A 129,776-nucleotide genomic window follows, 5' to 3' on the forward strand; every position below is an offset into this window, starting at 1 on the left:
AATACCATGGAGGTTCCCGATGATCCCAAAGGTATTGGCGAAACTCAGGCAGGACCAGACTTCGGCAATAGTGATCATGCCGTTCTGGCCAAAAAGGGCATGGTTCACCGACCTCATCCTAATGAGTCGGGGGAACTACTGGAGGCTTCCACCAGTCAGGAACCTGGTGTCACTGAACAGTCGGCCTTGCCTGGGCCTAGACAAATTCAACCTCACTGCCTGGAGGTTAACCGCGCCATACGCGCAGACAGAGGATTGTCCCAGGGAGTGCTAAGTACCCTAGCCCACTCAAGAGCAGAGGCAACTAATCAGAGCTACCGAAGGATCGCCCGGATATTCCAAAACTGGTGTACAGGCAATCAGCGCGATCCTGACAGAGATGCAGTCCTAGAGTTCTTACAGAACGGCCTGGAGAGAGGACTAGCACCTGCCACCCTTAGGGTCCAAGTGTCAGCTCTATCTGCTCTCCTGGAGACGCGATTATCACAAGATCCTCTCGTCAAACAGTTCCTGAGGGGGGCTGCCAGGCTCCGCCCCCAAGTACGGCCCCCTGTCCCAAGGTGGGACCTGGCTGCGGTTCTACAAGGGCTCTGTGCACCCCCCTTCGAACCATTATCTGAAGTGGACTGGAAGTACCTATCATTTAAAGTGACTTTCCTGCTGGCAATAACCTCCGCTAAGAGAGTTGGTGAACTACAGGCCCTAGCGGCCTCTGAGCCCTTCATAACCTTCTTTCCAGACAGGGTCCAGCTGAGGTTCATCCCGGGATTCTTGCCAAAGGTACCCACACTTCAGAATACCAACCAGGTAATCGCCTTGCCGGCCTTCTTTCCCTCGCCTGCTTCAGAGCAGGAGGAGAAGCTACACACACTGGATCTGGTAAGAGCACTACGTATTTACCTAGACCGTACAGCACCGTTCCGAAGATCAGAGAATCTTCTAGTCAATGTGTTTGGCCACAATAGAGGCTCTAAGGCATCCAAGGCAACCCTATCAAGATGGATCAGAGAGGCCATTAGTTGTTCCCTACGGGCCCAAGAGCTTCCTGTTCCAGAATTTTTACGAGCCCATGCCACCCGGGCCATGGCGACATCTTGGGCAGAGACACGGTTCCTCTCCTTGGAGCAGATATGTGCAGCAGCTTCTTGGAGCTCGCAATTCCCTGAGCTTGAGGACTGTTTTTTCTTCCCCCACTTGGAATTCAGTCTGGCTGAATATAGGGTATCTGCAGTGCTCCTATTAACCCCTTCCCGACGGAACAGGAGCACTGCAGATCCCCTATATTCAGTAGACTGGGCACTTTCAGACACAGGGATACCTAATGTGTATGTGTTTCACAATCATTTTCTACTTTTGTATGTATTCTAGGGAAAGGAGGGATTTAGAATTTCTTTATTTTTTTTTAAATCTTCTTTCTTTTGCACTGTTTTATGGGAGATTCTATACATTGATATTGTGGCTGGTCCCCCCCCCCCCAAAAAAAATAAATAAAATAAAAAAAAAAATATATATATATATATATATATATATATATATATATATATATATATATATACACATATATATTTTTTTTGTTTTTTATTTATTTATTTTTTGCTGACTTGAGTATAAGCCGAGGGGGCTTTTTCAGCACAAAAACTGGGCTGAAAAATTCGGCTTATACTCACGTATATACGGTAATCCCTTTCTATGTTTTTGGTGAAATCTTCTCTCCCCTAGACATAGAGAGCATCCCCTTGTCACTGTCACCGACCTAAGCATAAGAAGATAATTAGAAAGTTCTTTGTGCGATCCTTCACATATTTGTATATAATTATTAGATCTCCCTGTAGACGTCTTTTTTCTAAACTTAATCACTTCAAGTTCGTTAATCTGTCATCGTACTCTGATCCATCCATTCCCCTAATAATCTGGAGTTGGTCCGCCATGTCCAGCTAAAATAGCCTCCATTCTCCCAGAAAGGCTTTCTACAAGTGTCTGTGGGAATTTTAGCCCATTTATCCAGAAAACTATTTGTGACGTCAGACACTTACGTTGAGGAAAGTGCCTAGCTCATCCCGAAGGTGTTGGATGAGGCTCTGTGCAGACTTGTCAGGTTTTTCCACACCAACTCATCTAACCATGCCTTGATGGACACTGCTTTCTTCTCTGAGTTATGCAAATCTGTCTACCAAGATTTAAATAGGGAGACAGAACTGCCCACTAGGGGGAGCTCTGTCTACCTATTTAAATCTTGGGAGGCAGATTTGCAAATTCTTGCCATGATCCCCCATAGTGGAGCGACAATGGCTTAGTAAGACTCCACACACCTACATGGTGGTCTCTCTCTAAGGAGTGACAATATCCCCTTAATCTTCTCTGGGATGTCATGCTACAACAGAAGAGGGCCTTCCCCAAACTGTTCCCACAATATTGGAATCAAGCAATTGGTGAAAATGTCTTGCTATGTTGGAGTATTAAGCTTTCTCTTCACTGACTCCACATTACTTTATCCATTGCTGTAATATATTATACAGCAGAGACTCGGCGCTAATGCCTACACTGATCGCTCGTAATAGGCCTTCAGGGCCTTGGTCAAAGCTGCCGCCATTTTGCAGGTGGTGCATATGCGCTGCCATGTTGGCTGGCACCCAGAACCAGTTCTGGGGCCAGCATCCATTGCCATGACAGCCGGGAGCCTATTGAAGGCTACCAGCCTTGTCTGCCATTCCTTTGTATGACAGGCTGGTTTATGCTTCATTTTAATAAATCTGCGACCTGTCGCTGCATTTTTCATTTTCAAGAGCAGATTACACAATAAAAGCTGCAATGGGCAACTAAAATAGTTTTATTTGTAGACCATTTTAATAAATCTGCCACAAGCAATGTGTGGCCCTGGCCCATAGTATATTTCTGATCCTACACATCATGTTGGCTGGGCTAACACTGCTAGTCCCATAGACACCAGAGATCACTGTGCTAGATCACAGTTGTTGCAGAACTAACTGGACAACAAGGAAGCCGTGGTTTGGAGAGCAATGATGTAGTGAATAGTGTCAGTCTGCAGACGGTGACTCTCCAACCATTAGGACACTACAACTTCCATTATGGTAGTGGCTGCGGTGTACATCAGTCCATGTAGTATGGGATAGATAGATAGATAGATAGATAGAATATATTTTTTTTAAATGTAGATTGTGAGCCCCATATAGAGATCACAATGTACATTTTTTTCCTATCAGTATGTCTTTTGGTTGAATGGAAAGAAATCCACGCAAACACAGGAGAACATACAAACTCCTTGCAGATGTTGTTCCTGGCAGGATTTGAACCCAGGACACCAGCACGGCAAGGCTGCAGTGCTGACCACTGAGCCACTGTGTTATCCCTTAGTATGGGATATTGGTGCCATGAAATAAAAAGCAGCTATGGGTATGTGACGGATAAATGCTGATACCAGATGCTGGAATTATCCATTCAATGTCTCAGGATCAGAAGGCTTGGCAGCCAGCACACAAAGGATTGATCACTAACGCCAACGTTTCTCTACACCGTATGTACAAGTACTGACTGAGGTGTGTAAGGTATCACATCTCAGCCCCATTCACTTTAAAGGGAACCCAGCAGGTTGATTTGGGACACTGAACGACTTTACAGACTGGGGTCCTTATAGACTTCAGTTCTTACATAATGGAGGATTAGCGTTCCAAATCGCCCTGTTATAAATCCATCCATGCTCCTGTAAGCCGTGTACCGAGGTGGGCTCCCCAGGATACAGCGAAGTCACGAACAAAGGAAGTGAGTCCAATTCAATTTAACCAAGATAGGACTTTACTTAGTTTAGATAACCTCTTTTGTCCAAAAGAAGACTCCCAGGTATTACATTTACACAGCCTAGAGGCTGGGACCCTGGTGTTATACAGCCCGGTGCCCACTAGTGTGGCCTTCAATATACTCCAAGCTTTTACCTACCTGCAAGCTGCGCCTATGCAGCTGCCTGTTACCTGTTATTACCCTATTACACAGGAACAATTCAGTGTGTGTGACACAGGCATCCGGCGGTGTAACACCAGGGTTTACAATCTTATCACAATACTACTAAATTCCCCCCAAACCAAGTACAACTAAGCAAGTATAATGGTTAGTTAGCTTGCAAGCCAAACAGTGTAAAGTTAAACTAAATGTTGCTCCCAGACTTCCTTACAAGTCCCTCTCTGGGAGATATAACTCTGTAGAAATCCTCTGTGACTTAGTCCTTTTACCAGACAGGTAGATAGTTCACCAGTATTGCAGCCTGGGGTGATGATTATACCTAACTAACTAACTACAGGCTTTTTACTCAGTCCCAGCAATATGGTGCAAAACTTGCAGTGTGGTGCGTGCACGCTTACTTCTGTTGGGTACCTTTTAGTCTCTGTTAGCATCAGGGTGAAGAGGAGTTCCTCGGACAGCATGCGGTCTCACTGACAGTCTCACTTCTCAGCCAAGTCTCTGACAGTAATCTTCTCCTTAGGATGGTGTCTGTACAGACTCTGAAAGTCTCAAATCCTCAGCTATTCTTGCTGTGGCTTCTCCCTCCAAGGACCCTCTCTGCACAGTGATGTCTCCACAGCTCTCTCTTCTCCTCTAGAGTCCAGCACACTCTGACTCAAAATGGCTCCTAGAACCTTCCTCCAACGATCAGGGTCTCCACATCAATCTTCCAGGGGCATGCAGCCTTTTTCCTTTTACCTGTTATCTTGCAACAGCGACCTCTTGTGGTCAAACAACAAAATGTCAGGTTATGAAAACACCAACTCAATTACACATTGCACATTCACTACACAGGGGCTGTTTCACCCTCTTACATGCCACCCCACTAGAGGTTGACGTCCCTGGCAACCTTTCCCATATAAACTCATCTTGTGCATAGCGCTGTGGGGGTACCCCAGCATTGGACCTGGCTGTCCTACGCAGAGTCACAGAATCAGGGGCACCCGGCACACCCAATGATGGCTGTTCTGCAGGTTGTACAACTCCCTCCCTGGGCGGCAAACTAGACTCGACTTGGTTCCCTGGATCGGCTGGGGCAGGGACAACCCACCACTCATCGTCTAAGGGGGTTTCCCTGGTAGCAATGCTAGGAGCCTGTACCACCTCGTCGGCCACCGAGTGTTCAAAATTGCAGCGTCTTAACATGTTACGGTGAAGGTTCCTTGAGGGTCCTCCAGTCCCTACTGGCTGTACCTCATACACTGGAATATCAGGGTCTACCTTTTGCTTCACAACATATGATACCGCCTCCCACCGCCCATCCAATTTTCCCTTTGGCCTCTTGGCCCTGACAATCACACGATCACCTGGGGCGTATTCATCCCTCTGCACCGGCCCTGGGTTGGGGTGTACTATTTGTCTCATGCGTTCGCCCACAACCTTATGTACTGCTCTCAGTCGGCGACTGTGTTCTTGCGCCCATGCAGTAGTGCTCCTTGGAGGAGGCTGCATTGGATCTGGCATGTGGAGATCCTCAATCTCTTGACCTGCCCTCCCAAACATCAACATGTGTGGAGAGTAACCAGTGGTGTTGTGTACTCTATTGTTATAGGCCCACATCAGTTCAGGTAGATACTCTGGCCACCGAGCTTTTTGACTATCCTCTAGCGTCCGCAACATCTGTATCAAGGTGCGGTTGAACCGCTCGCATGCCCCGTTCCCCTGTGGATGATATGGGGTCGTGCGAGAACGTTCGATCCCATAGAGTTGATACAATTCACTCATCAAAGCCCCCTGAAAGCACGCCCCCTGATCTGAATGGATTTTCTGTGGACACCCAAACACTTGTATAAAGTGTTTGCAGACCGCTTCGGCAGCGGATTCAGCCGTCTGATCTCTGGTGGGTACAGCTACTGCATACTTTGTAAAATGGTCCGTCATAACCAAACAGTAAGAATGTCCTGAGGTAGAGTACCCAATCTGTACATAATCAATCATTAGAATTTGCAGGGGGGCAGATGTTTGAATAGTTTGTACAGGGGCACGTTGTTCGGGACTTTTACTCAGCCCGCAGGACCGACATTGAAGATATGCCTTGGACACCATCTTTCCCAAATCTGGACAATACACAAATCGTTGGAGCCATTGGTACGTTTTGGCACTCCCAAAATGGGCCCCACTCTCATGGGCTTCCTGAGCGGCTACTGGTCCCAATGACATCGGGATGACAATCTGTTGCCGGTGCTGCAGCTCTGACTGTATGTATATGGTCCGACATAGGAGTCCTTGGATGACAACCAGCTTATCCCACTGTCTCAGTAACTTCTGACCCTCTTGGGTTAAGCTAGCCCGCTCATTCGGCCGTGGCCAGATCTTAGTCCGGATCCACTCTTTCACTTTACATAGGTCCGGACAGCTATTTTGAACCCTTTCCCAATCTTCCAATGTCTTCCCCAGCACCATCGGCATCCCTGAAGCCACCCCACTTGAATGGGTTATGTTCTGGAATGGCGGTATTCTGCCGAGGTGTGGGATTTCACTGTCTTCTAGCCCTTCCTCTCCACTCTTGGTTGGCAACCCCACAGGGACTCGGGAGAGGGCATCAGCATTGCCATTCTCTCTCCCTGATCGGAACTGGATACGGTATTGATACTTGGAAAGGCGGGACATCCACCTCTGCTCAAGGGCACCTAACTTAGCGTTCTCTAAGTGTGCTAAAGGGTTATTGTCCGTCATCACAATCACTTCTGCACCCGTCAGATACTCTGTGAATCTTTCAGTCATGGCCCATACAAGTGCCAAAAGCTCCAACTTAAAGGAGCTGTAGTTGTCGGGGTTACGCTCTGACTCCCTTAAGGACCGGCTGCCATAGGCAATCACCCTCTCACGTCCATCTTGAACTTGAGATAGCACAGCTCCCAGACCATGTAGACTTCCATCGGTGTACAACAGGAATGGCTTATCAAACTGTGCATAGGCCAGGATCGGGGTACTGGTCAGAGCTTTCTTTAACCCCTCAAAGGCTTCTTGCTGTCGTGGCCCCCACTCAATGGGGCGATTCTTGGGTCCACCAGCTGTGCCTCTCAGTAGTTCATTTAGGGGGCCAGCCCGATGAGAGAACTTGGGTATGAATCTCCTGTAATAACCGGCCAACCCTAGAAAGGCTTGTACTTCACGCAGGGTTCTTGGTTGGGGCCACTTCTGGACGGCCTCCACCTTGCTGGGCGCAGGTTGTACCCCTTCCGGAGTGACTACATGTCCCAAGTACTCTATTCGCTGCTGGAATAGTTGACACTTCTTGGGCTTGATTTTTAGCCCATGATCACGCAATCGCCCTAGGACCTGCCGCAGCTTTTCGAGATGATCTTCAAATGAGGACCCAAACACTACAACGTCATCCAAATATATCAATACCGACTCAAAGTTTAGGTCACCCAAACAGAGCTCCATCAACCGCTGAAATGTCCCTGGGGCATTGGACAGACCGAAAGGCATTCTGTTAAACTCATAGAGTCCCATGGGTAAGATAAACGCTGTCTTGGCCTTGTCCTTCTCGGCCACTGGCACTTGCCAATATCCACTGGCCAAGTCAAGCGTTGAGAAATACTTGGCATGACCGAGGGAGGATAGTGACTCTTCAATCCGTGGAAGGGGGTATGCATCACGGACGGTCTTAGCATTTAGTTTCCGGTAATCTACGCAGAAACGGAGACTTCCGTCTTTCTTCCACACCAAGACCACCGGAGCAGCCCATGGGCTCTTACTCTCCTGGATCACTTGATTCTCCAGCATGCTAGCCACCATTTCTTTCACCTCCTGATACATCTTGGGGGGAATCTGCCTATACCGCTCCCGAATAGGTGCAGCGTCGCCAGTGGGGATTTCGTGTTCAATGGCGGTAGCACACCCGAAGTCTTCATCGTGTCTTGAAAACGCCTCCTGGAATTCCCACAGAGTGTCCTCCAGAAGCTTCTGTTGTCCCGGGGTCAGAGACCGGCGATCTACTCCCATCAGAGACATGATCACTTGGCCATTCCACTCTGCCGTTGGAGGCTGCCTTTGCTGGATCTTCACAGCATAGGTCCAAGACGACCTCGCATCAGGCTGCAACGTGAAGCTCTTCCGGCGAAGGATGTCACCCCCGGGCACGTGAACTTCAGCCAGCAGGGTATTCCCAGGCACGAACAACTCACTGTCCAGAACGTTGAGACAGCGTATAGGCACACACCCATCCTTCACAGTGGCAAGTGCTCGGGCTACCAGAGGGCGGGTCTGCGTTTCTCCCTGCAGGGCAGGCTCTATCAAGACCTCTAGTCCATTTAATGGTCGTCCAGCCCCCACCGGAAGCATCACAATATTTTCCTGTCGCGGTGGAATCTTCATTGGGGCACTCAGCGGCACCTTCACGTATCCAATGGAGCGCCCTGCCATGGTGCTCTTCTGCAAACTACAGCTCCTCACCATCTGCTGTAGGACCTTCTGAGTCGGCCGATGTGTGGTGGCCCGCTGCCAGTATTTAGGTCCTTCCTTTGCATAAAGGTGATGATCTAGGTCTCTCAGCACGTTCATGCCCAGCGTCACATCGAGTCCTCTCCTGGACGGATGGTCTATCAGCACGATCCCCTTTTTGCCAATGTCTTGCCCAAACAGCCGGACCCGCATCCAGACGATCCCTTGTACGTCCATCGCACCATTGTTGGCAGCTATCAACCGGATGACACTTCCATCCTCTGGCTCCATCATATGTCCGAAGTGTCTCTCGAAGAACTCCAGGGGCATCAGGGTGCACTCCGATCCAGTATCAACTAAGCAGCATACCTTCTGGCCCTCCAGCTCAGCTTCCATAACGGGGCTGCTAGCATATAGGTCGCATTCATCACGTATGGGGCTTGATTGTTGGTGAACCGCCACAGGACGCCCCGTTACTGCGGCGGTCGGGAGTTTAAAGCCGGCTCGGGTTCCACCTCCCCCTTACACTCTCTGGCGATATGGCCATACTGTCTGCAACTCCAGCAGAGGGGTCCCCTTGATCCCTGCCCAGCTGATGAGCCTCGGTTGGTGGGTCCTCGGCCACGGTGTACTCTCAGCGGGGGAGAGTAGGACGATGCGGTCATTTCTGGAACCATGGATTGACCTGCTCGCATCTGGGACACCTCCAGTCGGAGTTCTCTCATTTCTGCCCGTAGAGCCTGGACTACATCCTTTAAGGACCCTGGGTCTTCAGGACCTCCTCGGGTCCCTGTCACTTGGGTGCTACTCACAGCCTTCACATTCACAGCCACGGGCGCTTCTTCCCTCTCTACAGCAGACAGGTAAACATTATAGAATGTCAGGTTGGCATCTGCCCGGATCATCTCTTGCAGTTTATCCTGTAACAACTTATTGGATAACCCTAGGATGAATTGATCTCGTAGCAGCCGGTCCACTTCTTTGAAGGCTCCCATAGCCTCTGAGTCCCGTCGCTGCACTTCATTCAGCATCTCTTGTAAGGCGTTAGAGTATTGCGTTAAAGTCTCACCCTCCCTCTGTGACCGATTGAAGAAGTTGCTCCGCAACTGCGCTACCTTGGCACGCCCTCCCTGAGCTCCCTCTAGCAGAGCAAATATTTTTTCTAAAGTGTCTCTTTCCGATTCGGGCCGTACCATCACTGTCCGTCTAGCGTCACCTTCTAGGGCCCCTAATGCTATCTCTGCACGCAGTTCCGGTATCAGGTTGCTCAGTCTAACTATACTTCGTACCCTTTCAGTCCAGTTCTGCAACGTCATATTATTACCATCAAACTTTGGCAGATGCTGCATTAGTGCCCCGGCCGATAAGTACCCCACTTGGGCCGGCATTACCAGCGCTGGGGCTTGCTGTGCAGGGGCACCCTGGACCACCACAGCTGGTGCCAGGGGATTCTCTCCCACCACATTCCCGTCCATGAGGGTCGCTGTATCCTGCCGACTACGCCAAGTTGTAAGCCGTGTACCGAGGTGGGCTCCCCAGGATACAGCGAAGTCACGAACAAAGGAAGTGAGTCCAATTCAATTTAACCAAGATAGGACTTTACTTAGTTTAGATAACCTCTTTTGTCCAAAAGAACACTCCCAGGTATTACATTTACACAGCCTAGAGGCTGGGACCCTGGTGTTATACAGCACGGTGCCCACTAGTGTGGCCTTCAATATACTCCAAGCTTTTACCTACCTGCAAGCTGCGCCTATGCAGCTGCCTGTTACCTGTTATTACCCTATTACACAGGAACAATTCAGTGTGTGTGACACAGGCATCCGGCGGTGTAACACCAGGGTTTACAATCTTATCACAATACTACTAAATTCCCCCCAAACCAAGTACAACTAAGCAAGTATAATGGTTAGTTAGCTTGCAAGCCAAACAGTGTAAAGTTAAACTAAATGTTGCTCCCAGACTTCCTTACAAGTCCCTCTCTGGGAGATATAACTCTGTAGAAATCCTCTGTGACTTAGTCCTTTTACCAGACAGGTAGATAGTTCACCAGTATTGCAACCTGGGGTGATGATTATACCTAACTAACTAACTACAGGCTTTTTACTCAGTCCCAGCAATATGGTGCAAAACTTGCAGTGTGGTGCGTGCACGCTTACTTCTGTTGGGTACCTTTTAGTCTCTGTTAGCATCAGGGTGAAGAGGAGCTCCTCGGACAGCATGCGGTCTCACTGGCAGTCTCACTTCTCAGCCAAGTCTCTGACAGTAATCTTCTCCTTAGGATGGTGTCTGTACAGACTCTGAAAGTCTCAAATCCTCAGCTATTCTTGCTGTGGCTTCTCCCTCCAAGGACCCTCTCTGCACAGAGATGTCTCCACAGCTCTCTCTTCTCCTCTAGAGTCCAGCACACTCTGACTCAAAATGGCTCCTAGAACCTTCCTCCAACGATCAGGGTCTCCACATCAATCTTCCAGGGGCATGCAGCCTTTTTCCTTTTACCTGTTATCTTGCAACAGCGACCTCTTGTGGTCAAACAACAAAATGTCAGGTTATGAAAACACCAACTCAATTACACATTGCACATTCACTACACAGGGGCTGTTTCACCCTCTTACACTCCCATTTAAAACAAAAAAAATATCCTTTAGGCTAAGGCCCCAAACAGACACATCCTGTGGCCACGTGTGGCAGTGTGTTTGGATAGCAGCCATATTTTTAACAATCCTCTACAACACCTTTGACATTTCGGCCATCTATAGTTGATACAACCAGTTTTGCAAAGGTGACCTTGTTAATATAGTGGTAGAAAGAAGAGGTGTGATGTGTTAAGTGTTTTGTAAAGAAGGTGAAATCTTAATCTAAAAGTTGCATATATTCAGATGTTACAATAGGACATGAACTAACTGAAGATCAGGTAAATTTAATGAAAACCAAATCCCACAGCAGCTCATATTTGGATTAAGCAAATGGGATTTGACTCCTTAGTCTATTGCTCCATGATTATTCTGAATTACAGATTAAAAGAAGAAGATTTATATATTTTGTTGCTACGGTCCATGTTATTTCTAAAACTAGATGTAATCAGCAGCAATTGTGATAGTCCAGAATAGTCTACCATGTATTTCAATATCGCCCTCTGGTGGTAAAACAAAATCACACACCCAGACTTAGGAAAGAGGCTGTATAACTTTTATTTGCAAAACCTGTCCCATGAGTTTTAAGGCCAACAATTTTACATTGCATAGATAGAAGTAATACATGCTAAAAGTAAGTGAAAGTAATGGGACGCGGAAGGAAATCCAGCTCTAAAAATAACCATAAAAGACATAATATTAACATAAAAGATTGCACATTGTCTGGCATTTAAAACAGGCCAAGATGAGAACATATACAAAGTAATGATGTAAAAATAATTTATAAAGGCACATTATACGGTATATATAGGTTATATGCGCCCCTCCAGCTCACTTGGACAGAAGTGATAAACCTGTTGAATGGTTGGTAATGTACAGAAAGTCTTCAGATAGAAGGATATTTACAATAGCAGTGGTGTCCATCGCCAGCCTTACTTGTATAACACCAGTATATGTGTATGTCCACAAAGGATGGATACTCTGCAGATGATCTGCTGCGGAATTGCAAAATCTGAAAATTTACAATAACAGTAAAGTAGATGAGACTTTACCAAAAACCAAAAAGCTATGGAAACAACGTGCATGAAAAGTGGAACATATTCTTAAGGTATGTACACACAACTGAAAAATATTGTAGATTTCCATGGTGGCGATACCCTGCACTGATACAATTGGGCGCGAGCTAAACACCATTGTGTAATACTGCAGAGACTGTAGATATCTGTGCAGATGGTACGTGGAAGACAGACTTACGTTTTCTAGTAAAGTGAGGAAGCCTTGGCACAATATTCAGTGTAGAATAGATCACAGTATGTAGTGCTTTATACAAACCACCCCGCAACCAGGGACGGCAGGGGCTAAAGTATAATATATATATATATATATATATATATATATATATATATATATATATATATATATATACTTGTTATGTCAGTTGTGCTATAAGGAAATTGTCAGTTACTTTACCATAAGTGGCAGCCATAGAATAACACACGAGCGGGCGCTGAACAATATGTAAACACAGCCAACATTTCGGCATTACTTAGAAAAATAACATGAACTATTGCAAATGATATATAAACCCACAACCTCTAACTATGAAATAACTGACAGTAAGAAGGCATATTTGTGTGAATAGGGTTCAAGATTCTAGTCTACAACTAAGGGGAGACATCTGACCTTCCGTAATGTGGTGGAGCTACTGCCCGCTACAGGTGCCAGTACTGATCCAGAGAAACATGTATGTGTGATTTGCTGGCAGATGTGGAAGAGACTGCACTTTCATTGCTTCCCCAATATGTCCATCTTCTAATACACCGCACTCCTGTAAAGTATAAATTTTTTCCTACACTTTGCAGGTGTGACAGGGGGGATTGTATCAGGTTTTTTTTTTGCTTTTTTTTAACATATTGGGTGGCAAAAAGAATATAGCTGGCCAAATATATCTATATTTTAGAAGTCCATAGACTAAATCTGCCAAAGGTGGTGCGAACAATTGACCATCCAAAGTGTATGGGGACCTCCTGACTCTGCCCTGAGGGCAATATTCATGGAGGAGAAGGGTCAAGTATGTTGCTTTTTAACTTGCACAATCCTTTATCCCTACCAGAAGTGACAGGTTGTGAATTATTCCCCTATTCCTACTGAGAACACAGTCACACTCGGCTGAGTTAGAAGTGCATGTGTATTGGAGGTACAACTGTTAACTGAAAAAGTATTCAATGGACAGGTGTATTAAGTGTATAGCCAAAGTAAGATATTACTACCAGATCAGCAATGGCATTCAGCACTCCATGTTATGGGAGATCAGAGCTCTACATAAAATAAGATAAAATAAGTTAAAGTACAGGTTCTCCTGACACCTGCAGTAGTGTTATGTTAAATGTATTGTACCAAGTTTTGAAGTTATTGATGGGATAGGGGATAACTTCATGATTGGAAAGGTACAAAGGGCTGGTGCCCCACTGTTCTCAAGATCGGGGTCCAGGTTCTCCTCCACAATCATGAAGTGACCCCCTATCCCATCGATAACCTCAAACTTGGTAACTCTAAGGCTCTCAGACAATTCGTTCTGCTTTTCATGACTGTTACCTGAGCTATAGGAACTTGTTGTATATGACCAACTACATGGAAGAAGGAACTGAGAAAATCTGATTGTCAATAAGAAACGACAGTGACATGTCTGAATACTATTAAAGCAGTTGATACATCTCTTGCATTTATATTACACATAACAGGATTACAGGGCTTTCCCCACTAAAGACATTTATGGGTTATCAACTGGGGACGCCCCACTGATCCTAAGAGATGGCCATGCATATGCTAGCACTCCATTCTAGTGAACAGGAGGTGCACGATTAGTGGAGCATGCTCAGTTGGACACTTCTTGCCACACATTTCAGGATATGTTAAGCCAACAGCAAAGGCAACCAGGTTTTTTGGCCTAACCACCTCGATGTGCTATTTACAGTTTATCTATTAAAGGAATCTGTCTCCAGTACCCAGCTGATCTGTCCAGCCCTGGAAAAAAATATATAGGTTAAGGTCCCTGAAATTGCTCAGTGTTTTCCCCTTGTGAATCCATATCTCAGTTGCGGAGATAGTATTTCTTGTTAATACGCCGTTGAGCTTAACTGAAGCAGTGGTCCGACAGAGCTCATTTACAAACTGAAAAAAAACATCAATATCTTGGAAAAAGAAGTGCCGATTCACAAAGGGAAAACAAGGTTTGATCCAAATGACCCAACTTATCTTTCTACGGGGTGGTTGATATCCCGGATTCTGGTTACAGACTCGCTTTAAAGGAAAGTACAAGAGTGCTAGTTTGGGTTCCCTTTCAAGTTCATGTGCAAAACAGGTTAAACCAAATTACCATCCGACTAGCAAAATAAAGTGAACATCCTTAAAAAAAATAAAAAATAAAAAGGTAGAATTGTTTTCAAAATTAAAATTCATTAAAATAGCCATAGAAATCATTGCTGAGGGTTGTAGTACAGCTTTTCCTAACAACTTTAAAAACAAACAACTACCGTAGTTCTGACCTAAAATAAAGGCAGCTAAAAAGTTGTTAAAAAAAGAATAAAAATATAAAACATTGTAAACATTTCAGTCTTGTATCAGACTTTGCTTTCTTGCAGCATGATGTGCACAAACAGCGTGGCAGATGGAAGAAGATCTCCATTCCTATTCAGAAGGTGTATGTGCCGATAACCTGCAATTTAACAGGAGAAATATAGCCAGGATTAGTGGTGACTAGTATAATAGTATAAGCTTGTGGTATCCCACCTTGTATGCTTGTATAACTACTGAGTAACCAATCCAAGGGCTAATAATAATAATTATATATATACAGTCCTATGAAAAAGTTTGGGCACCCCTATTAATCTTAATCATTTTTAGTTCTAAATATTTTGGTGTTTGCAGCAGCCATTTCAGTTTGATATATCTAATAACTGATGGACATAGTAATATTTCAGGATTGAAATGAGGTTTATTGTACTAACAGAAAATGTGCAATATGCATTAAACCAAAATTTGACCGGTGTAAAAGTATGGGCACCTCAACAGAAAAGTGACATTAATATTTAGTAGATCCTCCTTTTGCCTCTAGTCGCTTCCTGTAGCTTTTAATCAGTTCCTGGATCCTGGATGAAGGGATTTTGGACCATTCCTCTTTACAAAACAATTCAAGTTCAGTTAAGTTTGATGGTCGCCGAGCATGGACAGCCGGCTTCAAATCATCCCACAGATGTTCAATGATATTCAGGTCTGGGGACTGGGATGGCCATTCCAGAACATTGTAATTGTTCCTCTGCATGAATGCCTGAGTCGATTTGGAGCGGTGTTTTGGATCATTGTCTTGCTGAAATATCCATCCCCGCCGTAACTTCAACTTCGTCACTGATTCTTGAACATTATTCTCAAGAATCTGCTGATACTGAGTGGAATCCATGCGACCCTCAACTTTAACAAGATTCCCGGTGCCGGCATTGGCCACACAGCCCCAAAGCATGATGGAACCTCCACCAAATTTTACAGTGGGTAGCAAGTGTTTTTCTTGGAATGCTGTTTTTTTTGGACACCATGCATAACGCCTTTTTGTATGACCAAACAACTCAATCTTTGTTTCATCAGTCCACAGGACCTTCTTCCAAAATGAAGCTGGCTTGTCCAAATGTGCTTCTGCATACCTCAGACGACTCTGTTTGTGGCGTGCTTGCAGAAACGGCTTCTTTCTCATCACTCTCCCATACAGCTTCTCCTTGTGCAAAGTGTGCTGTATTGTTGACCGATGCACAGTGACACCATCTTCAGCAAGATGATGCTGCAGCTCTTTGGAGATGGTCTGTGGATTGTCCTTGACTGTTCTCACCATTCTTCTTCTCTGCCTTTCCTATATTTTTCTTGGCCTGCCACTTCTGGGCTTAACAAGAACTGTCCCTGTGGTCTTCCATTTCCTTACTATGTTTCTCACAGTGGAAACTGACAGGTTAAATCTCTGAGACAACTTTTTGTATCCTTCCCCTGAACAACTATGTTGAACAAGCTTTGTTTTCAGATCATTTGAGAGCGGGCTGTCCATGCTCGGCGATCATCAAACTTAACTGAACTTGAATTGTTTTGTAAAGAGGAATGGTCCAAAATCCCTTCATCCAGGATCCAGGAACTGATTAAAAGCTACAGGAAGTGACTAGAGGCTGGTATCTTTGCAAAAGGAGGATCTACTAAATATTAATGTCACTTTTCTGTTGAGGTGCCCATACTTTTGCATCGGTCAAATTTTGGTTTAATGCATATTGCACATTTTCTGTTAGTACAATAAACCTCATTTCAATCCTGAAATATTACTGTGTCCATCAGTTATTAGATATAGCAAACTGAAATGGCTGCTGCAAATACCAAAATATTTAGAACTAAAAATTATTAAGATTAATAGGGGTGCCCAAACTTTTTCATAGGACTGTATATATATATATATATACACACACACACACACACACACACACACACACACTCTCTCTCCAATTTGCAGATGGTGGCTCCAGTACACGTTGCAGGCCACTGTTACCGACACAGCAGAACATGTTACAAATGTCAATCAATGACAGGCCTTAGTGGTGTCTGAAGCCACAGTCTGTGATATCTTCCTACAATGGCAGCCAGCAGGAGGCACCAGCCAGATCTAGGACTGGCTATTATGATACAGGATTAGGCAACCAGCATGTATTCATTACCTAGTTGTAAACTGGTCAGTGGAAGCGTGTATTGTCCCACAAAGTCATTCCGTGAAGAAGCGTCGTAATCCTCTACCAGGAATCTCACCAAAGCAAGGGCAGGCACATCGATCTCAAACTCAAAATGCTCATTCCACATGGGCTTAAATCCTGAAACGGGTGAGAAATAAAATATGAAGAAAAAAAAAAAAAAAGAGATCCCTGTGAATGAAGTTGAGCTTTGTGGGAGAAATCAGAAGGAAGCCATCCCACAGACACTTCCCCATGTCAGATTTAGTTTTTTAATAATTGTGTCTTCTCTGCAGTAATACTTCATACTAAAGTGAAGTTCTCCGTCATGGGGTAGATTATTGGGTTTTCATGCTGCCGGGGTTAGAGCATAGTGGATAGCTACAGAAAACTAAACCGTTTCATCAGATTTGGCGTACAGTATATTTTTTTGAACTGGCTTGGAAATGTAAAGCACCAATCCTTCTTACCATTGTTATCCACAACTTTTGAGAACTTCTTCCCTTTGTCCCGTGCGACCCCTAATATCTCCACAGTCACAAAGGGGTCCACTATTGAGGATGACTTCTTGCTCAGTTTTGGCAGCTGCTGTCCAGAGATGATCTAAATATATTATGGACCCATGTTAGTAATGTGTGATTACTTTGTATTACACTTTAAAAAGGAACATTGAAGACAGAAAATGTACAAAAAAAATTCCAAGATTCATTCTATCTATCTATCTATCTAGTAGAAAAAAAATGCAGAAGCAGAACATCATACAAACCGGGTGAAAAGCCAAACTAGAAGATGGCTAATCTTCAACTATCTATCTATCTATCTATCTATCTATCTATCTATCTATCTATCTATCTGTCTGTCTGTCTGTCTGTCTGTCTGTCTATCTATCTGTCTATCTATCTGTCTGTTCTCTGTCTGTTCTCTGTCTGTTCTCTGTCTGTTCTCTGTCTGTTCTCTGTCTGTTCTCTGTCTGTTCTCTGTCTGTTCTCTGTCTGTTCTCTGTCTGTTCTCTGTCTGTTCTCTGTCTGTTCTCTGTCTGTTCTCTGTCTGTTCTCTGTCTGTTCTCTGTCTGTTCTCTGTCTGTTTTTCCATTGATCTCCTGCTTACCTATCACTCCACTATTAATTCACATTACAAATAAAACAAAGAAATACAGAAGCAAATCTTCTCTGTGTGACCCAGCAGCTCAACCATGCCCCCAATCCCAATCCTCTTCCATGTTCTATGTCTTCACAAGACAACTGGCTGCAGCAGGAGCCTCTCCCATCTGCAATGTCTGCAGTAGGACAAAATATTTTTAAGCCCCGCCCTTTAGTCAATTTCCAGTTAAAGATCAAGCAGATGAATCTCTCTGTTCTGACGGATTTCTACGAGAGCGTGTTATTGTTATGAACATCCAGACAATGCTTCTGCCTGATCCATAGTGGAAAAAGATCATATCTTGTTTACCTTTATCATTTGTTTCTAGTTGTTCCTTTAAAAAGGACCTTTCACCTCCTGGGACACATGCGGTTTTATATATACCGCTAGAAAGCCAACATTGCGCTGAATTCAGGGCACTGTCGGCTTAACTGTTCAGGGCCCCGGGGGAAGAGTTATCAGTGCCGATACCGTAGCTCTTCACCATCAGAAGGGCGTTTCTGACATTCAGTCAGGAACGCCCTTCCTCACAGTAGCGTCTATAGTGCTGTACTGGGAGAGGGGGCGTTGCTTACTGCCCAGCGATGACGCTGAGCGGTGAGGAACGCCAACCTCCCCCCCCCCCTTCCCCCCCGTACTCATCTATGGACGAGTACTATCAGGAGAGGAGGGAGGCGTTCCTCACTGCTCAGCATCATCGCTGGGTGGTAAGCAACGCCCCCTCTCACAGTACAGCACTATAGACGCTACTGTGAGGAAGGGCGTTCCTGACTGAGTGTCAGTAACGCCCTTCTGACGGTGAAGAGCTACGGTATCGGCACTGATAACTCTTCCCCCGGGGCCCTGAACAGTTAAGCCGACAGTGCCCTGAATTCAGCGCACTGTTGGCTTTCTAGCGGTATATAAAACCGTATGTGCCCTAGGTGGTGAAAAGTCCTCTTTAAGGAGATCGCTGTTACATTGGGAAAGATCCACGAGATACCATATTTAAATACAAATCCACAGAAAGTTCACTTTTATGAGAGTATAAAACCTTCTATTATGTCAAAATGGTGTGTAAAAGTATTTGTTATGTAAATAGATTTAAAACAAAACAAAAAAACAATACTCAACCATTATGTTAAGTTTCTTCGGAGTCCACCACTCTCCATCTTGAATGGACTTTGGATTGAATTTAGACTGGTTAAATCGAAGGAATGATGGTTTAAGGACATAGCCGCAGAACCCATTGTCACGAAACTTGCCTTGATAGACGTCCATTTCTGTACAGGGGGTCTGGAAATTCAAAGCCACTGAAAAAAAAAAAAAAAAAAAAAAAAACAAAACCATTGTGTTAGTAAATGTTGGATTCTTGCCTAACTACACAGAAAGAGACCTGGGAAAGGATGAGCATATCAGATATCACAGGAAGCAACATGTCACAGACAACAGGGGGAGTTGAGGATGAGCAACTTTTCCTTTGAAATACTTATTATTCATCATCTCTTCTCTGTGTATAATCAGGATTTGGTGACACTCTCTTCAATTTTATTGCTGACCTAAAATACCCTCCAATGTCACAAATGTAGCTGGCACTGGATTAAACCTACAGCAGCAGATAGCCTAAGCGCACATTGTCATAGCAGACAATTTCCCATTTCATTTGCTAAGAATAAAAGATTAAGAAAAAAAAAATAGAAATCTGTAATATCCCAGCACAGATGGTAATATAGCTTTTGATGTGGCTCCGCTTTACAGAATCTACTTTCTTGGTGACAAATCCATTTATTTGGGACAATACTTCCCAACCTGTCACGATCCTGACACAATTAGCTCATAAAAAGGGGATTCTTTAAAATACAGGATCTGAAAAAACAAGAATATGTGAATTACTTAACCCTTTCACACCCACTCCATGTAAATTAACGGGCTAATGGTATGGCCTGTGTGAAACTGAAGCTTGTTCAGTTTACATGCTATCTGTGCAGTCTGATTCTGCAGTCATGTGTTAAGCGGACCATACACATTGCATATATAGTAGGTCAGCTGCACCTGCTGACTTTGGACGGACCGCATGGCCATCTAATATATATGGAGTCTTCAGATGCTCCCTAACAGCAAGTGTGGGGGAGATAAGGATTGGGCAACTGGATTTCAACATGCCGGAGTGCATGGAAGCTATTATTCAAGCCCCAATTAATAGGAACAAATACTGTCCTGTGTAACAGTGCCTTTGGTCTTTTGTTGGCCAACTGCATATTTTATACAGCACAAGGAAAAATTATTTGTCACCCCGTGCAAATAGAGAAATGCTGCAGACAAACAATGAAACAGCATTTGGGATTTTGCTAAGAATTGTCCATCACCCTGAAATTTGCATCTGCCTGTGTAAAAGGGCATTGACTGATGGGGTAAATCATCTATTGGTGCCCATCCTCCACGGTGTTGATGCATGCAAAGGGGCCGTTACTCCCCTCCTAGTAAGTAGACATGCAGGTTTCCAATGGCTATTGGGATTAGTATACTAAAGGGGAGAAGTGGTTAGAAAATGTAACACGACTTTGTCTAGGACGCACCCACCTATCTGACAGCCCACATTCCACATGTCCACAGCACTGTAGTTGGAAGAATCGGTCCTCATGCCGTCAGGATAAATTCTGGTAAGCTGTCTCGAATTATGGCGAATAAAACTGTTTCCTTTATTGAAAAGAGAACAACAATACATGAAACAAGAAGTAACTGAAATGTCCATATTTGTAATATTAAAAATGCAAGAAAAAAAAACATAAAAAAAACAAGCCTCTGTTTCTTATGTATACAGAAGAACAGAGGACAAGGGTATCGTCCAGTTTGTGCCAGGTGACTGCTGCAGCCAATCACAAATGTCATTACTGACCTCTTGATATACAACACGTGAGTACTGTGACATGCCACTGAAGTGGTGACTACTCAGGCTGTGACTAGCTGTCTGACCCAAACAGCAGGGGGAGTAGTAAAGTGAAGGCCAGAACTACCACTGATGGATATGAAGATCCAAGTATATACTGTAAGCCGATGGCTGGCTGGTCAGGTAATGGAGGGGGTGTACATCTCACCCAGACTACTCAGGTGGGTGAGATGAGAAAACTCCAGAAAGAATGTTTCTCAGTAGATAACTATTGTCTCCTGAGGGTTATTTCAGAGTTCCAGTTACTGGGCTGGATTTTTAGGAATGGCAGGTAGGTTGGTAGTGGGACCTGTCATTCCCCCCCCTCCAGTCCACACTTTGGGGATGATCCGGCAGCAACTCAGCTGCAGAGAGTCTGCTCATCAAGGGAGCTTAAGAAGCCAGCTCCAGCAGCAGACTTGGGCAGAGTTTGGCTGAAGAGCCGACAGAGAGGTCATATTTTTGGAGTTGTGTCCTGAATGATTCTACTGGATTTTTGATTTCTGCTATTCTATGTTTAGTTAGAGCCTAGCCAGGCAGGTATTTATTTTCATATTGTTTCCTTTTGTTGCTGCACTGCTTTTTTGAGTGAAAATAAACTCTACCTATGTTTTGGACTAAAGAAACTGGACTTGTGTGTCTATGCCACCCCACCTAGCAACCCCAGACCTGACAATTTTTGTATATACATACATATATACATACATATATATATATGTACACACACTTACAGCCCCATCAGGAGCATTATTCAATATTAATGATGGTAATATGCAACACTACAATGACCCATACAGGTCTCGCTTTCACTATAAAGGGGTTGAGAAATCCTGACAATACCTGAAAACAATCTTCAACAAGGGGTTAACTGAAAAGCCCTATGAGTAGGATTCAGTAAAATAAAGTAAAATACTTAAAGGGATAGGTGATAAATGTATGATCCATGAGGGCCCTAACAATAGGATAGGGGTTCATGAGTGCCATGTATGAATGGAGAAGTGGTGCACACATGTGACTGCTACTCCATGTACCTCTCTATGTGACTGTCAGACATAGCCAAGTGTAGTGCTCTGTGAGACCCATAGAAGTGAATAGAGCATGTGCACCATTGCCTTCACACAGGGAACTCATTAACCCCCTCATGATCGCTGAGGATTCCAGTGGTTGGGACTAAGGGATCATACATTTATCCCCCATACTGCTGATAAACACTTGAAGGTCCACTCCTTTAAGTCTTTTACTTTGTTCTACTGAAACCTACTCAAAGCACGTTTCTGAAAATGGTTTTTGGTTATGTGGTGGTATTTTTTTTTTTTTCTTTTTTTTTTTAATGTAGATTGTGAGCCCCACATAGAGCTCACAATGTACATTTTTCCCTATCAGTATGTCTTTGAAATATGGGATGGAAATCCATGCAGACACGGGGAGAACATACAAACTCCTTGCAGATGGTTTTTTTTTTGCCCTTGGTGGGATTTGAACACCAGGACTCCAGCGCTGCAAGGCTGCAGTGCTAACCACTGAGCCACTGTGTGGCCCCATGTGGTGCTATTTTGGGTGCGAACTATTATTTTCTCACACATTGCTAGCCAAGAATTATGGCAGCTGTAATGCACAACTACATTGATTATAATTAAAAAGTAAATCCGCTCTTTGGACCATGAAATTAAAAGAAGGCAATTAATCCCAATCTGTCAACGACAACACCCTGTGAGTAAACAGTGCGGCCTCAGTCTTACCTGACTCATTGGCCAGCTTCAGAGCTTTGCTCTCAGTTAAGGAGGACATTTCGTAGAAGGACTGATGCTCTGTGGCATATTCAAAGCCACGGAAGTGCACGCTCTTGCAGTAGATCACAGTGTCGGACAGTTCCTTGGCCAGCTTCAGCTTTGCACCCTACGATACAATTCAGTACAAATAGGTTGTACTAACAAAGTACTTTTAGAACTGTTCAAAAAAATTGTTTTTTTTATTTTGTCGAAGACTAGTCTGCTTACCGCGCCTTTCTTGGCATGGACATTAGACTTGACAGCTTCATCGTCCATTTCTGCAGCCTCATCCTCATCAGACACATCCTCTGCCTCGGCGATGCTGTTCTCTGTTTCCTTGATGCTGGCTTCCAGTGAGCCGAGCTTCTTTCCTTTCACTAAGACTTTCCCTTTTAGTTGCTGAAACAAATGAGCCAAAGCTTAAGAATGTAAAATACATTATAGAAGCCAACATTGAATTCATTTTCACAAAAAATGTAATATGTCCACATATGATAAAAAAAAAAAAGTATACAGTCATGGCCAAAAGTTTTGAGAATGATACAAATATTAATTTTTACAAAGTCTACTGCTTCAGTTTTTCTAATGGCAATTTGCATATACTCCAGAATGTTATAAAGAGTGATCAGCTTAACAGCAATTACTTGCAAAGTCAATATTTGCCTACAAAATGAACTTTATCCCCCAAAACACATTTCAACATCATTGCAGCCCTGCCTTAAAAGGACCAGCTAACATCGTTTCAGTGATTGCTCCATTAACACAGGTGTGGGTGTTGATGAGGACAGGGCTGGAGATCAATCTGTCATGATTAAGTAAGAATGACACCACTGGACACTTTAAAAGGAGGCTGGTGCTTGGCATCATTGTTTCTCTTCTGTTAACCATGGTTACCTCTAAAGAAACACGTGCAGTCATCATTGCACTGCACAAAAATGGCCTAACAGGGAAGAGTATCGCAGATAGAAAGATTGCACCTCAGTCAACAATCTATCGCATCATCAGGAACTTCAAGGAGAGAGGTTCCATTTTGGCAAAAAGGCTCCAGGGCGCCCAAGAAAGACCAGCAAGCACCAGGACCGTCTCTTAAAAGTGTTTCAGCTGCGGGATTGGGCTACCAGCAGTGCAGAGCTTGCTCAGGAATGGCAGCAGGCAGGTGTGAGTGCATCTGCACGCACTGTGAGGCGGAGACTATTGGAGCAAGGCCTGGTCTCAAGGAGGGCAGCAAAGAAGCCACTTCTCTCCAGAAAAAAACATCAGGGACAGACTGATATTCTGCAAAAGGTACAGGGAGTGGACTGCTGAGGACTGGGGTAAAGTCATTTTCTCTGATGAATCTCCTTTTCGATTGTTTGGGACATCTGGAAAACAGCTTATTCGGAGAAGACGAGGTGAGCGCTACCACCAGTCTTGTCTCATGCCAACTGTAAAGCATCCTGAAACCATTCATGTGTGGGGTTGCTTCTCAGCCAAGGGAATCGGCTCTCTCACAGTCTTGCCTAAAACACAGCCATGAATAAAGAATGGTACCAGAATTTCCTCCAAGATCAACTTCTCCCAACCGTCCAAGAGCAGTTTGGCGATCAACAATGCCTTTTCCAGCATGATGGAGCACCTTGCCATAAAGCAAAGGTGATAACTAAATGGCTCGGGGAACAAAACATAGAGATTTTGGGTCCATGGCCTGGAAACTCCCCAGATCTTAATCCCATTGAGAACTTGTGGTCAATCATCAAGAGACGGGTTGACAAACAAAAACCTACAAATTCTGACAAAATGCAAGCATTGATTGTGCAAGAATGGACTGCTATCAGTCAGGATTTGGTCCAGAAGTTGATGGAGAGCATGCCAGGGAGAATTGCAGAGGTCCTGAAGAAGAAGGGTCAACACTGCAAATATTGACTTGCTGCATTAACTCATTCTAACTGTCAATATAAGCTTTTGTTACTCATAATATGATTGCAATTATATTTCTGTATGTGATAAAAACATCTGACAAACACATAAAAACCAGAGGGCAGCAGATCATGTGAAAATAGAAGATTTGTGTCATTCTCAAAACTTTTGGCCATGACTGTACATGGGCTTTCTGACCTTCACATCCCCAGGCCACAGCTTGGTTACTCTTGGTGATCATCGTCTCATCTAGTTTACCTTTAACTTTTACAGTTGATGAATATTTGCTAGAAATATTGAGATCTTAAGGCAATATCTCACCTCTGGAGAGGGGAATTCCTTTATTTTTCCTTCAACTGGCCAAGTCAAAAGCATATCCCCGAGTATTTCCTTCATGTGCTTGGCCATAGTCTTCTGCTGGTCAAGACTGCAGTGATTTTCCAGAGAAATGATCACAGGGTAAGGAGAAGTCTTAAGGAAAGAAATATACAATTAGGGTTCTTGTCTTCGCTCCTGATTAGAGACTTCGATGTTTAACAGGTTGTGCTATAGCTTAGAACTAGCCAGTGATATGTAGGAGAGATCAGTGCAGGGCTTTAGGTGAAGCCGCCTTAAAGTGACCTCCAATTATAAAACCATTATTATAAATGAATGGCATGTATGAATAGAAGAAATGTTGTAATATATCTTATTTAAGAAATATGTATTCCTTCTCCATTTGTCATGCTGTTACTATTTACATATTAGTCTATGGAGAGGGGAGAAGACGTCCCAATAACTGCAGCTCCTAAAACCTGCTGCACTATATTACAATGATTTAACAATCTACAACTGCACAAAGGAAAGCAAAACCTGAATTAACAGCCCCCCACCTTAAAGTTCTGTGTGTGAGAAGGGTACAGATCCAGACTCCATGTAAACAATCAGATTTCAGAAATTTATTAAACAAATCAGTTGTGTGTGATTTTACTCTTAGGCCCGATTTATATCTGCGTTCGGGTTTCCATCCAGGGAGTCCACTTGAGGACCCCTCCCCAAACAGAAACCTATCTGCATAAAAAAGTGGTTATCTAAGGAAACCTGCGGACCCCATAGACTATAATGTTTCCGCACAAAAAATGTGTTGAGAAAAGTGCTGCTTGAAGGATAGGGGAACGGAATGGCCCAAACGCAGATGTATATCGGGTCTCGTACCATAAATCAGACACTGCAGCTCTGTTCTGTGAAAAGTGTTCTCAGATAACAAGGCATTGATAAATCACAATTGGTAGCATTTTAGAGTTACGTGATACCATGTACTGACTGTATATCTCTGCTGATGGTTCTCTGCCTCTACATATGTATCATGTGATGCTATCACAGTAGGGCTGAAAGGTCTCCAGGACTGGGGAGTCTTTAGGCCAAAGCCACATCTCCATGTTTCCACAGACCAATTCAAAGTCCTGAACCAACTCCTATCCGAAGCAGTATAGATTCTCAGATTTTTTAAAACAGCCAGTGATTGAATTCTTACAAAGGTAAATATTCAGCAAAGTATCTAATTATATAATATTAATAATCATATAATATAATTTAAAATGATTTAAAATATTAAAAAATGATTTAAAAAATATTTTGAAACTGGAGGTTTTTCTGACACCACCTCCAGCCAAAATTAGTCCCTACTGCCACTCTGTCTCCAACTTCACAGCCCTGATGTCCCATCATGTTGCAGTGAAGTATGCACACACACACAAAAAAAAACCAAAAAAAAAAACCCACAACAACACACAAAAATTGGTCAGCACTGCCAAAACATCTGAACAAGAAATACACGTTGCTGTGGCCGAAATACAAATGTGAACACACAAAAAAAAGTTTCAACCAAGAGCATTACTACAATCTCTCTTAGGGGGCGTTCACACTACCGTCGGTGTACGACAGCTAGTGTCCGCTGCTAATGTCCAGTCAAAATCTTGCAAGGACATTAGCAGCGGACACTAGCTGTGTCCGTGACATTTTTCATTAATTTAAATGGCGATCGGGTGCGTTCTTTTACAATCCGTGCCTGTCCTTAAGTGTCCGTTCGTAAAGATGTCAGACTTTTCAAGCGGACAGAAAAAACCTACATGTCGGGTTTTGCTGTCCGCTTGAAAAGACGGACATCTTTAGGAACGTACAGTTAAAGAGGACCTTTCACCATTTTGCCCACAGGCAGTTCTATATACTGCTGGAAAGCCGACAGTGCGCTGAGTTCAGCTCACTGTCGGCTTTCCCGATCTGTGCCCGGTGTGAAGAGCTTACGGTCCGGTACCGTAGCTCTTCTATGGTCAGAAGGGCGTTTCTGACAGTTAGCCAGAGACGTCCTTCTTCACAGCACAGCCAATCGCGCTATGCTGCGAGAGCCAGGAGGAACTCCCCCCTCCCTCCCTGATAATGCTCGTCTATGGACGAGTACTGCGAGCAGAGGGAGCGGGGAGCGATTGGCTGTGCTGTAAAGAAGGACGTCTCTGGCTAACTGTCAGAAACGCCCTTCTGACCATAGAAGAGCTACGGTACCGGACCGTAAGCTCTTCACACCGGGCACAGATCGGGAAAGCCGACAGTGCGCTGAACTCAGCGCACTGTTGGCTTTCCAGCAGTATATAGAACTGCCTGTAGGCAAAATGGTGAAAGGTCCTCTTTAAGGACAGGCATGGAGTGTAAAACAACGCACCCGATCTCCATTTAAATGAATGAAAAATGTCACGGACACAGCTAGTGTCCGCTGCTAATGTCCGTGCAAGATTTTGACCAGACATTAGCAGCGGACACTCTCTGTCGGACACCAACGGTAGTGTGAACGCTCCCTTAGGGAACTGGTCTGCCATAAGTTAAGGACAAAAAAATAAATCTATCGTCTTATATTGAAAGGAAACTAATACGAAAGTGAAAAATGTTCTTGCAAACCTAAAGATAAAATTTTCCATAAATTTGTCAATATTCCAAAACAATGATGACACCATCTTGTGCAAAATTCTTCTTACATGATTTCAAAGGACAACATTTCACAAAGTTTCGGTATTAGTGTAGCATGTCTCTACACGTTTTTGCTCTAGTGTAGCATGTTTCCACATTCGAAAAACTCATAGTAAAGGGAACTGATGAGCAATTTCAGCAATGATGTTGCAAAACGGAGTCTCTCGATGTTGCAGTCTCCACCAATATTCAGCCAAATGTCCTGGCAACAAATTTGGCGAAGTACCACGCATCTTCTGCAGAATTTCTGTTTTGACATGACCCGAATTTGCCTCGATTCTCTGGGTGTTGACGCCGGTGAAAGGGTTTACAAAATTTTGTTGTTGTTGTTGCTGCTGCTGATTAAGCTGTTGATCCGACAGACGTAATCGATTTTGCTTGGCAAATTCAATAGCCTGATCATCAGTTGACGTTAGCTCACAGAATTCACAAATATTTGGATCCAAAGCCATGTATCGCGTTGTTACTGATATTTATACCTACTCTGCACTTTCGTGATGTGGAGAATGACAAGGGACCCCCAAAGCAGGCTTGCTTGGGACACACATGGTGGCATGGTACCCCAAAATGTGTGGTAAATAAAATATACTTTTTCTCCTCAGGTTCACTCAGGGAAGTAAAGACTGTGTAAGCTGTGTAAGCACTGTAATTCAAATTTCCCGCCTTTTTCACTTACCTCAGCTGATGTTCAGGGTGAAAGGTCATCACTAGGCAGATTTCACTGATTCTTCTGGAAGATGTGGAGACATACTGCACTATAGTACACATTATGTGGAGACGCATCTAATCATTTTCACGCGCTTTCACGATGTGGAGAATGTGGAGACGCGTCTAATGTGGAGACATGCTACACTAATACCCAAAGTTTCTACATTGAAGCTTTGCAAGCGCTCACACTGAATTGCCACAATGTTAAGGTCCATTCATACACAGTAAACGCGCGCGCATTTTGGCAAAATACACGTGTGAAAATAAGACTCCCATCGACCTCAATGACATTTTACACGTGTAAAAAAAAAAAATGGCATTGAAGTCAATGGGAGTCTTATTTTTACATGTGTATTTTGCCAAAATGAGCACGCGTTTACTCTGTGTGAATGGACCCTTAAGCAGAAGGACCTAGCCATTCTGAAACTCTTCACTTACTTTAAAGGCATAGTTCTTTATAGCTTTTATGACATCTTTGAAGAGGATTTTGGAAGTGAGTGTGTAGCCATGATAAATAACCGGTTCTCCATTAGGTCCATCCCAGCAGTCCAACTCCACACAACGACAACCCTTACTAAGGGCCCTGCATGAGAAATGTGACAGCTAAATAAATCCGTACATCAAAGCGACATCAAAATGCAGTCAAAATGCTTGATGATAAAAAAAATAATTCAGTAATGTAAATCAGCCCTGAGATAAGTGAAAAAAAGTGGCATCCACATATATAAAAACTATAACATGAAGAGGTTGGAATAAGTAATGTACTAAATCTTTAGTCTGAAGAGTTGCAGATTTGATACACAGTGTAAGGAGCTTACCGTATATAAGCTTCGGTACTGCTTGGACCCTTCAGCTGGTCCTCCATCAGGTAAGTGTTATGCGAGGAGGAGATGAAGTAGTGACACAGCGGTTGCTTCATGTCCTGGTAAACCTTTCTGTGCGCTGGATTGAATATACCTCCATCGTCAGATAACAGATAGATAAGGAAGCCATCTTTCGTCATAGACTGCTGCTTTTTACCTGCAAAGGTAAACAAGACACACTTAAGGAAGCTCTTCCATGAGTAAGAAACACCGCCATTTTTTTACCCTTGTAACACCATGTAATAATTTTGACCAAAAGAAATTTACAACAGAGTAAAGTAGCGGCATGAACTGACATGTTTATAGAGAATACATTGAGACATATGGAAATTTGTGCTCCAACAGAAAAGCAGAAAGGTAACTAAATAGGTGCTTGATAATCGTATATAGAAATAGGGCAATGACATAAGACTTTACCCATGCCAACATTCAGAAACATTTTGCCCTGAGGACCATAATAAATACCGACATACTCTGTCGTGCTTGTTCACATCTGCGCCCCGGTCTCCGTTTTGCAGGTTTCAGTTTCCTGCACAAAACTGAGCAGGAGACGGAAACCTGCAGGACTCTCTCACCCATTCATTTGAATGGGTTTGAAAGATGTCTGGCCATGAGTGCCGGTGAGCGTTTTATGCTCTCCACCGCGAAACCGTTTTTTTAAAACTGGACACAGAGTCTGACATGCAGTACTCTGTGTCTGGTTTAAAAAAAACGGTTTCACGGCAGAGAGCATAAAACGTTCACCGGCGCACACGGCCGGACCCGGTCTGACAGCTTTGTCTTCTGCATGCAGAACGGACTCCGGGCGCTAGTGTGAACCTAGCGTAAGGTCAGGTTCACACATGAACACAACTCATGAATACAGTTCTATACATATGGACATCATGTGTCTTTATACAGCAGCCACTGAGGAGACGACTACAAACCTGATGGAAGACATAGTAGTGACAGCCAGCCTACCTTCTTCACTTGGTTCATACTTGGTGATCAAGGACTTTGCTTGGTCTAAGCTCAGTGTTTCGTGCTGCTCATCCTTCAAGAATTTTTGGAAGTTACTGGCGGACATGAAATTCTCACTATCCTTATATGTGGAAAATATAACATTGATCTCGTCTCGTGTTGTCAGCATCTTGTAAAACTCCTCTATTTCATCATCCTCCAGGGATCCTGTCCTTGATCTGTCACATTGCTGGGAAAAAAAAAATTAAAATTTAAAAAAAAAAAAATAAAAAAAAAAAAAAAAAATCGACAAATCAAAAATTTTACACATATTACATTGAAAAGGTTAATGTATTTTAGAGAAATGTTCACCCTCAATAAAGGGACATGGTCTATTTTGGTGCCTTAAAGGAGTTTGCAGGCTGAAGATATTGTAGCTCTAAGAAGAAGTCAATAATATCAGATCAGTCTGATAACTTTTGTCACCGATGATCGGCCGTTCGCAGAGAATATAGCAGGAAGCAGACAGCTGTATTCTGGGTGTCATGGCTGAACCAAAGCACTGCAGCTTAGCTCTCATTCAAGTGAATGGGATCTAATTGGCAGTAAACTGATCTGGCCATTACACAGAGAGCACTCTGCTTCTTGCTCCATTCTCTGTAAATCAGCTGCTGAAAACAGCTGATAGATGGGGTGCTGGGTGTCAGACCCCCACTCCTTTGAGACCAATGTCCTCAGGATTGGTTATTTAATTGTTCTTATAATGGTATATGATACATAATATTCCAAAGCATTATTGCACATCAGTGTTACACTAACATACAACCTATTAACAGGCAGAACATGGTGGCAGACATGGCAATCCATCAGCATCCCACAATGTGTTTGCAGTTTTCCTCTCCCTATAGCGAAGACATGCCCACTGGAAGGAATAATTGTCACCTGACAACTAACCGGTGATCTTACCTGGAATATCTGTTTTGCATAGTTATCGTCAGTTTCAATGTTTACTTCTTGCAGGAATCTCTTTAGCTCTTTAAAGCTCATTTTGTTGTCCTTGTTTTTATCAGCTTTCCGTAGACAGGAATGGATCCAGCTATTAGCATTATCAAGGATTAATATGGTATTAAAGCATAGTTTTGCACTTCATTAAAGAGACCCTTTCATCACCTCCACCAAGTTCTTTGCATATGTGGAGGGGCCCATCCACTGATTACAGTGGAGTTAGAATTTTCTCTCTAGCCAACACCACTAGTGAGTAACAAGTACAAGTAGTTTTGGTGCCTGATGTGCTATCTAAGCTCTGTAATGTCAGGTGAGCGGTGTCAGGCAGGGGGCGTGATTCACAGCTCCAATCAGAGGCAGCCAGTGTCAGAGCTCAGAATCACACCCCCAGTCTGCACCTACCTGACAGTACAGAGTCTTAAATGGCATACCAAAACTAACAGCACTTATTGCTCAGGAATGGTGGAGGCTATAGAAAAAATTCCAACTGTTCCAGGGAAGTGCTGCCAGCAAACTATCACATGTTCCACATATATGATCACAAAACAACTGAGGGTTTACTTGATTGTTGGTGATTATTCTCAGGTTTACACATTACACAGGGCAATGACTGGAGATGAACAGTCATCGGCTTGTGTAAAAGGAATTTAATATGTGCAGAAACTCTCGTCTAATGCAAGTTCACATTAACTGAACTAGGTAGGCAAAATGTTGCCAGAAGTCTCTTTGATGTGAATGGTCGCTATTTATACTGAATTACTCAATCGTTTTTTTACAGCCAGGTAGTAAATTGTAGTGTGTCAAATGTCATAGAAAGGTTAGTAAAGTACAATGTGCTGTTGCCTCACGCCACCACTTCAGACCCTGCCAACCAATAATTACAAGATCTCAGGGTAGGAGACGGTTTTCAGACATATTTTTATCCTGAGTCTACGCCCTGTTTTTACTGTTCCCTGCAATTCAGAACATACGTGTACTATAAAACATGGCTGATAGCAGTTTACAGAATACACCACAAAATACAGAAGCACAAAAGTGGACTGTGTTGTCAGAATCAGATTTAGAAATAATTATATTGTCATTTATTCCACAAAAAGCAAGTTCTAGAAGAAACGTCTATATTATTAGAAGGGCTAACCAGTCATAATATGTCTGATAACATTGGCTGGTGACTTAGGCATAAAATGCATAAGCTGACCCGAATATAAGCCGAGGCCCCTAAGTTTACCACAGAAAACTGGGAAAACTTATTGACTCGCGTATAAGCCTAGGGGGGAAATGCAGCAGCTACTGGAAAATTTCAAAAATTAAAATGGTTTTTGGCTGCAGTAGTTGCTGGGTGCTGGGGAAGGGGGGGGAGGGGGTTTGGTTTTCTGTTTGCCCCTTCCCTGAGCTTGAGGACTGGGATTTTTTTCCCTCACGTGGAACTCAGCCTGGCTGAATATAGGGTATCTGTAATGCTCCTATTAACCCCTTCCTGACGGAACAGGAGCACTGCAGATACCCTATATTCAGTAGGTCGGGCACTTTCAGACACAGGGATACCTAATGTGTATGTGTGTCACAGTCATTTTCTACTTTTATATGTATTCTAGGGAAAGGAGGGATGTAGGAAGTTGTTGAAGTCACTGGCACATTGTCACGGTACAATCTCTGCGGACAGTGTAAAAGATACTGTTGCAGCTTCTGATTCTGGTTCATGGACCGAGAGTTGCTCATAATTTTAGTTAACCCTTCAGTCCATCGAGCAGCTTCTTCATTAGAGCTGGCGATCAGGTCGAGGTTCTTTCGTTGACCCTTAAAGATAATAGAGAAACAGCGGTCGCTTGGGACATCATTGGCATACCTCTTCATCCCTTCCGTCTCATGGCCAAGACGCACATCTTCAACATCATCAATGCTGACTGACAGAGAAAAAGGAAGATTAAATTAATCCTGACATAAAAAGTTGGGTGTATATGAATGTTCAGTTATGCGAGGAAGACCATACAGTATACATTAGAGGTGACATGTATGTTATAGGTTTGTCATTTATGGTACAGATATTTTTAGGCTTAGTCCCTTCTGAGTTCATGTACTGGTGCTGTATGATTGCTTTGATTGAAAGACATCTTTCAATCCCAGGAGAACAATTAGGAAGTCTCCAGATTTAGTCAGGCTCTGATTGACCATCTAAGGGATTTCTAAATCATCATCTCCAAAATGTATGACATATCCACAGATTAGGAGGGACTTCTATTCTTAGAATGGAGGTCTCACCAAACCTGCCTATTCCAGGTTCACACTAGCATTTGGTTTTCCATCCTTCGGGTCCACACGGGGACCCCAAAGACGGAACCCCTGTCCGCTTGCAGGACTTCTCTCTCTCTCTATCGATTCTAAGTCTTGTATGGAGACTGAAACACTAGTGTGAACCTAGCACCATGGCTTCTGTGAATAGTGCCGCAGCTCAGTGATGCCATTTATTGGTTGTATCAGAGGGCTTCGATTCTGACCTGACAAAGATCCCAGGAGAGAAGAGAAATGCATCATCATTACCAAATTCTTTGTTAAAGGTTTTTTTTTGGTGGGGCTAAAGCTATTTATGACCTCTCCTAAGGATATGTCCCCAGATTGATGGAATTTTTAACCCAATTTCCAATACAGAAATTATAATTAGAATATACTAAAAGCCATTTTCAAGATTATGATTGGTTGAGATATGGATGAGACGACACTACAGTACATGGATTTATTCTGTATATGTACACTGTACTGTCGCATACTCTCTGACAGGACACATTGGGGCAGATAAACTAATATGGTTTAGTTTTTAGAAAGTGCAAAGTGTAGACAGTCTTCGGCTTTATGCACATGACCGTTCACCTCTATGGCCCGGGTATGGGGCAGTCAGCCGGTAAAAAAAACTCAGGACAGACTCACTAGAAGAAGTGAATGGGTCTATGAGGCCCGGGCTGCATACAGATGTCATCTATGTTCCGTCCATGTTGTGTCACCACAGACCACCTATATGTACACACTCTTGTGTATGAAGCCAAAAATGTCACCCAATTTATCAAAGTACCTAATGCGTTTTCAAAATGTGGTGTACTTTTAGACCATTTACTTAACTTTACACCACTTATTTGCTGGCTCAGATTCGGACACTATTGTGCCAAACTTTTGGTGCACAGTTTTGCATATTAAGCTCTGCCCCTTTACCACAAGCCACACCCAAATGTCAGACAAAGCACTAAAACTAAAGGGTCTCAAAGAAAATGAAATGTAAAGCATGTATGCCATTTTTGAGCACAAATTACACCTGAATTAGGGTGCATTTTTAGGACTGTCGCGTTGCTTTTTGAACACTATAACTTTATGCACTCAAACTGCAAAACAGGAACACACACAACCAAAAAAGAACACTATAGTTGCACGCCTACTTGTTGAGGATTGCACTGCATCTACAGAAAAATTCTGTTAAAAGGGATTGTCCAGGCAAACCCTCTGATCAGACATCAGGCGTGGAGAGATGCAGCTGCACACTGGGCAGTCAGGGCGCAGAGTCAAGTATCTAACCCAGCAAGTATCCTGCACACAGCAGGGGGAGTTTAGGGAACCTACAAAAGCAGAGACATCCTACAAACTCCATACAGATCTTGCCCAAGTAGGAATCAGCCTCTTGACTCTATTGTAGCAGTGAATAGCCGTGTACTGCATAAGAGCAGCCTATAGAGTGTATATTTGCAGACGCATGGGACTTATACCATGACAAGAGGTCTTCCAGCTTACAGTGACATTAGAAGGAATTGTTTCCAGCTCAGTTCCTGCCCATATCCTCCAGCAGACACGTCATCTTCTCTAGCACAAGGTGCCCTGTCTAGAGTTTTGTCTGATCCAGATCAGGAGGACATCACTGCCCAATAAATAATATGGACAATCATTAGCAGAATTAGAATTACTGTGGAAATTTTAAGAGAATGGATTAGGACAAAATGTAACTCAATCATTCTTTCAATAAGTCTCTGTAAAGATGTAAAATAAGACAAAGCTCATGGCAAAGCATGGCCCAATTTAAAGGAATTGTACAATTTAGAGGCCTTTATGCAGTGTAGAGGCCATTAATAAGGGCAGAAACATACCTTTTTGGTCATAAACTTGCAGATGACTTCTGTATCCATAAAAACGTGAATATCTCTGCATTGCTTCATCGGTTTGTGGCCAAAAAGTTATGTTTCTGATCCTATTAAAAGCCCCTACTAGAGATGAGCGAGTACTATTTGAAACTCCCGTTTCAAATAGCACATACCCATAGGAATGAATGGAAGCGGCCAGCACGCAGACTTTGCCGGCGGCCGGACGCTTAACCCCCTGCGTCCACTCATTCGTATGGGTGCGTGCTATTCGAATAGTACTCGCTCATCTCTAGCCCCTACACAGCATTATAATCGGTTTGTAGGTCATTTCAGACATGGCAGACTCTCTTTAGGGTATGTTCACACAAATCATACTGGTGTAGATGTTATGGGGATGAGCTATATGGAGAATTAATCAATATATATTCTGCGAGGGCTTATTCCTCCTGCCGGAAGCAATTAGCAATCGGCAGAATTGCCATGATGCGTCAGTATTCCCACCAGGAGCCATATGTATTTTTATCAGGATTTGCATCGTCGGGATTATTTTCTATTAGGTAAGAACAGGTAGAACGTACAATAGAAAGTTTATACAGTAAGTACAGATGTGTTATCGATTAAGAGGGATGTAATGCAGATGTGCACAGAATTCTATAGGCCATGTACAATCACAAAATGGCTGAAAATAGCACAGGCTGTGTTATGAAAAAGACATGACGTATTTTACCACAGGCAAAAAGATAAAATGAGGCCACCAAGTTTTGCTGATACGTGCCCCAGTTGCACAGATATTGATACTGTTATTTTCGGCACCGATATTCTGTGTCAGAGGGGCCGGCCTTACGGCTCATGGTGACAAATGCCCCTCCGACAGTACAAAACCATAGAAGTTCAGTCAGGGTGGGCAGTGCAGTGATATCAGACCAAATCTAAGAACGCTGATATTTCTGCAACCTGAATGAAAGCATTTTCTCCTTGAGAATCAATGTCTCTGTTACAAGATATTGGCTATTTTCTGCAACATGCAAATGATCTGTCTGGAGCAACAAGATTGTTGTCATTGCTCCAAAGAGGAAAGTGGCACGGTCCTCATTGCTCCTAAGAGCTCACTTGCTTTACAAGGCACCAATTCACAAGGGGAAAACAATGTTTGATTCACACAACCCTAGGCTATCTGTGGGCTGGGTTGATATTCTGGGTTCTGGTGATTGACCCCCTTTAAAGGCGTTTACCCAGATGAGAAAAGTGAATGCAGTCAGCGGGGGATGTATAGAAAATAAAAATGCTCTAATACATACCTGCATTCTCCCCTTTCCTGCTCGGTCCCATCAACTTGACATCACTGATGCAGTTGCTCTGTATACAAGCAAAGTAGCAGCTAAGCACAGGAACACAGGACGATGCAGGTAAGTATCAATGCATTTATGGCGACATTTTGTGCATTCACCCTAAGAATTATTCCTATGTCCGTACATTTTCAGCCAACATAGAAAGTGTTTTGCAAATGCCATGGATGATTCCGTTTTCCTTTTCCCATACCCACAAAACTAAAGGACAGGATGAAACAAGGAGAGGTGCCTTTGTAAATACAGATGTTTCACCTGGATAAACAATGTCCTCCAGGTCATCCTGATTATAAAGTGACATCCAGCAGAAATCTCAGTGTGTGCTGGATCTGGCCCTCGGCGTGCATGCCAAACTCATCTGCTAGCCAAGAGAGAGGAGAAAAACATGAGAACTCATATCAGGGAAATACAAAGTCCACTCATAAAAGGGGAACGCCGCAGCGAGCGTTGGCTGAAGCAGATGCCTTTGATTTTCCAGCGAGTAGAGAACACACCCAAGAGCTTCTGTCTCATATTACTGCTATTACATACAGGGATTGACCGTTCTCATTGTCAAATCTACTTACCCAATATTTATTCTACATGTTCATGATGGCTAATGGAAATCTTATTGCCCAAAGACGGCAAACAGACAAATGTGTGTCACAGGGCGGCCTGTATTCTTGTCTACACAGTTATATATGTATTATGTTACAGCAGACGGATCAATTCCCGTCCTGCGGGCCCAAAGAGGACAAAAAGGCCACCTATGCAAGCTACCCCTTATACTTTCAGGTATACTTACTCATCGCTAGGACATCAATACTGGTTTTGGATACCATTAAAAAAAAAAAAACACAAAAAAACCTGCAATGTGTGAACATGGGCTCATTAGCGACACAGGTTTTCATGAACATTAATACTAATGAGTTATCTTATCATATAGGTAGTGGTGACGTGGGGGGAATCTGAGTCCTGTTTAGTGGTTTGGGGGGGGGGGGGGCGGAAGTGCTCTGTAACAGGCATCAGACCAGGCCCAGCTCTGTACACTGTGTAGCAGCCATGAATGATACTAAAGCTTCCTCCAAGTCAGGTGAATGGGAAAGAGCTGCAGGATTATTCATGGACATCAATCTAGAATAGAAAAAAACTATTCTAGATTGCTGTGGCCCATTAAATCAGCCGATCGGCCAGGGTGCCGGGGGTCAGACCAATGCGACATGGGATTGCAACACCGAGATATGTTGCAGAAATGTAGTGGAAAACTGCGGCAAAGAGGTTTCTGTATATCAGCAGAAGATTGCAGTATATGTTAAGCATATTTTTAAAGAATTTTTTTATTAAATTTTAATTTCCCATGTCCCAATCTAAATTAAAATATATATATATATATATATATATATATATATATATATCCTGCAATTTTCATTGTAGCCACTAAGCCTAAATAATAGACTGACACTTGCCAAGTCTGTAGGGGTTTACTTTGCAGCAGTCACCTCATTTACAATACAGGCAGGATTACAATATTAGAGAACACCTCTATAGACAACACCTGTAATGATCCAGCAGTGTATCCACTACTGGCAGATGATGTCACAGCTGATATACTCCCTTCATACCTAGATAACTCTCCCATAAATCTCAATGAGTCAGCTCCAATCTATTGCGTCTTACGACCATCTCTCTGCTGGTAAGCACAATACTAAATGTGGTTTAAAGAGGAGGGGAGAAGCTCAGGGAAGATGGCCGCCCCCATAATCATATACAGAAAGAAGAATAGAGAATAAACTGATTAAAAAGGGATATATATTTTCCTTATTATTAGATCGAGTTAGGTTTCACATCTGTAATGGAAAGTTGGCACCAGTAGTTTTACTGATAAAATAAACTTATAAAATAATACTCATAAAATGTAATAGCCAAATGATATGCCATAAATGTCCCAAAGATGCAGATCCCATCTCACAGACCTTTCTACCCTGCTCTTACTGACAGCCAAATCCAGACAGAAACCACAGAACTCTTACCAACAGAGGCTGATGGGGAAGCAGAAACAGAGTTTTAGTCACGTGAACCCCGACTCTGATGGTGCTTATACCTCAATAGGGACTGGTCTGGGGACTCCCTTTAAGGATCCTTTCAGACAGGAAGATTTTCTTCCTGTAATAAGAGCTGACTAGCGACATACAGTAACAAGACTATCGGCATTGAACTATACTGGGACATATAGGCCTTAATCCGATTGTTCATCCTCGTGCGGTTTGCATTTGTTGGCCGCTCACGAGGGATGAATGATCGTACAATTGTTCACTCCAACAATGGTCTGTGTAAGGGTTAGTTCACACGTAAATAACATGTGGCTTATTTTGGCACCGGAAAAAAAAAAGCTTCCTAATTAGGAAGCTTTTTTTGGACCTTGCCAAGCTTTTTTGGAGCTTTTTTTTTGTAAAAACAGCTTTAAAAAAAAAAGCCAGGCTGTTTTCCTCTCATGTAAAGTGAATGGGCTGAAAAAACCGAGTCGCGTATTTTTGCAAAAATACGCGCAGAAAAAAAACGTGCGGTTTTCGCCTCCCATTCACTTCTATTGCTTTCTTCAGGCGGAAAACGCCTAAAGAAAGGTCATGTCGCTTCTTTTTCTCTGCTAGCAGAAAAAAAAAAAGCTAGCAGTCTACATAGACCACTATTGTAAAGGGGCTGATTTTGAAGCGAAATCCGCTGTCAAAATCAGCCTCTTTTCCCCCGTGTGAACTAGCCCTAAGATTCGGGATAACAATCATCTTCTATGACTGATATCTTGTTATTACGTATACAGTCACTTTCAGTGGTATTACATCTATCTAATCATCAGATCCTCCAGAAATAGCTTTTTACTAAGACAGACCCATAACTGCAACACTGGGCGGCAAGCTATAAAGGAATTAAATGGAAATATATCCCAAAAGTGTGACACAAATGTGGACAGTCATCACAAGGGAATGTACAATCCTGCTGGTAATACTAACTCACTTTTATGTCTTCTCTTCCTCCTAAGGAGCACTCAGCAGGATGCCGGAGATGCCGGCCGTACGCCAACATGTAAATGTGTGGTTAACCTTCACGGTTTCAGACAATCTGGGCATTTGCATAGAGCACATTACAACATGGCTGCAATCCAGGAAGGTTATGGATTCTGCTCTGTTACCTCAGTCACTGACAGCTGGATAGTCATATAACCACAATGGAGAGAAAATTATCAATAATACCCTATGTAATGGTAGTAGATTTCACATTAACCTATATAATGGTAGAAGATTGCACTGGAGTAGTGGTCAAGCATGTGCACGGTCGCTTCATTCAAAGTCTATGGAAGTGCTGTAGATGGTGAAGTACATTGTTCAGTAAAGCCATAGAGATGAATGGAGGGTTTTTAGAGGAATATCTGTGTGACAACGGAGCCCGTTTTAATGAATGGTGGGGGTTGCTGCAGTCAGACCCCCGCCAGACACTTATTTTTCTTATGGATACGTCTTAACCTTAAAACTTGATATAACAAGGATATAAAGCAGAACTGAATCCATCACTTAGCAATGTGACAATACAAGTAACAAATTAGAAAGGACTCCTATCTTTATACTTCTCCTCAATCCTATTATTTTACCCGTATTCAGACTACAGGCTCCTCAAATAGCAGCTTTATCTAATATAAAACATCTTGCCCTGCAAAGTCTTACTGTACAAAGACTCCCGAGGCCACAAGTGTTTATAGTGTTTGTACGTAAGTCAGATAGCGCAGCGGGGGATATTATTTCTTCAGATGTAGCAAGTATAGCTTTCCACTTACCCCACAATTCTGACATAAGAAGTCGCTATTTTCTGGTTGCCAGCGGCAAACACAACTTTTGGTCATCTTTGATGTTGGACGGATGAAATGAACACTGAAGATTTGGTGATAAAAGGTCAGGATATTCCCCAACACTATCCTGAGAAGTCATTTAGTATAATATTTAGTATAGGATCTGCTACAGGTAATGTGGACTGTACATTTACATATCAGAAATAAAGATGGTTGTCAATGGAAAATATCAATGGCAAATGTGGAGAGTCTAGAAAAGACAAAAGTTGTCAGCCACAATGTACTGTACAGTATTCATCTGGTCTGAGAAAGCAAAGATCATAACAAAACTTTCCAAGGATATGCCTCTCCCTTCCTACCGCAGGACTGTGTATTGTGAGACTTTATACCTTGCTATGGGTTTAAAAGCTTCCTATTGATTTCAATGTGTAGCGTGCGTAAGACCGGCACACATTGAAGTCTATGGGATCTGTTTTACAGCGCTCACTTTGACATGTGTTTATGTGTCTGAATGAGCGGAGCGTAAACTCCATGTGAAAGCTCCCTTAGTGTCTATACGGACACTAGAGCAGCAGACCCTTTAGACAGCTTTACTATACTTGGGGTGACCATTTATTATTTTAAAGCAAAATAAATTCATAGGTAACCCATTTAACAATGATAAGATATTATGCTATAGAAAGCTGGCACAGAACTAAGGCTCCATTCACATCTGCGTTTGGGCAGTCCACTTGGGGATACCTGAATGGAAACCTATACGCATAGAAAAGTGGTTACCTGGGAAAACATGCGGACCCTATAGACTATAATGAGGTCTATGTGGTTTCCATTCAGTTTCCGCACTAAACATGTGGAGAGAAAAGTGCTGCTTGCAGGACTTCTCACCGCATGTTTCATGTGGAAACCGAATGGACCCCATTATAGTCTATATGGGCCGCATGTTTTCCCAGGTAACCACTTTTCTATAAGTTTCCATTCAGGGGGGTCCTGAAGCAGACTTCCCGAACAGAAACCCAAACACAGATATGAACCGGGCCTAAGTCAGCCTTTTCAGTGGCTTCTCTGTTCTGTGTTTCAGTGTAGCTAACACGTTAAGGTTACGGTCACATCTGCACCGAAGTCTCCATTGGATGGAGGACTTTTGCTTTCGCCGGTTTCAGTTTTGAAATGATGGACACCCAATGGACTCCATTATAGTCAATTGGTTCAGTAAGACTCCATGAGTTACTGCTATTTAAGTAATCTGCCTCTCTATAGTTCTGGTCCCCTGATGGATCAGAACAAGTGAGAGACAATGTTAATGTGAACCTAGAATAAACGTCACGTGTGCCAAGTCTGTATTCGCTTTAGTGCATATGCACCTAAGGTTAATGAGGTACAATAAGCATAATTTTGGAGAAGGAAAAAAAAACTAAAATGTTGTTTAGGGCGGGCGTTTGCTTTATGCAGAATGGAGGAAACTTAAGATTGATAACTCCAGACTTCAATCCAGATAACACAGGAGCCACTTATCTCATACAGGAAACTCTGGAGCTTCGAAAGATGCCAAAAGCAGTCCAATGTTTTATCACAATGTGGCAGATGATATCTGTAAATGTATGGGATGAAGCCCTATACTAACTTAATAGAGAACACCTGCCTCATTGTCCACCAGGCATTGTCCAGGATGAAAAGACACAGATGTGCAAACAGCAGTGATGGGGAGGACAAGGGAGGAGGCCTAGGCTATTACTAGAGCACAGGGAAAGGACAATGGGCAAAATAATAGTACCTTACTGGTTCAAAACCAGCAGGGACAGATTCGTTTTAGTTTCATTTAAAAAAAAAAAAAAAAAAGGCTCCCAAACCAATAACAGTACCATGTATATAATATAGGTATTAATGTGCATGGTGTCAGATATGTGGAGAGGTGTGATGCCATGCTGCCTCTACAGCAGCAGAGCAGCCTATTGCAGTTTTATCCCTTTCAAGTGAATGGGCCTAAGTTGCAATACCCTGCATCACCACTAGTAACATAAACAGTGCGCTAAAGGTGGCCACAATGCATCACTTACAAGTTTTCTGGAAATGTTAATATTGACAGTGGACCATCAAAATCACATCTGCGAGAGGGAACGTTCTGGCACCCTTTGCTGATCAGTTAATGGAAGGGGCAGCAGTGCGCCAGAAGCAGGCACCATGGCCATAAATGGTACTGCAGATCAGTACTATTTATTTGACCTTTTGGCCCTGTTTACATGGCAGAATTTACCGCTGATTTTGGGGCAGAATGTATTTCAGAATATTTGTATTATTTTAACAAAAATCGGTCATGTCTCCCTTTTGTTCTCTTACGTCCACCAGTCATCTGTGAGGCTTGTCCGCGTCACAAAAAGGGGACATGGGTCAGCCAAAAATGTTCTGCATCTGCCTTTTTGGTTGTCCAAAATCTTCAATGTGTGGACTGCTTTAGGTATGGAAGCCTCCAGGAACATATAGACAGATTACATCATAAGGCGACCCATAATACCAGGCTGTAAGGTGAACATCTGCATTATCAGTCCAGTTATTAGTTCTCCAAAGAGAAGGTTTGTAGGTTGTGATATCTAACAATGGCAGGAAACCTGGATTATCACAAAGCTGTCAGCTAGGGTTGTGTTTGTATTCCAATTGCAGATATCCCCGTCTCTCTAGGAATAACATGACCTTTAAGGAAAGTGTGAGAAAACTGCTCAAGCCTTTATGACACCACCAGATAACATGAATTATGTATGAAAACATATAGGATTGTGAGCGAACCGCAGCGACTACCAGTCTGATCACAATGAATGAATGAATTTTATTTATATAGCGCCAACATATTCCGCAGTGCTGTACAATTTGTAATAATACAAATTCAAGTACAGACAGAAAGATACATTACAAAGAAAGTCATTTGACACAATGGGACTGAGGGCCCTGCTCGTAAGAGCTTACAATCTATGAGGTAGAGGGGGTGACACAAGAGGTAGCAGGGGCGGCATTGCTTATACAGGGGGTCAGATAATTTTGTAATAGAGGTTACTGTCATTACAGAAACATAAAACTTTGAGCAGTCACCAGTCGTGTCCTTTAACATGTGGATGGTGCTTGGACATATAAAGTTAGCCTGAAATGGCATCATATCATGTGGGGTAATGTGGGAGCGGGGACAGAGGAGGGTTAAATTTTAGGGATTCTAATTACGGTACGGAAGGGTTTACATTAGGAATTGTGATAGGCCTGTCTGAAAAGATGTGTCTTTAGTTTGCGCTTGAAACTGTAGAAATTGGGAGTTAATCTGATTGTCTGGGGTAGAGCATTCCAGAGAAGTGGTGCAACTCGGGAGAAGTCTAGTATACAAGCGTGGGAGGTTCTGATCACAATGGATGATATAGTGTCCAAAAGTCACTACAAATGTAATACTGATATGGTTTCTCTGATCCTGTAGTTCACGTTAACAGTTGTTGGCTTGATCGGTCATACACATGCAAGCTCAGCCAAGTGTGTACATGTTCTGCACAGGAGACTGGAGAAAGTCACCGCCAGAAGAGTCTTCTCACTCCAACAACAAAAGGATTGGTATCCAAAAACCACCTGATCCTTATCCCACCCTAATATGTATCATCTGGGGAAAGTTGGGAGGCCCCGCTACACATTAGAAATCAGCAGGTTTGGAAGATATACATCTAATGTGTATGGCCAGCATTACTCTGTACTGGTTATTGACTTGTATTAGTTGTAATGTAAATGGTAATATAAGTTATCTGTCTTTGTGGTATAAGCATATAACATATTCTAGGTGTTTTGCCCGCTACAGAAGTTATACTGTAGTGACCAGGTTTAGACTTGAGTTGATAACAAAAAGGCAGCTGAAAACAGCTCAGTTTTAAAGGGGTTGTCCCATTATGCATGCTTATCACCTATCTATAGGACAGCAGATAAGTGTCCTTTCATGGAGGTGGAGGTGGGCATGGGACTAAAAGTTCCCTTAGGGCCTCCTTGTGAATGGAGCGCCAGTGCACTTGCATGACCAGCACTTCATTCACTTCTACAGGGCTGCGGCCAATTCCGGAGATTAGTCCCAACAGCCCATTAGAAGTGAATGGAGCGCTGGTCATGCAAGTGCACTGGCGCTCCATTCAGAAGGAATCGGACACTTATCCCCTATCCACAGGACAGGGGCTAAGCCTCCATAATGGGACAACCTCCTTAAAGCATGCTTTGGGTTACTAAAAGTGCTTCCTTAAAGTCTACCTGCATTTATAAAACAACTTTACATAAATGAATAGTGCAAGTGAATATAAGAAAATAAAAGAAACACGCTCTTAAACCCAATGGAGTTTATCCATCCAGGGTTTCATTTATTGCATTACTCCATGAGTTATACATCCCGGTGTATACAAAAATCTCCTGAACGTCCGTCTTACAGTGTTGTCATTCGTGTGAATGTTTTTAGGTGTACCACCATTTTAAGGCAGGTTTTCTCAACGTATTCCCAACTGAAACTGATGAACAAACAGCAGAAAAAAAAAATCTTTGGGTGAAGGGTTGCTCGGGTGGCTAGTCCAGTTTTATCCATAATGTTAGAGCACGCAATGCTGATTATTTTCATTGTTTAAACACTTTGGACAATACAGAGTTAAAGGGGATGTGATATAAAGCCTGTAAGGGTTTTCCACCTGAACAGATGTGGAGTGAGCCTGGCGGCTCTCCAACGTATTCTGCATCCTGTAAGCTAACACAAGTTCTGCTACAACATAGTTATGTATGTTTACTGTACTACCGCCAAACTGTCACATAGTTTCTTGACTTACTGGTTGGATTGTGGGTTTTGTTTACAGCGGTGATGTCATATGACTATACCTACATAAGATTTTACCTCATAGGATTCCTCTTATGCTACTTTGCAGGTCACACAGCACCTACTATACTAACACACTTAGCCTTCATGTACATAGATACAAATCAAATCAAATCAAAAATGCTTTATTGGCACGTCCGAATAGGACATGATGACACCTATAGACTTCTATGGGACTGAACCCCCAGAAGTACTATGCAAAGGGGAACAAGACTTTGGGAGACGGGGACCAAGATCTCTTGGAATAATTATTCTTTATATTTAACTACATGGACATAGTATGGAATAGTTCCCCTTTTAGAATTAGGAAACTGTCTGTGTGAATAGTGGTCACTGCGGGGAGTGTAGACTTTATGAAGTAACGTAATGTTCTGTCTCATTGTCTCTTCCTCTTTCTTTAACCAGAAAAAATGGCAGAAATATTTCCCAACCGAACTATTCACATTACAACCAACTTGTATTGGTTGTAATATAAATAGAAGTTGTATGTTGTATGTCTTTGTGTGAACAGATCCGCAAGTGGTGTAAGTAAATAACATATCCCATATGTTCTGCCCGCTACCGAAGTTATACTGTAGTGATCAGATTTAGACATGTGTTGATAACAAAAAGTCAGCTAAAATCAATAATATCCCCCCCCCCGCAATTTGTACAATTGTCGGATTGCTTTGTTAAGGTCACATTTTATGTTTCAGGCCTTGGAAAAGGTTCTAAATTAAGGTCAATGTATAAAATCCTGCTGGGCTTATTGAAGGTCCCTGCTATAAAGTTGTGCTTGGGGGAGTCAGGTGGGGGCTGCGGCAGGTTATGGCGGGATCATTTTAATTAATAAGAGCTATTAAATGTAATGGCGGTGAACAGGCTGCGCCTTGGGAGTGAGCCTAAAGTATGTGGTAATGGTAATGTCATTCAGGAATGGCTTGACTGTGAAGAACAGGAGTGAGGATCTTTAGGAGGGTTATCGGTGCCCTTAAAGTAGACTGGCTTTGCTAGAATGGCGGTATCTCACAGTATCCATGAGTCCCAATACATAACTTCTCTAGCTTCTCACCTGAACCCCTACTGTGATTTTTGTAGTCATGTGATTTCTAGATAAATCTGTGGTCATTTAACAGCCAAAATGGAGGGGGGAGGGGTCAACTATGCTGAATTTCATGTATATTGTGAATATCGGCAGGAAAAAGGGAGAGAGAGCTGTAGCACGAATGAGCTGTCGGCTGACTTCTCTTAATATATCAAATAACAAAACATTTCAGGCCATTTTCTGGCACAAAAATTTATACTAAAAAGGTACAAATTTTAGAACACGTTAATTTTTCTCAAAAAGAATTGCGACTTTCCCCATGTTGGAGGCAGTGGGGCTTAGCGATAGGAGCTAATTTGACATTCTGGCCCATGGAGAGCAGAAGCATCTTTTGTATGCATGAGCCTCTTAATAAAATGTTACTCTAGCACAGGGGAGATGAAGACGGGTGTGGGAAATGTCAGTCTTGACATATTTTCCCCTCTAAGACTATTAAAGGCTGAAAAAAAGCAGAAGCCATTTAAGAAGCCCAGTCTCATTAAAGCTTGCCATACACATTAGATGACACTTATTACTCCTGTTTTCTTCCATAGCAATGCTCACTTGGCCAGGAGTGCATGTGTTTTCAACAGGGAGAGTTGCATAATCCACTGACAAACTCCCTTAGGCGGAGGTCCCACACTGCTAAAACGCAGCTTTTATTGTTGCAGATTTTGCTGCTATTTTTTTTTTTTTTTTAGCCTAAGCCAGGAGTGGACTGAGCAGAAGGTAGAAGTATAAGAACTTCTTATACATTTCCATTTAGTTGAATTTGGTTAAAAAAACTACAGCCTTAAAGGGTTGGGCGGGTTAAAATCCTTCATGTACTACCCTTCTTTGCTCAGTCTGCTCTCAGGGAAGAGCCCCGATACCCCCATTAAATCAATGGTCAGCAGATACTACAAAAATGGCCAGTTTTGGCAAATATTTGTCTAATGTATGTGGCCACCATAAAGGCAGTCTGTCACTAGATCCCAGTATATCAACCCAGCCCTGCATTAGGTTAAGGTCACCTGAATCAAAAAGGTTTCATTGTGATTCACTGCCTCTGTTACCAGGTTCGCGCTGCTTCTGTCAAAATGCAGAGTATCTCTGTGGAACAATGAGGGTGGTGTTTACCTCTTTGGAGCAACAGCAACGCCCTCATTGCTCTAAGGAGCTCATTTGCAGATATAGACAAAAACATCGATATCTTGGCAACAGAGGGACCAGTTCACAAGGGGAATACACTGTTTGATTCAAGTGACCCGAACCCATCTACCTGTATGGCTGCTTTGTTGGGTTCTGGTGACAAACTTCCTTTAAGGTTGCTATGTTTTATGTGTATTTGTACATACTATGTAAGGGAAGAGGAAGGGGGTTTTGTTTTTTGTTTTTCTTTTTTTTTTTAAATCAAAGTTATCAGACAAAACATTAGAGAAGAGGAACTAAGCAGATTGCATATCCAAATCCTACCAGCTCTATTAATCCCATATTAAAGGAAGTAACTAAAACACGACAATGTCTGCGATGTGTAACCCAAGTATTATGGAATAGCAGCTACATGTCAGGAAGTCACTGAGACATCCTGTTTCGGAGCAGTATTTACTCACACACCTGACCATAACATACGGTACATTGTACATAATAGGTTGTGGCTGCATAGCCGGTCATGTCAGTACATGTACTGACTACACGTATGGAGTTCCTCAGCCCACTCATTCAGGCAAGAAAATTTAGATTTTCTGAATGCCAGCGACTAATAGGTCAGCAGTAAAAATGTGAAATTTAGATTGCTCTATAAACTGAAGGTTCTTACAATTCAGAATCCCTTATAAAAGGTCCTGGATGGATCTCAAGCCACAAGATTTGAGCTTCCAATTGACTGTGTTTGGAGAATCGCCTTGTCGACTGCTGCTTGAACTAAAAAAAAAAACCTCAGGTATCCCAAAAAATGCCACCCATGCCAGAGCAGCAAGCATTTACTATATGATTATTTACAGGTTGTTTAGTGCCAATGTGTAGAATTACAGCTCGGTCTTATTCACTTGAACAGGACTGAGCTGCAGTGAGATACAGCCAGCTTAGCTACGACTTGACCCAGCTAAGTGAATGTGCTCGGATGCTCCTTCATTAGAATAAGAGGTCACAGGATCTAAATAGTCCGACCACCATGATCAGACAGTTACCTCCCATTCTGTGAATGAGGGATATGTTTTCATTATGGTAAATCCCTTTATATTCATACAAACCATTATAAGTAATGTCTGTGTTATCTACTCACACATTTGTGAATCTGGAGACTTCAAGATCTTCTTCGAGTCATGCCATACGGTCTTGCAGTCCTCCTGTAGCTTGTAAAACCGGGGCCTTTTCCATGAAGCTGACTTGACTTTAGACAGTGGACTTCCCTTTAAAAGATATTTCAAATCCTCGTCATCTTGTAAACCTGAAGAAAGAAGAACATTTTCATATAAGAAAGGTTGTAATAGGTTTCTACAGATGGAATATACATACTTGTCATCTCTCCCAGAACATCCAGGAGCCTCCTGCAAAAAGTAGTGGCCTCCAGGTGTTCTGAAAGAGATGGTAAATCTCATCCCAGCAGACTTCAGTAGAAGAAATGCCCCCTAAGGGCTAGTTCACACAGGGCTCCGTGTGTACACACACCGTTGTGGCTGCTGTGATGGGATGCCGATGCAGTGCACTGACATCCCGTCGCGGCATTCTGCAATAGATTAGACCCAGGGCTGGAGCTTCATGCCGCGGCTGATTCAGCCGCGCAATCCGCAGCAAGATAGAGCAGCTCGCTTCTTTTTTCCGCTAAAAGCTAGCAGAAAAAAAGAAGCAAGCAACTCCCATTGAAGTCAAAGGGAGCAGCGAATTTTGAGGCGGATTCTGCGTCAAAATCCGCTGCACACTTGCCCCATGTGAACTTGCCCTAAAGCCCTTTTCATATAATTTGCATGAGAATAAAACACTGATTTTCAAAAAATGGAGCTGCAATGCAATAAGCATTAAGAAATACATATTTGGAAAGTGTAGAATTTCCTGCTGACAAACTCCCTTTTATTGTACATCATGTGACCAGCCTTGCTCTACTTCAAGTACAAGCAGCAGGAGCAGAGCAGGGTTGGTCATGTGAAGAAGACGGGGTGTCAAGAGAGCAGGGTGAAATAAAAGACTTTTGATCCACTGGCAGCAAAGTGAAAAGCTTGGAATTGACATAAAGCACCATGGAATTAATGGTGCTATATAAATAATAATAATAATAATAATAATAATGATAATAATAATAATAGCAGAGGACTGGCATCTATATTAGTAAGATGACCCTTCTAGTGCAATATAAAATATATATATATATATATATATATATATATATATATATATATATATATAGCAAAAAGACGTCTTTTCCCTCCACATTGGGTAAAGAATGCCACGAGCTGAGCCTGTTAAACTTCCCTTCTGTCTTATTTGTACCACACACCAAGGACTCTCCCGATCCACCATAAGGTAGGGGTATGCCCCACTAACATATCGAATGTGACCCACCTCTTGGTACGCACAATCTAGGGTTGCAGGAAGGACAAAGTGCCACCATGATCAGAGAGGCCTGAGATACCCAGACAGCATCTTGGGCCTAGTTTCCCACCAGGACTCCTGTCCCAAACGGTTTCCCCAGGGCTGTGATTTGTTTTTGTTTTTTTGTATATTGCCAAAAAAGCAAACGTTTTAATTTTAACAATGCTATGTACGCCAATGAATACAAACAGAAAATCTTCCATTTGTGTCCATCATTCTGACAGTGTTACAGGGGTTGCCCAAGATTTCAAGGAAAAGATAAAAAAAACAAAAACAAACAAAAGCAAAAACCATGACCGTTCCACTAGTTGCTCTAAACCCTGGAAGCCCTTTTAGCCTAAGGCGGCAAAAAAGTGCTGTGAGAAAAACTGCTGTGCCAACGCATCGCAATTCTTCCCTCAGCGCTTTTGAGAAAGTTCACAGAGTTTTCTTCTTATATTATACTTATAGGGAAACCGCCAGCGTTTCCATAGGTATAACTGACATGCTGCAATTCCCCAAACCTGCAACGGTTTTGGAGATCACAGAGTGTTTAATGCAAAGTGGGGATGGGATTCGCTAATGGAGATGGGACCCCGGCCTTAATGTCTCTTGTTTTGATCAGCTGACTGATCAAAACAACGGCTATAAAAACAGCAATGTGGTGATGTAACAATGATACTCCATAATACACCTGCCTCGGGTATGAACCAAGTCACTCCATCTGTATTTCCAGTACAGTCACTTCTTTACAAGAGTTAACTTCTGGCCGATCCCCACACCCTCATTATACATCTCAAGCGCACAAAAGAACTGACCCATAACACAGTTTTCATTTCCATCTCTACAGAGTCCAACAACAAAAGCACCACAGGCACTAGGTGTGGTCACAGTACATGAGGAAGGTTACGGGTGTCATAGGTGTGGTTCTGGTTCACAAGCTACCAAGAGAAGGGTAAAACAAGTAACCATGGGGCCCCTTAGAAAAACCTGTAATAAGGCCCCATTCTACAATGACCACCTTAAAGAGATCCTATCATTAAAACTCCATTTTTTTCTGCCTACCACGTAGGAATAGCCTTGAGAAAGGTTATTCTTCTCCTACACTTAGGCGTCTTCTCCACACCGCCGTTCAGTATATAATCTGGTTTTGTCAATATGCAAATGAGTTCTCTCGCAGCACTGGGGGCGGTCCCCAATGCTGCGAGAGAACTCTCCAGTGCCGCCTCCATCTTGTCCAGGAACATCTTCTCCCTGTGTCTTCTTCTAGCGCAGGCTTCAAATTTCTAGGCCTCAGTCAGCCGACTGCGCATGCCCACAGGCCACAAGAAAATGGCCGCTTACAATACTGTGTAAGCGGTTGTCAAAGGTTTTTCAGCAACGTGTCAAAATACATAGAAAATTCTCTATAATGGGGCGTTTTCCACCCTGGTTAATACACACTATTCCACAAGCTCATACCAGTTACAGCCATAGTAAGACTCATCTCAGGCTGCTCTGGAATGTAAATGCTTTACAGATCTGCCTGTAATTTATGGAGACTTGCAAACGGTGCAGATCTATAACCAGCAACCAAAAATCTTTACATCATACTGATGACCAATACAGAGGCATCCGACACTTCAACTAATAGGAGCCCCGCTATACAGTGGGTGAGGCTGCTTTCAGAACAGCTGATCTGTGTGGGTCCAGCTGTCACATCCTCAAAGATCAACCTATCATGTGGATAGGTCATCAGAATGAAAAAAACTGTTTTGGGACCAGAAAACCTCTCTAAGGTGCCGTTCACATGGCGTAAACGCGAGCTGATTATGGCAAAATACATGTGTAAAAAGAATACACGTGTAAAAATCAGACTCCCATTGACTTCAATGCCATTTTTTACACGTGTATTTTACCATTAATCAGCTCGCGTTTAGTCCGTGTGAACGGCCCCTAAATCATCAGAGCATCTCTCTAATTCAGGGACCCATAAAGTCCACACATTAATCATGCAGCTCATTGATTCCAAAGGAAATCATGTCCTACTTCACCTAATATTCACATTACAGTTATTGGGGTCCACTGCTGCCATAGGATGAGAGAAACAGACATTAAAGGGGTTATCTGGTTTTTAACATTGATGGCCTATCCTTAGGAAGGCTCATCAATATTAGATCTACGGGGGTGAGACACGCAGGACCCCCCCAGGTCATCGGTACCGAGACATCCTAAGGATAGGCCATCAATGTTAGAATGGAAGTAGAGTAATAGCTCCCTCCATCTGTGTCTATTCCCATTTACTATAATGTAATAATAATAATAGTAATAATAAATTTTATTTATATAGCGCCAACATATTCCGCAGCGCTGTACCATTTGTAGGGTTCAAATACAGACAGAAAGATACATTACAAAGAAAATCATTTCACACAATGGGACTGAGGGCCCTGCTCGCAAGAGCTTACAATCTATGAGGTAGAGGGGGTGACACAAGAGGTAGCAGGGGCGGTATGTAATGTAAAAAAAAAGATGGCAGACAATTTCTTCTGTCATGTTTGTTTACTTTTATTTTTTTTAAAAAAAAAAAAAATCCATCAGAACAGTAAAAAAAAATAAAAAATAAAAAACAGTGATAATTTTATTAGTGAAACACAGCAAGAGAGAAACACAGAGCTTTCTGCTCTTATTACACCTATAGGGAAAACTCCAGCGTTTCCGCAGGTATAATTCACTTGCTGCGATTTCCAGAAACGCTACACTGACGTTTTTTTAAAACCGAACACAGAGTCGGACATGCAGTACTCTGTATCCGGTTTTAAAAAAACGGTTTCGCCACGGAGCGCATAAAAGGCTCACTGGCGCTCACAGCCGGACTCGAACGCTGGTGTGAACCTAGCATCCGTAGTATAAAATGCACCGAAAAAAAACCAAACAACAGTGAATAATACGTCACATAAATAATTCAGCAATAAACAATTCATCTAATCAATTATTTACAAGCGAAAAAACGTAGTAATTATATATCTGGCAAACAAATCCTACCAAGTGTCCAATAAATATACACAAATCAAGTCACAATTAATATCTGTAAACCAAGAAGAAGAAAGACGTGGCCAAAAAAAAGTGCTTCCATGTGTACTCCTGGCCATTTAATGTGTTCTTTTCAGTGTGACTTCTACCTTCTTTCACTTGCTTATTGGGCTCAGATAAATTGGGCTAATAGCCATTGGAGTGGCTTATATGGTGGGTTCTGCTCCTAAATCATCCACAAAACCCATATAAGATCTAGTGTGCTTATTTTCTTCAGCGCCCTGCATTCATTTCTGTCCCGTACAGAATATGATGAGAGGCAGATTCAGGGTGTAATTTGGCACTGATTTTGAGGCGGAATCTGGCAAACTCTTCAGTGTGAACATACCCTTACCTGTTGAGAATCTTTATACACATAAGTTGACCAAAAGCAGTCTCTTCTAATCTCCCAATATTAGGGCTGGGTGATTAATCGACAAATAACCAAAGCCGGACAACAATCAGAATAACCAATGTGATTTTGTTCACGTTGGTTATTTCGGTTTGGTTACTACAATATTTGCAAGGTTCCGCCTGCAGATTCATTCAGACCAAACACATCAGGGCAAAACTGCAATTATTATACTAGAGTATAATGAACGAAGGCCCAGGGGAGGTGACCAAACATAAAACCGTGTTTCTCACCTCTCCTGGGCTTGGACACAACTCTGTGCTGACTTTGGGTCTTCTAACTGATATCAGGCGTTGAGGCCTATGACTGGCCCTCAGTGGTTCACGTGGGGTCATGATCCATGTGACCGCTGAGGCCCAAAATCACAAAGATTTCCATTCTTAGGCCGAAACCTTTAAAGGCCCAGTTCACATTTGCATTCGTGCCATTCCGTTCCTCTCTCCACCTGAAAAATGCACAAAGTCCTGCAAGCAGCACTTTTCTCTCCAGATTTTTAGTGCATAAACCGAGACGAAACCACGAAGACCCCATTATAGTCTACGGGGTACGCAGATCTCCTAAGGTAACCAATTTTTTTTTATAAGAATTAGGTTTTTGTTTGGGGGGGGGGGGGATCACCAAGCGGAGTCCCTGAATGGAAACCCAATATATAAAGCCTAATATCTCATCCAGGGCCTTTATTAAGACTGGTATAGAAAATTCCAGTCTTAAGAAATTTCCCCCAGTGTCTTTTTCTGGCAGTTTTTGCTCCAGTTTGCTGAACCAGTCTAGCAAGGACATATACGGTACTACTCACCATATACTGGCCAGTAACCGTTCCCCCAAATGGCTGGGGTCACACAAAAGTAGATCCAAAAGAAATGGGAAATATAAAGCTAGATGTACTCCTGGCTTTGTATATCTTTGCACTACAATACACAAAGTAATGCACATTATACAGGATGCATATGTGTTACACAACAGATATATCATTATCCATACAAATAGAAAAGTCATATATAGTATCCAATATTAGAATAAATATGCCAAACTCTTACTCCATTCTTTATAGCAGAGGTCCCAACCATCTGGCCGCAAATTCCCTCAGTTGAACCTTCTGCATCTTCCATTTTCCTCCCAGCAGTACCACAGAATAGGGGGTCAAAGAAATTAGAAGATGCCCTGCACACCCAATCACTGCCCTGGAAGTATAATATAACTATACAGTACAACAGAGCATTGAATGGATATGTGGGGGACTATTACTGGTGGGGGCAAAGTTAGGCGACTATTATTGCAAGTGTCCCCCCACAGGTAGTCGCATTGGTTATGTTGGGGTGCGATATGAGGGCATGCCATTACAATTATAGCACCCCCCCCCCAGGGGGAGTACTATTACCTGTAGGGTAGACCAAACCCCACTCCCCAACTAGAACCACCCCCCATCAGGCCGCAGAAAATTGGTCTTGAATGAAACTGGTCCTTGGTACAAAAAAGGTTGGGGACCGCTGTATAATCGTACGATATTATTATGGAGGTGATAAGATAGCGACGGGATGATCTGAAGAAATGTCCAAAAAAATGATCAACACATGGAAGAGATTATCCAAGGGTTAAGTATCAGTTTTAAGGGCATAATTAACGAGCGGATGTGGCAAGCGGTAAAATGGCAATGAAGAGTTATAAAGAGGCCAGCACATGGGACGTTAGGGGTTAATTTGGCATGTGTGCAAGAAAGAGTGTGACAACCGCCACATCCATGACATGGTATGTATGTGCCACAAATACACCTGCCATGCAGTCATGTGGTTTAATGCAGCTTTATAGATGCCATATGCCAGGTATTAGAGGTCAGTGGCAGGAATCTTCTCATTCACTTCTATAGTAAATTATCAGTGGTGCAAAACACATAATACAATAATAATAATAATAACAATAATACATAATCTAATAAAGTGTATGGCTGGCTGTATGGAGGCACACTACCTGGGTCAGCCAGGTGGAGGCACACTACCTGGGGCAGGTCTACGGAAGCGCACAACTTGCAGCAGCCGTACGGAGGCGCACTACCTGGGGTATCCCTATTATTGTGTACTACCTGGGGCAGCCGTGCGGAGGAGCACAACTTGCAGCAGCTGTAGAGAGGCGCACTACCTGGGGCAGCCATACGGAGGCGCAATGCCTGGGGCAGCCGTGCAGAGGCGCAATACCTGGGACATCCCTATTATGGTGTACTACCTGGGGCATCCCTATTATGGTGCACAACCTGGGGCAGCCGTACGGAGGTGCACTACCTGGGGTAGCCCTATTATGGTGCACAACCTGGGGCAGCCGTACGGAGGCGCACTACCTGGGGTATCCCTATTATGGTGCACTACCTGGGGCATCCCTATTATGGTGTACTACCTGGGGCATCCCTATTATGGTGCACTACCTGGGGCAGCCGTACGGAGGCGCACTACCTGGGGTATCCCTATTATGGTGCACTACCTGGGGCAGCCGTGAGGAGCTGCACTACCTGGGGTAGCCCTATTATGGTGCACTACCTGGGGCAGCCGTGCGGAGGCGCACTACCTGGGGTATCCCTATTATGGTGCACTACCTGGGGCAGCCGTGAGGAGCTGCACTACCTGGGGTATCCCTATTATGGTGCACTACCTGGGGTAGGTTATTATGGTGCACTACCTGGAGGCGCTCTACCTATTGCAGCGGTATGGAGGCACCCTACCTGAGGCAGCTGCACTACCTGGAACAGTCCTATGGTGGCGCACTACTTGGGGCAGCTGTATAGAGGCCACTACTTGTGGCCACAGTCACAGTACCGGACTGCTCTAGGAGCTGTGGAACTACAAGCCCCAGCATATCCTCTAAGTTTACTCTGGCAAAGCATGCTGGGAGTTGTAGTCTCAGAACATCTGGAGAGTCACAGGTTGGAGACCAAGTGTGAACACAACAGAAACTTCTAGGAAACTTTAGTGCTGGGGACACTTCTATAATAGAGAGGCAAATGGCCACTAAGTAGTAGTCACACACTAGTCCCGGGCGCACGTCTCCTACCCAGCCGGCTGATGTTCATCAGGGTCACTCTCCGGCTCGTCTCCTCAAGGATCTGCTCCTGGGACTTGGTCCGGGAGGGTCTTCTGCCGATGCACTGCATGTTGTCCCCCACAACATGAGCTCCGTGGCCGCTGCCCGGACACCCCCCTCAGCGCTGCTGTCACCCGGTTCTCTGATTACTACTAGAAGCCTGAGGGAAGACGGGAGAGTCCATAAAGGAGGAGGCGGGAGGGGGGTGGAGAACGGGAGGAGGGGACGGGGAGGAAACGTCAGAAAGTAGAGGAAACAGGAAAAAATCGGTGCGAGTTGTGTGGACACCGGGGACGGGTGACTGGTGGGATAAGGGGAAGCACGGGGTACATGGAAGGGCACTACACAGAGGGCACAGGCACCTCAGGTGCCACTGAATACAACTGGGCACATCCCTAGGTACAAGAGCGGGCGGTGGTTACCCATAGCAACACGTCAAGTCACAGCAGTATATGGACTATATACATAGGCTACATATAGATATATACACAGGCTACATATAGATATATACACAGGCTACATATAGATATATACACAGGCTACATATAGATATATACATAGGCTACATATAGATATATACACAGGCTACATATAGATATATACATAGGCTACATATAGATATATACACAGGCTACATATAGATATATACACAGGCTACATATAGATATATACACAGGCTACATATAGATATATACACAGGCTACATATAGATATATACACAGGCTGCATATAGATATATACATAGGCTGCATATAGATATATACATAGGCTGCATATAGATATATACACAGGCTGCATATAGATATATACACAGGCTGCATAGATATATACACAGGCTACATATAGATATATACATAGGCTACATATAGATATATACATAGGCTACATATAGATATATACACAGGCTACATATAGATATATACATAGGCTACATATAGATATATACACAGGCTACATATAGATATATACACAGGCTGCATATAGATATATACACAGGCTACATATAGATATATACATAGGCTGCATATAGATATATACATAGGCTGCATATAGATATATACATAGGCTGCATATAGATATATACATAGGCTACATATAGATATATACATAGGCTGCATATAGATATATACATAGGCTACATATAGATATATACACAGGCTGCATATAGATATATACACAGGCTACATATAGATATATACACAGGCTACATATAGATATATACACAGGCTACATATAGATATATACATAGGCTACATATAGATATATACACAGGCTACATATAGATATATACACAGGCTACATATAGATATATACACAGGCTACATATAGATATATACATAGGCTACATATAGATATATACACAGGCTACATATAGATATATACACAGGCTGCATATAGATATATACACAGGCTACATATAGATATATACATAGGCTGCATATAGATATATACACAGGCTACATATAGATATATACACAGGCTACATATAGATATATACACAGGCTACATATAGATATATACACAGGCTACATATAGATATATACATAGGCTACATATAGATATATACACAGGCTACATATAGATATATACACAGGCTGCATATAGATATATACACAGGCTACATATAGATATATACATAGGCTGCATATAGATATATACACAGGCTACATATAGATATATACATAGGCTACATATAGATATATACACAGGCTACATATAGATATATACACAGGCTACATATAGATATATACACAGGCTGCATATAGATATATACACAGGCTGCATATAGATATATACATAGGCTGCATATAGATATATACACAGGCTACATATAGATATATACATAGGCTACATATAGATATATACATAGGCTACATATAGATATATACACAGGCTGCATATAGATATATACACAGGCTACATATAGATATATACACAGGCTGCATATAGATATATACACAGGCTGCATATAGATATATACACAGGCTGCATATAGATATATACACAGGCTGCATATAGATATATACACAGGCTACATATAGATATATACACAGGCTACATATAGCTATATACTCATATGGGGCTTCCAGACATTACCGTCACTAACACTGAATCCATATACGTTGGACAGCGATCTGACCCTTACCCCTATCCTGTGCAAGGGGATAAGTGTCTTTAGTGACAAAATCCCTGAAGCCCACACCCTATGTAGTGAAATGCAGCTAGAAAGCAGAATAGGTTTTTTTATGCAGTATTTTTTCCCCTATTAAATATACAGGGCTAACACTCGCGATTCTGCAGAGAAAATTAACACGCATTTTTCAAAATCTTACTGGGACTGCATTTCCGCAACACAGGGCTCCAGGTAGTGGACATGCCGCACCTAAAACCACTGTTTTATACTACCTACAAAACTGATAGGGTTCTGGCTAATCCCATCCACACATTGCAGAAAAATATCAACAGCAGAAATGCGGCTACTTCAAAAACCGTTGCGTTTTTGTAAATCGCAGCATGTCACTTATACCTACGGAAACACTGGCTTTTTTGGTATAGGTGTCATTGAAGTAGTTTTACTCTGCGGACTTTCTGAGAAAAACACTGCGGAAAAAATTGTAATGCGTTTCCGCCATGGTTATTCCCACAGTGCTTAGACTTAAAGGGATAGTCTGGTAATTACAAGTTATCCTCCTCCATCCACATTATTAACCACCTCTGCATCCATACTTCTTGTGATCTTGGTGGTCCCGGCAGTCCAATGCCCAGCAGTCTAGCAGTTATCCCCTATCTGGTGAATTGCTGTTGTGGTGTTTTTGGCGCCTTGGCTTTTACCAGTGAAACAAGTTGAGAGCGATTTATCACAAATGGCAGCTTATCCCTTACAAGTTTGGGGCGGCTCACCTTACAATTGCTCATAGTCAGGTGTCTGTCCTGTTTGTATGTAGTAAGACGTGTGATTTGACATGTAAATGACTTAGTATAGTAATCCCATCATATTGGGTGAGTAGTGCTAGCAGAAAGACCTGAATTGGAGTCACACCCCTGCCAAATATTTTGACTACTAATAATGTGACAAAATACTTAAAATAGCAATAAAATGACAAGTCATAAATCAGCGACATAAGGTGACATGCATCCAGCTGTGTGCGTGTCGCTGGGCTGTGATTGAACAGCACTTGAATGACAGCTTGGTGCCACCCATGCCTCCCCAGCCCCATTCATTGATGTCAATGAGCATGGGCTTTTTTCTGATAGACAGAAAAGTAAGGAATACTATGTTTTTCCTTCAAAAAATACATAGCAATATATTACAGACATAGACACACATATGCTGAGAAGAGAAGATAAACTAGGAGTCCATAGCAGCTAAGGAACAGAAGAAGGAAGAATTCATAATCATCCTTGTACATCCTTGGCTCTACTGAAGAACTGCGCAGGCGCCGGGAGCACCGGAGATGAGTAAATGAGACTCATCGGAATCATCTCTAGTAGTAAAATATCCATTTACCCTGTACAACCCCTTTAAAGTAGATAAAGGGGATTTTCAGAAACTAAAATATTGATGACTCAATTCTAGGTAAGTATTAAAGGGGTTGTCCAGGGAAAATTTTCCCCTTGTTCCGGTGTCTTTTCCTTCTTCTCACTTCACCTGCTCCGACTGGTTTCTTCTGGCGTTGCAAATACCACTTTTCTCTGTGTGGGAAACACACAGACCCCATTATAGTCTATGGGGTCCGTTTGGTTTCTTAGGTAAACGCTTTTTAACGTGTCCGTTATTCCGTTCGGGGGTCCCCAAGTAAACTCCCGGAATGTAATACTGAACGCAGATGTGAACCGGGCCTGAGGCCAATCAACGGCTTCAACACAACACCGGAAGGGACCTGCTGGAGCAGGTGGGTGAAGTAGGAGACACCGGAGTAACGGGGACAGGTGAGTATATATTTTTTTATTTTTGCCTGGACAACAACTTGAGGTTTATTTTTTTTTTAAATGCAGGCATGGATGGATTTAAAACAGGGCAATACTAAATAGACTTGTAGGTGGTTTAGTCTCCCAAATTGCCCTGACAGGTTCCCTTTAAATGGACCTGCTAACTGGATATTAAAAAAAATGTATTCTGAATGGAGCCTAAGGCCAATTGTACATTGAACTTCTTTAGCAACCCCTTTGATGGCTGGCAATCTGTGTAAATCTTTATGACATACAAGGAGAAATAAAAAACCAAGCCAATTAATGCCAGAACTAGCAGCTAGTCAATATACAGCCAGGGAGAAAAGCTGTGGCACAAAAGAGGCATGACTTTGTAAGGGACAGTGACAGCGGATAGGACTATTGGCAAGCTTGTGTGTTGTGGTTGGGAAATACACCAGAAAAGCCCAGATAGACAAGGAAAGGAGAAGTGGAGGACTCTGATCAGAGAAGATATCACTGAATGGGGATAGTTTTTGTGACTTAAAGGATTTTCCGGGCCAAAAATGAATTTTCAAAGAAATTAGTGCCATTAATAGGTTAATACGGTATGTGCACCCAAATAACTTTTAGCAGTGCTTTGAGTGATTTCTGGGAGCTCGTGGCATCCTCTGCATTTCATTACATCGGCAACTTCCAATTCTGTGCCTTTTCTTGAACTCCCATGATTCCTTAGGCTGCACTTAGAGCTGACCCACTCCACCTCTCTTTCTCACTCACTCCCCCTCCCAGTTTCCCTAGCTAGCCTGCCCAATACACCCTCAGCAGCCATGTTTAGACTCGTAGTTCTTACTCAATAACGTTTTCCTTCAACTTTAATATTGTAATCACTTAAGTATATCATTATCACAGGCCAGCCAGCAGTAATTTTAAGCCCCCCCCCCCAGTACAATGCTCCACATTGGCCCCGCATACTATAATATTTTCCACAGTGGCCCCTGCACAGTATAATATGCTCCACAGTGGCCCCAAAACAGTATAATATTCTCCACAGTAGCCCCCACACAGTATAATATGCTCCACAGTGACCCCACACAGTATAATATGCTCCACAGTGGCCCCCAAACAGTATAATATACTCCACAGTGGCCCCCAAATAGTATAATATGCTCCACAGTGGCCCCACACAGTATAATATGCTCCACAGTGGCCCCCACACAGTATAATATGCTCCACAGTGGCCCCCACACAGTATAATATGCTCCACAGTGGCCCTTTCACAGTATAATATGCTCCACAGTGGCCCCCTGCACAGTATAATATGCTCCACAGTGGCCCCCCACACAGTATAATATGCTCCACAGTGGCCCCCCACACAGTATAATATGCTCCACAGTGGCCCCCACACAGTATAATATGCTCCACAGTGGCCCCCACACAGTACAATATGCTCCACAGTGGCCCTTTCACAGTATAATATGCTCCACAGTGGCCCCACACACAGTATAATATGCTCCACAGTGGCCCCTGCACAGTATAATATGCTCCACAATGGCCCCTGCACAGTATAATATGCTCCACAGTGGCCCCCTGCACAGTATAATATGCTCCACAGTGGCCCCCTGCACAGTATAATATGCTCCACAGTGGCCCCCACACAGTATAATATACTCCACAGTAGCCCCCACACAGTATAATATGCTCCACAATGGCCCCTGCACAGTATAATATGCTCCACAGTGGCCCCCTGCACAGTATAATATGCTCCACAGTTGCCTCACACAGTATAACGCTCCACAGTGGCCCCTGCACAGTATTATGTTCCATATATGAGCTACATATATTACAGTGTAACAAAGCAAAATTGTTAATAGATGTAATTTAGAAAGTTGGAGAGAGGGGGGACATAGGTACCTTATTATTAAAATAGTCATTTATCCTAGACAACTCCTTTAAAGTAGGTAAAGGGTATTTTCAGAAACTAAAATGTTGATGACCTATTCTTAGGAAAGGTCATTGTTGTCATCATCAGATCAGTGCATGGCCAACACCCAGCACACCCATCGATCAGCTATTTGATGCAGCAGCACCACTTGTACCGCATCCGCTTCACAAGCTAGTGATGTCAAAACACACTTGTAAAAATCTTGGCCCAAGATTTTTATTATAACTTGTGACAGATTTCTGGAGTCACTTATACAGGAATTTTACACAAGTTCCTTACTGGTGTAGACTTCCATTCTAGAGCACGGGGTGCATGCGATTTATTAAGAGGCTCACCTCTATTGCAGTGGCCATAGTATAGCATGACAGCCATCTAAATAAAGAAGCGACTATGTAATACATCTGTGACACCACTATACTCTAATGAGGTGAGGGAAAATTAACTGTCCAGATGGGGCTATCCCTTTAAAGCATACCTGTAATTTACACCCTGGTCACACTATGGGTTGCTCCAAATCCTGCACAACCCCTTTAACTTCTCAGAATAAGCTGCTATGTGTGTATATGTGAGGGCAACACTTTCTGGTTATTTTATGATGTATATTTTGCATCTCTGAGCTGGTGGGTGGAGACTACTGTACTGTAGCTGCCACACAGTGAGTAGAGGAGAATCTGCTTTATATGACTGTCTTTCTCTCATTCACAGTCCTAGGACCGTGCAGGACATATAAAAGAAGTACTGATGTGAGTCAAGTGCTTTGGCTGTGATGGAAAGCTCCAGGATCAGACTAAAATCTCTCTCTCTTCTCTTATCTCCCTCTTTGCCTGCTCTTTCCTCTCCATAGACTTCTATAGTGATCTGGGACATGTGACCTGCAATCATGTCTCCAGGGATTTTCAAAGTGAAACTCCCTTTAGCAGAGGAGGAGGGCAGGGAAAAGGCCTGACAGCGGCAGAAAGAAGCTATTTCCTCTGATATGATATATTACAAAGTTTCTTGAAGTCACATATACTACGGTATTCATTTGTTGAAATGGCAGTGCCTGTTTCAGGCTCCATTCACTTGGGCATTGTCCACATGTGCACTGAACACTGACATAATGGATCATATTTATGAAGACTGGCGTGTTGAATGCCAGTCTTCAGAACTTTGAAACTGGCGAAATAAATGCCTTATTTATGAGGAGGAGCACGCCTCTTCTTAAATGCCAGGCTGTGTGCCTAGGCTGGCATAAATGATCTTAAAGGGGTATTCCCACCTCGCATACTCACCAGTCTTCACTGCTGTAAAATCTTCTTTCTTCCTGGTTTCTTGCGTCATTTGGTGGGCGGGGTTTCACATGCAAAAGGCGGTTTAGCTCCGCCCCAAATACAGTGTGTAGCTCCGCCCACCACATAGCGTGATCCTATGGGGCGGCTGAAGGGCCTGTGATGTCATCAAAGGTCCTCAAACAACACTATATGCACAATATTGAACTATGAAGTACAGGCAGGAGCAACTCCATTCTGTTACATACAGAGACTGCCTGTCTCTGCCATAATGAACACAATTGAATTAGCTAGCCTGATAACTGGGAGAACAGAAGACAAGTTCAGAAATGAAAGCAGCTCCTCTCCCCTATCTGAGAGCAGGACCTAGGTCACGTGGTGTAGACACAGGAATAGCTAGATACACAGGCTCGCTCTCGTGCACTTAGCCCCTCCTCCCTCCCCCCTGAGAGAAGCAGATACATCACTTGACTTTTGAGCAGATAAGTCAGGGCTGTGCCAACAATGAATTGAATAAATGAATTGAATAAAGTAAGATAGTGGACAAACAAAGCAGTTTTGCTGAAGTAGTGTATTTAGGAAAAGTCTTAAATCCACATTAACAAGCAGTATAGATAGGATCCTTGTGTTGGGACAACCCCTTTAAATTTAGAGCCCCCTCCAGTTTGGCTTTCATAGTGGTGTGGGGTGTGTAAAAAAAAAAGTCAACAATTATTTTCCCAACTGGCATGTAAAAGTCTGTGGTGTAAAAGAGTTTTTACGCCAAATATCTGACGTAAACTAAACAATAAATATGCTCCTTTATAGTTATTGGGCCAATTCACATGTCTGATTTTCTGCATGGACCAAAAAAATTGCAGCAAGCACTAGTTTTGACTCACCACAAAGCACTGAATGTAAGCCTGAATAGGATCTACATTGCAAAAAATATCCCTGTATATTTGCCAAATAAAAGAAACCAGGAATTGCTGGTTACATAAGTAACATGATACTCAAATAGCGACATCTAGTGTTGAGATTGTGAATGACATTTACACTGCAATGAATTAATTTTAATATGAACAAATCTCATAGACAATCTCAAATCTGTAGAAAGAGCAGGGCTGCCGATAGGCCAGTATTACTGCTACTGGCGTCAGGGGCCCGGCCAAATTGAAAAATGGAGGGGGCCCGGTTTTGGCCCGCCAGCGTGTGCCGGCCCCCTGGCACCCACAGCAGTCATTGTATGTCCGATTTCAACCCAGATCTGCGTCCAGAGGATGCAGATCTGAGTTGAACACATACGCGGGCTACGGCAAGGAGCTGACACAGTTCAGCTCCTTGCTTTGCTGCTGCGTGTACACTAGTCACTGTGTAGACGCGATGTGATGACGTCACATCACGTCTACAACTGTGTGAGAGAGAGGCGCGCAGAGAGCAGCCGCGGCGAGTGAACGAGGAGAAGGTAAGTGTAATGTGTACAGTACACTGAGGTGGAACGTGACACTGGGGGCAGATGAAGGAGAGGACGGCATGACACTGGGGGCAGAGATGGAGGGACATGAATCTGGGGGCAGAGATGAGGGGACATGAATCTGGGGGCAGAGATGGAGGGGACATGAATCTGGGGGCAGAGATGGAGAGGACATGAATCTGGGGGCAGAGATGGAGAGGACATGAATCTGGGGGCAGATATAGAGAGGACATGAATCTGGGGGCAGAGATGCAGGGACATGAATCTGGAGGCAGAGATGTGGAGACCATGAATCTGGGGGCAGAGATGGAGGGGACATGAATCTGGGGGCAGAGATGTGGGGACATGAAACTGGAGACAGAGATGGAGGGGACATAAAACTGGGGGCAGAAATGGAGGGGGAGACATGAAACTGGGGGCAGATGAAGGGTGTATATGAAGCTGGGGGAGAGATAGAGGGGGGACATATAATTTATGGGTGACTGTAGGAGGATTATACTGTGTGCGGGCACATGAAAAATTAATGAGAATGGGCGGGATCAACATAAAAGTTGGGTGAGGCTAAATTTGCCGCGGCGCGCCGCACATTTTATCCCTCTTTTGGTTCTTCAAAGGTTGGGAGGTATGGGTACAGGGGGCAATGGAAAGATGTTAGAAGGTGGACGGGGGAGGGGGGGATTGTTGGGGCATCGGGTGTGCGGCACTGCGGAGAGGGAACTGGGGCAATAATATATAATATATAAGTTTTTAGCTGGAGAACTACAAAGCATACAATACCTCCAAAGGTATGTGTGCTTTGTATTAATAATGATGTAGGCTATGCTACTAGCATAGCAGCCTGTTTGAGGGTGGGACTTTCACTTTAAAGGAGTGTTCACATTGCGTTTTTGGCCTCCCTTGCCGGGATATGTTGGTAACCAGTCACAATCAGCTACCCACTTATCCCTGCACAGAGAACTGCAGGCCCCCCTTTTTTTTTAATGGCCAGTTCTTTGTGCAGGGATAAGTTGACAGCTGATTCTGACTGGTTACCAACGTATCCCGACAAGGGAGGCCAAAAACGCAATGTGAAAAAGCCCTGAGGATTTATTAGGAGGGCTCTTATAGATGGTGTTGGCTCTCTATAGGCGCTGTCACACGTAGCAGATTTTACCTGCAAATAGAATCTGATTAAGCCTTGTAATGCTGCTAAATAAAGGGAAATGTAATACATAATTGGTATGTCGCAAAATAAAGTAGTTTTAAAATGGGGGGGGCCCAGACACTTAGGCTGTATGGTGCCCCAAAATTCCTGATGGCGGCCCTGAGACAGAGCAATGACTGTTCTATGATGCCTCCCAAAAATGAGGCCCCCTTGGATGAATAAAATATGCCACTATCGGTTTTGAAAGCGTCCTACATTTCACTTCTTTTCGTAAATTCCTGTGCTGTATTATCCTGACTGACTGCGCTGGCCACACTGCAAGCTGCTCATATAGTTGGAGATGAAATTGCCACTGAAGCCTGTACGTTAGCAGAAGGGTGAACATGGTAGAGGAAAATGGTGAGGAATTTGGTGTGGAATTTCAGCGCTGAAAAAAAAGCCTCCCATTGACTTCAATGGGTTCCTTTTTCTGTTCCTCCGTGTGAATGGACCCTAAAAGTCAAGTGATGAGCTCTGAAAATCTTCAATGGGCATGTACAGATTTATCTTAAGTAGACACAGGGGGTTAGACATGCTGCACCCTGACAAGTTCCCTTTTTGACTGGTATACAGAATGTCCATCCTAATAAATTTCCCCCATATTAAATGTAGTATGGAGCTGTATGTGCCGTGTGAATGGACCCGTAGATAGTTTAGCTTCACCTGAATCAAGTGGTGTTTGCCCCTTGTGAATTGGTGCCTCTGTTACATAGATATGGCTCTGTTCAGACCACACTTAGAACATCCATTTGAAGCCCGGATCACATCTGTGTTTGGGCCAATCCGTTCCCCTCTCCACAGGAAAAATGCAGAGAGAAAAGTCCTGCAAGCAGCATTTTACTCTCCGCATTTTTCGTGCAGAAACCGAGTGGAACTCACACGTACCCCATTATAGTCTATGAGGTCCGCCGGTTTCCTAAGGTAACCACCTGAACGGAAACCCGAATGCAGATGTAAACAGGGCCTAAATGATACAAACTGATGGTCATCCATTTAAGTAGACATAAAGGTTAAAAAGACATCCATTTCTGTCTGCTTTTTTGTACGGTCACAAAAGTATGGTATACTATGTTTTTGTGTCTATGTAAACAGATGACCACCAGTTTGCATCCCTTTGTGTCCGTTTTTTGCATCAATTAGACAGATGTTCTAAATGGACGTAAAAAATGTTTATCAGATATGCGTTTGTCAATATGCAATTGAGCTGCCTGAAGCAATGAGGGCATTGTCATTGCCCAAAAGAGGTAAGTGATAACTTTTTAACTTTTCGTTACTCCAAGCTAATTTCCTTGGTCAGGGTTGATATGCTGGGATCTGGTAACAGATTCTCTATAACTCAGTACTGTAATAACACAAGGTGAATTTTCCTTATGTGCTGTATTAAGGTAAGTTCACATGGGAGTTTTTTAAGCCGGATTTTGACGCGGAATCAGTGTCAGAATCCAGCTCAAAAAAACTCCTCCCATTGACTTCAATGGGAGCCGTTCACTTCTTTTTTCCGCTAGCAGTTTTGTGCCGCTCGCAGAAAAAAGAAGCGACCTGCCCTTTCTTGCCGTGGAATCCGCCACAGCGTCTGCAGCGCGAACACACTCCCTCCCGACTAGGCCCATTCATTTGGGCCTAATCCAGAGCGGAATGCCATGACTGGATGCCGATGCATCCAGTCGCGGCTAGCCGTTTTTTTTGCAGGGGATTCTTAGGCGGCCTCCACGTCAAAATCCAGCCTGTGAACTTACCCTGTGTTGCATTATGATGCCTGTGATGTGACATTGCTGTTTATTAAAGGGATTCTACCACTAAATATGTATTTTTTGTGCTTTAGACGTTGGAATAGCCTTTAGAAAGGCTATTTGTCTCTTACCTTTAGACATGGTCTCCGTGCCACCGTTCCTTAGAAACACCGTTTTTTACCGATATGCAAATGAGTTATCTCGCAGCAATGGGGGCGGGCCCCAGCACTCAAACGGCGATGGGGGCGTCTCCACTGCTGCCAGAGAACTCTCTCCAGCGATGCCTCCATATTCACTAATAGAGCCAACTGCGCATGCCGGCCGGCGGCCATTACGCTCTTCTAAGTCTACGCTGAACAAAATATGGCCACCGGCTGGCATGCGCAGTTGGCTCTACTAGTGTCTCGCTGGCAGAGCCGACTGCGCAGGCGTCAGAGCTGACGCAGAAGGAAGACGACGAGAGAAGGGGAGGATGCAGCTGAAGATGGAGGCGTCGCTGGAGAGAGTTCTCGGGCAGCAGTGGGGACGCCCCCATCGCCGTTTGAGCGCTGGGGCCTGCCCCCATTGCTGCTAGAGAACTCATTAGCAAACCGGTAAAAATTGGGATTTCTAAGGAATGCCGTCGCGGAGACCACGTCTAAAGGTAAGAGACAAATAGTCTTTCTAAAGGTTATTCCGACATCTAAAGCAGAAAAAAATAGCTATTTAGTGGTAGAATCCCTTTAACCTCTGTTCTGGGATAACATCATGCTCATTATTTCTGGACTGTCTGTGGAGTCAGTAAACCAAACTTCAGACTCAGACTCATTAAACTGACTATTTTTCCCTTCACCCACGACAGCATCGTCCATTATCTCTGTGCTGTCATGGGTTCTGGAAAATTCAATTACCAGTAAGTGTTTATCATTTTCCACAGTTCTTGTACCATAAGAATGCTGAGATTCAAGACTGTAGTGATGGCTGTAAAAGAATTAGAGATATCACTAGCTAAAAACACTGTCTGGAATGTGATTTTATACAGTCCTATGAAAAAGTTTGGGCACCCCTATTAATCTTAATCATTTTTAGTTCTAAATATTTTGGTATTTGCAACAGCCATTTCAGTTTGATATATCTAATAACTGATGGACACAGTAATATTTCAGGATTGAAATGAGGTTTATTGTACTAACAGAAAATGTGCAATATGCATTAAACCAAAATTTGACCGGTGCAAAAGTATGGGCACCTCAACAGAAAAGTGACATTAATATTTAGTAGATCCTCCTTTTGCAAAGATAACAGCCTCTAGTCGCTTCCTGTAGCTTTTAATCAGTTCCTGGATCCTGGATAAAGGTATTTTGGACAAACAATTCAAGTTCAGTTAAGTTAGATGGTCGCCGAGCATGGACAGCCCGCTTCAAATCATCCCACAGATGTTCAATGATATTCAGGTCTGGGGACTGGGATGGCCATTCCAGAACATTGTAATCGTTCCTCTGCATGAATGCCTGAGGATTTGGAGCGGTGTTTTGGATCATTGTCTTGCTGAAATATCTATCCCCAGCGTAACTTCAACTTCGTCACTGATTCTTGAACATTATTCTCAAGAATCTGCTGATACTGAGTGGAATCCATGCGACCCTCAACTTTAACAAGATTCCCGGTGCCGGCATTGGCTACACAGCCCCAAAGCATGATGGAACTTCCACCAAATTTTACAGTGGGTAGCATGTGCTTTTCTTGGAATGCTGTTTCTTTTTGGACGCCATGCATAACGCCTTTTTTTATAACCAAACAACTCAATCTTTGTTTCCAAAATGAAATTGGCTTCTCCAAATGTGCTTTTGCATACCTCAGGCAACTCTATTTGTGGCGTACGTGCAGAAACGGCTTCTTTCTCATCACTCTCCCATACAGCTTCTCCTTGTGCAAAGTGCGCTGTATTGCTGACTGATGCACAGTGACACCATCTGCAGCAAGATGATGCTGCAGCTCTTTGGAGGTGGTCTGTGGATTGCCTTGACTGTTCTCACCATTCTTCTTCTCTGACTTTCTGATATTTTTCTTGGCCTGCCACTTCTGGGCTTAACAAGAACTGTCCCTGTGGTCTTCCATTTCCTTACTATGTTCCTCACAGTGGAAACTGACAGGTTAAATCTCTGAGACAACGTTTTGTATCCTTCCCCTGAACAACTATGTTGAACAATCTTTGTTTTCAGATCATTTGAGAGCGGGCTGTCCATGTTCGGCGACCATCAAACTTAACTGAACTTGAATTGTTTTGTAGAAAGAAATGGTCCAAAATACCTTCATCCAGGATCCAGGAACTGATTAAAAGCTACAGGAAGCGACTAGAGGCTGTTATCTTTGCAAAAGGAGGATCTACTAAATATTAATGTCAGTTTTCTGTTGAGGTGCCCATATTTTTGCACCGGTCAAATTTTGGTTTAATGCATATTGCACATTTTCTGTTAGTACAATAAACCTCATTTCAATCCTGAAATATTACTGTGTCCATCAGTTATTAGATATATCAAACTGAAATGGCTGTTGCAAACACCAAAATATTTAGAACTAAAAATGATTAAGATTAATAGGGGTGCCCAAACTTTTTCATAGGACTGTATGTAGCATGAACTGCACATATTAACTTCACATTCACAACTGTGTTTTGTAACTAGCGATCTCTCAGGTTTAATCTTCAATGAGAATTTCCACTTTCTTGTGATACTAGAGATATTTTTAGAAGTGGTTTAAAAAAGATACAGCCATTTGATATGACACCCCCTTCCCTTTGGTAAATCTTCAGCTCTGCATATTCACTATACAACTATGTACGGACTTTCTCTAGTAACAGCTCAGTAAAGCTGAGTTCACACAGAGTTTTTGGTCTGGATTTTGATGCAAAACTTGCACCTAAATATCCCTATGTGCCAACTGGAATGATGAATTCCCTCCAAAATTATTGGTATCATTTTTGTCATGTGCACATAGTCTTAAAGGGACCTTAATAAACACATAGGTCTCATGTAGATAAGCACGTGCATTGCCAGTGTGCTAACTGTGTTTTTCATGACTAGCACACTGACCTGTTCATTTCTATGGCCTATACACAAAACCACCTATTTACACAATCTGGTGTATGGAGCTGTGATCAAAACTCAGGACAGGTCCTATTTCTGTACAGTTTTGCGGTTGTGCTCACTGGCCCCAAAGAATGGGGCCTCAGAAGCATGGCAGCACATGGATGACATTCATTTGCTGCCCGTGTTAATCAATCATGGCCGGTGACAGTAATGTGCAGGTCGCCTTAGTATTACAGATAGCATCAATACTACATGAACAGAATTTCCCTGTTTACCCTCTGAGGTTACGGCAGCATACATGCTGTGTACAGAATCGCGGTTTTGCATACACACAGGTGAGGGCACCTCTGTTCTCACTAGTATGTTTGTTTATTTTAGTCTGACATGTGCTTTTACAAAATCTGTCTGGATGGAATTAGTCTGAATCCCATTTACTTTCCTGGTACTGTAAAATGCTGAGGTTTTTTTTCGCTGAGTTTCCGCAGCAAGGAAGATGCTGCTTTTCAACAATGTGGGGCCTTGGCCTTAAAAGATGTAGTGTCACACTGAACCACATTTTTATATTATACTGAATATTTTGCAACAAAAAACTATATCACTCCGTTCAGCCCCTTCTCTATAACATGCTGTATACAGAAGCATTTTCGATGTCATGTTTTTACTTCAATGGAAGATAAGGCAGGTCTGAGAACACACAGAACAGTTTTTTTTTATTTTTTTTTATTTTGGTGCACCACAACCAGAAGTGGTCTTTCTAGTGATATTGTGCTATCACGCTCTTTGGTTCCCATTCTGGACCCCCCCTCACACCATCACCATCATTTAGTGAGAAGACTTGTTCTTTTTACTCTGAATGGCCGCTTACAATACTGTGTAAATGGCCATTTTCTTGTGGTCGGCGGGAATGCGCAGTCGGCTTTGCCCTAGGCCCGAAGCCTAGAAGTTTGAAGCCTAGAAGACGCGTGAAGACCCCGTTCCTGAAGAAGATAGAGGCATCACTGGAGAGTTATCTCGCAGCATTGGGGACGCCCGCAATGCTGTTTGAGCGCTGGGGTCCACCCCCAGTGCTGTGAGAGAACTCATTTGCATACTGGCGAAAAACAGGATTTTTACCAGAACAACGGGGCAGAGAAAACATCTAAAGGTAGGAGAAGAATAGCCTTTCTTAAGGCTATTCCGTCGTGTCAACAATAAAAAAGGTTTTTAATGGTAGAATCCATTTAATGCTGAGGCCCCACGTTGCAGAAATGCAGCTTTTTTTTGTTGCAGATTTTGCTGCACTTTTTTAGACAGTTGTTATACTTCTACTTTCTTCTCAATCCACTCCTGGCTTTGGCTCAAAACACTGCAGCTAAATCTGCAACAAAAAAAGCTGCGTTTATGCAACGTGGAGCTTCAGCCGAAGACCTCATGCACACTACAGTGACAAAACAAGCGTATTATGGCGCTTTTTTTAACAGATGTCACACAACCGGTTTTGGAACAATAAAAGCCTATGGATGTATTCACATGTCTTTTTTTTTTTTTATTAACAACCTTCAAAAAAATAGGACGTTCTATTTCTGGCCGTTTTCAAGGCCTGATGGGCCCAATAAAAGTCAATAGGTTGGTTTTTAATGTCTGTCAAATAGCAGTTGTACCAGAGTGATGGCTACTAGAGATGAGCGAGTAGTATTTGATCAAATAGGTATACATTTTCTTGTAGTGGGGGCATGCGCAGTCGGCTCTGCCCAGGTCCGATGCCTGGCAGAGTGAATGAAGAGCCGGAAGATGCCGCGGGGACGCTGCAAGGAGAAGACTTCTCGGAGGATCCAGCCTGACCCTCACTCGTGGACTTGGTAAGTGTAATTTGATCGAATGTTGCCTACCCCTGAAACGAGCATTTCCCCCCCCATAGACTATAATAGGATTCGATATTCGATTCGAGTAGTCAAACATTGAGGGGCTACTCGTAACGAATATCGAACATTTTACTGTTCGCTCATCTCTGATGGCTACTCAGCCGTAAAAAAAAAAAGAATGAAGTTCATCTCTTTTTATTAACAAACTGTTAACAAAAATGACAAACGGACGTGAAAAACGGCCAGATGGCTGGGAAATGAATGAAAAATATGTTACAAATGGAAGGAAAACAGACATTAAAAATGAAGTGTCTTATCTGTTTTTAATATCCGTTCTTATAATGTAAGGGTGCATTCACACTACGTTTCCTGAAGCTTATTCTGAACGTAAATCACGTTCAGAATAAGCGGCGTATAAAAGCAGCTCCATTCATTTCTATGGGAGCCGGCATACGAGCACTCCCCATAGAAATGAATGGGCTGCTTCTTTCACTGTGAGCAGTCCCATTGAAGTGAATGGGAAGTGCCGGCGTGTACGGCTCGGCATGAGCAGAGCTTGCCATATACGCCGGCACTTCCCATTCACTTCAATGGGACTGCTCGCAGTGAAAGAAGCAGCCCATTCATTTCTATGGGGAGGCTCGCATGCCGGCTCCCATAGAAATGAATGGGAAGTGTCCGGCAGCCCTGCTGTAACGCCGGCGTGTACGGCTGTGATACACGCTGGCGTTCCGTAGTGTGAATGCACCCTAAGTGTGCATGAGGTGTAAGGAGAACCAACTGCTCCCTTTTTGTGACACAACCCTACATGCATCTTTAGACCGCATGCACACAACCGAGTGTGCATCCAAGTTGGAGCCCATTTTGCAGCAGAATGCAGTCGGGTGATACTCAGAGTGACATCCGTGTGCATTTTGTTATGAACTTCCCTCTATGGGGGCTTCCGATCTGTTCTGTTCAGATGAAACAGAGCACAATAGGACCTGCTCTATTTTCAACAGAATGGACCCTCGGACGTGTGCATGAAACTGTACAGCGATGCCGCGTGGCTATTACCTGCCTACAACAATACAGTATGTCACATTGCTGCAACCTTTTTCGATCCCTTGTAATACCAGCTCAAGGAAAACATGCTCAAACTTATAAAACTATTTTACAACACCCTGAAGGCGATTCCACACCCTCATATACATACTGCAGTATTTCATCTGATATCAGACAATGCATCTGACCATGCTACATAAATGGACCCATTACCGAGCCACGTATTATGTAGCCACAGGCACTCTGTACACTATCTATTATGATTTACAAATTCCAGCTCTAGATACTTTGTATTCTACATCTTACGTAAGTTTCCGCTCTGGTAGAGATGAGATATATTGCAAAAATAGCTATTCCATAATATAATGTTTACACCAGCATTGCTTTATCTAGAATAAAGACGATATAGCGGGATGTCCATGTCATTTTATCTGCTAGAAGACTCCGAAATGTTGTTGGAAAATACCGACTAAGGAAATTGTTTATGTAATAAATAACATGTGAAGACTCGCAAAAGTAAAACCTGCAATTACATGAAGACAATGACAAGGTGCTAAAATGTGTCATTATTTGCACGTAACTGTAGTTTCCACCCAGACATTCTTGCCTTGTTTTGTCCTTCTAGTTTTTCTTTAGTCATGTCTGTCTATTGTGTTTATTTCAGGACTAAATTGTAGGTAGCATTAAAAGGGCAAATATTTTGAGCACACACCCTTAACATGTAACAAGTATCATTAGCAATGGTATACAGGTTCTGACTGACCAAACAGAATGTTATAGTGGGCCCAACAGAACACAATTCTAAGGCCCGGTTCACATCTGCGCATGGGTTTTCCTCAAGCGGACCCCCCAAATGGAAACCTAGTCTGCATAAAAAAGCAGTTACCTTAGGAAACCCGCGGATCCCATAGACTATAATGAGGTCCGTGTGGTTTCTGTATGGAAAATGTGATGAAAAAAGTGCTCTTTTCTCCACGCATTTTTCATGCGGAGAGCGGAACGGAATGACCCGAACGCAGATGTGATTCGAGCTATAAGATAACTTTGGCAGCATTTGTCTTTAGGCGTTGCTATTTTTTCACTTTTTAATCTGCTGCAGCCATATACTGTAAATTAATGACTATTGGTCTATGTGTCAGAAGTCCATGATATACATGGTAGATTTTACCGCACTACATGCAACGCCATCAGCAGGATGTGGCTGCCATACTGCATAAATGGCACACCAACAAAATAACAGGTTTTTTTTCTAGTATATTACAAGAGTATAGGCCCTTTCTTGCATCAAAGATAACCACATCATATTTCCTGCACCCTGGCTGCCACTTTTGTGTGAAAGTAAGCATGAGAGAGAGCAAAACAGGCCAAGGGGGAAGTCTCAACCCAACAAATTTACTATAACTTATTTCAGAAAGCTGGGGTGAGTTATACCCGAAATCTACGCCAGTTCCTAGCTGATATGCACTGCAGTATTCTGGCACACAGGAGTGTGCCTAATGTATTAAGCCTCTCATCTCACGCCAGTCAGGAAATTCATTACGACTGGCCTATAGAACGCCAATCTTAATAAATTCCCCCCAATATTTTAACTTTTCTGGACAAAAAATATTACAGAATTGCTTTTTTTTCCCCAAAAAAAATGGTGTTGTTGAAAAATACAACTCATCCACAAAAAGCAAACCCTCAGATACCTACATCAATGAGAATATCAAAATGTTATTGTTCTGGAAAAGCTGATAGAAATGAAAAAAAAAATCTGCTGCATTATAGATGCAGAAGGTAGTTATAGATAGGTAGTAAGAGGGTGAAGCAGAGCAGCTCAGAAATAATAAGTCTATACTTATATGTGCTGTATATATTCATAGCAGAAGACTGACGCTAGTATATGAAGCTCAATTAACACCTCTGCTGTAAAAATCCTAATTATATGTTGTACCATAGTATTATCATGTGCCAGGCCTGTCTCATAATAAGTGATCATTGAAACTTGCAAAGGTCAACCCCTTACCATTACTATAAAGCAATAGTATAGTATTACTAAAGATACAAAGGGAAATGTATACATTTACATAGGGTTTGGTTTTTTTTGTTCAAGTTTTATTGAACATTTTTTTAAAAATTATACAACTTTGAAAGTTTGCAGAAAATACAACTGTGAGTAACAGTGCAAATAAGTAAATATATATGAAAAAGACAGGAGAATACAATCACCAGCGAAAATAATGGATGATAAGAAAGAGGTTTCAAATTAACAATAGTAGTCTTGATGTCGTTATGTGGATTCACCAAGGAAGAGGAGTAAAAGAGGGGGGGGGATGAAAAGGATGTTATTCTTAAAGGGGTTTTCTCACCATGATTTGCCATTATCGAATGATGGTTGCACAACTGCTGGGGCAGTGCTATCAATACCTAGCAGTGATTTGTTTGCATAAAAGTCATTGGTTGTCAGCAGCTCATCCCCTCATATAAGTAAGAATGTGCTCCGTTGTATGTGCCCAAACAACTATACTTATGTTTGGAAACTACTGGCCTAGTGCAGGTATTTTATTCCTACAAGCCTCATTGAAGGCCGGGATTTTGGTGAAGCAGAACAGGAGGAAATCACTTCATATAGCTGTATGTCAGGCTATATACCTCCTAGTACTGCGATTCTGGTGTCATATTAAAGCTGAGATTCTCTCTGTGTGATAAAGTAGAGACAGGAGAAGACACAGTGGAGAGTGTGGGCTGCAGTTCTATGTGGTATACAATTTGTGATACAGCTATTTGCAGTGACACCCTCTCCACCAGCCTAAGGCTACAGTCACATGACCGAAGTTCCAAATGGCTGTGAAAAATGTAAATTTTTTCTGCTCATCTTGTACCCAAAGGACACCTGTTTACACAGATCCACCATACATTCGAGTGCATGGAGGAGTCTGTGAATACGGACAAGAATATCATATAACGGACCGTCAAAATGTATGTAAATAGCCCCATTCACTTTAATTGAATTTATTACCATCATTGGTGCTCACAGGCTGCAGGGGTATAGTAGTAGACAGGCACAACCTGACCTTGACTGTAGCTGAGACCAGGATTAGGAAAAATACAGACTTTTGTTCATCAACCCCCCCAAATCCATGCTTGTTCTCTGCTTGTCTGATGTGGATTAAATACCAATAATGTAAAACCATTTCTCACAAATATTTCCTGTTTATTCGATGTGATCTACAGCTGATTTAGCCTGACAAAAGATCTTTTTTATGCCACTTCTCGTGTGTTTTCAGCACATTCCCTAACATTTTTCACATAACATCTAAACCTAATGGAATTTTACTAAAATCTACAGTCTCCATGTAAACAAAGAGGGTAAAAAAAGGAAGCACCCTTTGCAATCTACCAAAAAGGACCATTATATAATATAATTATAGCGAATTATAGTGCAGACTCCCACTCCGCAGTTAAGACATTACTGACTGCCATAAAACCACCCACACATTGTACTGTTTGTGTCTACTAAACCCACATCATCTCACAATTACTCTGGGTTAATGTGAGGCCAAAACTGTAGGGAAATAGTGGAAATAGCATTTCCTCAATAGATCTATTCACATAGATAATGGATGGTATACAGCAGTGTATCACAGTGTGCTACAGTGTTCCCCTATAGTAAACCTGGGGGATTACACCTGAAATGCATGTATGAAAATCTTTCTATATTACTTTTCCTAGAAGATTGTGCCATCAATACTTGGCAATTGTTTGTTTTTGATCACATCTTTAATGTTGGCACAAAAATCACAGGTTATCGGCTGCACATTCCATCGCATCAATAAGAATGCCCTGCTAACAATACTGAAATTGTATGTGCCCAAACAAATACACTTAGGTTGCTATCTTGCTGGTGAACCACTGGCCTAGCCAGTATTTCTACTATGAGGCTAGTGCAGGTCTGTTATTTTTACAATCCTCATAGGAGAGTCTAAGGGAGCCTTCACACGGAGTTACGCTCCGCTCATTCTGAACGTAAAACTCGTTCAAAATGAGCACCTAAAAACTAGCTCCCATTGACTTGAATGGGTGTCGGCATACACATCGAAATCAATAGGAGGCTTTTTTCCCTATTGCTTTCAATGTGATACGCTGGGGCCCTACGTTGCAAAAACACTACATTTAACAGTATTTGCAAAACAGATCGGATTCTGGATAATTTCATATCACCTAGAACTGCGATTCTGGTGCCATATTAAAGTAGATGTGGGATCTCCTATAGTGAGCATATAGTGACAATTCGCCCACTGACTGCTAATGTAAAAAAAAAAAAAAGTATAATGCATGGCATAATTTTTTTTAGTCTGCTGTACTTTCCAACAAAGTTAAAATAAAGATATATATACTAGGCCAACAGAGGCTAAAAGAACACTCCGTTGGTTGAATGGTGCCCTGTGGATACCTTTAACATATCCACATGGAGCTTTCCTGGTGCAGTGTGACGCAGAGGTCAGAGATATATTGTGTCCCCATGCTTTACTTATCATTTAGGTTTTTACAAGCTTTGTGCATTATTGATACTGGATTCTTCCATGTCTAAGGGCTAGTTCACACGGGGCAAGTTGGCAATTAATTTTGAGGCGGAATCCGCCTCAAAATCCACTGCTCCCATTGACTTCAATGGAAGCCGCTCACTTCTTTTTTCCGCTAGCTAGTAGCGGAAAAAAGAAGCAAGCTATCTTGCCGCGGATTCTGCGACTGAATCAGCCGCGGCATCCGCGGCGCGAGGCTCTGGCCCATTCATTTGGGCCTAATCCATCACGGAATGACGCTGCACTGCACTAGCATCCCGTCGCGGCAGCCGCGATAGATGTGTACACGCGGAATCCGAATCCTGTGTGAACTAGCCCTAACACTTGCACTCAGATGGTATTCCACTCTCTATACAGACCCCTACTAAAGTAAGATTGCAACAAATTATGCCACTTTTTAAAAAGTTGCATTTGATAAATCTGGTTTGCATCCATTTAAGAAAAACCCTATTTTGTGACTTTTTGGAGGCAGTATTCATGAGTGCTGGGTTTAATAAACTTGCTCCACTGTGTATAATCCCAGGACACTTTCTTCTCATGATTATATTAGAATCACACGACAAAGCACTAAACAAAATCAAAATTGAATTAGGTGGAAATCTCCATGGTTATGAACGTGCCTTGTTATGTAATATATTGTGGTGTAGACGTTCTGTTGGGTTCTCTGCACTCAGCATTGATGAGAGTGTTCTGGTATTCCTGTACATTATCACCAGCGGTCATTTCCTGCTTTGCTACAGGTCACTATACATGTGTTGACTGAAGCAGAAATGAACAGGTCACATCAGGTTAGAAAGACTGCAATGGCAGATGCAAGTACGTAAATACATTAAATAAACGAAGACAAATGGAAACTTACCAAAAACTAAATAAGAGAAATGCTGACACTGCATATTTTATTACATTCGCAAATGTGCAAAATACAAAGAAGGGGCATAATTCAGAGTACATGAAGTCTACAAAAGAACAGCTTCATATTCTGCCATACAGCATATGACACTGTATATACATAGTCTATATACTGTACCATGATGACAAGGTTTATTACACCTTCACATTGTGGGAGGTGGGTTTGTTCTGCTGCCTCTGCACCCTACAGCACTGCTGTACATCCATATAACATAAAGTATAGGGTGATGAGAACCCCTATAAAGCTGCCCACAGATAATACATACAGCAGACTAAGAGGGCTCTCTCATCAAGGCAACCCCTGTCCATATGCTCTATTGGGTCATAAAGGAAAGAATTACATCACTAGTCATTCAGCTTATGAGTGAAATGGTCAAAATCATCTGTTTGCTGAGGGCCTGGGGATACGGCGAGCAGATGAGCGCAAAAAGACTGGGTTGAAACAATCCCTTTAACAATGGTTCATTTCTTTGCTGCAGTTTATCACCGCAGAATGGCCATCACACAACTTCTACCAAATTGTGAGTCCAAGTGAAATTGATTTTGCTAGCAGTAAAGGAAATACAATATTATCTGGAAACTATTTGGATGAATCTTACCACCTATAGGTAGCTGTGTCCTAGTTATCCCTTATGGAGTTATTGGACTCCTTGGGTGATGGGCCATTTGGAGCTGTTTCTAGTAAGGAGCAATATATCCGTTATATTGTGATTCATAGTCTCAGTCATACACCATGAAGTCTACTTCCATATATTTGAGAACTGTCACTCAGTTTTGGAAAGCAATGTACTTAAAAAGGATATGACTATGCAGTATTTTGCTAAAATTGGATTGGTGTTGTCAATGTCATGTGCGAGGGCGGGATAAATGATGCCATGAGTAATATGGCTCATGTGGGTTTTCTCAATGTATAACAGATATTTGTAGAGCATTGTTAGGAATCACAATATATACAGTATGTTCCAGGTTCTCTACCCATTAGCAATTGTTCCTTCATTGCAGCAGTGCTGGTATAGATGATGTACAGCATTGTGAATGACCATCGTTTTCGGGCCTGTTCACAGGCTGAAAGTGGGGAGGAATTTAAGGTGGATTTCCATCTCCCCCTTCGGGGACTTGGCTTTTACTCATGGAATAGCCTCATATCAATGAGCCTTTCCAATAGAGTGTCTCGTGCTGTGAGTTCTGCGGCTGAATCAATCGTAAGTCCATGGCAAGATCAGGATGCTTATTCTTTCAGTCTCTGTCTCCCATATAATATAGTGAAAGGCAGATGCAAGACAAGATGTGGAACTGACTTTGTGGTGTTATCCAGACCAAACTTTGGCAAGGTCTGCTCAGTCAGAACTTTGAGACACAGAGACTATTATCAGAGTGCCGGCTCAGTATCCAATCCAGGACTGAGGCAGGTATATAAACCAGGCCCTGACACTGATTCATTGCCTGTGATTGCTTCATATATTTAGGCTTTCATTGATCTTAGAAATCACTACCAGTACCTCACGAGTTTTCACCGCGGGAAAATCGCAGCTTTTCTGGCCCGTGGGGCCCCGGCCTAAAGGAGTTTTCTGGGACTGAGATATTGATGTCACATCCTTAGGATAGACCATCAATATGAGATTGTGGGCGTCCAACACCTGGTACCCGTATCAATCAGATGATTGACAAGGCTACAGCGTTGCGACCAGTGTTGTGGCCTCCTCAGTGATAGCACTTTACCTTGTATGGTGTTTGTGCTCAGTATTGCATCTCAGCCCTATTCAACTAAAAAGGAAAGAGCTACAAGCAGGCCAAGTGACAGATGAGTATGACGTCACTGGTCTGTGAGCACAGCTGCCGCTTTGTTCAGCTGGTCCGTGTAGGTCCCGGGTCTCAGGATAGGTTATTAATATTTTAATCACAGAAAACCCCTTTAATGTGAATGTATGTGTTCTGTGTTTCCCCTCTTGAGTGTCACTGTATGAGTACACTCATATTAAAGGGGCGGGAAACTGTAAGAAAAAAAGAAGTCATAGCCCATGCTGCATTGAAAAACTCATGTGAATTCTGAACAAGGGCGTTGTGCCAATGATTGGGTAAGATTAGCAGAGAGAGGAGGGATATAAAGAAGGGAGGTATGCTGGGGACTTGGAATGAGAACAGGGCCATGCTGGGAATGAATACCAAATGTATGCAGTGGAAGAATGTCTTGGCACACACATCCAGTTGAAGCCTCAGACCAAAGGCTCATAGGAACCCACAAGAAAAAAAAAAAACAACAACATATACATTTTTTACAGTACCCCTCTAATGTTATTCTATGCAAAGACAAAATAAATATGCTCACAAAAGACACTGGTGAATGGGGCCCTACACATGAGTGTATGCTGAAGGTAGAACATAAAGGAAGTGTAAAAACCGCTTCACATACAGAATTCGAGTTATAATTGTAGGTGCCATATCCACTGTTTACAGAAAACAGGAGGCTACACTTGCATAATCTCATTGTACTTTATTAAATCATTAAATGTATCACTATCACTATTCTTCATACATATTTCCATATACATTCCATTCCATATATCGACTATTTTGGCAAGTTATTGTTCATGTTCCACCAGTATCAGCACTATAGACGAGAGCCAAAGTCACTGCAGTGTAGTAGGAATACACAAGCACAAAGAAAAGAAACATGAACTATATAATACCGCTGTAAAATGGAAATGAAATGCTTGCCTTGTATTGCTAAACAGGAATAGAAAGCCACACTGTAATTGTCGGTAAGGTATATACGTACTTGGGTTCAGTAAATCAGCACACAGCTTAAGATGTGGTTTTCTGTTTCTAGTGTTTGATGCTTCTTAAAGCGTAACGCCATCCTACACAGACTGAAGCATGCGTCTGTAAATAATGGTTTTTCTACATACTATGATTAGTCATAATAGTAAAACCACCTGCCTAATATTGTGTGCTCCTTTCATGATGCCAAAACAGCTCTGACCTATCCAGGCATAGACTCAAAACCTCTGATGGCGCCTGTGGTATCTATCACGTGCTAAGAGCAGATAAATCCTGTAAATTGTGAGGTGAGGCCTCCATGAGTAAGATGATTTCCAGTATGTCCAACTTGAATGAGATCTTGAAAATTTGGAGGTCAAGTGACCACCTTCAACTCTATGTCATATTCCTCAAGAATTGTTGCAGTGTGGCAGAATTCATTATCTTGGCCTAGGAGGACATTGCCGTTTTGAATCCAATTGCCCCAATGGTGTATACTTGATCTGTAACCACTAGAGATGAGCGAGTACTGTTCGGATCAGCCAATCCGAACAACACGCTCGCATAGAAATGAATGGACGTAGCCGGCACACGGGGGGTTAAGCGGCCGGCCGCCGTCAAAGCGGAAGTACCAGGTGAATCCATTAATTTCTATGGTGCATGCTGTTCGGATCGGTTGATCCGAACAGTACTTGCTCATCTCTAGTAACCACATGTCTGCAGAACATTGCCTCTGTCAGCATGTCAACTTTCCATAGTACATCCTGGTGCCATCGCTTTACCCAATAAGTGACACAAATGCAACTAATCATCGACATAATTTGGGAAGATATCTCCATAATGGCGGTACATAGAGTGTCTTTGTCCTGTGTCTCTATAATATAGGGCTGCAGAATACACTGTATGTCCCTGTACAGGTACAGGCTTTCTTTTCTATTTCAGTTTTGGTTAACTACCCCAAAACAAATGTATCCAGTATTCAAGAGAGAAGGTCCGCAACACTAGAATCTTCTTTAAAATGTTACTTTTAATCCATTAGTTAAAACAAAAAGTATAAACAGTGAAAAAGTTGGGAAAAAACATGTTTTTTTCCTGACTTTTTCACTGTCTATACTTTTTATTTTAACTACGGTAATGGATTAAAAGTTATATTTTAAAGAAGATTCAAGTGTTGCGGACCTTCTCTCTTGAATACTGGATATACATCTTCGCGGCTTTCTTGAGTCCAAAGGCTGGGGTCGTGCGCCTTGAATTGGAAATCTCATAAAAACGGTGAGCTCCATATCTAATTTTTCTTTATTCCGATTTTACCCCTAAACAAATGTTAAATGTTCCGATACTAGTGACACACTGTAATGTACTATACATAGGTGTGCAGTTTACTATAGATGAATAATGACTCTCTGCAGAGCTGCTTTACATTAACATCTATTTGCTTTCCTGAAAGGATTTTCCTAAATAAATCTGTAATTTCAGTTTCGTAGAAAACGATCCGCACTTTGCTTATAACATTGACATGAGGTTACTTATCAAATGTTTGTGTTATCAGGTAAAAGGTCGAGATGTTAAGTAGCTTTGTACTGGAAGAAATAGTCTGCAGAGCAGCATCAATAGTAACAATTCAGGAAAGGGCTATTGTGACTTTTTAACTTTGGAAAGACAATAGAGTGAAAAATTAAAGGGCTCATCTGGGGGTGAGAATATTTTTTGGATAACTAATAAGGGAAATGGATGACATCTGAAAGGAACATTTTGGTGTTTTATCAAAATCTGTTCAACTATTTCAGAGATTGTAGACTTTTAGTGTTAATGCATTAGGGTATAGTAGTCAAGTGGGTGGTAACACTACAGGACATACAGCAAACAGAGACTCCACCCCCGAAGAAGCCACAGTTTTATCACCCACTTGGCTAATATACCCTAATATGTGTCAACGCTAAAAGAGTTTATATCCTTGGAATGGCTGCACAAATTTGAATGAACAAAATGCTTAACGTGACAGCGCTTGTCAAATTATTGGACTTTTCGGACCTGGTGAGAGGTCCTCTTTAAAAGCCACTGCTAAGTCAATGCACTACTTCATATTCTGGCATTCTCTGGAAGTAAGGCAGCATGGTCATTTCCCCAAAAACAGAACTATGTCGTGCCTATCGTTTGGGTTCAGCAGGCTACACCCTACACACCCTATGGCGTGACGTTTCCTGTCAAGTCTCTATATATGGGAGTTTTCCTGTGACATGTCCATTTGACAACTGCGGAAAGCCTTAAAGAGTATAAAGCCAGCAGTGTGACACATGGCAATAGCTTGTAGTAGCAAAGACTGCGTGAGGTTTGCGTGCTTCCCCCAAATCAATCAGGACTGTGGCAGATGTGTCTGCGGACTTTGTGTGATCCTGATGCTGTCACTGAACACAGCAAATGTGACTGTGTCTTTACTATGAACCTTCTAAAGTAGCCAGTGAACCTGACAAGTGTCTGAGTGTATATTCAGCCTCATCTCACTAGGGGCATGTAGGGTAAGAGGGAGGGGGGCGCTAGAGGCCCTGATCTACACTTTTGCATTATAGCCCTTAGTGCCTCCACACACAACATAATGCCTCATGAGTGTCCTAACATAACAAATTTTCAGTGACAGCACCTGAATTGTAGGACTTCTCCATTGGATCGATGGTTAGGAGTTGGGAAGTGTCCGCAGAACTATGGCTCATAGAACGGAGTCCTAAAAGAGCTTCTATCTATGATATCTCATTATTATGTCATTACCCTACCATTGGATACTCTGGTTCTTGTGTCCACAATATCACAGTCTTCTGTCCACAACTTGATATTTCCATAACCAATCACTAACACCACTATCATACAGACACAATAAAAGTGTTTGTCTATATGGGTATGACCAGACTAAACACACCAAATAGTTAGCTTATGTAGCAAACAAATCACACTGCAGATACCGAATAGTTGCTATGTTGCATACACACAAACTTTATAGGCTACAGCACCCATGGCTACTATCGTATAATTGCATATAAACTGTATGGTGATACAATGACATTACCTGACCTCAGGCTACAGATGATCCAAGAACAGGAGCATTGACCTCAGCTATATACAGTATTATACAAGTATCTAGAGTTACATTCCTCACCATGAAATGTTCACCAACTGGGAATGTATTTCAATCCAAGCTACGGGAAATAGAGAAATGTGTTTTTGTGCATTTGGCAAAATATCTAATATAATCTAAAAGAGAAATGGAACCCAGGTCCAGATCATTGATTGCAATTTTGTGGTAGTTGACTGTGCCCCTTTGGGCATGTACCTGGCCCTACACAGAAAACAGGGCTACCTGCTTCCAGCTCTGTTCTCCATATTGCATCTACAGAGAACAGCTGATCACTGGGTTTCCCAACTTCTCTGCACGATTGTAAGATCATACAGTTTATTAGTGTATGTATTTGTCCCATATCTTCTCTGTTTGGGCCCAGACCGCCATGATGACTTGTTCTGTACAGACAAGCTTCTCATCATTCCCCAAAAATGTATACGTTAATGCATGTAAAAGGTCAACAACATTAAAGGGAAACTACAGAAAATGTTTCCATTGTGATGTCTGTAATAAATGAGGTCTGACAAGTGCCCCATAGTGTAGTAGGATAACCCACTACACCATAGAAGTGATGCTTGTTTGCATACTACTGGTTCCATCTCTAATGACAATGATAAAGAATTGGGATAATAAATGGTTCAACAAAAAGTATCTTGAGAACTGCCAAGTTTCCCTGCCCCGTCTGTGCTCTGAGTCCACTGCCAGTTTGGCTTTACCCCTCAGCTGTGTGGATGTGCATGCCAAGCAAACAGATTGTCTCTTGTACCACGGCTGAAAACTACACTGGCACTATGCCATAAGAATAAAGCAGCTTTGTAGCAGCCCAGTAATTCTATTCTGAATAAAAGCCTGAATTATAAACCAGATTACTAATAACAAATAAAAAACATATTAACAGGTTTTTCCAGGAATTTTTTTTATGGACTATCCATAGGATAGACCATAGATATCTGATCCCCGTACTATACAGATTCAGGAACAGATGGCTCTGTACACTGTATATTGGCTGTGGTGTTGTGCCGCTCAGTTCCAATTGACATCAATGACAGCTGAGCTGCAGTAATGCTGCTCAGCTACTATATAGTATACGGAGCCATCTGTTTCCGGCTCCATACACTCTATAGTACTGAGATTGAATGCAGCCCCGAACAGTGCGTGGACTGGCTGTAACGTATCACATATTTGTATTCTATGCTAAGGAGGGCCCCACAAAAAAACTGCAGGAAAACCACATCCGCAACGTGTGGCCTCAGCCTAAAGCTTTATCCATGACTGATACATATACACTGTAGATAAGACAGTGGTGTATCTATATGGGCTATAGTTGTGACCAGGGCCCATAGTTCAGGGAACCAGCTGGCCACCTTGCCCACGCAGGCCTGTGCTGTGGCACATACAAAGTCCTGGTACTGGCAACAACATTGTGTGCCAGAGCCTGAACACACGAGAAATCAGGAGCTAGGTGGTGTTATTATCTGTTTTTTCTATTTTTTGTTCGATCTGGGTTCTGATTAATGTATTAATTTTGGATTCTGATGTAGGGGTGTAGTCACAGGGCCTGACCCGGGGTCAGAATTAGAGGTCTTGTCTTGGGTCTGCTTTACAGATCTGGGCACTGATTTATGCAAGGGAAAGTGGGTCATGCAAAAGTTTGGCATGAGGCCCTGTACTTTCTAGGTGTGCCCTAGCCTGCCCTGAATAGTGAACAAGCAGGAATTTCCGAAGTTCTCATTCCTTTACACACAGCCCTGGAGTTGTAGAGATATCTCAGATGACTTGTGATGGGAGGGATAGGTATGTAGGTGGGGGAGACATACCAGAGAAGAGTATGAGGAAAGTGTTTACTAACAGGTTAGGTCCTTTTACATTGCAATACTGTATCATCCAAAATGTCCAATTTCTTATCTCTAGCCTAGATCTCAGCATGAATCCTGTGACAATCTATCTTCTTCTGACTGGAGGGTGTTTACATTCCTTATGTGTTTTCACTGAAAGTTAAAGAGGATTTTACACTTATACTGCTTATCTCCTGTCAACAGGGTAAGGGTCCATGCACACGGAGTAAACGCGCGCTCATTTTGGCAAAATACATGTGTAAAGAATACACGTGTAAAAATAAGACTCCCATTAACTTCAATGACATATTTTACACGTGTAAAAAAAACACGTAAAAAAACCTGTTGCTTTTGGCGTTTTTTTGCACGTGTAAAAAATGTCATTGAAGTCAATGGGAGTCTTATTTTTACACGTGTATTTTGCCAAATACACGCGTGTTTACTCTGTGTGAACGGGCCCTTACTGTGTGATCACTGGGGGTCCCGAGAACAGGATTGGGTGGTCTTCTCAAAGATGATAGGTTGTATTCGGTATGGAACATCCACCACAGATGGTGTGATCTGGGTAAAGAATTGGTCTTTTGGGGAGGTTTCACTGTCCTTTGTGTTTCAGTTCATCACCAGATAATAATTTGATTGTTGTCATAGAGAGATAGCAACCACTTATGTTACCAGCCCTGCTGAGAAGTGGATACAGCTTTATCTAGTTTATTCAGTCGTCCATCTAGCTATCTCCACAGGATAAGCCTTAAATGCCAGATAGATGCAGCTACCACTACTGGGACCTGCATCTGTCTCAAAAACAGGGGTCCCTTGACACCTCTTCGTAGCCACAATGAGGAAAGAGATGGTCATGAATGTCCAGATGAGAATACCTCTTTAAATACATCAACGGTATCTGCATTATTTTCCCTAGTGGTTTACTACAATGTATTAGGGTAAGTTCACACAGAGTTTTTTGGTCAGGGTTTTGGCATTGTCAAAACCGGATCGGAATACGCATGAGGAGTTTCCTGAAGCGTTTTTTGAGTCATTTTTCAGGATTTTCTGGATTTTCCTCTTGGTATGCGGTCATGAATTATATTTTAAAAAACCTCCTGGCGTTTCCTGATCAGGTTTTTGCCAAAAACGCTTCAGGTTTCTGACCAAAAAACGTGAGCAGGAAAAACCGGCTCACATTGACTTGCATTGAAGCTGTGAGCAGGAAAACGCTCAGGCTTCAAAAAAGAACGAACATCTTGCTTCTTTTTTTGCCGCTAGCGGAAAAAAAAACACTAGTGGAAAAGACTCAGAAGCGTTTTGTATACTTTGAATGGTGAGGCGTTTTTTGGTACAGGGTTTGGAAGCAGATTTCTGCCAAATCTCTGACCGAAAAACTCAGTGTTGAACTTACCCTTAGGCCGGGGCCCCATGGACCGGAAATGCCGTGATTTTCCCGCAGTGGAGAAAAATTGCAGGAAAAATCGCGGCGTTGTACAGTGCAGGCAAAGTGGATGAGATTCATGTGAATCCCATCCCCACTTTGCGGAAAAGTTTGCAGCGTGGACACGCTGCGATTTGCAAAGCCGTTGCAGCTTTGCAAATCGCAGCGTGTCAATTATATCTACGGAAACGCCGGCGGCTTTTCCGTAGATATAATGTTAAGAGAAAGTCCGCAGAGGAAAACTCTATGAACTTTCTCTTAAAAGCGCTGTGGAAAAAACCACAATGCATTCATGCAGCGGTTCTTCCTGCAGTGTTTTAGTGCTGCGGATACAGCCCCTGGGGCCTTAGCCTAAGACTGGAATTCAGACTGATCAGGTCGCAGAGCATTGTGTAGATCAAATGCAATTGTATCCACTTCTCAACTGAGATCAGGACCTGGTGTGTACAGGTTCTCTCATACGGCTGAGTTGGGGCCAGGAAACTTGGTCCATGTATCAACTGGATTTACAGACATGAACCTGGCTCTGCTGGACTACACTGAGATCAGTTCAGCTGATACTAGGTTCACACTAGGTCTCCATCGTTTGGGTCTACAGGAGAACTTGAACAACGGAAAGCCAAACCATTAAAACAGTCTTTACACATGGACACTGATGGATCCCATTGACTATAGAGTGAAAAGTGCAGAAGAGAAAAGTTCTCCGTGCAGGACAGGGCTTTTCTCTCCAATGATTTTTGGCAATTTCTTTGACGGAGTCTCTGAGAGCAAATGTGAACCTAGCCAGAGCATGCATTTTGCTAGTAAATCTTAAATTCATGTAATATCTTAAAAATGGTAACTTTTCATTTATGCATTAAACATTATTTCCATAAAACCAATAAACCCCTTAATAAATTAACAGGATGTTCCCATGATGCTGGTATACACCATTGTGTTTCAACCAGACTTTCAGGTCCAGTGACCTCGAGCTGTCACCGACATGTCCAATTACACGTAACCACATAATGCTTATTTAACCCCTTAATAACCTCTCTATTTAAGGCGGTGCTGCAGAAGATTACAGTGCTATGTGCTGTACGAATCGGATCCTTAGGCTGTGGCATCAGATCATTGACTGGGCTGGATATGGTCGATATTAAGTGCGATACCTAAAGTTGTGACTGATGGAGGGGGCAATTTTGAACATTGTGCTATTACTGCCCAAAAGTAGTAAAACAAATAGTAACAAAAACTGTACATATTTAGTATTGCCAAAATTATACTAACTTGTAGAAATATGGTAACATGTTATTTATGCTGCTTTATACTCCACCCAAAAAATAAATAACAGTTAATCAATATGTTTTATGTACCCAAAAATATAACCAAGATGGATGCATATGGGTGAGATTTTTATGCATCCACAATTTTTGACACTTTTATCATATTTGTTTTATATATGCTAAATCTTAATATTACTTGTCATTTATTGCATCAGTGGCTCAATGGTTAGCAGTTAGAGATGAGCGAGTACTGTTCGGATCAGCCGATCCGAACAGCATGCTCGCATAGAAATGAATGGACGTAGCCGGCTCGCGGGGGGTTAAGCGGCCGGCCGCCGTCAAAGCGGAAGTACCAGGTGCATCCATTCATTTCTATGGAGCGTGTTGTTCGGATCGGCTGATCCGAACAGTACTCGCTCATCTCTATTAGTAGTGTAGGGAAAAAAGCAGCCCATTCATTTCTATGGGGAGCGCACGTATGCTGGCTCCCATAGAAAGCAATGGGATCTGTTTTAACGCCGCTGATTCGGAACGTGTTACACGTTCAGAATAAGTGAGTGTATACTCCATGTGAAGGGGCCCTAAGAAAGATGTTGCCAAATGACCTGAAAAACTGGAAGCTGCATCAACTGCCACTGATAACACTGGGGGCATAGTGACCTGACTGTGAGAGAGGGGAGAACTATGGGCAGTATGTGAAAGAGGGGACTATATAGCGAACAGATTATAGAAGGGACAGGGAGAAGAGGGGCATTTTCATAGCAGAGCTACCGCAGAGGGAGGGGGTGGGATGAATCTGAGGTCCCATGGTAATAGAGAGAGATGTTTGCATAGCAATCCATGCTAGAAAAAGTGCATAATCTGATTTACTGCATAAAGAAAGACGTTGTTGCTACCAATGGGATGGTCCTTCAGACAATATAATGAGTAAAAAATTAAAATCACTGGAGTAACTCTTTAAGTAATATTCAAGGAATGCTCAAGTGCCTGTTTTTCAAACCTTGTAGACACTGGCACCCTCGATTGCTCTTGAGCCTCATCTGTATATTTATAAAAAACAAACTGATTTTTCAAGGAAATCTATTGTACTATCAAAAGATATGATAGAGCTCAGCATACTGTCCACTACAATTCACTGTGGTTTGTTTGCATCGAGTGTCCTGGTGTCAGACTCTCTTAAAATCTGGCCAAGGGTAACAGCTGCAAAGATTTTGTATGTTGCCCCTGTGTTTGTGTTTCCTCCCACACTCTAAACACAAGCTAATAGGTTCATTTGCTTGTGCGTGTTGAGATTGAGGGGATTCAGATTGTGAGCCCCAATGACAAATAATATATAGCATTGTAGGAAATGTTACTCTGCAAATGTGGGTAATAAAGTCCATGTAAAATCGGTGGAGGAAAAAGTCCTGTACAGACACCCGAGGACCCCATAATATTCAGTGAGGTCAGTTAGACTTGACGGACCCGAACTATGGAAAGATGCTAGTATGAACCTAGTGCAACGTAGTAGCAATAACAACAACAAGCCTGCAAAATGAAGCAACATTGACTTCAAAGATCTGTTTACCCCTAAGGGGTATTTTGAGGAATTTTTAATCCAGCAAAGAAACAATATTGGCGATTACCACTGATTTATAACACTATGCCAACCATGCAAATGAGCAAGGATTAAATCATCTGTTGGATGACTATCGATAATCCGCAGGGCAGAGCCATCCACGTTCTGTAGTAGCTTAGAAAGATATCACAGTCTGTGGTTTCCCATAGGACCGCAGGTACACCAACGATATTGTCGTAACATACTGAATTATCACAAAGCACAAATAATGCAGACCTAAAGGGTTAAAAAACAAAATTCAACTCTGCTACATCTGTATATCATATCTGTGGAACTTACAATGACAAGGCTATCACCGTAACTTGTGCTGCTACTCTATGGAAGCTGCCATTGATATGTTCCAGAATATAAAGTACTGGGAAATCCTTTGTTATTGCCAGGCCCATGCACATCTGGTAGCGGCAGTACTTATTGATGTACTTACTTGGTAATGAGCCATTAGACTCCATACTTGTAGTGGAATGCTGCAGTCAGCAGGGTACACCGTCAGTAGATGAGGGGTTCCAGTGTAGAGGGCAGAGTTCTGTAAAGTGAAGGAGGCGTCTGCCTGAGTGTTGTATTCTTGTCATGGGTTACACCGTCTCTCCTGGCTGAGTGTGTGACACATATATTTGGTCCAGCAATAAGCTGTTCACTAACAGCCTGAACACGCCCAGCCCAGCACATCCAGCCTGCTCTCTGCACATTCAGGCTGCAGCACAGAGGCACTACTGTTCTCTGCTATGTTTCAACATGCATGGTTGTGGGACTCCTGATCGTCGTCACAGGTCTCTACTTCACTTTTTATTCAGGGAACAAACTGGAGTTTATTTTTTGTGTAACTTTTTTCCCTGTATTATAAGCCTACATTGCAAAGTTCAAGGAACTGCTTATACAGCGAGTTGTTCCCCACTCTCGTCATTGCAATTGCTCAATTCTCAATGGTCTCCCTCCCATAATAGATAAAGGGAAGTGCACAAGCTTACAGGTGGACACGTAACGTGGTGAAGTCTCCTTCCACAGTTCTGGCTTGGGTCGAGAACTTGTGGTCTGCAAGCAGTGGCGTAACTAGGAATGGCGGGCCCCGTGGTGAACTTTTGACACCCCCCCCCCCCCCGAAGACCTCGACCAACCCCCTCCTCCGCATTTCTGTGTGCTTTATTGTGCCCCTAGTGGCCCCTGCACACAGTTTTATGTCCCTTAGTGGCCCCTGCACACAGTATTATGTCCCTCAGTGGCCCCTGCACTCAGTATTATGTCCCTCAGTGGCCCCTGCACACAGTATTATGTCCCATAGTGGCCCCTGCACACAGTATTATGTCCCTCAGTGGCCACTGCAAACAGTATTATGTCCCTCAGTGGCCACTGCACACAGTATTATGTCTCATAGTGGCCCCTGCACACACTATTATGTCCATTAGTGGCCCCTGCACACAGTATTATGTCCCTCAGTGGCCCCTGCACACACTATTATGTCCCTCAGTGGCCCCTGCACACACTATTATGTCCCATAGTGGCCCCTGCACACACTATTATGTCCCTCAGTGGCCACTGCACACAGTATTATGTCCCTCAGTGGCCCCTGCACACACTATTATGTCCCATAGTGGCCCCCTGCACACAGTATTATGTCCCTCAGTGGCCACTGCACACAGTATTATGTCCCATACTGGCCCCTGCACACACTATGTCCCATAGTGGCCCCTGCACACACTATTATGTCCCTCAGTGGCCACTGCACACAGTATTATGTCCCTCAGTGGCCCCTGCACACACTATTATGTCCCATAGTGGCCCCCTGCACACAGTATTATGTCCCTCAGTGGCCCCTGCACACAGTATTATGTCCCTCAGTGGCCACTGCATACAGTATTATGTCCCATAGTGGCCCCTGCACACAGTATTATGTCCCTCAGTGGCCACTGCACACAGTATTATGCTCCACTGTGCACACCCATAAACTATTAATATAATCTGGGGTCTTTTCAGACCGCAGCGGTAGCGGCTGTCGCCGGGCCCCCTAATGTCCCGGGCCCTGTGGCAGCTTCTACCACGGTAGTTACGCCACTGTCTGCATGAATGAACCCCCACTCAGGATAGGCATTGCACTGTAAGTTGATGTCTATTGTATTGTTCTCTTGTCACTTCAAATGCTACTGTTGAGTCAATGCACCACTTCTTGCTCTAGCATGTTATATGGAAGGGTTATTCCGTAAGGGTAAGTTCACACGTAGTTTTTTGGTCAGGGTTTTGAGGCCATATCCACCTCAAAATCCTGACCAAAAAGATGGCTTCCATTGAAATCAATGGGAGCCGGTCAGTTCTTTTTTCTTGGAGCTGTAACAAACGGCTCCTAGAAAAAGAAGCAACATGACCATTCTTTCAGGCGGATTCGCCTCGCAATTCGGCCTGAAGACACTCCCTCCCGACTAGACTCATTCATTTGGGCCTAATCCGGAGTGGAGTGCGCGACTGGATGCTGGTGCACTGCACAAGCATCTAGTTGCAGCGACCCGGATTCTGGACCGGAACCTGAGGCGGCCTCAGGAAATCATAGCATTTCAATTACACCCACAGAAATGTCGGCGGTTTGTCTATAGGTATCATGGGAGCAAAAAGTCTGCAGACGAAACTTCTGCGGACTTTCTGTGAAAAGTGCTGCAGGAAACATTGTGATGTGTTGCCATTGTGGTTTTTCTAATAATAAATAAATTCTTTATTTATAAGAAATATAAACACAATAAAATACCACAATCAGCGGGACAGGTCCAACAATTAAGGGCCTGCCAATGGAACAAACCACAGTAAACGGTAACAATGCAGTGTAAACCTACACAGCAATTAAATGAAGACACCAAAGCAACCCTAGCAAATGAAGGAGAGGGTGCAGAAGGGGGTGAGGGGGGAAGGGCATTAAAAAGGGGAAAGGAGGAGAAGAAAGAGAGAAAAAAAGGGGGGAGGAGGGCAAGTGGGGGAGCACAGTAGCTCCAATATAATCCAATATAAGGCTCCACAGTGGCCTTATACAGTATAATATACTCCCCTTCAGACAAACCTCTTGAAATTCGTTTCAACAAAAATTTGTAAGGTTTGGCACTCCGGTTCATCTCAGTATAATAAGTGGAAACCTAGGGGATGTGAGGGAAAATAAGAAACTGTTATACTCACCTTGCCTCATCCTGAGCATCCTTGTGTCATTTGGCCATCTCCATCGCTTCCTATTCAGATTTGTGGTTGATGTCACGCTCCTGGATGCTATCATTGAGGCTTGTGATTGGGCTTCAGTGGTCATGATGTGGGGCATACGACATGCCGATTTTATGACACTAGCACACTGCATGTAACTGCTGAGGTGTAATCACAGGCTTCAATGGTAACCTCAGGGTCGCGTGATGCCAGCCACAGGCCAGAAATAATCAGAAGATGTCAATGGATGCCCAGAAAAGGTGAGTATAAATGTTTGTTATTTTTACTTAACCTGAGCAGGCTTCTATTAGAAAGGGTCCTGGCAGCACGTGACACAGGGCCCCTTTCCATTAGTGATGTGGCTGGCCGGGACCCAACAGAGGCCAATCCGACGCTGTCCAAACAGTTACTGTATAATCTACATGGTGGAGACCACAATCACTTGTACTTTATTGGTCGGATGTCCCTAGACAAAGCACAGTTCTCAGTTTATGCTCTTTACAGCAGGAGTCATAACACAGCTCAGCACAGTTTTTGGCTTAAAGTGGTTGTGCCATTATTGACATGTATTCTATATCCCCTGTCTGACAACTGGGGGGGTGGGGGGGTCCTGACCCTTGGGTTCCTCAGTGATTAGGATGACTAGGGACTGCACAGCCCCTTTAGGGCTAGTTCACACAGGGTTCTGTGTGTACACATTCCGTCACGGCTGCTGCGACAAGATACCGGTGCAGTGCACTTGCAACCCGCGATGGATTAAGCCCAAATGAATGGGCCAGAGCCTCGCACCGCGGATGCCGCGTCTGATTCAGCTGCGGAATCCGCGGCAAGATAGGGCAGATCACTTATTTTTTCCGCTACTAGCTAGCAGAAAAAATAAGCGAGCGGCTCCAATGGAAGTCAACGAAAGCAGCTGATTTTGAGGCGTCAAAATCCGCTGCCATCTTGCCCCGTGTGAACTAGCCCTTAAGCTGCAGCACTTGCTTGTAGTCAGATGTTTTCCATAACCCTAGTTTACACTCTTCATGGCAGTCCACTGTGCTGTCTTTCGCCAATCCTTTCAGCTTCTCTCCCAGCACCAGAGCTGTAGGGGCCGCTCACTGTCACTCTCTCTAATAGTATATTCACTTATTGTCAGACAGGGACTCCCACAGTTTTAGGGCCACTCCATGCTTTTACCTTATTATGCAGTTCAGCAGCTCTAAAGTCAGTGTGTCTCACTTGCTGTCAGTCTCTTGGGTACTACCCAAAATCACTTTGTACTGCAGCTGGGTGGTATGTCCTACGCTACTCCTCCCTAGCGAGATGTGCCAATTTATGATTTTGTACTCTCCCAATTCTAAATATTGCCATTTGGCACACATGTGCACTTGTATTTATCCTTAGGACACAATTCAGGGTCATGTTAGCATGCACTACATATGACCCAGTGAGTCCAGCCCTGCAAACAACGCCCTTAAAGTTCCAGTATATAATACATATTAAAAATTACAGGTACATTTAGGGTAAGTTCACACAGGGTTTTTGGTCAGGATTTTGAGGCCGTATCCACCTTAAAATCCTGACCAAAAAGACAGCTCTAATTGAAATCAATGGGAGCCGGTCAGTTGTTCTTTACAGGAGACGTTTGTTCTGGCTCCCGGAAAAAGAAGCAAGATGTTCATTCTTTGTGGCGGATTCGCCTCGCAACAATCGCCTGAAGACATTCCTTCCCGACTAGGACCATTCATTTGGGCCTAATCTGGAGCGGAGTGCGCGACTGGATGATAGTGCACTACATTGGCATCCAGTTGCAGCTACCCGTATTTTGGACCGTTCCGCCTCAGGTCCCAGTCCAAAAAACCCCAGTGTGAAGTTACACTTACATAGAAACTGCTTGTGCTACTGTCTATCTGAAAAAGTGCATACCTTTCTGTGCATGATGGGTTTCACCAAGAAAGAAAGCAAAATAATAGTCACACTACATTACATTACATATACACCAGCAGTATAATTAATATAAATGGTCTAAAATCTTGGGAATTCATCTTAGGCTAAGTTCAGAGTTTTTCGGACCGCATTTTGACGCGGGAAGCCGCTTCAGAATCCGCCTCCATAAATCGCCTGCTGTGGCTAGCTGCAACTGGATGCCGGTGCATTGCACCGGCATCCAGTCATAGCATTCCGCTCCGGATAAGGCCCAAATGAATGGGCCTAGTCGAGAGGGAGTCTTCTGCCGCAGACACCGTGGCGGATTCAGCCGTGGAATCTGGGTCAAGATACGGCAGCTCGCTTCTTTTTTCTGCGAGCGGCAAAAACATGGTAGTGGGAAAAAAAAGTGAATGGCTCCCACTTAAGTCAACGGGAGGCGTTTTTTGGAGGCAGATTTTGCGTGAGTTGTGTGAACTCAGCCTTAAAAAGAAATCCAAAACCTCCTGTTTGAGAATTCATTTGTTTTCTTGAATATCCATATACAAGGCCGCTCCAACATACCAAACTTGTCGGCTAGTCTGTGGAATGTCACCTTGGCAGCTCTCCAGGTGGATGACATGAATAAATGATAGGAATGAGGCTACACTTCACCTCTAAGAAGAGATCTATGGACCTGCCCCTGCAGGCTATCCTAATATCTCTCGGATTTTCCATAGTACTATTTATGTCTATGACGTAAAAAACAATATCGTAGCGTTATACAGTACTTGCAAAGTGGATGGGATTCATGTGATTTTGGAAATCGCAGCATGTCAATTATATCTACGGAAACGCCGGCGGCTTTCTCGTAGATATAATGGTAAGAGAAAGTCTGCGGAGGAAAACTCTGAGAACTTTCTCAACCAAAGCACTGTGGAAAGAACCGCAATGCAGTTCTTCCTGCAGCGCTTTAGCACTGCGTTTACGGCCCATGGAGCCTTAAGCAGCTTTGCCTGTTGTCACTTCTTCTCACTTCCTGTATTCATTATCAAACAGCCAAAGCCACCTCCCCCCAGCTTGCTGAACAGGACACTATGAATTATCACAATACTTACTATGATTATTAGAAATCTAATATAAATGCAGATCAAATAATATGCATATTGATGTATAACATATATATGTACTATACTACCCCTTGACATTTTCATCTGAAAAATATGGTCATATTATAGATGAACCTTTTAGCATGGGCTCCATAGAGTCTGTGTATAATACGTATCCATTGCGATTATCGTGGATCTTTTACTATGAAGATGGTCAGTTAAATATGATGCAATCACATCTTAAAGGGATTGTCCAGGAATTGGACAAAGCCCCATGGAGGCCAGGAAGGTATCATGACAATTGTCAATGTCACCAGACAAGGAGTGGCCATAGAATAAAGCTCTTCTGCTATTGTTTGGATGAATTTATGCTCAGACTTTTGCCTTGCGGTCACATTCTTATTTTCATTTTTTGCACAGATTAAAGTCTTTCAACCTTTATAATTTAGCACTGTGTTCTTTATAAAGAAACTGATGGCTTTCTTATTTGCTAACCTATCGTCACGCCTAGACAGGTTTGTGGATGTCCGAGTCTGCTATTTCATATGTCAATCATAATCTGAATTTCCCAGAGAAGCCGGGTTCACACAGGGTTTTTGGTCCGGAATTTGAGGCAGAGGCTGCCTCAGATTCTGGACCAAAAAAACAGTAACGTCGACTGGATGCCGGCATCCAGTTGCGCACTCTGCTCTGGATTAGACCCAAATGAATGGGCCTAGTCAGAAGGCTGGAGTGTCTTCAGGTGGATGTCTCGAGGCGAATCCGCCTGAAGAATAAGCATGTCGCTTCTTTATTTCAGGAACCGGAACAAACCGCTCCTGGAAAAAAGAACTGACCGGCTCCCATTGATTTTGGATTCCGCCTCAAAATCCTGACCAAAATACCCCCTGTGAACTCAGCCTTAGGGCAAATTCACACAGGGTTTTTTTGGTTAGGATTTTGCGGCTGTATTCACCTCAAAATCCTGACCAAAAAGACGGCTCCCATTGAAATCAATGGGACCCGGTCAGGTGTTTTTTCTGGGAGCCAGCTTGTTCCTTATGGTAAGTTCACACAGGGTTTTTTGGACCGGAACCTGAGGCGGATGCTGCCTCAGGTTCCCGGACCAAAAAACGGGTAGCCGCGACTGAATGTTGGTGCACTGCATCGGCATCAAGTCGTGCACTCTGCTCCGGATAGTCGGAAGGAAGGAGTGTCTTCAGGCCGAATCGCAAGGCAAATCAGCATGAAGAAAGAAGTGACCAGCTCCCATTGATTTATTTGGTGTAAATTGTGCCTTCTTGGGGGTTGTTTGCCTGCTGTGCTTTATTTATGATAGATTTGCGCCTCTTTAAAAAATTGCTTTTTTAGTGGAATATCTTTACTCGCCATATTTATAACTTGTACATCTTTAAAAAGGAGCAAAAAGGTGCAAATGCACTCCTGTACACGGGCAACACAGCACTGGGATCAGATGTTTGCGCAAAATTCGTTATTCAAGTGTGCCTATTTAGAAAAATAGCTGCAAAGTGCACATGGCCAAAAAAGATGCACCTAAATTACCGGTAACTCCGCACACAACATATATTAAGGAACTGCGCCAATTTTATACATATACATTACTGAAAAAGCAATGAAAAAAAATTTGCAACTGCAAAAGTTTTAGATGAAAATGGCGCAGTTAATAAATAACTCCCTCTCTCTCCTAGTCAACATCGGTGGCTGTGTTTTCCCCATAGCAAACATGCTTATACTTCTACCGTCCGCTTGACCCACTCTTGGCTTTAGCTCAAAAAACCGCTGCAAAATCTGCAACAAAAAAAAAAGCTGCATTTCAGCAATAAGCTAAAATCATACAGGCAGTTTTTAATGGCAAAGCCAGAGGGAGATCCAGCCGAAAGGGAAGTATAAGGGCTAGTTCACACGTGAGTATAAGGGGAGGTTTTTGACAGCGGATTTCGCGTCCAAAACCTCCCCTTATAATGGTGGTCTATGGAGACCGCCGGGCTTCTGTTCTCCGCTAGCGGCGAGCTGCTGCTAGTGGAGAAAAGAAAGGACATGTCCTTTCTTCAGGCGGAAGCCGCGCAGGCTCAGCCGCGCGGCTTCCGCCCCCGGCAGCTCCCTCCTATGTCGGCTCATTCATTTGAGCCGACAGCAGAGGGTTAAGCCGCGACAGCGATGGTCGCGGCGGGCGGGTTTTGACAAGAGAGAGACGTGGCTCGCCGCGTCTCTCTCTGTGTCAAAACCCGCGCGGGCAGTTCACGTGTGAACTAGCCCTAAACCCGCTCTTTAAATACCAATTTTCTGTTAATTCCAGTTTTGGCTTAAGAAAAAAAAAATATCTAAAACTACAATAAAAATTTCCCCAAAAAATGACATGTGTGAATCCAGGCTTAGCATTTCACTCTGACCAGATACTGGAGACTTTGATGAAAATAGGAACTCCCAAACCAGTTAGATTGGTCTACCACACCCTCCGCTGGCTGCATGACTGGTCTTTTCCTTGCTTGCCTAAAAATAGACACCAGGCATATAACTCATACTGTGCTGGATCAGTGCGGCTGTACAGATTTGTATTGCTAGACATTGTGCAATGTTAGGCAACAAGGGGCTGCTTAAAAGGCGTCTTTGTAGAGGTGAAAGACACTTTTCTTTTGCAGCACTGGGGAATGTAAGACTTCAAGCAGCAAAGGGGATATTAACCTAAGAGGCATGAGACCGCCACTGACAGCTTTATATATGGATGGGATGAGTCTGATGAATAACTTGTAAGGAATGTGGGAGGATTTAAAGATGCAGTAAAGATGCAGTCATCATCTTTGTTCAAGTGCCAGATATTTTCTGATACAATGTAACAAAGTTGAAGGGTATGGACACACATTTGATGCAGTTTTTGAAGCCAAAATCATGAGTGGATTGAAAAAGAGAAGACTCAGCTGAATATGTGTCCTACCTCTACTTGATAACTTGCTGTAGCCCAATATGTTATAAAGGACCTATTAGGGTGTTATTCAGTGGCATAACTAGAAATGGTGGGGCCACGTTGTGAACTTTTTTTTTTTTGTTGTTTTAATTGTAGATTGTGAGCCCCACATAGAGCACACAATGTACATTTTTCCCTATCAGTATGTTGTTTTTTTTTTTTGGAATATGGGATGGAAATCCACGCAAACACGGGGAGCGAACTTTTAACATGGGGCCCCTCCAACTGATGCTGAAGACCCCGACCCACTGACTGGATTTCCCCCATCCCCCCTCGCATTCCTGCACGCACTATTATGCCCCATAGTGGCCCCTGCATGGACTACTATTTCAAAAAGTGGCCCCTGCATACAGAGTATAATAATCGGAGACCAATGGGGGATACCAACATAAAAACACTGTTACTTACCTATCACTAGCTCCACTGCAATCCTCGGTGGTGTCGTCCATCTTCAATGACACAAATAGGATCGAAGTCTGTCTGGAGCCTGGAGATGTAAGTTAGGGTGATGAGTTCACACTGAGTATACGCCAGCTTATTCTGAACGTAAAACACGTTCAGAATCAGCGGCGTATAAAGCAGTTCCCATTCATTTCAAAGGGCCCGGCATATGAGCGCTCCCCATTGAAATGAATGGGCTGCTTTTTTCACTACGAGCGCTCCCATTGAAGTGAATGGAAAGTGCTCGCGTGTACGGCTAGCTCAGCTCATTCCGAGCCGTACACGCGAGCACTTTCCATTCACTTCAATGGGAGTGATCGTAGTGAAAAAAGCAGCCCATTCATTTCAATGGGGAGCGCTCGTATGCCGGGCCCTTTGAAATGAATGGGAACTGCTTTATACGCCGCTGATTATGAACGTGTTTTACGTTCAGAATAAGCTGGCGTATACTCAGTGTGAACTCACCCTAACAGTGTTTTTTATGTTCCCTTACCTCTCCTGGATCTTTGTCACTTACCGATCCCACCCCTGCCAGGATCGGTAAGTAAATAGGGCCCGTTACAGTCTGGAGCAACTCCAGCCAGTAACGGCCTATTAAAAAATAAAAATAAAAAATGCAGCGGTAGCGGCTATCACCGGGTCCCTAATGTCCCAGGCCCTACGGCAGCTGCTACCACTGTTACCCCGGTAGTTATGCCACTGGTGCTATTATAAGGGTGCATTCACACTACGTAACGCCGGGCGTGTATGAGAGCCGTACACGCCGGCGTTACAGCAGGGCTGCCGAGCACTTCCCATTCACTTCAATGGGAGCGCTCGTAAACGCCGCTGTTACGAGCGCTCCCATTGAAGTGAATGGGAAGTGTTCGGCAGTCTGCTGTAACGCCGGCGTGTACGGCTCTCATACACGCCCGGCGTTACGTAGTGTGCATGCACCCTAAGGGTGAATTCACACTGAGTAAACGCTAGCTTATTCTGAACGTAAAACACGTTCAGAATAAGCGGCGTCTAAAGCAGCTCCATTCATTTCTATGGGAGCGGGGATACGAGCAATCCCCATAGAAATGAATGGGCTGCTTCTTTCACTCCGTGCAGTCCCATTGAAGTGAATGGGGAGTGCCGGCGTGTACGCTCCGGCATGAGCAGAGCTTGCCGTATACGCCGGCACTCCCCATTCACTTCAATGGGACTGCACGGAGTGAAAGAAGCAGCCCATTCATTTCTATGGGGAGCGCTCGTATCCCCGCTCCCATAGAAATGAATGGAGCTGCTTTAGACGCCGCTTATTCTGAACGTGTTTTACGTTCAGAATAAGCTAGCGTTTACTCAGTGTGAATGCACCCTAAGTCTGTATTTTTTCTTGTGTTTAATATGCACATTTTTTTCTAAACCACACTTTTTTTGCATTATTATTGGTCAGTGTTGGTCAGTTTTATTGGTGAACAAAATAAAGCACATATGTTAGCACAAGTAAAAACATCTCATGTACTACCCTTAGGCTAAGGAACCATGTAGTGGGTTGCAGCGAAAAAGCGCCAAGGTAAAACCCTGCGGACTTTCTGCTTCAATTATACTTATAAGGAATCAAGTGTTTCCGTAGGTATACAGTAATTGACATACGTTACAAAACGCAATGGTTTTGGAAATCACAGCATTTCCGCTGTGCTTATGTTTTTCTGCAATATGTGGATGGGATTCACTTTGCAGGGACCATAAAATGTTGTGTTTTTCTTAAAACGCCACTTGGAGCCCTGGCCTTAGGGTACCCCTGTACAATGTGTTTTTCCACCATGATCATTGTCTTATCCTACATTCACACAAACAATGTTCATGGCAATGTGAAGGCCGTTTTTTTAACCTCTGCTACACTGCTGTATTAAAATCAATTCATGTGAATGGGACTTTTCACATAATAAATTTTTTGACTGTTTATTTTTTATGCATTTTTAATTGCACCCAAAGAATGCATTGTGTAAGGGCACTATTTCCCCACATACAGCCGTGATATTCAGTCTGTATGTTGGTCGGATTTACCGACCTGAACAGTACACAGGGTGAGGGCCTCCTAGCATTATGGTACCAATAATAGTACAGGACAGTATGTCACTGGGAGGCAGGGACTCCTAGCAGCAGAGATAACATACTCCAAACATACTGTTCATGCCGGTAAATCCGTTTAACACACAGACCTAGTTTTATGTTGTGTGAATGCGGGGAAACACTGACTCGGTTACCAGGATCAAGTTTTCCTAGGAATGATAATTGGATAAAGTCGATGCAAGTGAGCGCCATTCAACATGTTTTTTGTTGATCTGAGCTCATTGATATCAGCAGGTGTAATAGGAAGCTAATACAACAAAAGTCAGTGAAAGAGGTTTGTTAAAGTTCTGTGTTACTGTGTATTTAAGGCATTAAAGGGGTTTTCATGGAACAATGATGCACTCGTTCAAATACACATGACTGATGGGGGCCACACAGATCATTGTTAAAGCAAAGGAACAGAAGACTGGCTCTAGGGATCATGGAGCTGTGGCTGGGACGGCAAGGAATAGGACAGGTGAGTATGCAATTTTTTATTTTTATTTTAAAGAGGACCTTTCACCACCTCCGCTAATTCTATTTCTTTACAACCTTCCATATGTACAACCACTCCACTGACACTATAACAGTTTGATATTTTTCTCTAGTTCCTACCATTCCAGAGCAATTGGTGCTTTTAAAGGGGTTGTCCCATGTCGCATACTCGCTAGTATTCGCTGCAGCAAATTCTTCTGTCTTCCGGCTTTGTTGCGTCATTGGTGGGCGGGGTTACATATGCAAAGCCAGCGGCGAGAAGTCGTCGCTTCTATGCCGCTAGCCCTGCGTGTGTGCTGCCGATGCACTAGGCATCGGACGTACAGCCTTCACAATGTAATACAGACCCGGCATCCGCTGTAATAGAGAGGCGGATGCCGGGCAGTGTAGACGCCGGCACAGGTGAAGCCAGCAGCGGCAGGACCGATGCTGCTATTCGGCTCCTCCGCCCCTCCTCCCCCCCAACAACAGGGGCTACAGCAAAATTTCCAACTGGGGTGGAATTGCAAAAAATGCAAACAGGTAGAGCTAGTAAAGGTGTTTGAAATTTGCTCTTTAATCCCTCTCTGCCCTTCTCTAATTTTGGTTTGGAGGTCAGAGCTGCAGTAACATTACCGGGCCACTATACAGGATGCAGAGACATCTGCTTCTAGCTCAATGCACTGCATAGTATGGGTACTGGATGCATCTCAAAACAGCTGATCTGTGCTGGGCTGGTTGTCTGCGCCCTATTATTATTATTATTATTTATTTATATAGCACCATTAATTCCATGGTGCTTTATTATGCTTACTTATATAGCGCCATCATATTCCGCAGAGCTTTACAGATATTGTCGGTCACTGTCCCATATAGGGCTCACAATCTACATTCCCTATCAGTATGTCTTTGGTATGTGGGAGGAAACCGGAGTACCCGGAGGAAACCCACGCAAACACAGGGAGAACACACAAACTCCTTGCAGATGTTGCCCTTGGCGGGATTTGAACCTAGGACTCCAGCGCTGCCCACTGAACCACCGTGCTGCCCACTGAACCACCGTGCTGCCCACTGAACCACCGTGCTGCCCACTGAACCACCGTGCTGCCCACTGAACCACCGTGCTGCCCACTGAACCACCGTGCTGCCCACTGAACCACCGTGCTGCCCACTGAACCACCGTGCTGCCCACTGAACCACCGTGCTGCCCTAGCAACCAGATGTTTATGGTCTATCCTAAGGATAGACCATAAAAAAATGCTGGACAATCCCTTTAATCTAGGAGACTTTATAGAATGGGTAGACAATGTTTTAGAAAGTTGCAGAAGGTTTTTGCACTTTTAAATTGATCCCAATTACAGTATGTGAACTCCCACACAAAGATTCTTAATAAGTAACTTATGCTAGGTTCAGACTAGTGTTGCCCCTCCATTGTTTGGGTCCTTCAGGGGGCCCACACAGTGAAGAGGTGGACCACTAAAACAGTTGACTACAACTGAAAATAGTTGCAGAACTATGCAGAACTTTTTCCTCTGTTGAATTTTACCAGAAATGTAGTTGGAGATGTGAACGTAACTTTAGCATACCTCCCAACTTTCAAAGGACAGAAAGAGGGACAAAATTTGTGGCATGCTACATCTGCTGCTGTAAATTTAGCTCCGCCAACTTCTATGTTGACTCCGCCCTTTCTCATCCATTATTCCATGTGCCTCCACACCGTATAATGCTCCTACAGTCACCCTAACATGATATGCCGCCACATTATAATGTTCTCCAATTGCCCCACAGTATTAAGTCTCTCTCCTTGTGCCCCAATTTAAATTGGCAGAAACTAGAGGGGGACATTAAACTGGGGCAGCTGGAGGGGGAAATAAAACTTTGGGGCAGCTGGAGGGTGACATAAATAGTAGAGGTAGTTGGAGGGGGGCATTAAACTTTGGGCAACTAGAGGCAGACATGTCCCCTTCCAGCTACCCCCCATGGTTTATTGTCCTCCTCCAGTTGTCCCCAGTTTAAAGTCACCCTCCATCTTCCCCCTCCAGTTTAATGTCCACTCCTCGATCAATCCCCAGCTTTTTCTGTCCCCAGTCTAATTGCCCCCTACATCTGCCCCCAGTTCTTCCCTCTTGCTCACCACATTCTGTCTCTTTTCTCCTCCTTACCTTCCATCAATCTCTGTTCACAGTAGCTTCCTCTTTCTGTGTAACACCGCACTGTCCTGTAGTTTCCAGAATAGCTCCGGCCACACAATGGTCGGATTACATGGTCATGACGCCATCAAAAGTCCTTTAGCCCAAATGGATTTAGCATCTACCAATTAGCCTTTACCCTACTCTGAGATAAGAGCCAGTGGATGGGGCATAGCAAACTGATAGCAATCTAGGACGGCGGGACAGCAGTGCAAAATCCGACTGTCCCCCCGGATCAGGGACAGTTGGGAGCTATGGCTTTAGTAGAGTTATAGGGGTAGAAGTAGGAGAAATGAGAATCCTATGTTGCAGACAGAACTAAGAAAACTAAATATAGAATGTCTGCAGAGACTTTGAGGTTTGTAGCTAAATGCTGTATTAAAACACAGCACAACGTAAAATGTTGCCAAGAATTATTGTTTCCATTTATTTATATATATATATATTACAGTCAATTTTTATCCATAATTTATGACCTCGGGTAGCTGGACAATAGCAGCAGGGAAAGGTTTCTCAGAAGCAATGTTAAAAGTGCATAGAACATGCTCAATGTGGAATATACAATAGACTGCTCATCCATTAGGTACATTTCCTGTTAATTATTCAAAATGATTGTTAGAGAACAAAAAATAAATAAAAAAAATCACAATTTATTTGATATTTGACGTCTTACCATAATGTTATAACAGATATGTCCTAGGTTTTCCCCCCTGTTGAAATTAATGGAAACTCTAAACAGGAAGAATTTGGACGGTAATGTATCCATTCACAATTTAGTTTATATAAATCCAGGAAGTGAAAGCAGCGATCATTATACAACTGGCCCGCCTTGTGCCTACCAGGGCAAATGAAATTGAGGGCCTGCCACCAGTCTATAAAAAACATATGTTATTATCATTATGAATACAAGTCATATTAGTATATAGATTACATTACTAACAAGTAGAGATGGGCGAACCTCTCAAGATTCGTTTGGCGGCTCAGGTCCCAGTTTGTATTGGGGTTTGTTTACATACAAGTGTGAAAGTCATTAACCGGGATAGCAACGGTAGCGGCTGCCACAGGGCCCAGGACATTAGGGGGCCCAGTGACAGCTGCTACCGGTGCATTTTTGTTTTTTGTTTTAATAGGCCGTTACTGACTGGAGTTACTACAGACGGTCACAGGTCCAATTTACTTACTGATCCTGGCAGCTGCCCCACAAACATTATTATACTCGAGGGTCTGAAAAGACCCCCGAGTATAATCACCAGAGGCCCAGGAGGAGTAAGGGAACATAAAAAACTGTGTTACTTACCTCTCCGGGCAGACTTCAGACCTACTTGTGTGACGTCCCTGACTTCACATGACCGGGGCCTGCGTCCTTTCCGTTGCAACCCAGGCAGTGGCCTAAATACCGCCATAGCAGCAGAGGCAGCTGCCACAGGGCCCAGGACATTAGGGGCCCGGTGACAGCCGCTACCGCTGCTATCATTATATTCGGGGTTCTTTTTGGACCCCCGAGTATAATGATTGGCGGACCGGGAGAGGTAAGAAACATAAAAAACACTGTTACTTAACTCTCCACTATCCTGCCAGGCCTCCTTCCTAGTTGTCTGACATTTCTGACGTTACATGAAACCGGCCTGTGTCCCGGGTCATGTGACATCCAACGTCATTGAAGAAGGACGGCAGCGGAGTCTGACATGGTAGGAGCCGGGGGACAGGTAAGAAATAGTAATTTTTAATGTTTTTATTCTCCCGGGTCTCCGATTATTATACTCTGTAAAGACCCCAGAGTATAATAATTGTTTATGGGTGTCCACAGTCGGACATAGTACTGTGTGCAGGGGCCACTATGGGGGATAATACTGTGTGCAGGGGCCACTAAGGGACATAATACTGTGTGCAGGGGACACTATGGGGGATAATACTGTGTGCAGGGGCCACTATGGGGGATAATACTGTGAGAAGGGGCCACTATGGGACATAATAGAGCGCGCAGGAATGCGTAGGAGGGGGTCGGTCGAGGTCTTCGGCGTCGGTGTGTGTGTGGGGGGGGGAGTCAAAAGTTCGCCACGGGACCCCGCCATTCATAGTTACACCACTGACCCATGCCCCCAGGTTTCGTGATGTCATTGTGTAAAGAGGAATGTGAGGGGGGAGGAGGGGCGGAAAAGAAAAAAGGAGAAGATGGAGAACAACTAGAGCAAAAGTCTTTTTTTTAAAAAGAAAGAAAGGGCATATAGGAATAAAAAGCTAGCCTGTCTGGTGTGATCTAACAGAAAGGATTCTGTATTATAAATTACTAAAACTTTAATGTTGGCTATGTTTTGTTTCTTGTAAAAAAAAAAAAAAAAAGCGTTAAAGGGTTTGTCCATCTCAGTGGCGTAACTAGGAATGGCGGGGCCCCGTGGCAAACTTTTGACATGGGCCCCCCACCGACGCCGACGACCTCGACCGACCCCCTCCTCCGCATTCTTGTGCGCTCTATTATGTCCCTTAGTGGCCCCTGCACACAGTATTGTACCCCATAGTGGCCCCTGCACACAGTATTATGTTCCACTGTGGACACCCATAAACAATTATTATATTCTGGGTTCTTTTCAGACCCCAGAGTATAATAATCGGAGACCCAGGGGAATAAAAATATAAAAACTACTGTTTCTTAACTGTCCCCCGGCTCCTAGGCTGTCGGCCCCCGCTGCCGTCCTTCTTCAAAGACGTCCGACGTCACATGACCCGGGACACAGGCCGGGGTTTATGTGACGTCAGAGACATCAGACAACTAGGAAAGAGGCCTGGCAGGATCGTGGAGAGGTAAGTAACAATGTTTTTTATGTTTCTTACCTCTCCTGGGCCTCCAATCATTATACTCGGGGGTCTGCAAAGACCCCCAAGTATAATGATAGTGTTTGTTGGGCCCGCGGTGTCACTTACTGATCCCGGCCCAGCCAGGATCGGTAAGTAAATAGGGCCCGTAACAGCCTATTAAAAAAAATAAAAACGCAGTGGTAGCGGCTGTCACCAGGCCCCCTAATGTCCCAGGCCCTGTGGTAGCTGCCTCTGCTGCTATGGCGGTAGTTACGCTACAGGTCCATTTCATCTTTATTGATTAATCCTGGTGATCAGCTGTCTGCAGGGGCTGCTGTGACCCCTTCTCTCTTTAAATTGCATGCCGTCTGTTTCATAGTGGCCATGTGTTGTAATTACACCATAGAAGTGAGCAGGATGAGGCTGTAATTATATCACATGGCTGCTATGAAACAACAATAATGTAAACAGATAAGGAGTCATGGAGATTGTATGAGTGTCATGGCACCTCTAAACAGCTAGGAATATTTATAGAGAGCCTAACCAATCTGGAAGACCTCCCCAAACCATCCTAAATGGTAGAGATCAACTGGTCATAATAGATTACCCCGAGACAGTTGTCTCACAGGTAGCAGATGATGGAAAAGCGGAAGAACTAGTTCTTTTTGTAACCCCTGATAGCCAAGCAGAGTAAATGTCTCTAGCCTCCGATATAAGACCATGGAAACCAAGTGGTATAGAAAATAGATGATGTGTTATTGTCTTATGACCAAAGTTCTTCCATGCGCATCAAAGAGTCCTCAAACCACATTACTTTGGAAAGGAAACATGGTCTATTTTATATAGCCTGGGGATTACTTTCCGCATAGTGATAACAAATGGAGACCCTTATTAATCTTAGAGATAGAGTTTGGGAACAGTAAAGGCAGATAAGCTCAAGTGCGTTATATAATGCAAAACTTTCCACCTAAGTAGGGCTATACCCTGGCAATTCTACCAAATAGTCTTGCAGATTGTATAGCTTGTAAGTCAAAGTAAGTAAAGTGTCTTCTGCTTTTTGTTCCCACACGCTAATGAATATAGGGAGTCCTCAGCAGAGAGCAATAAGCAATAGACCAAAGAGATCACATGAGATGGTACAACTAAAGAGAAACAGACTTTCTTAAAAGGAGTCAGCTGTGCAGTTAGACCAGAGTCAGGCGCCACAGAGTTAATTTAGCTGCATAGCAGATCCTTGGGATTGTGCCACAGATAAGACAGAGGAAATAGTCCTGAAGAATGTACCAGATCATGATTTATGGGGTACACTTTTTTGCACATCAATGTCCACACATTTGAATAGGAGCTAAGTTGCAGTGACTGGGTTCAGCCACTACACAGAGAACAGTGCTGTCTGCGTCCTGCTCTATTTTCTTTGCATAAGCCGCTGAGAACAGCTGATCGGTGGGAATAGCTGGTGTCAGAATCCCATTGATCTGATATTGATGAATTATCTTGAAAAAAGCCTTTTAAAGTATCTGCAATAACATAACTTCAGATTTACAATACAACAAAATGGGACACTTGCTGTACAGCAATTTAGTGAATGTGGTGCACTGGTAAATTGTGTTTATTAACAAAGAACTGTAAGCACTGAGGCTTTTTATATAGTATATGTTTCCCTTTTCAGTTTATTGTAATTTTGAAGTTTTTATTGTTGCAGCTTTTTATTTCAACAAAAATCTACAAGGGGCTAAATAATGTGAGATATAAAGAAGAGTTCAATTGAGTAGGAGCTAATCTGCAATAGGACAGAACAGCACTATATAGTGTACGGAGCTATGTATACTGTGCAGATCCAGCAGGTGAGGATCGGTGGGGGTGCTGAGTCGTGGACCCTAAATGACCTGATATTGATGACCAATGCTAAGGATAAGCCATCAATATCAATGCAGGGACACCCACTTTAAGCATATACTACATTTTAAGCACCAGGAAAGAAGGGCAGTCAGAAGAGGGGAATGTGCACAAACGTCACATTTTGGGACATTTGTGTGACATTTTCATTTTTAATGAGCGCTCTCCAGAATTGTGAGCTTGTATGAACTTCACATGTAACTTTATAGTGATTGGTAAATTCTGTTTCTCTACTGTCAGCACAGAGACCTTCTATACACTGTATCCATCCTATTTTATTTTATTATAAAACTGAACTTTTTTTCTTTCACAAAAATCTACCACCAGTAAAATAACATGATGTGTACAGAGTGTATAGAGGAAGACTCGCTGTATTGCTACTGATGAATTGACAATGCTGCTTACATATCCAGGTTGAGAAGCAGAATTGATAGAATAAAGAGATTACTGAATCTGAGTTTATCTCTGTAAAAACCCTTTAATCTAGTGCTAAAGGAAAGGCAGCAGTTACTGTATATGTAGTCTGTTCTTGTCTATACACTACTGCTTTAAATGGGTGTAGGTAAAAAATATGCAAATCTATTCTCCAGGATGTAATTAGGAGAACAGTGCACTCTTAAAAAGTCTAATATCATGATGCGGATTTAATTGCCAAATTAGTATTTCTATTCCAAAAGGAACAGATTCCCAGCTATGGACAGCGCTGTTTCGGCCTATTGGGCCTCCTCAGCATAGCGTAGGGATACTGATTTGGCAGAGTGAGAGTCTATAGACCAGGGTCAAGGGATAATCGTACACATCAGGGAGAGTGTGTGCCTACATGGTTGTAGGCACATGAGTAAGTTGAGGAGAAAAACAGTTGGTGGAATTTACTAAACTTTCTACACCTTAAAACTGTAATTTAAGACAGATAAACTGTATTTTCCCCACCTTGATCTTTGTCTGTTCTGCTCACTACATTCTAATCTATTGGGTGGAACAAGGTTGACGCCCGGTTCACATCAGCCTTTGGTTTTCCGTTCGGGGAGTCCGCTTGGGGACCCACTAAACAGAAACCTATACGCATTAAAAAGCGGTTACCTAAGAAACCACACGGACCCCATAGACTTTGTATCTTTCATGCGGAAACCACACGGACCTCATTACAGTTTATGGGGTCCGTGTGGTTTCTTAGATAACTGCTTTTTAATGCATATAGGTTTCTGTTTGGGGAACCCCCAAATGGAAACCCGAATGCTGAACCGAGCCTGAGATCCAGGGGGTACAGGGACTTCTCGGCCCATCATATCTACTATAACCCATGCCAGAAAACTACAATGAGTTAGAACCTGAAATCTATACCAGCCTCTGGATGTAGTAAACTTTGGTACAGGTGTGCAGAACCTCCCAAGACACACCATAATTATCGAGGGCCAGAGCCTCTTAATAATTTTGGGTCACAAGGTCAAGGATATGTCAGTCTTAATAAATTCCCAGAGGGTTTTTCTTTTGTACTTTGATAAAAGTCTAGGTGTAACCCTTGCCTAAAAGTTTAGCATTGTTTTATCAATATCTTGCATGATGTGTCTATATCATTCAGATACTTATTACTTTTTTTTTTTTTTTTTGGAATATGTAAAAAATTGTAGTCTAATAAATACATATTTAACATGCAAACGGGATATCCATCTTCATCAGTCAGATATGATGTTGCATTATGCTTTTCTACAATAAATTTGTAGGCACAGGCCAAAATGATGGGTTCAGGTTTTGGAATCCTTTTGTCCATTATTTTCCTTATTAATTATTATTATTTAATTCCTTCTAACCGGGTTTGTGTGGAGGACTCCAGATGCTCTGGTGGTCGCCCGACTTGGTCCGGGGTTCCCTGTTTTTCTCGTTTTCTTTGCCCTCCTCTGTGCCCGGTTTCTTGTTGATGTTTAATGTTCCTGCTTGGGGTACGGGTAGCATACTATAGTATACTGCCTCTCGCCTGACTAGTTAGGTTCGGCAGCTCTCTGAGGATGTACTGCGGTGTGTCCACGAGACCTAGTGGGCTTTTCCCCACTGTTTTTTGTGTTCCGACCTGGACTAGCTGGGCTCGGTAGTGCTTTTTGATTTTGTTTATAGTGTCTTGTGTGTGTGTGTGTGTATGTGTCCCCTTTTTTTTTTTCTTTCTTTTCTCCTTTCTCTTCCAGGACGGACCCCACTGTTCTTTTCCCCATTATGCCCGATGGAGATGCGATCTTCCCTGATCCGCCTACTTTGAGGTGGAAGATTCATTGTAGCCTTTCTTGCAGAGATACTTTTTCATGAGGGGGCGGCCCTTCCTTTTCCATTCCCTAGGTACCCCGTTGTGTCCCATAGCTGCTTATTTTGAGTCCAAGCCCAGTAGGGTTTGTCTCCTCGCTAGTTGCTCTTTCCCTTGACAGTCTTAGGTGACTTCCATAGATGGTTCGTCAGTTATCTCACTTCATTTCTTCTCTGCCTAGCTCCCCGGGATTTGACTTCTTACTCGCGAGGTTCGATGTAGCTTGCCCTGGGAGGGGGTCCGTTAGGTGGTTAGCTAGACTTTACAAATCTCTCCTCCGTACTCATCGACTCTTTTCTTGCTTCATCTTTCGGCCCTCCCTCTACGCTCCTATCATAGATCTTCCCTTCATTCCGTGCCCCAAGCAGCCAGGACTTGCGTCCTGACGCTCTGTTAGTCTCCCCATCCCCCCTTCTTCCCTAATGACCTCATAACGTAGTGGGCTTTGGGGTCGTGAGTGACCTCGTCGCGTCTCTTCAGGATGTGCGGGAGTGCTACATGGACGTTTGGACTCCGTGGACTCTCCCCTGGGGTACCTAAATGTACAGGAATCTAGTTGGCTGATGTGTCTCTGCGGTTGGTTGGTTGGTGGCTGCGGCCTTTTTTTTTTCCTTCTCGTTCTTTCTCTTTTTCCTCTCTTTGCCTTCCTCCCTCTTCTTTTGTCTCTTGGTTTGTTGTTTTTGCCTTTTGCCCTACGTGGTATTGTATTGCTTAGTCTCGTCATTTTGGACATGTCTATATTTGTGATTTGGTTTCGTGGGTCTGGTCGCTCCGGTCCTGCCTTGTTACAGTTTTGATTCTTGTTTTGCTTATTTGTAAATAGTTTATAAATAAAGAATTTATAAAAATATATACATATATATATATATATATATTGAGAATCCAGGAAAAGATGTATAATGTATGGTATTTTTTTTTGTTTACAATGGCAAACATATGAAACTGTTGGAGTTACATTATTGGAATACATGTCTGCAAACGTTGAACATTTGCCACATAGCAGGTGACACATTATCTGTTCAGTGATTTGTTTCATTTCAAATAATGTCATTTTCAATTTAATTCAGTTTATTACAATGTATTACAACGCAAACAATAATTCGTGAATTGCAGGCATACAGTGTCCTCTATTGCCCCTATAAAAAGTTCTGCATGTTAATATGTCAGAGTAAAGGTCAACCTACAAAGCATCCTTGTATTAATACACAGTAGTGTAATTATTTCATAGCGAATATGTTCACGTTTTCCATCCTTGGGAAATGAAAATGGACCAAAGAATCAGATATTTTGCTGACTGCTGTTCCATTATAAACATGTGAACAAATAATCTAGACTTAGCATTGTAAAATAATCTTATCCGTCTGCAACGATGCTCATCAACCTTTCTAATCTCATGGATGTAGCTACTAGCCTAGCAGGAATAGGCTAGTATTCTGATCAGCTTTTAAATGGAACCACCAGACTTTGAATGAATGGAATGATGGAAGGGTAGAGTAGAACCGTGAGTGCAGATTGGCAGGAGAACAAAGAGAGAATCACTTGATCCTGGAGACATTGGTTGTGGAGTGATGCCCAGTGAAGCTCCAGCAGAAGAGAAATGGATTACAGAAGCTTCCATGAGGCTAAGGCCCCACATAATGGAAATGCAGTTCTTTTTGATGCAGATTTTGCTGCAGTTTTTTGAGCCAAAGCCAAGAGTTGATTAAGCAGAAGGTAGTAGTATAAGAACTTCCTATATATTTCCCATTCCTTCTGTAGCTATTCTTGGCTTTGGCTCAAAAACTTCAGCAAAATCTGCAACAACCCATCACCCCCACAGATCATCACAGATTTAAAAGGTTGCAGCTTTTGGATGAGTGCGGTAGCCTCTCCACTATTTACCTGCCACAGTCCCGTACATTGTATAGTGGTTATTCCTGGTACTGCAGCACATCTGCATACCTCCCAACCGTCCCGATTTCCGCAGGACATTCACGATTCTGGTGACATGTCCCACGGTTCCGGTTGGGGGGAGGTATGTCCCGATTTCAACTCAGATCTGCGTCCAGAGGACGCAGATCTGAGTTGAACACATACGCAGCTGAAGCAAGGAGCTGACACAGGTCAGCTCCTCACTTCGCCGCTGCCGCCGGCTACTGGCTTGTAGACTCGATGTGATGACGTCACATCGCGTCTACAACTGTGCGCCAGTGAGAGAGAGAGAGACGCGCAGAGTGCAGCAGGGCAACAAGGAAAAGGTAAGTTTAATGTGGAGGTGGAACGTGAAACTGGGGGCAGATGAAGGAGAGGATGGCATGACACTGGGGGCAGAGAAGTGGGGACATGAATCTGGGGGCAGAGATGTGGGGACATGAATCTGGGGGCAGAGATGGAGGGGACATTAATCTGAGGGCAGAGATGGAGAGGACATGAATCTGGGGGCAGAGATGGAGAGGACATGAATCTGGGGGCAGAGATGGAGAGGACATGAATCTGGGGGCAGAGATGGAGAGGACATGAATCTGGGGGAAGAGATGGAGAGGACATGAATCTGGGGGCAGAGATGGAGGGGACATGAATCTGGGGGCAGAGATGTGGAGACATGAATCTGGGGGCAGAGATGGAGAGGACATGAATCTGGGGCAGAGATGTGGAGACATGAATCTGGGGGCAGAGATGGAGGGGACATGAATCTGGGGGAAGAGATGGGGGGACATGAATCTGGGGGCAGAGATGGAGAGGACATGAATCTGGGGGCAGAGATGGGGGGACATGAATCTGGGGACAGAGATGGAGGGACATGAAACTGGGGGCAGAGATGGAGGGGGGACATGAAACTGGGGGCAGATGAAGGGTGTATATGAAACTGGGGGAGAGATAGAGGGGGAACATATAATTTACGGGTGACTGTAGGAGGATTATACTGTGTGCGGGCACATGAAAAATTAATGAGAGTGGGCGGAGTCAACACAAAAGTGGGTGGGGCTAAATTTGTTGCTGCGCACTACACGCCCCGCACATTTTGTCCCTCTTTCGGTTCTTCAAAAGTTGGGAGGTATGCATCTGTTAGGCTGTATTCACACTGAGTAACGCAGGTGTTTTTTGTGCTTATTTTTGCACACTGCAAAATAGCGCGGTGTTAACACGGCGTAAACGCGGCGTTAACGCGGCGCTATGTGCAAAAATAAGCACAAAAAACGCCAGCGTTACTCAGTGTGAATACAGCCTTATGTGATAAAATGGCCTTCTACTGTAGCTCTGTCTGTGGACGGAGGCATATATATGACTTAGACAGCACTCCAGAGGAATGAAGCAGATATAGGGATCTGTTTGGAGTAACAGAGGTATCCGCATGGTGGGCACCAGTAAGCACATTATACAATTTTAATGTAACATCAATCTTTCTATTAGCAGGGTCGTTTTAAAGACATTATGCACTAACTTTTATTTCCAGGTATTTTTGAATTTTAGGTAGAAATTCAGGGAATATAGCAGTGATTTATTTTTTGAGTGTATGAACAACTTTCACTAGGGAAAGCTGGAAAGTGTTATCACAATTATTTCCTCAGTGACTGTCCTTAAAGGGAAATTATTTCTAGCACTGCTTCTTTAATATATCATATATTCCAGATGTGTGTAGGTCAGGAAACAAACACAATGGCTCTGATAACAGTGGGAAGGGCATATAGTAGGCTTAGATAATATGTCTTACTACAGAAGGATCCGTATTTATAAACTTCTACATGTCATGCTTCACTATATGAGATTTACTCTACATTTATTTTAGGCAGGTTATCTAGGTAGGCCAACCCCTTTAAAGAAAATTCCAGAACATTATTTTTTTTTTAAAGGGATTGTCTAATCACAGGCAACATCTTTAATCCAAGAAACACCAATCAGTGTGAGCCTGGCCTCCAAGACCACCAGCAAACAGTTGGTTGAGCCTAGACCTTCTATATGGCATCTCTGTAATGGGACATCATCTTTAAAGACTGATAACTAAGGGTATGTTCACACTACCATCAGTTATGACATTTACAGTAGTTGGATAGCAGACATAAGCAAAGTCCCCTCCATCTGCATATGAATCTTGGATCCACATAAATGATCCAAAGACCAAAGAAAAATCCTAAGAATTCACCTCCCTCCAAAGAAAGCAATTCAAAAACAATCTGAAGTAGCAGCAGGTCTCCAAACATTGACGCAAGCTCTGTAGTAAGCCACTGGTACCATTGCTGGAGCATCAGAGACCAGTGCGGAGTCCCGGAACCCCAATATAAATATATCAGACGTTATTACTGCAATTACAGCAAAAAATACAGATAATATCTCAAGCACTGAGGAAGCCACATTAAAGCACACAGAACAACAGTTAGTCGTCTACTATCCTTGTCATTTGCAGCATTATGTGGCCTGTTAGTCCTCTACTCATCTATGGCAGTTTACAAATAACGACCAGGAAAGTCTTTGTACTTATGGTCCTAGAGAGGAATCCCACAGGAAGCCTGCGTCCTGATCTGGAGAGATGTGGATGAATTTTCCAGTGTACTTAATGCTCATATCCTGTTTATTAAGGCACATAGCAGAAACAAGTCTTAGCACTAACATAAAGGACTCTCACTCATGATAACCTGCAAATACACAAAAAATACAATGTTAGTATGCAAGAAATCAATGCTGTATATTATAGGACACCTGATATATTATATAGTAAATATGCTATAGTAGAGAAGTTGTCATTCAGACTATGATTTGTAAATGGAACTGCTGGAAATATAAGGAGGTATGATACACCGTATGTCCAGTCACTACAGGGTAAACATAAGCAGTGAGCTAAGAAGATAAAGTGAAGACACAGCATCAGGCTAAGGCCCCACGGGATCACCCGCAGCTATAAAGTGCTGCGGGAAAAACCGTGGTAGGAACGCATCGCGGTTCTTCCTGTAGCTCTTTAAAGAGAAAGTTCGCAGAGTTTTCCTCTACGGACTTTCTGTTACAATCAGTGGCGTAACTACCGCCATAGCAGCAGAGGCAGCTGCCACACGGCCCGGGACATTAGGGGCACGGTGACAGCTGCTACCGCGGCTATCATTATACTCTGGTGTCTTTTATACTGTGTGCAGGGGCCACTATGGGGGATAATACTGTGTTAAGGGGCCACTATGGGGCATAATAGAAAGCACAGAAATGCGTAGGAGGGGGTCGGTCGAGATCTTCAGCGTCGGTGTCGAGAGGGAGGGGGGGCCCCATGTCAAAAGTTTTCCACGGGGCCCCGCCATTCCTAGTTACACCACTGGTTACAATTATATCTACAGGGAAGCCGCTGGTGTTTCCGTAGATATAAAAGCGTGTTCGTACTGCGGTTTTTACCACATAGTGGGTATGGGATTCGCAAGACGTTTCTGCCACGTGCAAATGATGGCGTTTCTGGCCCCTGGGGTCCCTGTCTCAGAGATCTTAAGTTTAGGGCCCTTATAAAGTGCAGGGGCAGGTACAGATTTAAAGAGTTCATAAAATTTTAAACATATTACAGTGACATGTTAAAGGTTTTGGTCATTGGGGTCCTAAGACCATCACTAGTTATTGAAACAGAGGGGTACAAAAGCTCAACAAAGCATTGTGCTCCTTTAGCCATAATCGGGACTAGTTTAAAGGGGTTTTCAGGATAACCTGTTTTTGGTAAGGAGACAAAGGAAGGTGTATAAAAACAAAAAACACTCAGCTGTCCCAAGTGCTCTGGTGTCTCTCATAGAGATGAGCAAAGATTGTTAGGTATACTAAGGTATTCAAAATATTCGTATTCGATCGAATACCACGAAGTATTCACAGTAAAAATTTGATTCCCCTCCCACCTTCCCTGGCACTTTTTTTAACCAATAACTGTGCAGGGGAGGTGGGACAGGAATTAGGAAAACGTAGGCATCGAAAAAAATAATGAAAAAGTCATTGGCTGGCTAAATCAGGTGACCTCCACTTTATAAGAATAGTGGATGTCAGATCCGGTTCAGATGCAACTTGGATTTAGACAGGGAGAGACATGCTGCCCAGGGTTAGCTAGCAATTAGCTTCAGTTAGGCAGGAATATTAAACCAACAGCTCTTATAAGAGCTAAACTGCTTGAAGATTCTACATACACCTTCAATAGAATCTTCTTGAAAATAATTTTCCCAAAAGCCTTTGTTAGGGCTCCAATTTCCTACCACCTTTTATACTTGCTAGCAAGTACATATAGTACTTGCTATACGTTCTAAATATATACCTGCTATAAAGTATATACCGTGTATACTTGCCATACAGTATGCTTGTATACATAGGTTTGTGCGCCCAATATACATTTACCATTTCCTGTCCTATATTGGTTGGAAGCAAGGTGTATACTTGCTATACAGTATATACAGTACTTGCTATACGCTCTAAATATATACTTGTTATACAGCATATACCGTGTATACTTGCCATACAGTACTCTTGTATACATAGGTTTGTGCGTCCAATATACATTCACTATCTCCTGTCCTATACTGGTTGGAAGCAAGGTGTATACTTGCTATACAGTATATACAGTACTTGCTATACGCTCTCTATATATACTTGCTATACAATATATACTGTGTATACTTGCTATACAGTACGCTTGTATACATAGGTTTGTGCGTCCAATATACATTTACCATCTCCTGTCCTATACTGGTTGGAAGCAAGGTGTATACTTGCTATACAGTATATACAGTACTTGCTATACGCTCTAAATATATACTTGTTATACAGCATATACCGTGTATACTTGCTATACAGTACGCTTGTATACATAGGTTTGTGCGTCCAATATACATTTCCCATCTCCTGTCCTATACCGGTTGGAAGCAAGGTGTATACTTGCTATACAATACACTTGTATGCGACTAGAAATGCGTAAGGCTAGCGCAAAGGGACGAGTAGGGGTGTGTGGAAATGCAGCTGGGGGCCAATGCAATGCTTACTGGTGAGGGGCAGCCAGCATTGCGCTCATCCACAATCGCTGGCTTGATGGCAACGTTAAGCAGGGTACAGGGTACAACGCTGATGAGGCCCGAGCACCAGGCCCCAGGGGAGGTGAGGGAACATAATAAACAGTGTTACTCACCTCTCCGGGATCCAATGTTACTCCTAGGAGGCTTCGAGTCTATATGGTAATGTCCCAGACGTCACGTGGGTTGGGATATTACCATATAGGCCTAAAGCCTGTGCTAGCAGTACCAGATAGGCCCAAAGCCTGTGCTAGTAGTAATAGCCTGTTACTGCTACGACAGGCTTCGGGCCTATATGGTACTGCTAGCACAGGCTTTGGACCTATATGGTAATATCCCAGACCACGTGATGTCTGGGCATTACCATATAGGTCCGAAGCCTACTAGGATTAACACTGGATCCCAGAGAGGTGAGTAACAGTGTTTATTTTGTTCCCTCATCTTCCCTGGGGCTCCGATTAATATACTCGGGGGTCTGAAAAGACTCCTGAGTATAATAATAGTTCATGGGTGGGCAAATGTGGGGCATAATAGAGCTTGAAGGGTCCACTGTGGCACCTGTAACCTCTATCATGCCCCACAGCGCCCCCACCCCCCCCACCCACTATCTGAGGCAGACGGTCAAAAGATGAACACCCCCCCCCCCCCGACTCAATAGGGGGTGGGGGGGCGTCTTTTGATCGTCCACCTCAGGCAGCAGAGAGGCTAGGTTTACCACTGTCTAACTGATAACTCTTTTGAAGCATTTGTGTCCTGGAAAAGTTGTTGGAGTTCTATTATGTTATATGTGTTGTGGACACTTTATGTGACAGTCACATCAAAAAGAAAAAAAAAGGCATGACTGGCACACTTTATGCCCATGTCATGAAAAAAGGACATTGAATGCAATGGGGTGAGAGAGGAGTCATGTCCTTTGGAGCATGTTGGGACTCGCAGAGGTCATCTTTAAAAAGTTGGCAAGTATGGGTTTATGTGTATACAGGGTGTGGTGCCTATTGCTAAAAGTCACAGAAGGACATGTGGACATAAAGGGTCCTAAACCCACTAGGAGCCCACCTAGGAAGCACCATCAGTTCAGTACTATAGTGACCCGGTCTTGGTGGAGCTCACTGCACCATAACTGACTATGAAGCATAGAGATGAATTCACACAGTATTTTCCAGTATGGGAAATATAACCAGGACACAGAAAGCATTTTCCGATCAGAACTTGGTTATATGAATATGGTTTTTGAGCTGAGTAGTGAAGATGACATTTGGGTCACATGTTATGCTTCAAGAACACCATTTACTGTTTATGGTTAAAGCAGTCCTGTTTGTGATGTTACATGATCTTATCTGCCTGAAACCAACATATGATATTACATCTATCATAAAAAACATGTATTTACAATACCTTTCCCCCAGTATATAAACAATACAATACAAGGGGTCACTGATACACCGTACATAAACAGAACAATACATGAAGTCACTGATACACCGTACATAAACAGTACAATACATGAGGTCACTAATACACCGTACATAAACAGAACAATACATGAAAGCACCGTACATAAACAGTACAATACATGAAGTCACTGATACACCGTACATAAACAGTACAATACGTGGGGTCACTGATACATTACTAGACGTAAAAAGTACAATTCATGGGGTCACTTTTACACCAGACTTAAACAGTACAATACATGGGGTCACTTATGCACTAGACTTAAACAATACGGTGCATTCAATCACTGATTTCTACAAGCTCCTGCGCTCAACTGCAAAATATGTAATGGGACCCCTACTTACCATGTGGTATCTATAGTATTGTATATTTTTATGTTGTAGAGAAGCCTTCTGGTCTCTCAGGCTCCTGGGCCTCGTTGCAACTGCTACCTCTGCATCTCAACTCGGTTCTTTTCTCCAATCCTCACTTACCCTCACCTGCAGATTTGGGAAAATACATCACTGGAATCTCTGCAGCAATGACCTACCCATACTTTTCAACTCTACCCTAAGCTCTGTTTGGTTCCTGACAAAAGGGATAAGTCCCCAGATCGCTGGAAGAGGGGTAGCTTTGGCACTTCATGTGGCAGTCAAGTCCAAAATTGGGTGTAACCAGCACATTCAATTGGACTTCAAAATGAACGTAATGTTGTACAAAGGGTGGGCACACCCAGAAATCCCTTCCGAACCACTAGTCCAAAGATGGACCCACAGTGCATTGCGAGTACAGTTCTCTGAGCCAAATGTTGGTAAGGATAGAAATACCTAAATATTTCACATGACTGCTGAGACCGGTAACTGGGTGCAATGGCCACATGAGGGGTCATTGATGTCATCGCTAGAGTGCTGGAGATGGACAAAAAGGACTGAGGCCCTGCTGGGCCTGCTGGGTTGAAGTTAGGATTAGGGTTGAAGTTAGGGTTAGGGTTGAGGTTAGGGTAGAAGTTAGGATTAGCATTGAAGTTAGGGATAGGGTTGAAGTTAGGGTTAGCTTTGATGTTAAGGTTGAAGTTAGGGTTAGGGTTCAAATTAGGGTTAGCATTGAGGTTAGGGTTAGCATTGAAGTTAGGGCTAGGGTTGAAGTTAGGGTTAGCATTGAATTTAGGGTTAGGGTTGAGTAAGGGTTAGCATTGAGGTTAGGGTTGAAGTTAGGGTTAGTATTGAGGTTAGGGTTCAAGTTAGGGTTAGCATTGAGGTTAGGGTTAGGGTTGAGTTAAGGTTAGGGTTGAAGTTAGGGTTAGCATTGAAGTTTGTGTTGAAGTTAAGGTTAGGGTTGAAGTTAGGGTTAGCAATGAAGTTAGGGTTAGCAATGAAGTTAGGGTTAGGATTGAAGTTAGTGTTAGCATTGAAGTTAGGGTTGTCATTGAGGTTAAGGTTGAAGTTAGGGATATGTTTGAAGTTAGGGTTGAAGTTAGGGTTAGTGTTAAAGTTAGGGTTGAAGTTAGTGTTAGCATTGTGGTTAGGGTTAGCATTGAAGTTAGGATTAGGGTTGAAGTTAGGGTTAGCATTGAAGTTAGGGTTAGGGTTGAATTTAGGGCTAGCATTGAAGTTAGAGTTAGGATTGAAGTTAGGGTTAGCGTTGAAGTTAGGGTTAGCATTGAAGTAAGTGTTAAAGTTAGGGTTAGGGTTGAAGTAAGGGTTAACATTGAAGTTAGGGTTAAGGTTGAAGTTAGGGTTAGCGTTGAAGTTATTATTGACTTACTCCTTAGTAAATCCCTCAGCCTGCTCGTCCTTACTGAAACTTGGATCCAGCAGGCAGATACAGCCTCCGCTGCTGCTCTCTCATGGTGGCCTACAATTCTCACATACCTCTACGCCTGATAATAGGCAGGGTGGTGGGGTAGGCTTACTTCTGTCATGACAGTGCATTTTTCAGTCCATTCCACCGGTACCCTCACTCATATTTCCCTCTTTTGAAGTCCATGCTATCAGACTTTTCCGCCCACTCTTCTTACGTGTAGCCGTGATCTACCATCCACCTGGCTCACCCTACCAATTTTTGGACCACTTTGCTTCTTGGCTTCCCCACATTTTATCCAATGAAATTCCTACCCTCATCATGGGTGACTTTAACATCCCTATTGACCCCCTGTCTCCCCAGCTGTCTCAGTATCTCTCAATAATTGCTTCTTTTGGTCTTTCACAATGTTCTTCTTCCGCCACAAATGTAGATGGCAACACGATTGATCTTGTCTTCCATCATCTCCTCACAGTTTCTAAATTTACTAACTCTCCTCTGCCTTTCTCTGATCATAACCTTCTATCTCTCACCATCAGTGCCCTCTCCCCTTCACAAGATACACCAACCCAACACACATATAGGAATTTGCGTGATACCGACACCCAGCACCTCTCAGATACTCTACAGTCCTCTCTGTCCCCCATCTCCTCAATCTCCTGTCCCAATCTGGCCACCAGTCACTATAATGAAACCCTTAAAAATGCATTGGATGAGGTGGCTCTCCCCTCCACTCGTAAAGTCCCACATAGGAGGCAGCAACCCTGGCACACGCCACAGACACGTTTTCTTCAGCGGTGCTCTAGGTGTGCCGAACGTCTGTGGAGAAAATCACGTTCACCTGCAGAGGACGCAGATCTGAGTTGAACACATACGCGGCTGAAGCAAGGAGCTGACACCGCCGGCTATTGGCTTGTAGACGCGATGTGATGTCACATCGCGTCTACAACTCTGCGCCAGTGAGAGAGAGAGGCGCGCAGAGAGTAACGGGGGAACGAAGAAGAAGGTAAGTGTAATGTGGAGGTAGAATGTGAAACTGGGGGCAGATGAAGGAGAGGACGGCATGACACTGGGGGCAGAGATGTGGGGACATGAATCTGGGGGCAGAGATGGAGAGGACATGAATCTGGGGGAAGAGATGGGGGGACCTGAATCTGGGGGCAGAGATGGAGGGGACATGAATCTGGGGGTAGAGATGGAGGGGACATGAATCTGGGGGCAGAGATGGAGAGGACATGAATCTGGGGGCAGAGATGGAGAGGACATGAATCTGGGGGCAGAGATGGGGGGACCTGAATCTGGGGGCAGAGATGGAGGGGACATGAATCTGGGGGTAGAGATGGAGAGGACATGAATCTGGGGGCAGAGATGGAGGGGACATGAATCTGGGGGCAGAGATGGAGGGGACATGAATCTGGGGCAGAGATGGAAAGGACATGAATCTGGGGGCAGAGATGGAGGGGACATGAATCTGGCGGCAGAGATGGAGAGGACATGAATCTGGGGGCAGAGATGGAGGGGACATGAATCTGGGGGCAGAGATGGAGAGGACATGAATCTGGGGGCAGAGATGGAGGGGACATGAATCTGGGGGCAGAGATGGAGAGGACATGAATCTGGGGGCAGAGATGGAGGGGACATGAATCTGGGGGCAGAGATGGAGAGGACATGAATCTGGGGGCAGAGATGGGGACATGAATCTGGGGGCAGAGATGGAGAGGACATGAATCTGGGGGCAGAGATGGGGGGACATGAATCTGGGGGCAGAGATGGAGGGGACATGAATCTGGGGGCAGAGATGGAGAGGACATGAATCTGGGGGCAGAGATGGAGGGGACATGAATCTGGGGCAGAGATGGAAAGGACATGAATCTGGGGGCAGAGATGGAGGGGACATGAATCTGGGGCAGAGATGGAGAGGACATGAATCTGGGGGCAGAGATGGGGGACATGAATCTGGGGGCAGAGATGGAGGGGACATGAATCTGGGGGCAGAGATGGGGGGACATGAATCTGGGGGCAGAGATGGGGGGACATGAATCTGGGGGCAGAGATGGAGAGGACATGAATCTGGGGGCAGAGATGGAGGGGACATGAATCTGGGGGCAGAGATGGAGAGGACATGAATCTGGAGGCAGAGATGGGGGGAGACATGAATCTGGGGGCAGAGATGGGGGACATGAATCTGGGGACAGAGATGGAGGGGACATGAATCTGGGGGCAGAGATGGAGGGGGGACATGAAACTGGGGGCAGATGAAGGGTGTATATTAAACTGGGGGAGAGATAGAGGGGGAACATAATTTATGGGTGACTGTAGGAGGATTATACTGTGTGTGGGCACATGGAAAATTAATGAGAATGGGCGGAGTCAACACAAAATTGGGCGGGGCTAAAATTGCAGCAGGGCGCTACGCGCGCCGCACATTTTGTCCCTCTTTCAGTTCTTCAAAAGTTGGGAGGTATGGGGGCACCAGGAGAGGGACTTAATACTGTGGGGCAGTTGGAGGGGACATTATAATGCAGGGACATAAATTGTACGGGTGAATGTAGTGGGGGGCACATGAAAAATGAATGAGAATGGGCGGAGTCAACTTTAAAGTGGGCGGAGCTAAATTTTCCACTGCACGCTGTTCTTCAAAAGTAGGGAGGTATGATTGTGTGAAATGACTTTCTTTGTAATGTCTTTCTGTCTGTATTTGAACCCTACAAATTGTACGGTGCTGTAGAATATGTTGGCACTATATAAATAAAAATGTATTTTTCATTACAGGGTCAGGGGACAATCGTACACATCAGGGAGAGTGTGTGCCTACATAGGCAGTACGGAGACTTACAAGTCATTCCTGCTCCGCTAGGGATTCTGGGTAAAAAATATGCAAATCTATTCTCCAGGATGGAATTAGGAGAACAGTGCACTCTGTACACCACCCTATAGAGGGCAGCATCCTTAACATCATGAACGACTTAGTTATAAAGTCTTTTAATCATAATATGGATTTAATTGCCAAATCAGTATTTCTGTCCCAAAAGGAACAGATTCCCAGATGTCCCTTTTGGGACAGAAATACTGATTTGGCAATTAAATCCATATTATGATTAAAAGACTTTATAACTGAGTCGTTCATGATGTTAAGGATGCTGCCCTCTATAGGGTGGTGTACAGAGTGCACTGTTCTCCTAATTCCATCCTGGAGAATAGATTTGCATATTTTTTATTACAATGAGCAGTGACACAGCCGCGCACTTCTGCTAAATTTCCACTAGGTGGCGTGCGTGTGTTTCTTTAGCTCACTACTGCCGGATACACAGGCTCTCCTGGGATTACTCCGCCCCCGGTTACTTTGGTAACCCCAGGACGCTGAGCACACGGCTCACTTGTATGTATAGATGTATTCCTCCGCACTAACTAGTCCATTGCTCACTGTAAGTACATGAGTCGGGGTCACTGTATACACATCGGGTTCTTGTGAAGTTTGGGCAAAAAGCATTATATACCAGCAGCAGTGTATATAGACATGTGTCTGTGGTGTGCTGACATGGCTGCATCTATAGGGCCTTATACTGTGCTTATTGCTGTGCTGCTCTAGCAGGTTATTACTATTTGTATTAGTGGGTTTTCTGATTCTGGCAAAGCTGAGTGACGGCCGGGCTAACATTACAATGTACACAGGTTGCTATAAGCTACCGACACGGTTTCTTTGGCGTTCTTTTGCTTAAACTTTTCTGTTCAGAGACCTATGAGGGCTTATTATTTAATGCTGGACACATTGTACATCATAATGGCCTCCATATGGTATGATGGGAAGTCACAAACCTTTCTGGATGGAGTAGAATTAGAAAAAACTGCATTTGCACATTTTTTTACGTGTTTTGTCTTCATGGCGTTCACCGTACGGTAACAATAACGCGTTCTTTATATTCTTCAGCTCAACACAATCACAGCAATCCCAAATTTATATAGTTTTGTCACATTTTAATACCATTAGAAAACAAAAATGCAAAAATTTTAGTCGCCATATTCATAACTTTTCTGTGTTTCCTTGCATGGAGGGGTGTAAAGCATCTTTTTGGCTAATGCTGATGTTTTGATGTTTCCAGTTTTTTGGGGGAGGTGAAATAGTGAAAAAAACTGCTATTTTGATCTTTTTACCACTACAGGGTTCGGTCGGGGTATGCAATAAATTTTATATCTGTGTTAATTGGGCACTTTCGGCTGCAGATTGTTATTATTATTGTTATTATTATTATTATTATTTATTATTATTATTATTATTATTATCAATCTATGGAAAGAGGTAACTTAGATTTATGCTTATTTTTTAAATATTTGTAAAAACATTAAGTAACTCTCCCCGCCACTACTTACTAGTGCATCTCAATACTTTAGAATATCAAAAAGTTATTAATATTTTAGTAATTCAATTGAAAAAGTGACCCCCTTATATTATATTGAGTCATTACAAACAGAGTGAACTTTTTCAAGTGTTTCTTTCTGTTAATTATCAACTGTAGGAGAAATAAACAGTTCACTTTTTCAATTGAATTACTAAAATAAAATAACTTTTTGATTTTTTTCTAATTTATTGAGATGCACTTGTAACTATTGAGGCCTGCCTCAAGCAAGTATCAATGGAAGGCAAGAACCAGAGGTTCAAGATGAAGTGGAAAAACTGCGCTCCCTGGTTGTTGATAGATAGTGACACAAAGACCAATTGTCCACGTATGGATTTATTGAGAAACAAAAGCACGACACGTTTCGGACCTTCAAGGGTCCTTCTTCAAGTGCAAGAACAAAGCTAAAAGAGAATACATACATATACACAAGTAAAACCTCATGGAGAGAAATGCATCTTGCCTAGTTAGCTAAAAAAGTATGAAATACTGAACATATAATATAGTTCAAATAAAAAACATATAGCATTGAAATAAATAAACAATAGCAAGAAGAATTACAGTTTAAAAAATAGTGAGTCAAGCTCAAAGCAATACTTCCGATTAAAAAATAGGAGAGACTCAATCCTTCATCATAAGTATTGTGACCCCCTTGGGTGAACATACCTTAGCAGAAGCTCATTTAATATACAGCCTTAAGCTTCAGGCATAGTCATAAAAACATATTGGTATAGATGTAAAATACACTTCCAAGATAACATATTGAGGGGTCGAGACCTCTAGAGATGGAACTATATCACTATTAGGGGGATGTTATGGCGATATCAGGGTACTCTATGTCAAAAATACACTTTCGGTTTGCCTCTTTTTTAGCCCTACCCCAAGGACTAATAGGAACTTCTACAATCATAAAACCGAAATCTCCCCCTGCTACTCTCCACACTCAAGAAGCCCCCCTCCTCCACAAAATCACGGACTACTTCGTTCCCATCTCCCGGAAACGGAGATTGGAAAACCCCTCTCACCCCGAAATACAAAAAAACATGTTAGAGGCTGTAGAGGAGGAAGAAGGACCAAATCTAGTACTAGTAACAAGTCCAAACAGAAAGAAAACAAAGAACAGAGAGGAGCCAACTGTGTCTACAATCTGTCCCAGTACAAATTAAATGCTGCACAGATTGGGGTCCTGTCAAGAGGACTATCTTTCTGTCCCTCGCAGAAGCCCAACCAAATTGATTTATTAGTTGACTTAAACACCTTTATTAGACGCCTCACTCTAAAAAGGCATTTTGCAATAATGGGTGAGATACCTTCAAATAAAAACAGAAGCAGCCCTATGGAGGCACCTGAGCCCTCGTTTCCCTCTTACAATTCCTGTAATAATATTGACACATCAACAATTCCCACTACTAATATTGTTTCGACTGATCCCTTACCATCTCACATTGAGATTCCACCAATCAAAACTACACTTAAGCCGAAATCTAACTTTTACCCTACCCATTATCGTGGCAGCAATGTTGAGACTTTTTATTCCTTGGTAGCTTCTGACATTAGACACCTGAACAGTCATCAACTTGAGGGGCATCATAATCTCACAACCAATGAAAGGAATGCGCTAAAAAGCCTTAGAGACAACAGGAATATTGTAATAAGGAACGCGGATAAGGGGGGGGGAGTGGTGGTTCAAGACCGTCAAACCTATATTAATGAAGCGCTACGCATTTTATCTGACAAGGAATATTATGTTACCCTTAATACAGATCCCTCTAAGGAACATCTGGAGGAATATAAGACTCTAATTACAGATGCCCATATTGATGGCATCCTATCAGAAAAGGAATATGCATTCCTCAACATTAAAGATCCAACTATGGCAATATTCTACCATTTACCAAAACTACATAAAGATCCGTCCAACCCCCCTGGAAGACCCATAATCTCTGGTCTTAATTCTATTACAAGGAATTTGTCACAATATGTTGATATTATATTGCAAAAATACGTCACAAAGTTACCATCCTACCTTCGAGATTCCACTAGTTTAATTGAGGACCTTCTGCCATTTACTTGGGAGCCTGGATATAGATGGGCTACCCTTGATGTGAACGCCTTATATAGCAATATCATACATGACTTGGGTATCAATGCTGTCGAACAATTCTTGAAACAAGACCCTTTGCTTCCCACTAAACAACTTAAATTTTTACTTAAAGCTATTTCATTTATTTTACATCACAACACTTTTGAGTTTAATTCCCAGATTTATTTACAGAAAAAAGGCACAGCAATGGGGACCCGTATGGCCCCCAGCTACGCTAACCTTTTTATGGGCATTTTCGAAAAATCACTCATACAGTCCAACCATCCCTGGTCAGGTTGCATCAAGTATTATAAGAGATACATTGATGATCTCATATTTATATGGGAAGGAACGGAGGAGTCATTCAACTCTTACTGCACGTTTTTGAATGAGAATAACTTTGGGATTAAATTGTCAGGTAAATCTGATGCAAAATATATTGAGTACCTTGACCTCCTTTTGACCTCCGAGAATAATCATATTTACACCAAAACCTACTTTAAAATGGTAGACTGTAATAGTTTGCTACATTTTGATAGCTTACATTACAATAAGTGGAAGCAAAACGTTCCCTTCGGACAGTTCCGCCGGATTCG

The 129,776-nt window shown here is 43.2% G+C and overlaps 1 protein-coding gene across 2 annotated transcripts; it reads right to left on the minus strand.

The window, feature by feature from the left end:
* Window positions 1-12,438: 12,438 nt before the first annotated feature.
* PLCD1 (phospholipase C delta 1) lies at window positions 12,439-91,822 on the minus strand. 2 transcript variants are annotated; one of them, XM_075271490.1, is made up of 15 exons: window positions 91,623-91,822; window positions 48,465-48,629; window positions 32,678-32,906; window positions 30,964-31,093; window positions 30,019-30,247; window positions 29,014-29,215; window positions 28,634-28,778; window positions 24,812-24,961; window positions 22,823-22,993; window positions 22,565-22,721; window positions 20,480-20,596; window positions 19,034-19,212; window positions 17,251-17,383; window positions 16,772-16,921; window positions 12,439-14,748 (listed from the first exon to the last, which is right to left on the minus strand). In XM_075271490.1, the coding sequence occupies exons 1-15, from the start codon at window positions 91,645-91,647 to the stop codon at window positions 14,654-14,656; spliced, it is 2,277 nt and encodes a 758-aa protein (XP_075127591.1). In that variant the 5' UTR covers window positions 91,648-91,822; the 3' UTR covers window positions 12,439-14,653. The 2 variants fall into 2 exon arrangements, with proteins under 2 accessions (XP_075127591.1, XP_075127590.1); XM_075271489.1 differs by lacking the exon at window positions 91,623-91,822 and adding an exon at window positions 56,247-56,425.
* Window positions 91,823-129,776: the final 37,954 nt, after the last annotated feature.

This window comes from Leptodactylus fuscus, chromosome 4 (assembly GCF_031893055.1).
Source record: "Leptodactylus fuscus isolate aLepFus1 chromosome 4, aLepFus1.hap2, whole genome shotgun sequence".
NCBI lineage: Eukaryota > Metazoa > Chordata > Amphibia > Anura > Leptodactylidae > Leptodactylus > Leptodactylus fuscus.

Bases quoted from the DNA above. Each gene is read 5' to 3' on its own strand.
- PLCD1 (XM_075271489.1), bottom strand. From the start codon at position 56,346: ATGCAGTGCATCGGCAGAAGACCCTCCCGGACCAAGTCCCAGGAGCAG. The intron at 48,630-56,246 runs GTAGGAGACGTG...TTCTTTCTTCAG, and splicing joins GATGAACATCAGCCGGCTGG to GTTTACAAGATGACGAGGAT. The intron at 20,597-22,564 runs GTAAGACTGAGG...TTTTCAATAAAG, and splicing joins GAAGCTGGCCAATGAGTCAG to GAAACAGTTTTATTCGCCAT.